This window comes from the organism of the source record quoted next, unplaced genomic scaffold, assembly GCF_019419815.1.
Source record: "Pyrus x bretschneideri cultivar Hongxiangsu unplaced genomic scaffold, Pyrus_bretschneideri_v1 Contig1, whole genome shotgun sequence".
Taxonomy (NCBI): domain Eukaryota; kingdom Viridiplantae; phylum Streptophyta; class Magnoliopsida; order Rosales; family Rosaceae; genus Pyrus; species Pyrus x bretschneideri.
In genome coordinates, this window is record NW_025999390.1 from 4,364,144 (window position 1) to 4,504,864 (window position 140,721).

Below are 140,721 nucleotides of genomic sequence, written 5' to 3' on the forward strand. Positions count from 1 at the left end.
GACCAAACTTTATATGAAGTTGGTTGAACATAAAACGTGATCATACGCAAAATTACAAATGTAGTTCAAAGTGCGACCAACGTTGATTACGAAGGATTCGGAAACCCTTATTGACCGAGACTTGGATAGGTAATCAGTCAACCTCAACGCAGTACTGTTTATCCAAACTAAAGGTGCTCATTGGTCGGCTGATTCTACGACAACAGTGATGTTTATCCAAATTGAAAATGTTCGCCGGTTGCCTTCATATTGCTGTTTGTCCAAACTGAAGATGTGTCGGCGGAAAAGAGAAAATAAAAAAAATGTCAAGATGTTTGAGAGGTTTTGTGCAGGGCAAATGTGTGTTGAATTAGAGGTCTTTAATGTCGTTTGTGACTCTGGTATTTATAGAGACCGGTATGCTCAAGTCGTGAAAACCAATCTCAATTGCACTATGACACTGAGTCTTTATTTGTTGCTAACCTCACACCTTATCACATCAATCAAAACCTGCTGTCATCTTGAAAACCTGACCTTCCATCAGATTCAGCTTTCAAAAATTTATTCTGATGCAATCTTGTTTTGACTAGATTATTGGCAACATTCAATGTATATTGTTGTTTTGACCATATAGGAAAACAAAAGAATATTATTTTATTCTTTCCACCTCTATCTTTCGCATGCCCTAAGAGAGACCATGTCCATTTCAACTTATACCTCATTTCAAACGGCACCATGATTACCACTTTTCGATGATAATCATCACCAACTCTTTGCTTGGTCAAGTTCCAACTTCATCCATGCAGAACATGTTAATCCCTTTAAGTGTCTTTGTGCTGATCACTCGACGCAAACACGAATTGCATGTAAAGTCCCTCACTTACACGCATATGCATCACGCATGGAAGAAAATTTGTAAGGCCGCGAATACAAATCAAACCAGCTAGATTTTAAGATTAAACCAAGTCAGAATAATTTAACATATTATTAAGGGATATTATCATAACTAAAAAAAATCACAATATTATTCCCTAATAATAACAAAAAATTATCCTGATTAGGTCATCAAACGGTTAGAACTTCACTCACTCAATGGCATCGATCGCTCAGGCTGATTGTGTAATTTTGGGTTTTAACCCGAACAACTGACCCGAACGGGATTGCTCCATATCTGCTTTATCACCAATAATCATATTGATCAGCGTGGTTTGTTCAACTAAAACCATGAATTGGTCTTGTTCGTCATTGGAACACTTTTCTAACGACTTATTTTCTGAGTCAATTTTTGGCTTAGAACCTTGAACATTTTCTTATAGGCCTACCACACTTTCAGCCTCGACCGAAAAAATAGGTGGCCTAGGTTTTTCTTCTTGGCCGACCATATTTTCAATCTCGACCGAAAAAATAAGTGGCCTTTGTTCTTTGGTCAAAGTAACAATCTTCTTAGGTCGATGTCTGATTTCGGCCGGAGTGGAAACTAGCCCCCGGTCTTTTCAACCAACCATTCCTCAAATGGAATCGATTTGTAGTACAAAAACGTAAGGAAAATATTTTCTATCTAGCCAAGTATTAAATCGAGCCCTGTCTTCATTTACCTATTACTCATGTAGGGTAACAAGAGCTTTTATTCTCAACATGTAAGTGAATGACTTTTGCATCTCTGTATGGCCACGAAGAATTTTTTCCACTTCCAAAGATCTTTTTCGTTCCTTATTGTGTTTTTTCAATTCTTATAGGAGCTTATACAATCGGCTACGTGGAGTCGGATTGGAATCTTGATATATCATATAAACTTTGTAGTTTTAGCACCGGGTCCCACTGGGCATGCCAAAATGTTGACTCTAAAAGTTACAAAACCTACATGGCGCGTAGACTGAGTAACTAATAAGCTAACTACGTCCTTCGCTTAAATGCTGGGCGTGCCAACTCGTCGGCCGATCTCAGCCGAGGAGTAAAATTTGTTGATGTTGTGTTGAGCGCGTTGCTGACTTCTTTATCTTGCGACTGCGGTCGAGGAAGGAACAAATCTCGGCCTTTAGATTCTCGAGCTTGAAGACAAGGCTGCTAGTTTTGCGAAGTTCACAAATCGTCGGCGCCGGATTTGGTCACAGTGATTATATTCGTGAGAGTATAAGCATGTTGAATCGACACCAAACTGTACAGACACAAGTATTCAAAGTGTTGTATGTCTTGATGGTGAATATGGTTCGACTGTCAGAATGTCGAACTCTGAAACTCACTTGTGAGTATCCAATCATAAAATTACTCAGCGTTCAATGCGTTGAATGTCATAACTCGTAACACCTTACTTCGCCGATAAGGCTAATAAGATGACCTCTGCCAATAAGGATTCGGAAAACCTTCTCAACCGAGACTTAGATAGGTAACTAGTCAGCCTCGACGCAGTGCTGTTTATCCAAACTGAAGGTGCTCATTGGTCGGCTGATTCTACGGCAATAGTGCTGTTTATCCAAACTGAAGATATGTCGGCAGAAAAGAGAAAATAAAAAAAATCTCAAGATGTTTGAGAGGTTTTGCGCAGGGCAATTGTGTGTTGAATTGGAGGTCTTTAATGTTGTCTGCGACTCTAGTATTTATAGAGACCGGTATGCTCAAGTCATGGAAACCAATCCCAATTGCACTGTGACTCTGAGTCTTTATCTGTTGCTAACCCCACACCTTATCACATCAATCAAAACCTGCTGTCATCTTGAGAACTTAACCTTTCATCAGATTCGGCTTTCAAAGATTTATTCTGATGCAATCTTGTTTTGCCTAGATTATTGGTAACATTCAATGTATATTGTTGTTTTGACCATATAGGAAAACAAAAGAATATTATTTTATTCTTTCCACCTCTATCTTTCGCATGCCCTAAGAGAGACCATGTCCATTTCAACTTATACCTCATTTCAGATGGCACCATGATTACCACTTTTCGATGATCATCATCACCAACTCTTTGCTTGGTCAAGTTCCAACTTCATCCATGCAGAACATGCTAATCCCTTTAAATGTCTTTGTGCTGATCACTCGACGCAAACACGAATTGCATGTAAAGTCCCTCACTCACACGCATATGCATCACGCATGGAAGAAAATTTGTAAGGCCTTGGAATACAAATCAAACCAGCTAGATTTTAAGATCAAACCAAGTCAGAATAATTTAACATATTATTAAGGGATATTATCATGACTAAAAAAATCACAATATTATTCCCTAATAATAACAAAAAATGATCCTGATTAGATCATCTAACGGTTAGAACTTCACTCACTTAACGACATCGATCGCTCGGGCTGATTGTGTAATTTTGGATTCAAACAGAAACTATTCTAATTCTTGTGTCAGATTAATTGAACACGACGTGTAATTAAACGAACTTGTCAAATTATGACAGTGATTTATAACTTATGAGAAGAGGTGTGTGAGGTATTAGCAAGACAAGAGCGTGAGGATGGAAAAGGAAGGGGGAAACAGAAAAAAAAAGGGAAAAGGAGAGAGGAAAGCAACAAAAACCGGTTAGTGACTATTCCCCTATCTTCGACGGTTTCTCTACCTTAGCCAAGATGCAAATTTCGTTACGCGGGAAACAGCTGTCAAATAAACAAATACACGTAGGCACGCTGTTACCCACACTCTCTCATGTGCCAACCCGCACCCGCACCCGCACCCGCCTTCCCACCTAAGACTGTCCTTTAGCCGTACTCCTCACGCGACTTCCACTGCCACACGAGTGTACCTCACGTGAGGTACGCAGCCCCACACATGACACGCCCGCCCACGCCCGCCCACGCCCACGTCCACCACGTGATTAAATACGGAAACGGGAAGGTAATGGTCAAGTCATCACCTGCCCAAGGTGCTAATGGGCGCCTAATTAATCTTGAAGCCACTAAAATACTGCAACTTGCAATGCCAACGGGTTTTGCCTTTTTATTTTTTATTTTGTTTTATCAAATACATTTCTATTTGTTATAGTAATAATTATGTTTTGTGTCATTAAGTACAATTATAGTACAACCTTAAATATTTTAGGATGTGTTTTACTTTGTTATTTAGTAATTGAGTTTTCTTAGCTCATGTCATAGTTGCTCTAAGCGGGAAAAAGAGTAGACTGCTTCGTCAGTCGCAGTTCGAATCTTGATATGTAATTTTTCTCACCTAATCTTCTATGATATTGACTAAATTTTTTCCTATTTGGATATGATCCTTCCTATTCGTTTTGGTTTTCCTTCATTATATATATAATAAGACGTTCAGTGTTATCATTATATTGAGAATCCAAAATTGAATAATGCTAATAATTTATTTATAACAGAAGTAGAATTTTTATTTTTTTTTTGATACTAGGGCTTTTGTTAAAGGGAAAATTAATTTGTGTTTTTATTGGAAAATAGAAGCATGTGGCTTAGTTTGTTAAGAATTTTTACACTTGTCCTGTATCTAAAGTTTTGAGTTTACTTTATCGCTTGTATTTTTGTTTTTTTTTTGAACAAATGATAGTATTTATATTAAGGGATGGGGGAATGGGCTAGGCCTCACAATGGATCTGCCAGAATAATGTGGTTCAACGTCTCGTTTGACGATAATCAAACATAAGATCTCTCACTTACAAGTGAAGAAAAATACCACTAGATCATAATACTAAATGACACTTTATTACTTGTATTGAAAAAAGAAAATAATTTAAAAAGCAAAAGAAGATATTAGAGAATATGGCGGATCGAAGAATTATCCCAAGACGTGGGCACACTAGTGGATAGCATAGCATGGCTTTTTGCAACAACTTACTATAGATGTACACACTTCGGATTCTTTACAAGCAATACCTTCTCCCAATGGGTTTAATATGTATGTCTGTGGGACAAATGTGGCAGTGCTGCAGCCAGTCCTTTCTTTCTCATAAGCTGTATCAAGGCGACATTCCGGCTCCCTGCACCCTGATCTCCTCTCCTCTCCTCTCGATCTGCACATTAAACAACTAGTAAGATAATCCAAACTTGCAACTGTTTAGTCATGCAAATTGTATAAATATATCAACACATAAAATTGAATCAAATGGCTAAATATTCATGGATTAGTCGACCCATTTTTGGCACGTACAACTTTTTGAACCATAACGTACAAATTAAACAATTCCGATCACGAGGAAGAACAGACGATTGTCAACAAAAGAAGAGTCTTTGATAAGCGATAGTTGCAACATGGAATATGCAATCTAGGTACGGGTATTGCTGAACTGGTCCAACTGAAAGACAAGTTGATATATAAGGGACCCAGACCATAGTAGCATGAGATTATGGACACGACATAGTACAGACATATTTAGAGTTAAAAGAGCATCTCAAACATATTAGCGGACGACGTTTATGAAAAACTTGACTCAAACACACCGGAAAGACTACTCCAAAGGCATAGCCAGATCTCATTTTGTGAACAGTTATCCAAATGGTTTGATCTCATTATAAAATAAGTAAAATTTTGAAATAGATTTAGAGTATTGTCGGAGTGATATTATTAAAATGGCCAATTATGAGTCTATGAATAATTTTTGTGCAATTCAAAGGTCAGATTTATACATCATTGATGGATATGCTCTAAATTAAGGAGTTAATTTTTTTACCAACAATTTGCAATTTGACATGAATGCGTAAACTTTTTTTTAGCTAAGAAGCCAAGTAATGTGTGTTTTGGTATAAGTACTTAATATTTATTTGAATTTGACAAAAATAAAGAAGGAACATTATCATTGCATTGATCATAGAAAGCTTTATTGTATAAAGGGCCAGGGCCTGCGGATCCGGATCTTTTCCCTCCCATTTTGGCATTTTTCTTTCTTTTCTGTCTCCTCTTATTTGAACGTTCACGATTAAGTCACGTCAATATCTTATGTTGCCTTCTTTTAGAGAGAGAAAGAAGAAGAAAAAAGAGAGAGAGGAGAGGACTAGAAAAAAAGGGGAATGGAAGGGAAAAAATCTTACTCTCGAGCGTAAATGTGACATGAAATGTGGAGTTCTGATAAAATTTTGACCATTTTTCTTCAAGAAGTTGCCCACGATGGTCAAATTGGTTTCAAAACCAAGTTTTCCCATGCAGCCTGAGCTTCCTTTCCACTGTTTTCAGACACAGATGTCGCGTCCAATTGGCGGATATCCCACTTCTTTTTAAACCTTGGATTTTGTGGGCTTGCCTTGTTCACTCAGATATGTAAGCCTTTGTAGACTTGAGTCCACATAGAGTTTGGTCCAGTCGAACCAAGGTGCAGTAATGCGGGACTTGTAATAGGGATTTTGTTAGTGATTGTTTCATGTTTTTGTTGTCTAATAACATTACTCGAACAATAGTTAAAAAAATAAGAAATCAATCGAGGAACCTAGGATCATATAGACTCTGAAAAGAGGGGAAGATTGTCGGGTTTTAGCGATCGGGGTTAATTTCTAACAAAAAAATGCTATCATGATTAATCAGAGTAAGTCTATTAGAAAACCCTCTGGATCTCTCGAAAAAAATTAGAAATCTACAACAAAAATATCTCGTTATGAAAAAATACGCAATCAAATGCTTTAAGAAAAGCCTTCAAGCAAAAAAAAAAAAAAAACACGCAATTCAGGAACGATGGAGCACATGCACAGCTAGGGATGGCACCGGGGCGGATTGGGTTTGGATGTGTCATCTCTATACCCAAACTTGTTTATTTTCTCCAAATCCAAATCCGTAGAATCCCCGAATGGATTTTCCCCATAACCGAACCCATTGGGTGACGGACTTTTGATCGAGGAACGGTTTTCCCCATTATGATATTTATATATTTATTTATATTATTAACTAAATGAAGAATATTAAAAAAAAAGACAATATTAAATAAATTGCTATTATTAATACAATGCATCTAATAAGTAATATTAAAAAATTATATTACTAAGAAAACATTTACACTCTTGAAAATTATAATCTGAAACCGAAAAATTTACCCGATGGTTATCCATAACCGTATACCCAGAATTTTATGCCTGAAATCGAACCATTTGAATCGGTTACTTGCAGGGATCGGATTTGACGAGTTAAATTGTCATCCCTATGCACATCGCCCTTCCCCAACCCTATAAAGAGAAAAGATACATACATTTTCACGCTCAAAAAGGACAACGTCGCGGAAAGCTCAAAAGGATTCAAAAAGTAGCATGCTTATGGCCGGCCGTTGGATAAAACGTGGTTCAATGTCTAACATTTGCTCTACCATACTTGTCCATGTTTGTTTTGGTGGTAAGTAACACTATCATTTATTGAAGCATGATAGGTCATTTATATTGCGTACATAACGCATTATTCCCTTACGATATTTGATTGATCCAATTTGCAATTGTCAAATTTAGGCTTAGACACTGTTTGTACTCAAATTTGGGAGCGAGCAGATATCCCAATACAAATCTCACGAATGAAAATTCTGTATTTTCTTTTGTTACTTTAAATTTCCTTAATTTAATGACCATTAGCTTAGTCAACCAAGGTTCTGATAGGCATTATCTGACAATTATTTGACGATTTAGATCTTCAGCTAAATATTTCCAAATCCCAAATGATGATTTGAGAGAAAGTTAAATATGAGTTTAGGGTAAGATACCTTCCTCAACTGAAGAATCATTGGACATAAAAAAAAATTTAAAAAGCAAGACTCTTTGCTCTCAAAATGCCTTCAAACTTAAGCGAAAGGAGAACCCACAATTTCCTGTCCCACAATGCTGCTTTTCGTGTTGGTCTTGTCCCTTGTGGCTCAAGCCTGCTCGGCACCGACAACTGCCCAACAACCAAACCAAAATACAGATCAACATGTCAAAAGCATATTCATCCTGGCCGGACAGAGCAACATGGCAGGTCGAGGTGGTGTGGTTAACGACACCACCACAGGCATCGTCACCTGGGACGCTGTCGTGCCGCCAAAGTGCCGCCCCAACCCGTCAGTCTTCCGGCTCGACGCAAATCTCAGGTGGGTTAAAGCACGCGAGCCTCTCCACGCCGACATCGACGTAGGGAAGACCAATGGGATTGGACCCGGTATGGCTTTTGCCCATGCGGTTTTGGCCAATCACTCTAGTACGGTTGGCCGGATTGGGTTAGTCCCTTGTGCGATCGGTGGGACTAACATAACCCAGTGGGCACGAGGCTCTTTTCTGTACAACCAGATGATCGGGAGGGCCAAGGTTTCGTTGCAGAATGGTGGTTCGATCAGAGCACTTCTGTGGTATCAGGGCGAGAGCGATACAGCTCGTAGAGAAGACGCCCGGTCTTACAAAAACAGATTGGAAACTTTTTTGGGGGATGTACGTTTGGATCTGCAATCTCCTGATCTCCCAATAATCCAGGTACGATTATTTAGTTTTTTTTTTTTTTTTTTTTTTTTTTTTTGGGAAGAACGGTAGTATTTACACTATAAGTCGGGAGAGTAAGCCTTATAATGAATCAACTATGAGCTTCGAATTCGTTTTTGTCGAAAATCAAACTTAAGTTATCTGATTGACAAGTAAAAAGGAATGCCACTATAACGTAGTACTAAATGACATTTAGTATTGTTAATTAATTACTCAGTTTTTGTTTAGTATTGTTAATAACATTTAGTACTAAAGATAAACTACTCATAGTGGTATTTGAATATAAGAGAATGAACACACTTCCCTAACTAATTAACTAGCGTAACTTACATTTACATTGGTACTTTTTTTTTCTTCCAGAAAACCTTAACTAGAAAACTTTTATTGAATCAGAAAAATGAAGTTATACCCAGTCAAGGATATTAACATTGGCCCTCACAAAAAAATAATAAAATGAAATTCAAGAAAAGATGGGGACTTAAATCCCTCTTAAGAAAATAAATAAAAATACGAGGAGAGAACCTCTCTAAAGAAAAATCTATTAGGTCTAAACTTCAAAACAAGTTGCAAAGCACCAATAGCATAGATTAGGAAATAAAGAAAAAACACACATCATGATGAAGGACAAACATGTGAATCAGAATGCATAGTCAAGTCAAGAAAATCTGAATGTTAAAAACAAATTGCTGGCAGAAGAGTGTCACGCCAAACCCCATATTATTAAATTTTTCGATAACCACACTTACGTTAAAACTTAACTTCATTCTTTTAGCTCTTTAGCTCTTTGCCTTAGCTTTAGGCCTTGATCTTGTTAATCCAAATTAAGCAAAAGCAGTATTTCCTAATTCCTATATGATGTAACGTTGTTAGCCAGGTTTAGATATTTATAAAATGTAACAAGTTGTTGAAGTCGGTATCACCGTTAACTAATTTATTTACAAGTTTGGACGATTCCTATGAAAACCTAGTGCAACTTGGCATTTCTTAATTGAAATAGTAAAATTTCTAAATCAAGGGATTTCATTTCACATCTAAGCTCAGAGTTGGAATGGAGACAAGGAATTGATGGGCAAATTGTTTCTTTTCATCTCGAGGTCCTACCCTAATATATATGAAAACAAAAACTATCTAATTAATAATGTCGTTTGATAATTGACTTAATGAATTGAAATGCAATGTGTTCAATCTCTTTACTTCTTAAAAAAGAACGTACGTCTTACAGAAAGAATCTCTAGTCAAATAACATATTACTTATATATCTACTGATGGACTAATTAGTTGGATGATATTGGTTGATCTGCAAGTCTAAAATGAACAGTGTGTGATGTGTTTTGGTTATACATATAGGTGGCTCTAGCATCTGGGGAAGAAGCAAGTCTGATAGAGATAGTGAGAGAAGCCCAGCTGGGAGTCGACTTTCTAAACGTGAGAACCGTCGACGCGAAAGGTCTTCCGTTGGAACCTGATGGCTTACACCTCACCACCCCTGCCCAGGTTCAACTTGGGAAAATGTTGGCTGATGCATATCTTCAATTCCTGCCCAGCGCCATAAGTCATGCTCCAGTAACATATCCTAATTATATTTTCCATTTTCTACTTTATTTGGTATTGAAAGTTCTCACCACGAGCTAGCTAATTTGTTACTTCCTTTATTCAGTGTTCACAAATCCAAATGTATTTAGAGTAATGGCCAAGCTACTATCCTAATTGATACGGTTTTAGGACCCTTGTGCTTCAAGCATTAGAATTGTAAGAATTCATCGATCACGACGAAAAAGTATGAAGAACTCAAATCCAAAAGGCCCAACGATTCATTAAACCGAGTCGATTGGGAGCCTAGATGATCTCCTTTCCCTGCTCTGAGTCTGCTCAAGGACCAGCTTTGAGATTGACAAGAACACAGCCCATATGTCCAAATACCCAATTAAATTCAATCCGAATTTAAATAGACCCAAGAGTTTGTTTCTCTCTCATGTATGTTGGAACTTGGAACTCTAGTTGGACTTAACCATTTTTTTAGTATAACGATATATTTTACATTATAAGGAGGGAGAGTTCGGTTAGGTACCGTTTGGTACGTGAGACGAAACGGAACAGAGTGAGACAAGGCGTTCCATCCCACGTTTGGTGCGCCTAAAACGGGTGAAACGAGTTGTTCCACGAGACGAATTTTAGGTGAATTTTCGTTCCGCCTCATCCCCCTGTAACGACTCGTTCCACATCCGTGGAACACAAAATTGTAACCTATCCATCTCCTTCTTCTTCCTCCTTGTTTCCATCCGAGTGCATCCTTGCTCCCGCTCCGTTCCGTTCCGTCCTGTCCCGTCCCGTCCCATTCCGTTCCGTCCCGTCCCGTCTGCATACCAAACGATAACTTAAGTCACACAATAGGCAACCTAATTTGATATCAAATTCGTCATCCACGAGATTCGAACCTAAAACCTCTCAGTTGTAAGGATGAATACTACGAGACCGTAGTATTGTAGAATTAATGAGTTATTATGAAGATAAAATAAACACGGCCCTTATTTAGAGAACATACATGTTGGAGTGGTGGGAAACATTGTTAATCACATTTACATTGTGAACGTGGATATAACGGTTGCTAACCAACTTTTTATGATTGGTGGGAATTGGTTATAGTTTGTATCTATATAGGAAGGGTCCTGCTCACATGAAAAATATACGTTCTATTCGAAAAACTAGCTCTAGCACTAGTAGAAGGATCACACTTAATAGAACATCGTTCTTTTTCTGACTTCTTCAACTCATACTCTAAACTCTAAATCTATATGTTATTATACTAGAAATTGTATAAGAATTGTTATAATTGGATTTATTGGATTGTTTCATCAACGGTGTTGGGTTAGAATAACTTTTTGACTCTGCATCAGTGATTCCTTTATTATTTATTAGTCAACAACTAATTATGTGCATGAAGTATCCTAGATATCTAATTGCATAGTGAGGTATGCGTAATCTAATTAGATCCAATCAGATTATGCAGCAAATACTAGGTATCTGTCCATCAAATTCCATTACAGGTATGTGGATTGGTAACAGTGGCTTATTAGCTCACCTAACAAGGTTCAATGAGCTCTTCTTATTGCAGTTTTAGGACATCTTAGAGACCAAGCCTAATTGTTTTGCTTTGTCTTCTTTGGGTCAGAATCCACCTACCGGTTGTTGGAGTAAACTTGGAAATAGCAATGTCGTTGGGACAATTTGACATATTGTTCTTACAAGATATAACCAATGTGGAAAAAACAGGATATTGCCTACTGGGGAAATGCTGAATTGACGAGGAACAATGATATAACCAAGGATACCAACCTCCTTATTACCTTATGAACAACAAATACTTTTTTTTTTTTTTTGAAATATTGTTAATCACAAGTAGAATTGGTGGACGAGTAATGCTATGTATACTCATCATATTTTTCATACTACATTTGTATCACCTGTCTAATAAAAGTAAGACCTATCAATACATGTATCTTATCTCTATTAGAAAAATGGTACAAATGTGATATGAAAAATGAGATGAGAATAACATTTTTATCAGTTGACACTAAATACATATTAACAATTTAGTGCCTATTTTATTGTTTGTTTAGTACTCCATAATTTGATATTCGATTAAAATTTACAACCAATTATTCCATTTGTGCATGTCATTTTTCTAAAATAGTATTTGGTTTTATATCTAAATTTCCTTGCAACTTGGAATAGATGTTATAAAACATGGAAAATAATCCAATTGTCAGTATGCTACAGAAACAAATCCACTGCTATAGTTTCACCACCACTGCCACCTTGGGCAGTAGATAGAAACCCTAAATGCCAAAAAAAAAAAGAAAAGCACAGTATCAACCACGAGTAATAATTACAGCGTGAAGCCCTGAGTGGAAATTAACAATTACTCTGCTGCTCGTAGTCCCAAGTAAAGTGAGACAAAAAACAAACCACATTGGCCATTGCAAAAATCAAATCATGGGCATGTCCAAATGGTTTTTGTTTCTCTATGTTTTACTATTAACCCAGTTCAATGGGGCTGCTTCCGTTGCCAGGAACATCTTCATCCTAGCAGGTCAGAGCAACATGGCTGGGCGCGGGGGCGTCAGCCGCGGCAAGTGGGACGGGAACGTCCCAACCGAGTGCAGTCCCAACCCATCAATCCTCCGGCTTAGTGCACTGCTCATATGGGAGCAAGCACACGAGCCGCTCCACGCCGACATCGACCTGGGAAAGACGTGTGGGATTGGGCCGGGCATGGCATTTGCCAATGAGGTCCTCCGAGCCAAGGGGTCGGGATTTGGGGAAGTGGGTCTGGTTCCTTGCGCCGTAGGCGGGACTAGAATTGGCGAGTGGAGTAAAGGGACTCGGTTGTATGGTGAGTTGGTGAGACGAGCCTGCGAGTCGGCCAGGGGAGGAGGAGTTATCCGGGCGCTTTTGTGGTTTCAGGGAGAAAGTGATACCGTGAGAAAGGAGGAAGCTGAGGGGTATAAAGGGAAATTCGAGAAGCTTGTTTTGGACCTGCGTTCTGATCTTCGTCTCCCTAACCTTCCTGTCATCCAGGTTTGCTGCACTGCTCTTATTTTGTTTGTAATCCCAATTCATTATGGACTAGCAATCTTGTTCTCATAGAAAGTGCTTTTGTTTCGACTTTCTTTTACTAAAAGTGTTTTTGATTTAAGCATGTCGAAAAACCTTGCGATACTTAAGAAGTGTGGTTCTACCTATGAAACAAAAGGTGGGATTATAATTGGGTTTTTCATAACATACCTGTTATTGCACATGATATTAACATATAAATATTTGTTACTTAGTTAATACATACATTTTTGTTTTCAGAGTTCGATACTTTAAATGTTTCTCACTAGTGTCAATTGTTAGCGAAATTACACTAATTAGTCATTTAAAATTTAAAAAAACTGAGACTATTTTTTATGTTAAACATTGTCCAAAGCATTTTAATTATCATATTATGCTTTTAATCGTTCCTAAAGAACGGTTTAATAGGAATACACATGAAAATACTCGATGTGCCTAGTAACTAAACGTTTGAATTATTGTGGTTGCAGGTGGCACTGGCATCTGGAGAAGGCAAATTTGTAGATGTAGTAAGGAAAGGTCAGCTGGATGTCAAGTTACCAAATGTGAAATGTGTCGATGCCAAAGGATTGCGTCTCAAAGAAGATGGCCTCCACCTTACTACGTTATCTGAAGTCCACTTGGGCATCAAGCTTGCTCGTTCCTTCCTTGATTCTTATGGCCACCATCTTTGATCAAAACCAACCCTAAGTATCCAATCAAATTGTGAGATTCTGAGAGCTGAGATGTACCCCATACCTTGGAAACTCGTTCGAATTATAGAATCCTTTGTTTTGGTCGTTACTGTGTACACAGTTTTGGGTTAGTCTTTAAAATTTCCAACAACAAAATAAAAATATATCAATCCAGTTTGAATGAAGCAAATACTCGCGGTAGCTAGAGTGGTTCTACACACACTCAACTTGAGTGTCTAGAAACAGTAACTGGGTATCCAAAAAATCATCCGTAATGAGTTTAGTGACCTAGTTGAGCCTTGCAAGAATAGTTTATGTTAGACCATCTCCAAGATAAGCTCTAAATTTTGGTTAAACTAGCACGTGAAAGATGTTAAAATTTATTTTAGCTATTCAGTTTAACTGTTCGTCTTCAACAATTTTCTTTTAATTAAGAAACTTTAAATATTTTATAATTAACAATTTAAACTCAACCCAACACCCTTCTCTATTTCTTCCTTCTTTTCCTTGATCAAGGATTCACCCTTAAGTTTTATTATTTTTTTAATATTTAGCAAGTGAATAGTTGCTCTCTAAATTTAAAGAGTGATTGTTCATTTTGCAATAATAGATAGCCTTTTACAATATCATTTGGAGATGAATTTTTTAAAAGGAAAACTAATGAAAAGGGTTTGAAAACTTTGAGTTTTAACGATAAGGACAAAATAAAGGGTAAAGTGAATAGTACCAGGATTGACTTTTTAGTGTAAAAAGTCAATCCTTAAATTTCTCAAAATGTTACTAAAATAATACTTTTAGTTAATTTTTTAATAACATTCTTTTATTAAAATGTTACTAAAATAATACTATGACGCAGCTTAAAAAAAATATTTGGAAGATTATTTTAAAAAGAGAAGTGGAAGACTTATTCCTTAACCGTTTGGTACGTGGGACAGGACGGAACAGAGTGAGACGAGGCGTTTCGTCCCACGTTTGGTGCGCCTTAAACGGGTGGAACGAGCTGTTCCACGGGACGAGTTTTGGATGAATTTTCGTTCCACCTCACCCCCCCTGGAACGACTCGTTCCACATTCGTGGAACACAAAATTATAACCTCTCCGTCTCCTTCTTCTTCCTCCTTGTTTCCATCCGAGGGCATCTTTGCTCCCGCTCCGTTCCGTTCCGTCCTGTCCCGTCCCGTCCCATCTCGTTCCGTCCCGTCCCGTCTGCATACCAAACGATACCTAAATTTCTCAAAGCTCACAACTTCATCAACACTACTACCCAACAAACTCCTAGGTCACAAAAAGTTATACATGAAGGATTAGAAATGCCTCACACATGATTTTGCAACGCTCATACGATGCATTTTCTAATTCCTCTTGTCTACTTTTTTGTAATCCATTTCTTTTTTATTTTGCCGAAATACCCTTCAATGTGAAAATTGCTCAGCCAAACACACCCTAAAGTACCTATGTCTCATCGAATTCCCTTCCGTCTCCTATTGTAGATAGAGGCAACTAGACTAGTTGAGTCACTAATTGCGTTTAGCCCTTGGGTTCTTGGGGACATATAACAGGTGCAAGACTTCCATTGGTTTTATGATTTGACAAAAATTCATGGTGGATTTAGCCACAATGACCTACACAATGAGATACGTGGACACAAAACGAACAGTTCACATGATACGTGCTCGGCCCTGGTGCCCCCTTATTTCTACACTATAGCTTGTCCTCGACGAATGAACTATATCTATCATCCATGCCTTGCCCGCCTGATCATTATTTATTTGGAGGTGCAAGTTTCAGAGTTGTCTAAGTTCATTTTCTTTTGTACCACTATGTTTAATATTTATTTGGATTTTTTAAAGTAATATTTATTTGGATTAATTGTTGTAACTTTATGTTTTGTTTTGAATTGTGTTTTTGCTAGGGAGGTGAAGAAACAAACGAGCAAGGAGCAGTGGAGATCAAAGTAAAGACAGTAGATTATCGATCGCCGGCAGGGGAAGACAAACAGCCCAAGAAGGAGAAGGTTGAGGTGGTTCATGAGATTCGAGATGGAGGAGGTAGTGACTTTGTTAATCTTGATGCAACTGCTGCAGTTGCACATACCCTCAAGTCAGCCAGGGATGCCATTTCTGGAAGTGACAAATATAAGATCACCAAATGAGTGAGACCATTAGATATGAGAATATGTAACATGTGCATGTTCTTTGTTTGATGGGATCCGGAGGTGATCCCAGTCCATTTATCGATTACACTAACCTTTTTTGTGACAATCACAAAATCCTCCTAATGTCTGCAGAAGGATAAAAGGGGTACCTATGAGCCATCCCAAATCCCTTCCCTCTCCTAGTGCAGAAAGAGGGAACTAGATGACTCATTGACAATTGAGGTCTGAGAGCTTTTCAAAGTTGTGTTATGTCCAAATTGAAATTATAGCAGCCGGCCGGTGCAATATTTCCCCTGGCCCATATATTCGTATGCTTTTCAGAAAATATATTGTGAGCCTCCGTTACAGTGTCCTGCTTACCGACATTACTAAAATAAAAAAAGCATAAGAAATATGTGCTGACCTGCTACACTATGAGATACGTGGACACGAAACGTACGGCTCACGTGATACGCGTCAGTTCCTGGTAGGCCTTCTCCTAACCATACTATATATGTACTGGTTTGGCCAACAAATTTTGTATAATTTGTAAGTGGAAGTTTTAGAATTGTCTGAGTTGAATTTTGCGAAATGAATACTTCGAAAGTAAAGAATTTTATTCTTCCTTTTATTTGTGCTATATGTTTTGTTAGTGTTTGGATTAATTGTAGTAATTCTGGTTTTTTAATATTAAGAGTAACTGTTAATTTTGCAGGGATCAACCGGAGAAACAAACGAGGATATCAAGGTGCAGACAGTAGATTACCGATCCCCAGCGGGAGAAGACAAAGAAGCGAAGAAGGAGGACGTTGGAAGTGGTTCATGAGATTCGAGACGGCGGAGCAAAGAGTGAGGGCGTTCACCCTTTTGCAGGTGCAGCTGCTGCCGTAGCAAACACCATTCAATCAGCAAAGGATGCCATCTCAGGCGGTGCCAAAAAAATTCAAAGATGACAAGACCGCTGAATAAGTGAGAGCAGCTGGTGCATGATGACATGATATTATGTAACGTTTATTTGTTTTTGGAAGTAAATAAAAACTGTATTACGAAATGGAGTTCAAGTGCATGTATATTTGTATTTGTTTGTTCTTGCTTAGTTAGGCACGTTGTCTGTTCCATATGACATGATAAGACCTGGTGACCTATATGGTTTTCTTTTGTAGCAATTTTTTTTTAGAAATTATGCATCAAATACTATTGTTCCATCGATGATCGTTTATATTAAATTCAACAATCAAATATGTGTCGACATTGAGTATTTGTAGGTACTCAAGAAAAATTGACGTAAATGGCCTTGTTAAGTGGTTGTTCTCTCTATAGCAACGATATTTTGACGAACACCCTACACCTAAATGTGTATTGGCCATGTCCAACCTGATGTTGAACGTTTGGCTAAGTTTCCAACAATATCAATGCAATATGCGAAATTAATTACGGCAATCAAAAGCCGTGTCCCCAAACAATTGGAAGTATGCTAATGTTACAAATGGGCAGTCATATGAAATAATACAAGACCAAATTTTTTTGGAAGATTGACATGATTATGCAACACAGGTTATTAGGCAAATCAATTGTCACTACTGCTCCAGTAAAGATGGCATAAGCGTTTGCCCAATTCAATTGCTTCACATCCTCCCTGATGTTGTGCCCTCCATATTGGCAATGGCCCACCTCCTTTTTATTTAAAATCCACCTCGAGAGTTTGACAAAATAATTTACAATTCATAATTGTATGATTGCATTCCTTAAGATAAAACACCACCATGCTGCACGAATAGGTATTTAAGTTTGAGAAAATATAAGTGTTAACCGTTTAGACCGTCTCTTTGAAACCTTTAACACTATTTGGAGATTCCAATGTGATAAGAGGACAAAAGCCACAAACGTAAGAGTGTTGACTCTCAAGTTTTAACTCCTTCCACCAGAGTCGGCAGGAGACGAGTTTGGGCCACTTAACTAGACCCTACTTTTACCTCAGTGCCATCTAGTCTATGGTTCTCACATATGCGGTGTTGTGCATGTGGTAGTTGATGCATCTCTCTGAAATCTTTACACGTTAATAAGTCGAATAGTAATTTCTTCCCAAGAGCATCTATAAAGGGGCAAGAAAAATCCAGCCAAGCTATGCCCAACTAACCATTGTCCAAAGGACCAAATTATTCCCAAATTGTCCCAACGTTTTGTTTGATCGGGTCCCAAATTGTCCCAATTTAAGTTTGTTGTGTATGGATGGATATCTAGTGCAATCAATATGGGCCAGCAATGGATCCCTTTGTGCCTTTTCATTTTCTTCACATGAGGAATTCAGGCCAACTTGTTTGAGGTACTCCTATCACCTTATCAGGCTATGGTATCAAACATGTCATGAGTCACAATCAGCAATCTGACAAACACAAACCGTCGGCACGTTCACCATAAAAAGTGGCTACAAGAATCTGAATTCATTTGGCTACTTGTCACAACAAGAATTTTCGGATTCCCTACCTAAAATTAGTTACATTTATTTCATCCAATAGACAGCTAAAGATTATGAAAAGTTGTGTTGTGCCAGTTCATCAGGACAGTACTAATGCAGTCCATCCTTTATTCTCAAATTGTAATTCTGTCTTCGTAAACTAGAATGATCTAGAATATATGTTGTGGTCTTTTGAAAAAAATAAACGGAGATTATGAAAATGCTCTGGCTTTTTATTCAATGATAGTCGAAAAATACATGCCAATTCAACTAAAAATTACGCCTAATGAAAGGCATGCATTTCTTATGTTAGCCTACACAAACATCAAAGGCAAAGCCTAGATACAGATCATTTAGTATCTAAGGCCCCAAACAAAGCAAACCCAGAAAGATTTTTCACTTTCAAAGTCCCTCTCTACTCCCAAATCCCAACCTCCATGAACCCATCCTCAGTGGCACACCCCCTAAACATCCCCATACAATTAAACCCATAAGCTACTTCACCTTTGCTAGACACAGCTATGAGTCCGGCCTTGCCATCATCAAGCCTCTCTTTGATCACAAAATCCACTGCATCTTGTAGGCCTAGGCCCTTGTACTCCATCACTGCCGCCACCTCACGCGCGAGTGTCCCGCGTATGATTGCCTCGCCCTCACCTGTGCACGAGACCCCACAAAGGTCACACGCGTAGGTACCGGCACCAATGAGTGGTGAGTCACCGATTCGGCCAGTCATTTTGTTCATTAGCCCACCGGTGGATGTAGCTGCAGCGCAACGCCCTTGGTTATCCACCACCACACAACCAACGGTCTCGGGTGCATAAACACTAATGGGGAGCCCGTTCATGTGCAGCGGGCTCTCCACACCTGCACTGCAGCTCTCCGATCCTAACGGAATTCTGTAATCAAACTGAACATGACCAAAATTAATTAATATATGACACAAAACGTACTAAGTACTTAGTCCATTAATTAATTACCCACTGATGAAATCAAAATATACTTACCAAAATTGTGTTGGCCTCCTTTGCCAATTTGAGCATCCCCACATTTTCCTCTGTGATGAAATACTCATTGTCCACGAGCTCAACGCCCTAAAATATCACACAAAACCCCATTCACATTCCACACAAAAATAATATATAAAAACGAGATCTTTGTCCAGAAAAATAAATACAAAATAGTAACATAAAAAATATGAAACAGTACTATTATTACTATTAAATTGCCAAATTTCGACATCTGTTAAAATAATATTTAATTATACGTGTGGCACTATAAACAGTAAGGTGAAATCTTTGCACTGCACCTCCTGAAAAAATTAATATATAAAAACGAGACCTTTGTCCAGAGAAATAAATACAAAATAGTAACAAAAAAAAATATATGAAACAGTACTATTATTACTACTAAATTGCCAAATTTCAACATCTGTTAAAATAATATTTAATTAGACATGTGGCACCATAAACAGTAAGGTGGAACTATTATTACCATTAAATTGCCAAATTTCGACATCTGTTAAAATAATATTTAATTATACGTGTGGCACTATAAACAGTAAGGTGGAATCTTTGCACTGCACCTCCTGAAAAAAATAATATATAAAAACGAGACCTTTGTCCAGAAAAATAAATACAAAATAGTAACAAAAAAATATATGAAACAGTACTATTATTACTATTAAATTGCCAAATTTCGACATCTGTTAAAATAATATTTAATTAGACGTGTGACACCATAAACAGTAAGGTGGAATCTTTGCACTAGATTCATGCACCTCCTGAAAAAGACAGGAGTTTATACTTTTATTTTATTATTTTTTAGTAAGTATTTATTTATTTACAGAATCCAAAGTGGATTTTGATTCTTCATTTGGGTATTAAATATTACTATGGACAATGAAAGGGACTGGGATTGTCGGTGCTTTTTTGTGTTTTTTTATTTTGTGTGATCACGATTAAGTCATATTAATATTTTATATTATTTTTTTATAAAGATAATAAGATAAAAATAAATAATAATATAAAATGTTGACATGGTAACCGTAACCATACAAACAGAAAAGCACGAAAGGACATCGAAAGTGGAAGGGTATACAATCCTTGTTGAAAGGGGTGAAAGTGAAAGCATAACAAACCTGTTGTCGGGCGAAGTCTTCGGCGCCGGAGAAGGCGAGGTAGGAGTGAGGTGATTTGTCCATGACGAGGCGGGCGAGTGAAACGGGATTCTTAACCGTAGTTAATCCCGAAACGGCGCCGCATCGTCTTTTGGGTCCATCCATGATGCTGGCTTCCATCTCAACCGTCCCTTTCGCTGTGAGAGCTGATCCACGGCCAGAGTTGAAGCAAGGATCGGTTTCCAATTCCCTAACCTATTTTTAGACAACATAACAAATCACAAACATTTATAATAAAAGAAATATTTTGTAAAAATAAAAAAAGGTTTTGAGGAGTTTAAACTAGTAAGAAAATTCCAGCATGCATGATGCAGCGCCAGCTTAGGTTAAAAAATAAAGGAGTGGTCCAAAATACCCCATGCAAATTGCAAACTAAAAACTCGGAAAACATAACAGGAAAGTTTTCAATGTGTTTGGAAAATCATTAAGGTTTGTTTGGTCATGGAATGATAAATCAAAGGGATTAAAATCGATAATAACAACAATACGAAATAAAATGCAGATACAAATTAGGTCAATTAAGTTCAAGTTTGATCTCATATTCATAGATTAGGATAGTTCAGAATATCGTCTTGTGATTTGACGAAAGGAAAATGTTAGTTAGACCATCTTTTTAGACTATGTTTTTGTAGATCACATCCATCGAACTCATAACGAAAACATGAATAACATTTTGTAGGGGTTGGCAATGTAGAGGGGGAGGAAGGAGACGTACGACAAGCTCGACAACATCAATGGCGGCTAGATCGGAGCGGAGAGCAGAGATGCCGAGATTGAGGCAGCGGGTGAGGAGTTGTTTGGCCTGCTTTTGACGCTCCATGGGGAGATTCGGGTCGACACCCGCGCCGCCGTGAACTGCAATTGCCCAACCACCCATATTTCTGCCTCTCTCTCTCTCTCTGTCGCTCTCTGGACTTGCTTTGTTGTGACCCTAGATCTCTTTCTCTTTTGCTTTCTTTGTGTTGTGGCTACGAAATGCCAGGGTTGGGGGGATTTTATAGGCGTGGCGGATTCCAAATGCCCCTTGAGTCGGATCTTAAAATTTTAATTTAATTAGATTGGGCCGTGCTGATTCTAAGACTCGGCCCATATATAAAAATGAAAACTAATAAAAAATATTTGAAAATTTTAAGTTTTAACGATAAGCATAAAATAAAGGGTAAAGTGAATAGTATCAGAATTGATTTTTTAGTGTAAAAATATGATTTTTCGTTAAAGTGAACAATACTTGGAGTTTTTCGTTAAAGTTCCCTATATAAAACTGAATCGGATATATTAAACTTATATTCACTATTTTCGTTTAATTTTATTTATATTTCTTAATTAAAAATTAGGATTCCTCTGCATGGCATTTGTGTTTGTGCCCCACTTGTTGCGGGAGGTTATTCTGGTGCGAGCTGTGTCCAACAGGAAAGAGGGGACGCACGAAACTCCAAAGGGCGTCGATTCGTGTTTCAGTTTTAATAACCCTTCATTTTTAGGGTCTTGCTTTTTTTTTGGGTTGTCTTTTCCCTTATCGGTTTTTGCCACTACAGTCATGAATTTTGAGCATGCAACGGTATGCTGGCCCGATGGTGAAATCGAGCAAGGAAGGTAATTTTTGGAATTTTGGGAACCAATTTAAATTTACCATTGACTGCACGTATTTCAAATCTACTTGATTCGGAAGCAAGTTAAATGAAATGAGTTATGAGGGTTTTTCTCTAGAAAAAGAAAGCATGTCTATCCTTGAGGGGAAATACTTGAATGTATGGTTATCATGATTCATGACGTTTATGTCAATAATAAAATTATTTGGCTAATTACAATTTGCATCTTTAAAGTTTGAAGTAATATTTAAAATGAGAAGTTAGATTTCAATTTTCTCATATTATCTCTTAAGGTTTTACAATCGTATCAATTTACACTTTGTGGATATATGAACGTCTAAATATCCATTAAGTATTTAAAGTTAATTTGATGCAAATGTGGCTGACATGTCAATATCATAGCAATACAAATTTCATGCGCAAAATGTCTTCAATTTAATGAAGACTCAAAATAATTCATTAAGTAAATAATGTAAACTAATATAATTTTAAAACCTTAGGACAATGTGAGAAATGTAAAACCTTGTGGTGGATTTTGAAATCAGTCCAAATATGTAGTAAGAGCACAATACGTAATAATGACTATATATATATTTCGAGTAATGATAGAGACACTAAATTTTTAAACCAATTTTACAAACCAAATGATGTGTCATTAATAATAATTAAACACATTAATTAACACTTAAATAATAATCCAATCATCAACGTCCACATCCTTTGATTTACAAAATTTAGTTTAGAAATCTAATCACTCTAACATTACTCATATATTTCATGGTTTGCGAATTCCAAACTCATCAAACTTTCTCCAATCCATGCCGGCAATCTATTTTGAAACAACTTATGAGATTGCAAGGTGTTATTCACACATCTTTTTTTTTTTTCTTTTTTTTTTTTTATATATATCTTCCACACATTTTCTTCTTGATTTTGTTCATTTTTTATTGAATTCATTCGTCCGACATAAAAAAATGTATTTGTGTATAAAAAATTATGTAAATAGTACCACCCATAATTATAACATCGCAGGGCGATCTAGTAACGAACAACTCACATCTGCAAGGCAAGTAAATAGTAGTTTAGGGAAAAATATACTTTCGCTTTGAAACTCGTGCAAATGTACACAAAGAACTCTTCCCAATTTCGTAACCACCTTGAACGTGAGCTAATAGTTAAGTAGAAAATCCTAATTATCGTAACTATTTTGTTTCTTTTGTCCTTGATTTTTCTTCGTGTGTGGTCGGGAGTGCATCTCCAATAATATTAGCTAAATTTTTGTATTTTATAATCTAAATAATTTAAATGTTAATTCAGCTAGCCTTGTTTCTAATAATAATAGATATTTCAGGTTAAGTTAAAATATTTGATATTGTTTATTCTAAATTTAACGTCTTCTATCCTTTAGGTAAATTTTGTGAGTTAATATTTACAAAGTTAAAACGGCTAGCCATTTAGCTAGCTTGGAACCTAATTTTTCTGCATGTGTTGTTAAAGTAACCAAAAAATCTAATTTAGATACAGACTGTTGAAAATTCTTATCAGAATCTGCCAAATGCGTTCAGTCTGATTCCATTTCAGTGGGACGACCCAACCAACAGCGAAAACTTATAAAGAATCTATGGTCTCTCCGGTCAAGTTGGTGCATTATTTTATATGTATATATATATATATTTATATACTTTTTGAATTTTGATTTTTAAATTAATTTATAGTTGGAAAACAGAATCTGTAATTTTTATATTGATTGCAGAACAGAGATTTCAATTTCTTTCATTAAATTAATGTTTTAAATATTTTACAGTTTCATGTACAAATTCATAGGAAAACTAATTTAAAAAGTTTGAAAACTTAAAATTTTAACAAAAATGACAAAAAATTATTGTAAGTGAATAGTACAAAAAGTGATTTTTTAAAGTACAAAAATCTTTACTGTTAAAAGTGAACAGTATTATGAAAGTTTCGCTAAGACTCTCTAAATTTATAGTTTGCATGCTACAGATAATACCCTATTATCTCCATTCTTAAACATAATTAACAATTAAATGAGAAACTGTTGAAAGGATTAATCATCTCTGATGAAAGCTATGGAAATGAAACTGTGTTCAATGCACTGTCTTAATTTAAACATTTCTAATTTCATGCGACTTCTAAATTTCTGGCTGATTTCATGTGACTTTCTTTCTACACGTTTCCACGGAGGCGGAGTTGGTGTGGCGGGCCTGGCGGCGGAGACCTAATCATGAATTCAAAGGTGAGATGGGTCCCAACGGTGCTGGATTTTTTCTGTATTTCGTTAAAGTATATCCCCACATGAGCATTATCAATTTAATTAGCACAGGATAATGACATGATAAGACAGATGATGAATGGTTAAAATTATGGTCTTGCTTAGGCTGATGGCAATGTGTTGAGGATGAAGCTCTCATATACACGTAACGCTCATTCAAACCTATGAATATATTTTATCTTAAATGATACGTATATACAACATTGATTTCCTTGCGTACGTACATTAGGGCATACTATGCCTCTATAAAAAGATTATTTGGTACGATTTTCGCATAGAGCAATTGTCTCACAGTAAAATGAAATTTACATACCTCACTTAAGAGTTAGACGTACCTAAGAATTTCTTCTCTATGCATATACAAACACACCTAGAGGGCTTTGAAATTTTTATTTCTTACTATAGGACTAAACAAATACTGATTGATGGAAAATGCATTAACTCCCAAAGTTGGGGACGAGACTTCACGGAAGCAGCACATTTTAGTGGTCTGTACCCACTAACAGTTTGTCCTGTGTACATTTTGGTGGGGACGTGAACAAATTCACTTGTTCTGCCCAAAGACTTTTACAATGTTAATTATATATAATACCTAACATTACGCACGTATGCTAATGTGCAAGTGGAGAGGCTTATCTTTGATTTATAATTAAACTCAGCACTTAAGCTAAATATACAATGTCACATGACCATATTTTAAAGTATCATGATATTTTTCTTAGCTTAGCTCTCTTTTAAGGTTTGCCCTTGTTGGTATATTGATAACTCATGGTTTCCATACATTTATACTATTCATTTCTAATCATTGTATTATGTTTTTTAGTTAAATTAATTGTGTTTTACGCTATTTTGTGTTAGTTCGCAGTTACTTAATTGTAATTTAAGTTTATTTCAAAATTTCAACAATTCAGCAAGATTAATTTCAAAATTCATACATCCAAATTATCAAAACTTCAAAATCAATTACCTTAAAAAATACCCAAATAAATAAACCAAAAACTAAAAATCTCAACCGTCCTCATAAAAGAAAAAAAAAACTCATAAATCTAGAGAACAACACAAAGAAGAAGAAGAAGAAGAGAGAGAGAGAGAGAGAGAGAGAGAAGTATGAAGCAGAAGTAGGAGAGAGAAGGACGAAGAACTGAGGAGGAGAGAAAGAAAGAGAAGGGTAGGAAGAAGTAGAGAAGTGTCGAAGAAAGAAGAGGAGAGAGAATGAGAGATCCATCTTTCAAAAAATAGGGGAGTAAAATTGTAAATGCAAAGACAATAAAAAATAATAATGACATTACCTATCACATAAATAAATTGCCTTTTTTATATGAAATAAACCAAAATCTTTGTCTCTCTTTATGGTCTTGTAATTTGGCTCTATGTGTAGTTTCTCCTTAATTACTTCAAATAATTATTTTCTAAAATTATATTTATCTTGCCACATCATTACTAACAATTCCTTTAACAAATTTGTAATGGATGTATGACATTGCAATTAATTACAATTTTAACAAAGCAAAATTTTAAAAATGATATATAAAATTGCAATTGCATGCAAATTTAATTAATAATGCAAACTGTAATTTAGTTTTTCTTCTTTTCAAATGTGTGGGTGTAGTGTGGCCAGATCATGTGCTGTGTAGGTTGAGAAAACAACATTTTCCTTCATCAAGTGTTATCTGACCCGGTCGTAACTGTAATACCACATCTATGATTTATTTTCTTGGCCTCGCTTTCCAACAGGTGGGGGAAAAGCATGGAAAATTAGAGCCTCAATTTTAACAGTAAGCTTCCTTTTGTACCTTGTTAGCTAGAAATTGCTGCGTGCCTATGGAACACGTAAACATCCACCAACCTTGCGGCATATACACTTGCGGCGTCCCACTACCCAAAATGCTTTTGCTTTAAGGTACTTCATCAAGGTAGGGGCATACAATTTTATTTTAATTATTTTTCTTCACTTGTAATTAATATATATATATATATATATATATTTTTTTTTACTTATAAGTAAGATGTTGTAAATTCAACTTTTATAGATTGTCGAGTTTGAAATCAAATTATTTGTGACGCATTGTGAGGTTTAGCCCAACTCCACTCTATAATATAGTCGTACAAAAGAAATAAAATAAAAACCAGTGCTGATCAGATTTCCTCTTAAATTTCAGCCTACTTATCACTAAATTATAGAGCAATCGGAATCTACATGTTATGTATTTTCCACAACGAACGTTTCACGTCAGTGGTTGCTATCTACTACTTATCACGATAAGGTCATTGCGATTGTTTTGAGAATGACACCAGCTCATATTTGGATGTGGGTTTGGACCTTGTGGTAGCTAGCCAGGCACAAAACACACCATGCAACACAAATAAAAAATTAAACTCGTCGTACTTGTCACTATTCATGTATAAAGGATGAGGGTTAATGTTACTAACTTTTGGAAAAAAAAATTTGGTATTGACATCATGTTGACATAGTCGTATGAGATGTACGTGCACCGGGTTAATTAATTAGTACAAAATTATAAACATAAACACACATAAATTAAATACGGGTTGTATGCATGCTTGTTTTGAACACAGCTGATGTTAACATTTACAGAATGAGTATAAGCTTAAAATCTATATCAAACGCTTACATGAGACTGATTCTCGCCTTCTCCACTAATTCATGAAAAAAGTAATGTGTGTGTATAGAACTATTACTGTCAACGTCAAGAAGCTAAGCTGATTACTAGAGCAACTTATAAACTTGGTAATGGAGGACTGTGCAGAACGCATGTTCAAGGACCTTTGAGGTTGTCGTGCATTTGAGCCAAGCATGCACAGCTGCATGCTAAGGCGGCAATAAATGCGTTGTAAATTGGTAAACGTCACGTGGTTCATGGCCACTAGAGCCTTGGAATCCTCGAAGATGATTCCTTTGCTCCGGACAAGGATCCTATACGGATCTTCTTTGTGGGAGATCCGAAAGATCAATTAATTGTGTTCGTTCATTATATATTATGCGATCAGTTTTCGTTAGATATTATTTATATTTAATTTTAAATCATTTTTAACCGCACGATATATAATAAACGAACACAATTAATTAATTCTTCAAATCCCTAAAAAAGAATTCAGAGACGATCCTCTTTCCTTTCCTCCAATCGCTTTCTGGACCCAATTGCTGAGTTGGCCATGGCTCCCACTGTCTTGTTGATGGCCCCACAGTGCTAGTATGTTATGTTGTTTTTTTTCGCGCTAAAAAAGATTCGCATCACATGTTCTGTCTCATTGCCATGCAGAGTATCTCCCAACTTTCCGCTACTCTTTTGAAAAAGACAAAAGGGACCCTCACAAACCCTGGTCGCACATATTTAAAATAATCTGTACTATTATTAAAAGAATCTTTCTTGTCAACTTTTTATCATTTTTTTTTAAATTTTATTTTCATTTTTAATACACAATATTTACATAAAAAGGATAAAATAACAATTTTATCTTTTGAAAAAATAACAATCATATCCATATTTTCCTATTTTACTCTCACTTTTGATACACAATATTTACATAAGGAGAACAAAACATTAATTATGTAATATTAAGATAAAATATGCACTTATTAAGAGAAATTATCCCACCATCATTTTTTCACACTCTTTTTAAAATTTTAAAAACTAATCACACTCTTTAATAAAAAAACAAAAAATAAAATGAAATTGTTCACAATGAGTTTTGTCTCCTAATTTTGGCCTCTAATCCTGGCTCTTTCGGCTATTGGCCTTTGATATTTCATTCCTTTTTCCTTTTTGTTTGGGGATGGGGGCAATTAAAGTTTTCTTTCTTATAAATCAGTGTTACAGAGAAGATTAGTTTAACCAACCCGTAATTAGGAAAATGAAAAGATCATGTGGAATGCAAGATGTATTCTTGATTTGCTAATGGATCCATAGATTTTTGTCACTCATATTTAACCTATGTCGGTACGTACTCGACGAAATTAACGCCACCTTATTTACTTGGAAAAATTCAGAGGTCTTTATAATTAAAAATTAAAAGATTTCAGCTCGAACCGTGATATTAATTTTAAGAATTTATACTATTTTCAAGATTTATAATCGGTACATTAATAGAATCCACACAATAAAATATTTAAAGAATTAATTAACAATACTTTTTTCATATGTCAAATTTGACAACAAAATGCTCATATGTCAATCTACGTATGATTTGACATATTCGTTGGACCTTCTTTTTACCCTTAAATTTGATTGCATGATTTTTCGCTTAAGATTTGATACATTCTTTAGAGATGGTCTAAGTATGTCAAAATATGAGTTTTGTTCTTGGCCTTCCAAAAATACAGATTATTCCCTCGCTTTTGTGGTAAGAGATGGCTCATCGTACAACAACGAAGCATGCCTAATTAATTTGACTTATCACAGTCTGAAAAATAGAAAGGAAGAAGAAGAATTGGGACAGGTGCTTTGTATTATATCCTATCAATAATTACGTACAAAACAATAACTTGTACAATTAATATCACTCAAATTTTGAGTGTTGAAAATTAATTGGGTCGGTGGGGTTGGGAGGAGCCAAAACTCGGGACAATAATCGTGATAACTACAAAAATCCTAATTAAATTTGGCTCTTTAAATCTTTGAGAAGAGTTGGAGAGCTGATAAAATTCAGATTCTGAAGGAGATGGAACACTGAATGAGCATGGATCTTCCAGAAAAACAAAAAAGATATGCACACTCTTGTGTTTGTGCTGTATCACCTCATGAGTCGACAAGAATTCTTGACTCTTCGACTCTTCATTGAGGCATATTCCAACAGCCAGAGAGGTCGGCAAGTGGGAGAACAACTAACATTCCTCACCATCCATTCCATGCACTATACGTTGATGCTTGATGCAGATCAGCCAATTGATATGAAGTCCGAACAAGTTGGATTGGGTTTGTTTGGAGGGTGTTTAATAAGCTTAATTTGACTATTTTATATCGATATGTCAATAAATGAAAAGTTTGGGGCCGCTGTGGAGTTCGGCCATGCACCGTTGTACTAGGTGCCCGGGAACGACTCTGTTCAAAGTATCGGACCTAAATAATTAACGAGAGGAGAATATAGAACAATGCATGCTTGGACTTAGTAGTGGGATATGGTAGGGCTCGTCACACAACAATCGATATTGGAGCATGCTTCCACTGCAACACGTGTAGTTTTAAGCTGAATGGTTTGGGTACGACGCATGTGGCTCAAGGTGAACGCTCTTGGTGAACAAAATTTTGATACCCAGGTTGGTCGTGTACGCTCAGAGGCAACTCAAGCAAATTGCCATGGGTTAGAGATGAAGAAAGGTGGATCAGAGCACAACTTCATCGTGTACATCCAGAGGCAACTAATCAAGTTCCTAAACCGATGAGAAAGGGGGAGATCAATAGCTAGTGGAGTAGAGCTTAAGGAAATCCTAGGAGCAGCAAGAGTAGGTGAAGCAAGGGACCATGCCAATCTTGAAGGAAGTTAGTGCTGTAGTGGACGGCTTACCTTGGCTTGAATCTTGCTCATGGGGAGATTGTTTGCGTAACTTCACTCGTTGATAATCTATACACTAGAAGTAAGCAATCCACTACTAACTGCATCGAGATTTTTAAGCTTAAAATCTACCAAAAGGTCCATTGGGCTTCACCCAACCCAAAATATTGGACCTACATAGTTCAGACGGACAGTATGAATGTGTGCTTGGACTCGGTTTTCCTCAAGTGATGATCAATGGAGTTTTACCCTTAGTTTTCTTCTTTGAGACTAATCTTGCATTTTGATCTTCTCACTTTATCAAACGTGTCATTTTTTTTATACAAAAATAAGTCATTTAATGCTTTAAAATTATATTTTATGCTTTCCATCTTTAATCCCTAGCTAAAATCATTCTTTTTTATTTTTTGTGTGTGTACAAAATGACACATGACAGTTGATAAAGTGCAAAAGGTTGAGAGATTTTTCAATACCCAGAAGATGGTCACATACATCATATGTCATTATACAAGTAGAAGAACACTTAAAAAAACAAAACTATTATCCACTTATACAATAACATATGGTACACTACATATTTCTAACATGTTGAAAATCTCTCAGATAAAGTCCAAGTACAAAAATTGCATGGACTTCTTCTTTCATGTGAAGCCCAAGTTTTCTTGTCTAAATCGTCTTCAAGTTTCAATGTGCTTACTTCTATTTGGGCTTTAGATATTGAACGTGCCAACCTTAATGCTAATCACAACACCTTTTCATCGACCAAATTTGTTACCAAAAGCTTTATCCGTGAATGTGTGGGCCTTTCAGTTTGACATAAAAAAGATATAATCAATTCAATTAGCATTCGTCACTTAGTATCTTGTTTTACTTATATTCTTATCATATTGTGAGACTTACATTCATCCACTCATTTAATGTAGATATTATTGCTTGTTAAAAAAAAAAAAAATATTCAATTAGCATTCACCAGTTCGATTTATTTGATTTTGACTAATATCATTATTGTAACCAAATAAAACAAAACTATTGTTAATTGGTTTTGTTTGATCAGTTTACGCCTATTCCAACCCATCACTAAAAAATGTTCAACATTTAAAGAGTTTTAATTTTCTAAACATCCACACATTTCAATTTGGTCAAAAGATTAAGTTTTTTCGGAACATAAGAATTCGATCAAGTCAACTAGAGTTTCAATTAATAGACTTTTATGTGAGCAAATAATTTATTAATTACAGTCCCGCATATGCATAAAATACAAACAAATCTCTTAATTGTTAATAGCCATTACCAATCGTATAGCTAAACAACGTCATGTGTTGGACGCCAAAGAGGTGAATAAATGACAAATACGAAATATCTCATTGGTTTCCAACAGAACTACATCCCTTTTGTGGTTAATCACGTTGCTTACTGTAATTATAAAAATTTAACAGTATTTTCGGGCCATAGAAGCAGTTTTTTGGAGAATCTTACAAACTCATTTTTACGAAGACATTTCTAAAAAAAAAAAGGCACTTATATAGACAAGTATTTTTCACATAGACAAACCAAATGGACAGCTTTTTCATATTGCGTATTAGTAAATTTATGCTGGTTTCTGGATCCTAGATCGGAATTAACAAGCACGAGACAAAGAAAAAAGAAAAGGATGAAGAAAAGTTACAAAGCAAACAGACACCGGATAGGCACAAGGCTATGGAGCACATAGCCTATTATATTGTTCCTATTTCTTCAAGTCCAATAAATTAAAAGTTTCATATTACTAATATAGGGTCAGACAACTTAGGCCACCAAATTAAATAGTCACACTCACCTTAAGGAAAATCTTTATGGTTATTGCTTGCCATATAAAATTCAGTATTCTTCTTTCTTTTTTCTTTGAACACACCTAGGAGGCTAATTCGAGAGATTACTCTAAATTGAGCAGCGTAATGAGTTATGATTAGGTTAAGTTGAATGTTCCATGCCCACCGGAAGGAAATTCAGTTGACATAATTTTATGGTGGTTCTAGCTCGAATCTTGTTATCACCACAGCACAACACCACTGCCCCATAACACTCAGTGGAGCAAACGAAGTGCATAAATAATTTTCCGAAAACTATAATTTATGAAGAGGAGGATTTGCACTTGGATGTAAGAGAACATACACACTACCATATTCTGATCAACTGACCTAACACCCATATACCACAAATTACTTATTTCAATACTAAAGCTTTGTTGGGGAATTTGGACCCCATAGAAGGAAACAGAAAATTAACTAAACCAAGAGCAATATTGGACCACAACACACTATGATAATCATGCCATAAGGACCACCTCGTACGGTCGATGGCATTGGGCGCATGGCTTGGGCAAAAAATAATGGAGCTTGTCTTATTTTTCATGTCTTCCATTAAAACAACAGATCAAGAACCACCCTAACCAAGGGCAGAGCAGAGAGAGCAGGATTGCAGAGCTGTCCTCACTCCCTCCCCCTCCGGTCTCTGCATAAAATAGTACGTTTGGCATTTCATGAGATGGTGACATGTTAGGGAACCCAGCCCAGCAAAGCCCATTGGATACCGATCCTGCGGTTTTTATCCTATCCAAATGGCTCTCTGCTGCTTCTGCTACAACTGCAAGACTGCAACAAAACCTGGGATAAAGATCGATGATGCAAATTTAAACCGTTTAGTTGGATATATCTGGGAGGGATAAAACATAGAAGAAGGATATCATTAAGCCTCTCACGAGTCGAATGTGCATTCTTCTTCTAAATTCATCTTACAAAATATTCATGGATTTCAATGTCCTGTGCCTCGTCTATCGTATCTGTAACAATTTATGGAACAATGGGTCAACTGCATGCACTTTTGAATCTAGCATATGGTGATTCTTTTTTTTTTTGAAAAAAAAAAAAACAAAGGATTAGGGTTCTGGTGGCCGTATGATGACTGAAACAGTTCGTTTTCAAGAATATTAATCCTGCAAAAATAAAAAAAATTATGAAATTTTAAGTTGAGGAGTACTTGGGATAGTTGACCATGCGCACATGGTTTACACTTTCATCAATGGCTTATGAGTTACGCCCGTACGAATGTTACTAACAAAATACGTGACTCATAATATATTGTTGATGCGCGAAACTTAGACTACCGAATAGTGGGTGAAATTAACCTCAAGAAACGTGCTTCGTTTAGCTGGTAGGGAATCACAGATGCCGGATAGTAAGTGTCGAAGGGCATATTAAAGTGTCTCATTTACTAATGGTTCACTTTTGCAAAGACATAGTTGATGGACCTAATTAAACCTATACTTTGCGCCGTGTTTGTGTTTAGTGTTTGAATAATGCGTTCACTGTTTCCATAATTCTAACCATAATTGAGGGTTTCCAATCTCAATAACTTATAATTCAGTATCCACTGAGAAAATAAGAAATCCTCACATTGAATGCGTACAATTAATATATCTGCGATTAAGTTTTCAAATTTGACTCCAATAATTAAATGATCATTGCGACTTGGGAGTGATTGTAATTGCTAGCCTTCTGGTTGATCTCAATAACTGTTCTCATATGTATAGCATGTGACCCTTGTTTGTAGGGAAAAAGAAAAGAAATCTAGCCCAAAATGATTTACATCCTAATTAACCTGCATGCATGGCAAAATTAATTAGCTCGAAAAATGATAGAACAATGAAAAACGTCTTAATAAATATTTATCCTCTCCAACCGTTGATCTTTAAATTTTACAACTGTATTTGATATGATTGTTGGATGATGTTTCATGATATAATCGTACATGATTTTTCATTTCATGTGTGTGTTAGAATATAATACTTCGGTTGTTTACGTAGTTTCAAGTTCTCGGAGTTAGCCTAAACCCTAGCTATGGAAGACGAGAGTGATCGACTCCAACGATATATTGATAATCATAATAAACTTAGGGAATTGTTATTAGCATTTCAAAAATCTCATTCTACACTCCAAACTTTCTATATTTGGAAAAAAAAATACACTTGTGAGAAGTGGAGAATGAGATTTTTGAAGTGCCACTAACATTTCCCTAAACTTAATTTGAAGAAAAAAATATATATAGTGTTATATATTAGCATATTTATTGAATACGTATGTAACGATGTACTATGCATAAATTAAACTGAATTTCAATACAAATATAATGATGAGTGTAAATATTTAGTAATCACAATCACGTATGTAACGAAGTAAACACATATACAAAAGGAGGAGTCTGTAGAATGTTAATGTGGATATTGGATATCTCATGAAGTGAAAAGAAAAGAAAAGAAAAGGGTGAGGTTTGAAGAGTTCAAAGATGGCATGCAGCAGCATCGGCCATAAAAGAAGAGAAGATGTTATACCTCTGTAACCAATTGCTCTCATTTTCTCTCTGGACTTTTATCAACAATCTGTATCTTATCACTGTCTTTCTTGCTTTATCTTTTTAGGTTGAACTACGGTACAGTCTATGCCCTAAAAGCAAACCAAAGAGTAAGGAACAACAAAGACATGTCATACAAATTTTAAAGATATTGTTCCCCGATTGCAGCATTCTCCCCCTACCCAGCTTTCACCTTTTCTTGCTTTTTCTATCCATCTTCTTTTCGTTATGTAAAATTAATTTCTTTTTAATCTTCTTCTAATTAAGTGCTAATCCACCCCTTTATGTTGCGGCTTAATTCTCCACTTTCTTTTTTGGTTCCTCTTTCCCATAATTCTACCTTTCATCCACTTACACATCTCTCAAGGTCTAACTAACATGCTCTTCTGCAACATTCATTTAAAACTATATGCAAAATTAAATATATATCCCTCGCAAATTTATATCTTTTGCATAGGGAAAAATAAAAATCAAAACTTTGAACATATTTTAATCCTAACACTACTACGTTACTTCATTTTTGTTAGCATTTTGACCGAGCCTAGCAGATTATGCACTTGTAACTAAGCAATGTGTTAAAGTGATAGGTTATACGATAAAATATTGTTGAGGTCAAATCAAACACGCTTTAAAACCCTCAAATTAGTAGATTGTCATGTTTTTTTTCATGTGATGGTATAATTATCGCATCCAAGTTCTAAAATGCAGCAATATAGACTTGATATACTATACGAGATCGCCCATAATATATGAGTGAAATCTTGAGCCTTCATATTTTATAATACTGTGACAATCGCGGTGCATGAGCAAATCAGCAGATTAAATTATTCAATCATGCCTAAGTAAAGCTTAAGCACTAGGCATGCAATTTTTTTCTAAAGAGGAAGTAAGTAGAAAGCACATGAGGTGCTTCTTGCGGGTGTCTTTTGTGAATTATAAACGATTAATTAGTGAGATCGATTGGTTAACTCAACTCGTGACTACAAGTGGCAGAAATCTAATGTATAAAATTCATTAATTCCCCCCAAGTTTCGAGCCAAACACAAGATTGGGATAGAATTTATGAAAAGATTAAGTGGATATTTAAATGCAACGGTCTTATATAAAATCTGAAATTAACTAAATGATCTGGGGACAATACATGTATGTGTGTGTATATATACATGGAGAAATGTTTCAATGCTCCGAAAACATAGTCTGGTATACTAATGTCATAATACAAGTAATTAGATACTTAAAAAAAAAAAAATTACAACCACTTATATATCATACTTGGTATACCGTGCCGTGTTCCGACACACTAAAAATTTCTCATATATATGGTCATATTGTAGATGTACAAGGGTCTTACTCTACTTTGGAGCTCTAGTTGACTAAGCCTTGTTTGGTGGGGGATGCCACGTACTACATGACCCGTTTGCTCTTTGGAAATATTGAAGGGTCCTTAGGGTTTAGGGTAATTGTATGACATTGCCTTGATTATCAGAAAGCGATTTTAACAACATTTGACATGAATAACTAAAACTATTTCTAAACAATAAAAACACACCGTCGTTTTTTCAAAAACATACATTAACTGCTTTGAACTACGTTTTGAGAAGGCATTTGGTTTGCTAGTAAACACTTTGTTGTGCTTCTATGAACATCGCTTATGATACAAACATTTAAAAGCACATACGTTTACAAACCGACCCTTAATCACTATTGCATTTTAAAGTGAATTTTAATAATTGAAGCTAAAATAGAGCATAAATACAAAATAATCAACAAAACTAGTTAATAGATACCCTAATTTAGTACGAGAGGAAATGAAACTATGAAAGAGCCTATAGGCTTGCATTGAAACACGAGGTGTCAAATTTGGGTGGTTTACAACTATTGGTCTTTGTTCTAGTCCCCTAAGTCATGCAAGATTTAGCTCATCCATCGAGGTCAAACGTTATTTAGAACACCGAAAATACTTGTGGCCGACAACATCTTCTAACCACATGCATTCAAACCCTCCCCTCCTTTCCTAATCCTCCTTGCTCAATTCTCATCTCTCCCCGTTTAAATATATATATATATAAGATTAGAATTCGGAAAATACATCTTTTTTATACACAATTTAACACGTTTTCTTGACTCTTATTTCGTAATTTTTTTTCAAAAATTTAAATCGTTTACGTTTCAATTCATCATTCTACATTCATACATTATCTTTGAAAAAATTAAATAAATTCAAAGTCATTAAAACATTTATTTTTGTAGGAAGAAAATGAACAAATAAGATTTTATAATAAAGTAGTAAATTTAATTCAACAATTATATGACTTTAGATTTGAACGATTATTAGCAAAGATGATATTTAGAAGAAGACAAAAAATATAATCGATTGGATCCTTGAAGTAAATTACAAAGTGAGCCCCACAAACATCTGAAATGTGTGTCAAAGGATCCTAACATATATATGTATATGCATAATTTTTCAGGGATTTTTAACAACAGAATATTTAAATAAATTAAGATAATGAACAATGTGGAAGGCAGCTACACCTACATAGATATTATTGCTTTCTTTTTTGTTTTTTTCTTGAAAAAGGCCATGCAAGAGGGGTAAGAGGAGATATATATAATTATACTGCCCTGCAGCTGCTGCAAGTGCTCTCTTCATTGCTATGTTCTTAAAAAGTTTCCTCCGGATAAAATGCCAACCATCTCCGTTTCCTAATCTCCGATACATCCACCATCACACATGGATCGGATCATCCGGATTGGATTGGACTGGAATGGATTTGATTGGGACAATTAGGATGAAAATTCAAAGATGGTAGGCAATTTAACAAATCCACATAAGTATTATTAGACATGGAAAAGACTTTTTTTTGGTAGATGGAACCAATTGAGGAACTAGCGAGGGATGATGCTGAGGATATCTGCATTAGGATTCTGGTTGAGCTTCCTCTTCTTCGACAGAGGCTCCGGCGAGGATGAGACTGATGATCCAACGGCCCACGAATCATTCGAGCTATCAGAGCTAAATGACACATCCATCACTCCATTGGGACTCCTTGGAACAGAACCAAACTTACGCTTGTTGGATTGTTTGCCATTGCCTTTGCCTCCGGAAGATGTTAATTCCGATATGAGCTTACAGCAAGCATCCACTTTGTCCTGTTTCAAGTTCAGTCAAAATCTAAGGACTTGTATAAAAGTTTCAAAATATCTCTTTCGAACGGGAAAGATTAGTACTTTTCGGATATTTAAGGGTAACAATTAGCAAACCTTATTGATGCCCAGAATTCCCAAGAGCTGGTTTCGGTATTCGATTAGTAGACACGGTTCTATGTTATTGACAACGTGCAGCATTGTGGCAGTGGCAACTACAGATGGAAGGAAAGACATGAACCTAGAATCTGCATTTACAAAAACATTCCAAATTCCAACAACACTGTAAGACACAGCGTAAAGATCGCAGCTTTACTTTGTTTTCGATCATGTTATTGCGAAAATCAAATCGAATCAATGACAGAAGAACAAGATTTGGATACCTGAAATTAGATTCAGAAGGATGAGCTCACATCTCTTGAGGAATTCCCAACAGAGATGGTTTTTCAGACCGAGTCTTCGGGTGATGTAATCGATGAACGAAATCGGAGTGACAGGATTCATCTTCCATTGGAGAGTTGAGAGCACCAAAATCTCCATTCGTTTGATTGTTCTAGCTTCAAACACATACTTACTATCCTCCACCTTAAAAAACACAAAGAAAAAAACCCAACAAATTTCAACAACCAAACACATAGGACAAGATTCAAGAAACCAAACACATTGTACCAAACAACATACTTGGAAATCCTGCAAAAGGGGGACTTGGGTCTCCTCAACTTTGGCCGCAAGAGAGATACATGCCACTGCAGCGAGCTGAGTCATCCACGGCTTCTCAACCTGAAGCTGGAGGCTGGATAAGAACCTGTCGAAGTAATCCGCCGCGAGCACCGCCGTTAGGGCGGAGAAAGAGTAGTGGGAAGTGACTCTCAGCATCCAATCCACCGCCTCTCTGCGAGCTCCGGCCAGAGAGGGGCTGATTTGGAGGGGTTTCTGGAGCTCGTTTTGCTCAGATTCTTTGGAAGACAGAGAGATTAGCTCCTCATTGTCCCAAAACAGGTCTTGCTCGACAAAGATTGGAGCTTTTATTGGTTTAAACGACGAAACATTGCTGTAAAAACTGTCTTCTACTAATTCCTCTTCTGGGAAATAATCCACTGCGCTCACTTGTTCATCCACCAAATGCTCTTCGGAGCAGTACAGAGTGTCTAAAAGGAAACCTGGGTTTTGTTCTTCACTTGATTCTACTGCTTGATGATGATGTTTTCGATCCATCTTATTCTGAGAAGAAGAGGTTTAATTTGTTCTGGGTTCATTCCTTCATTGAAAAGCCAGAGGCTGAGAGAGTGAAGAAGAAGAAGAATAAGAAGAAGAAAGATAGCATCTCTCTATCTTAATCTCTATCTCCTCTCTCTCTCTCTCTCTCTCTCTCTCTCTCTCAGAAGTAAGAACTGTCTCTGATTGATAAGCAGTGGGGGAAGAGGAGGGGAGGGACTGACCACAGGCCCCAAATATGCGTTTTATAATTTGTGGGTTTTAGTTTTTCCCCAATGTCACTGTGAAAGCAAACTCTTTATTTTTCTTTTTATTTTGAGTTAAACTTTTTATTCTTCTTTATATAAATGATATTTCTTTTTCTGATTTAATATTATTCTACTCGTAAAGGCAAAGAATTTGATCCGAGTCACATAATAAACGATCAATTACAATTCATACTAATTAGGTATCAACTTTGTCCTGACCAAAAAAAAAAAACAATATCAAATTCATTATTTTATGAGTTATATATTAGACATTTCACTTATAAAAAATACAACTAAATTGTAGTGCTAATGAATTCCCAAATATTTCAATATATCTCAAAAATATTTATATGGTGTCTTTCTCTACGGGTTATAATATGAATGCCTAACAAGGTTTGATTTGATATCTCCTCCTTCTCAGATATATTACCAAAAATTAAATATGCATGTTATAACTTGTGTAAAATTAAAACATAAATGTTCTGAATATATAATTAATATTCTCAACTTATACAAATAAGACTGAAAAATATAAATAATTAGTTATGTTTTTATTTTTTCAAAAAATAGTTATGTTAATTACTTAACCGTAATCTTCCCGTTTTCAATTTGTGAAAAGAAAAGATTGGCGAGATCGCGTGCTTAAATCCAGCGGACGCTGGTGAATATGGGCCATGCAGAGCATCAAGTTGACACGTGACATCTGTATCTTGTATTAGTTCTACATGAAGTCATCGAGTACTGTGAACCGTCAGATCTGAGGACCATATATGATGAACGTGCATATTGATAGCCAAGGTGAATAAAGAATGTCTTGAGCTGGTAGAGTGTATGAGCGGCCAGGCTTTAAAGGATATCTTGTACATTTTTGTGAAGTTGTGGTTTAATTAAAAGTAATGTTATCATTTTGACCACTTCACTGATTACCTTACTAATTAATAAAGATGAAATTCACTTGTATTAGAGAGACGATCAGTAGTGTAGTTCAAATAGCAACATCCTTAAAACAAGACATAACATGTTGAAAAAACTTGAATTAAAGATGTGATCGACAATGTGGTTCAAATAACAACACTCATGTTTCAATATTGACTCTACTGTTGAGAAAACTCACTTGCAACGTTGAGGAAAGAAGAGTGTAGAATCATCGTTTAGACCTTAAACTTTAGGTTTCTAGTCTTGCATTTGTTAATCGCATCTGTTTTAGATTTCAAGTATCAAATTTTAGATGCATCCCAAATCAAAATTTCTAAAACACCATTATATACGAGAGTTATTTTTAGCATTCCCAAATAACATTCAACACTGTTCTTTCTTTAACATCTTCAAAAAGTGTAATACGATTATTTTGGAGTCCTGATAATAACTTCCTTCAGCATCCTTGATAACTAACAATGCCAATAGTAGACGGCTTAATGATAATTAAAGAAAATTGAGTAAAAATGAGATTTGAATTTCCTACATAAAGAAATTTCATGTCTACAGTGTATGTTTATTTGTCATGTACTTGGTAGAAATGATAAACGGTGGCTTATTTTTTAGTCTTTCGGGATCGGAGTAGGTGGGTTTGGCGCGAGCGCGAACACCTTCGCGCGAAAAAAGAAAAAAGGAATCCTCTGAAATCTTGATGCAGCGAAGATAACTGATACTAACAAACACGAAGGGCAAATGAAATAAATTTCATACTTTTGGCTTCCCAACCTAAATAACTATTTAAATATTTATAACGATAAGAAATCGAGCTGTCAGTTTGTGTTGCATTTCGAAAGGACACAAGATTGCATCAAGATTTTAAGGGTTTTTATCACAAATATCTTTTAAATTCACTTACTCAATCAAGATGATTTTTAAAATTAAAAATCGATTATATTTCGTGAATATGAATGCTTGAAATCAATATTATCATTTCGTTAAAATTTTTATTAATTGCTGATGTGATATATATGTGATACCGTCAAGTCTAATTAAATCAATGCTTTCATGAAGTATTTTTTTCCCTTACTTGTTAATATTTTCAATTTTATCGACCATATTGACTGAATGAGACAATTTCATAAACTATTTGTGATAAAAACCAAAGATTTTGTTATTGTTGTGATTTTTCAAATCTCTTTTAATATATATTTTTAAATTAAATTAGGTGGTGGAGAGGACAATTTTGTGCATGATTCTATGACCGTTGTGTGCATGAATTGCCGTCAGACTAATGTTTTTCGATGTGCCCTCCTCTCTATTATATTTACCTAATGTCTTATTGCTTGTTTTATGTTCCAATCGTACTCCTTCTTTTTTTTTTTTTTTTCATTTCTTTCACCTAGTGTCTTATTGCAAGCTAAGGTGTGAAGAGTTTTGTTCTCCTGGATCCCATGAACGATGAGAAAGCAAAGCTACAAAAGTTAAATCAACATTTATTCTCCTCCGTTGTTTGATTAAGATTGAACAATATGATAGTTGATCATAATTTATAAGAGAACAAGACTAAATATATGAATCTGATTATTTTTTAAATTAAGTAAAAGAAAAAAGATAAAAAAAAAAGGGGGGGGGGGTTGGCGCTCTCGGATTCCTTTTATTTCAGCTCATCTGTATAAATTTTATATGCATATAAATTATTTGGATATTAACTTATTAGGCATTGAAGAGACATGGGGGAGTGACTCAATGGCATGTGAAAGAAAGGCAAAACAATACAAGAGCCTTGCATTTTTCTGTCAATGTGTCATATATATTAAAACAAATAGGAGATGCTGGTCTCTATGTAGAAGATACTGAAACTTGATGCATGTTCGGTACCAAGGCGGTTTTAATTTGGAGCTACATTAGTTGGGAATAGGTGGAGTGTTTGTGCTTGGAGTAGTAGTGTTTGTGTTCGGAGTGGCACTGTATTAGGTTCAAAAGTTTGTGACAGGAACGATATAGTGTGTGCTTAGAGTGGTAGTGTTGTATTTGAAGTGATAATGTACTAGTTTAATTAGGGATCAAAATTTTACTAATTTGAGAGAGGAATGTAGACGTAACATATGTCGTGCTTCATCGTGTTCGTGTCATGACTCATGTGAAATTGCGCTTAACCCAAATTGACATGTTAACTTATCATGCCTAAATATATGAACCTAAACTCATTCACAAGTTTTACGTGTCATGTCATGTTTCACTTGTTTACTTTCTCTCTTTGTTTTGTCAATCAAATACCAAAATACAAAACCTCATTGATTAACACCAAGTATAGCAAATGTCCAACCATTTTCCATGAAAAATACCTAAAATGAAGCAAGTTAAAATAATTTTTCAAAAAAAAAAAAAAAACATATTGGTTAAAGTTTCGCGAATGAACATCAACCTAACCGGTTAATTAACGTGTTATTATTGTGTTAACTTGTTACGGATCCAATTTAATAAGGCTTGACTCAATCACATATTTTTCCATGTGTAGAACAATGTACTGGTCAAACTAAGTGAAAGTGCGCACAAATTGAAGAAAAGCTAGTTGCGAATATGGTGATATATACTTGTCTACATGTCAATAGTGAGTTACACTGTATATTCTAAATTTGGTAACATGTACTTGTGCACAGGTCAATAATTAGCTTTTTATCATTGACTATGTATGGTTTAATTCGTATAAAAAATTCCATATATAATAAAATATTTTGCGTTGAATGGTTTTGGTTAAAGGAAAAGTAAAACTTTATGCAGATAATTTTGAGCTTTGGCCCAGAGCACACAAGTAAAGGGACTTGAAATGTCTGCCCTGCCATGTCCTTTTATATTATGTGGTCACGGTTAAGTTACGTCAATATTTTATATTAATTTTTTTTATAGAATAAATAAAAAGACAAAAGCAATAGAAATATAAAAGGTTGACGTGACTTAACTGTGACCACAAAAATATGAAGGCATAGAATGGGGAGGGCAGACAATCCAAGTCCCAAGTAAAGACATCCATGAGCGAACTCTTTTTGTTCTATTTTCTTTCTCGTTTTCCACTCTTAATTTTATATGATCGTATATATTCTTTGTAGGGTAATCTTCCCAGGTTTTCAATCTTATTTGCGACGTTCTAGTGTAAGCGTCGCTATAACACAATTCATATTGGAGGAGGGATGATGGAACGAACCGAAAATAAAATCTCATGTGTCATGAATTAAATCACATAGACTACGTTCCTTCAAATTGAATATTCTAAACAAAAAACAAAAAAAAGGTCTGCATGCATGACGAACCCATTACTTAAACTTAAATTACACATAAGTGTTTCGTGAAACTCAACGCATAATTGAATTCAATTAAGGTTAAGATTATAAAACTTAGATTATCATTTTTCAATGTTTCTTTTTAAGATTAAACCTTCTTATTTTCAGTGGTTTAAAAGCTGTAGTTTAATACATGAATATTTCTTGCAAGCAGTTGTTTTTCTGGAGGGCAAACTACTATCTCATTATATTATCGATTATTATTATATGCACCTGTATATACACACACACACACACACACAGAGTTTTCTTGGAATTACACACTTCCCAGTAGAATTTACTATCCCACCAGGACCAGCAGGAGGACAACTCAATTCCTCTTTTGTACGAAAAGTTGGTCTCTCTCTGCACTCCACTCAACCATTATGTTCACAACAGCAAACAATTACAGAAGAGAGAAAACGTAGAGAGAGAGAGAGAGAGAGAGAGAGACCGAGAGAGTATGTGCTTATCAGTCTATGCCTTCAAGTTTATCAGAGTTTTTCCCGCTATGCCATGCAAACAAAAGGAGAAGAATGGAAGAAAAGGGGACACGTGGAGGGCTTCTAGATTTTTTCTTTGATTTGGGTCTTGAGATGTGAGGAATATTGTTTCCCCTCCTGTTTGGATGCTCTTTTCATCTTTTCTTATTTATGTAATCACGATTAAACCACGTTAATATTTTATATTGATTTTTTTTATAGAGATAATAAAACAAAAAGTAATAAAAATATAAAATATTGACGTGATTTAATCGTGATCTCATGAAATATAAGTGAATAGGAAGAGAACCCAAACCAATCTGCCTCCCTTGAGATGTAGCTCTCTTTATTTTACCTTTCATCTTAGTCTTGTTGCTCCTATTTGTAGGTACATTCTTCGAGAAATGAAGCTGGAGGGGAAAGAGGGTACTGGGTGGCAAAAAGTGTTGGTGCTATTGCTGATTGCAGTGTGGGACTCCGCATCAAATGATTTTGATGGATTTGTTGGTAGATTTTGTGGTGGTTGTGGTGGTTTAGAGCAACGAGCAACGAGCAACGGGCAACTTTTGCACTATAGTTACATTGTTACTATGGTGCTATGTGTTAATTATTCAAGAATATGTAAAAAAAAAAAAATTAACACATGACATTATACATGAATTGACATAGAATGTTACTGTAAATTTGTAATGTACTTATCCCATAAAAGTTAGTATCATGTTGTTGAGTTTTTTACCTAATACACCAAGGGCGAAATTGTAAATCATCCACGTAGTGTGTTTCATAAGTCAATGTTAAATTTATGTTGCGAAAAACTCTTAGTAATACCATCGTTGTTAAACTTGTTACCAATCTCGATTTTAAAGCAAACTTTACAGCAAACACAACACTTATATTAATCTAACTCATTTTCCCATTCTCCCTTGCCACTTTGGACTAACTCAAGAGATATCCAATATTGCTCATGTGCATATCGTGTACCCATCATTTTCAAGGGCAGAAATGTCCAAATAAATCGGGTTTGAAAGATCAACTCACCTATGCAAGTGATGATCGCAGAAGAATTTCAATGCAAAAGTCGACGTGCACTAAGATTGGTAATGGACTTAACCACGAGATAAGTGTTCATAAAAGTACATGGACATGGACGATTCGTGCAAATTAGGGTAATACCAAAAATGCCTTCCCCCCAAAATCAACCAGAACTGAACAAAGGTTGGCACTGTTTTACTATTAGAAAGCCTTCAAAGCAATCTCCTTTTTTTTTACCTTTTACTTTTTATAAGATCATAGGCAATTTCTTTTTCCCCTCAGATTTGTAAAACAATAGCATATCTCCTCTTTCATCCTTGTAGTCAAAGTCAGATATGCCCACTCTCTGAAAACTCAGAAAGTGGTTCGTTTTCCTTGCATACATTTCAATCACAGCAACGGAAAGCAAAGCCCTTTATTGGAACTCATCAAACCATCCTCATAGCTGATTAGACCCTTGCATCGATCACAACCCTTGAATGCCATGCTTCATCATCCACAACTACTTGCCTATATCGAGACGCTACTGTAACGGTATCTCAATTAAATAACTCACCGCCACACTTTAAAGTTCAAACACATAAGAACGAATGTTCTACATGCACCAATACTTTAAGACGGTTAGATTTGCACGACTAGATTTGAAGGGTCTTAGTCTAGCCATTCAAACACCGACAATGTTTGATTAACTTGATATGTTCATCACCACAGTGACGTTCCGTCCCGTAGACAGGTGAGGTAAGTCTCTCTGATTGAAGATCGGGAAAGATCTTTTAAGCCCCATGTCTAGCAAGCAAGAGAAAACTCATCATGGTATATGGGCTGTGAGGGGGTCAGGGCCCGCATGGATCTTCCCGTCCAGCTGTGGGGCACTCTCCAACTGGTGGGGGCCCACGAAGAACAGTTGAAAAAGAACCTAATGATCATGTTCATCCCATAATCATGGCACCACCCTACAGAAGTTGGTCATATTGATTGTAACAACTAGTCTCTAGAGGGGCTGTGAACCTTGTTAACCATGCATGCATGATAATGGAGGACAGTTGACCTATATGATTAACCTTTTCTCTTATTAACCTTTTTCTTAATCCCCAAAACCACCATAGTTAATACTTGCCCATTATATATACTTAATAACACTAGCTTTCCCATTATTTGATTACCTAGTGGTTTCTATAGTTAGTCCTCCTAGCCACCCTTCAAACCACTAGCCTATGCTTCAAGTCGATCATGCGAGTGTAAGCTGATAGTGACTGTTCATGCATTTTGAATTCCAGAAGCATTAACGATTAAGCGACTAATTCTAGCACTGATTTATTGTCTGAAAACAAGGGTCACCGTCAATCGATAGAAGTGGTATATGAGTTTGTCCACCGTCAATCATTTTAGTCATTTCATGAAAAATATTTGTTAAATAAAGACCAAAGTGACAAAAATACTCTTAATTTAATAAACAATATACCAAAATGATTTGACAAAAATTGATGGTTTTTTTGTAATTTTATTATTATTTAACAAAGATTTTTTTCACGAAAGACCAAAATAATTGACGATGAACAAACTTAGACACCAGTTCTATCGACTTTAAATCATAAAGATCAAAATGAGAAGTTATATCAATTTTAGAGATCATTTTGAATAAAAAGCCAAGAAGGCAATTAGGAAGTGTAGTTTAGAAACCTAAAGATTTATTGGCGGGCATTGACTCCTTGGTTTTTGAATAGTAGAGGAAATAAAGGGCGGGTAAAATTTGAGTGCGTTATATATATCACATCAAAAGAGGGGGAAACTGGAAACAGCTGGTTTTACCATCTTTGTGTTGTTCAAAAATTAATGCAAAAAGCTTATGGCCTTATGGGTGGGGAAACATTAAAGTTGAGAATATTCTCAACACTTTACACCACAAACCATTAAACATTACCAGCAGAAATATGATGTCTCTCTTCAACAATAACCACATTCCTCCTGGCATTTCCCAGTTTTGACTCGTAAAAACCCAAGTATAAGTCTAGACGCAAACCGTTAGATTTAGATTTTTATTGTTTTTAAACTAATATCTGAACGGTTAAAATACTCGGAATACCTGGAACTCTGGCGTACTCAACAAAGTTCCATAGATAACGTGCCCATCTGTTAGAGCTTGACTCTTTTGAACTTAACCACTCAAATTCTACTAGTCAGTAAAAGGTACGGGACCACGTAGGTAAATAACTTCAAATTACCAGACTTCTAAGCTGTCAGAAAATTAAAAAATTTCAGTTCTTCATTTATGATACTACCCAAACTGATCTAGACCAAGTCCTATTGGATGGTCCGACCATCCAATGCCGGCCCATTAATCACGAGAAAACCAGGCTAGGGATGCCCGACTATATCACCCGCAGGAAACCTCTCATGGACCCTCTGCATTTTGTCTCACCTGACTCACCATATGACAAGGCTGCCCAAGTCAGCCCAACTTACCGAAGTTTTTCTCTTGTTAATCGCAAGCCGTGGATAGACACAAACTCCTATCTCCAACACTTGTCACAATGCAAGGCTATTATCTCCACTGAGGGTCAGCCAAAGGCTACAAGATCATCGATCATCCAACGTCTTTAGGACTCATGTATTTTAGCTATTATGATCGACAAAGTTTCAAATTGACGAGAGAGCGCCAGGTTGTTATCTAATGGGCTTTGACTTCTAGGAGATTCAACAATCCTATTAAAACAGGTCCTAGGAAAGACAAAAGAAACAACAATAGTCATATCAAGTTAACAAAAACATGTTCAAAGCCAAGGAAAGGAGATGCAAGTCAACAAAGTGAAGTTCACTTCAATCAGTTTCTTCGTTGTCATTCTTAAAGATACATATGAGTTTCAGTCAAGGATTATCTACCATATTGACACTTTGTAGATCTAGGTTATATGTAGGTCACTGAAGGTCTGAAAACAAAAGACATTCCCATTCCAAGGTATAATTCGAATATCATTTCATGCGCATCTGTAATTATCAAAGCAAAATTAAACCCCAGTACAAGCGTTACGGAGGAGTAATGCACATTTAGCCACTACCACGTTTAAAATGTTCCCGAATGAATCTATCTGCATGGGATGGGTACTTATCTCGGATATATGCTCGAAGACACTTCTGGTAGGAGAAGTCTATCCATACACCATCAGTTCTTATGACAAATAGGCACCTTGAGTGTTTAAATTGGGGATGCCGATCAACCTTCAGTGTTACAAAGAAAGCGGTTAATGTGCATTTTCATTTCAAGTTCTATTCAAATAAAGTTCAGACTGAAATAGAGAGATTTGTGGAAAGAGACAGACAGAGATAATTTCACGTCATAAAAATACACAGAAATAATAATAGAAAGAGCATTATCTACTGTTATATATCACACTCGTTACTCATTTCTGTACCAATATCCTAAGGAAAAAGTGGCCAAAGAAACAGTTGAAAACTATTAGACCAACATATTAATAGATTAGTTTCAGCTTCTGTTATCATTTTATTGTAATGAAAAGGAATGAAATAAATAGTCTGTAGAAAATCACCTAGGTGAAAAATAAGCCCCAATATTCAAGGATAAGTTATATAGAATATAGATGCAGATCTGGAGTCCTAACTATCATTTAATTGAATTGAAAAGAAGTGAAATAATAATCTGTAGGAAAACAAAACCTAAAGAAAATAAGCCCCAATAACAGTCAAGGACAAGTTATGAATAGGGCAAGATGCAGATATAAAGTCCCGAATTGTTGCTCAATTGCTTAGGACATGCAGCTGAAAAATGTTAAAGTGGTAACAAAAACGCGTGTAGCCCATTAAGCTAGAGCACCTGTGAATATCATCCAATCGAACTTCATCTCACACAGGCTGGACAAAATTAAATTTCAGCCAAGACAAATGCTTTTCTATTCACATAATCATTAAGAGATGCCAAAAACTTCTTAGTTGTGTCTATTTGTGCAGCTATATTCAATCGTTCTTTTACTATTCAAATGTAATACAGTTAATATCTGGCATTCATCCCAGAGTTTGGCTATGTATAAAGGCCTAACCACTTGTGAAATCCAATTCCACAAGAGACCTTCCTATTCCAAAGGTTGGTGACACCGATTTCTTGTTAAGCCTCTTGGTTGACATAAAAATTGGAATGACATATTAGCACTAACATATTAAAATAGAAGTGTCCTTGTGTTTGATAAGATATTAGTGTTTTAGTTGGAGTTAAGGGTACCCTGACAACGTTGAGTTCACTGGACAATTTCTGTAAGGGTGCTTTTATATGCATTGACATTTCTACTCTTTATCCCGATCTCCCTAAGGCTTATTTAACTCTCTCATTTCACCCATCAATATTTCAATTTCTTTGTTCTTTTAGACTTAAAAAGATTAAAGTTAGATATCTGTAAGGGCAAGAGTCAAGGTCCTCAGGGAAGGGGTGGAGGCGGAGGTGCACGGGGAAGGGAGGAGGAAGTGGATGGGGACGGGAGAAGGAAGTGGATGGGGAAGGGAGAAGGGATGAGGGAGGAGGGGAAGAGGTAACAGGGAGAGAAGGGGAGAAAGCATAGTAAGACAAAGAATTGAATCAATATGGGTAATATGAGTAGTATCATCATGTTTTTAAGCCGTGATGAGTAAGGGGATTGGTGCAAATAGGATGAACATCAACTTGCTAGCTGTTCTAACCTATCCCCCACACGAGTTACTGACCATTTTCACCCTAATTAAAGCTCTATAGTCCACATTCCTCCATTTAAGCCTCCTTATACTTCAGAACAACCATGATTTTTAAATTACCCGCTACATCCGTTTCAAACACGTTCAAGTATAGTCCGCAACACTCAATATGTTCACCACAAATTTGGTTCACAAACCGTTAACCCCTCTTTCTACGATTTCAACCTTTGAAAATCCATTTTTCCACTAACCCAAACCGCCTCATGAAAGCATAAACATGCTTGTTTCTCTATACGAAAGACTATCATACTTCAAAGCGTGCACACGAATGGTGATTTGTGACACAAAACAGTGTGTCTTCCAAACCATCCTAAACACCAATTTCCTGTTAACTTTTTCGGTCGACACAAAATTTGATTGGTGAATCCTTTACACTACGGCAAACATATTGGCAATGGCTAATAAGTTATTTACACTCAATATTTTAGTAACAAAAAATCTCCAACTGTAAATGGTGGGGTGAAAAAATTACCATGATAGAATCAATTCCGCAGCCAATTTTATCCTTCGATTGTGGATGATGAACAAGAAGCCTTTCCACCACAACCTTTTCATCTTCCTCCGTCAGCTGCTCACCATCCATATACCTGCAAACCAGCAAAACCAGTCACATAACGTTCACAAAGCGAAACGACGGAGCTCCACGTCGTTGCCAAGCTAAGCTAACAGTAACCATACCTATCAGAGTGCAGAATCTCCTTGGCGAGCAAAACGACGGGCTCGATGTCGTTTAAAATCTCCCGTTCCTTATCTTTCCACTTGCAGTAGTCAGGGTCGTCCCAGCGCGGGTACTTCGGCGGCTCCTTCGCGCTCAGCACTCCTCTCAGCGCGGACCCGTCCGCGGACGACAATAGGCTCTCCCGCGGCTCCTCCGCCCTAGTCGACTCGCTCGCCCCGCTGCGGCACGCCCTGCCACTCCGGACCGCCAGGCGAAGGCCCAGGCGCTGATGGTGGACTCGCGCGCAGAGGAACGAAATTGTGCGCAGCAGCACCGGATTCAGAGTCGCCATTCGCGTCGTCGTCGTCATCTCATTGTTTGAGTGGCGGCAGTGTATCGTGGATCATGGTAGTGACTGTACTAGACTAGTCTCAGTCGGTGATGATGATGACTCGGTGAGTCGTGTGACCGATGCGGTGGACTTTGTGGGAATTCTGATATTTGTTTTCGGTTTTTTGGAAAATAAATAAAAATTACAGGCCCATTATAAGGCCCAGTTTGTGATGGAGATCAGTAGTGGGGGCGATGGATGGGTTCATGTCCATCACGTGTTTCTGTTGTCCGAGTGTCCAACGAACTAAAACTACGTGGCCCATGCTGCTGGATTTGGGTATTATTGAATTGTGAAGATAACTGATAAGATATAAAGAGTTGAATTTAGAACGGTTCGGACAAATTGAGAGAGAAAAGAGACTGTTAAGCCGGGCGCTATTTGTAATCTCTTATTTGATATATTCTAGAAAGCTAGGGCTAGTAGCCCAATTTTAAATATTTAAAGGATGAACGCCTTAATATTATTGGTCAATTGTTATTACTATAAAGCCTGACCTATAAAAATCAAAATAAAAGTGGGAATAATAATATAGCCATGAAGGAATAACCAATTATGCAAACAAACTATAGAAAAGTGCGTATTTAAAGATGGAGGAAGAGCCGTCGCAGGGTAAATTTCAGATCCTACTTTTCTCTTTCAGTTGACGAAGAAGACAATGTACAAAATTGGCATTGGCATTGACATGCTGCAAAGTTAGACAAAAATATAAATCATGTATTTGCCACGTTATCATTTAATGATCATGTTTATGAGTTTATAATTACATTGTCGCTGCTAATTTTCATTTACCACCCGCAGACGACGACACACCTCTAACTTTAAATTTAGTTTTGGTTCTGCAAGTAGAGTAATCTTTAACCAACCGATAAACAGGTTTAAACTTTAAATTAAAATCAGGATCAGGGGCCCCACAAGCCAACGAGCAAAATAAGACAATCACAGGAAAGCGCCCGCTTTTGATATTTTCTCCCTGGCGGAGAATACCATTGTGCCATCAGCCAAACGCTGAGAAGAAGTTTCCAAAAACAAAGCCTAATGCAATCGGATTTCAAGTCCGCCCCCCTAACTTTTCCACAGAGAGGTTGTTGCCAGTGCTCCTCTACGACGCTATCTACGGTTAACCGTGCTGACGTGGTAGAGCTCAGCCATTGATTTCCGGGTTGTTCAGTGGATGGGCCAGTCATCCTCGGCGGCCGCAAATTCAAGCCGCCGTGACAGCAACAACCACAGCCATCGATCCAAGTCCAAAGCAACGGCCGCGATCTCCCCGATGCTGCAGGCCGACGAGGAACGTTCTGGGATCGTCGACGTGGCGTCCGATTTAATCTCCGATCTTCCCGACGAGTGCTTGGATTTAATCTCCGATCTTCCCGACGAGTGCTTGGCCTGCATATTCCAGTTCCTCGGGTCCGGCGACCGGAAACGTTGCTCTCTGGTTTGCCGACGGTGGCTAAGGATCGAGGGACAGAACTGTCACCGTCTCTCCCTCAACGCCCAATCGGATCTCCTCCCCATCATCCCTTCCCTCTTCTCCCGCTTCGACGCCGTCACCAAGCTCGCCCTCAAATGCGACCGCAGATCCGTCAGCGTCGGCGACGAGGCACTCGTCCTCATTTCTATGCGATGCCGTAACCTCACGCGCCTGAAGATCCGCGCGTGCCGCGAGTTGACCGATGCTGGGATGATGTCGCTCGCCAAAAACTGCAAAAGGTTGAAGAAGCTGTCGTGCGGGTGGTGCATGTTCGGAGCCGAAGGAATGAACGCAGTACTAGACAATTGCTCGGCGCTCGAAGAATTATCGGTGAAGCGGCTCCGTGGCATCACCGACGGAGCGGCCTCGGAGCCGATCGGGCCCGGAGTGGCTGCCGCGTCGCTCAAAACGATTTGCCTGAAAGAACTCTACAATGGACAGTGCTTCGCGCCCTTGATAATGGGCACGAAGAAACTGAGGACTCTGAAGCTCTTCAGGTGCACCGGCGATTGGGACAAACTTCTGCAAGTGATAGCGGAGCAAGTGACCTCCATGGTTGAGATCCACCTGGAAAAGCTTCAGGTCAGCGATGTAGGACTGGCCGCCATCTCCAATTGCTTGGATCTGGAGATTCTGCACCTGGTCAAGAGCCCCGAGTGGACCAATGTAGGATTGGTCTCCGTCGCCGAACGCTGCAAGCTGCTAAGGAAGCTTCACATCGACGGATGGAAGGCTAATCGAGTAGGCGACGAGGGTTTAGTCTCGGTGGCAAAGAACTGCTCCAACCTTCAGGAATTGGTGCTAATCGGTGTGAATCCGACCAAAGTGAGCTTGGAGGCATTGGCTTCCAATTGCCCCAATCTCGAAAGGTTGGCATTGTGCGAAAGCATCACCGTGGGCGATGTGGAGATTTCGTGCATTGCGGTGAAGTGCGTGGCGTTGAAGAAGCTCTGCATAAAGAACTGCCCAGTCTCGAACATCGGCCTCGAGGCATTGGCCAGTGGTTGCCCTAACATGGTGAAAGTGAAGCTCAAGAAATGCAGAGGAGTAACAGCAGAAGGAGCTGATTGGTTGAGGGCAAGTCGGCCTTTGCTGGCTGTGAATTTAGATACAGGTGAAACAATCCAAGAGGCCGCCATCGATAACTCCGATGTGGCCCACAATAACTCCGTCGAGTTACCGCCGATGGCCATCCAACCGGCGTTTCCGGCCATTGCCTCAAGCAGTGCAGGGCGGTCGACGTCGTTTAAGTCGAGGTTAGGACTTTTGACCGGGAGGAGGGGTTTTGTGGCTTGCACTCTGAGAAGGTGGTCGTCAAGTCGGAATAATAGTTAAGTGTTGTTGAAATTGAACCGTACAGTTGATCGTTCATTTTTTTGCTGCATTATTTGGATTCTGACCTTTTTTATCTACTTGATTTCATGTTTGTGTGCTGTTTAGTGCCTTTTTCTGAATCCAATTTTCTTACTATTTTTTTTATGTGCTTTTGTGTTTCAATGATCTTGAAGCTTCCCCTTTTAACACCATTTCACACGGATTTGCCCACGATTGCTTCTTTTATGTTCCATCAAATTATATTTGATTCGGGTATGAAGTTTTGGCCTTTGTTGGGTAGTATTTGGATGCAAGCTTGTCAGGAAAGTCGAACTCGGGACCTCAGGAGAGAAAATTGAACTCAGATCTCAGGTGCCGCGAGTCGATTAACTAGAGTTGGTCATTTTAACGGAGCAGGATTCTCTCTCTCTTCTAATATCTCTCATCTTCTAATATCTCTCATCTTCCAATCTCCTTCTATTTAAACGGTTGCGATTACGTCACGTCTACATTTTGTTTTGAATTTTTTACATAGAAAATAAGACAAAAAGAAAAAGTGTGAGAAGAAGGGACGGAAAGGGATGGTAACTTGTGTCTCACTTCACTTGTTTCGTAGTTGTTGGAAGATGTTGAAAATTTATGGCCTTGCGTACATATTTATCCAACCAAAACCAAAAATATTGTATTAGATGAGAAAGGCCAGTTTAGGCTATTAAATTCCAACCAGTTTGTCATTTCAAGCTATTTAATTGCAACAATCTTGCTGGTTGCTTTCTGGAGCAAGGTCTCTTCCATGCAAGATAGATGAGAACCATACGCATAGAGGTTTCGGGCAAGGACTCCGGGCGCTTCAGGACGACTCTTGCATCCCCAAACGATGGAAAATTCCTTTTCTATCGACGAGGATCGTTGGGCAAAAAACAAGATTGAATATCCCATCCTCGGTACTGAAAAAAAAGGAGAAGCTTAGACATGAAGCAATGCTTCATGTCGTATTGGCGCAAGCCAACGTCAAGGAACAGAGTAAAAAGCCATATAGTCTAAAGCAATCACGTATAACACGAGCATTTTCTGACATGTAAAGACTAAAGTCGCAACGATAAAAGACGCAGTACATGTTCGTTTTGAAAAAGAAGAAAAGAAAAAGGAAAGGGGAATCTGCAATAATTTCCTGTTAACCTCACCGTTTAGCATAGAAAAGAAAAAGAAGTTCCAAATTTCAAATGAAAAGACTATCAGTTTTGGATAATGTCGTTTTAAAGATTTCATTAGAGGACGATTACTCATTTCCTTGAGCACTATTACCGTGTTTTGCTGACTTCCTTGCTGGAACTGTTGGTATCTTTATCTCAAGGACCGGTACCTATCTTGGGCGTCAATTCTTCTACTCTGTTTTCTTCTCCTTCTCAGCACGCGGCTTTGCCCTTTGGTACGTAAGTATCTGACTCAGGAGGGTGAAATTTGTCGCAATTCCAATCACGGAGCCCAACAGAACTAGAAAAGGATTAAGGAGAAGCAAATGAACGAATACATATGTGCACACATCAAATTCAAAGAACTTAATAGTAACATATTGCACTTATTTTAGCGTTGTTTTTGGTTATGCAAACAAACACTAGTCAGGATCATCTTCGACGGGGAACTCAATTTTGTCTGTCATTTAAGGGGACGAGAAAGAAAACTAGCGGTAACTAGGTTCTGATGCGCATACCTGATAACTTGCTACTTCTACACAGACTGACTACGAATTCTATAGACTGACTATAAAAACAAGAATAACTTTTTTGCTGAGCTAATATTTCGAGAGAAAAAAATGCAACTCATGTGACAAACAAGAAAAAAGGATACCACTTTTGGGTGCTTGTTCTTGGATGCTGGTGAAAACTCTCACTGCAAAAGAAAGTTAAGAAATTTGAGAGTCGGCCAAAATATATCAATTATACTCTACGCCTCTAGGTCCTTCTAATATGTTTGACTTACCCATGGAACCTGCAAAATTCATTAAGTTCGTTAAGAAGCTGAGCTCCCCTGTACTTTTATTCTGCGCAAGAAATTGTTAAGCAGCATCAGAAATGTAGCTAAAACAGGTTGAGATTACCGAAAGAACTGAATGTTGATGAAGTAGGAGATTAAATGGACTGGTTGCCATGCTAGAGGTAGTGCAAACTCAGAATTACAACTTTGGGCAAGCAGTCAAACCATCGATGTTCACATCAATAAAGAGAAATAGACAAACATCTAAATTAAATCCAACTTACAGAAAAGTTCGCCCATATCTGTGGGATCTTGGCACCGAGGAAGATTGCATGCTGGGATGCCTGTATCAGATTGTTTCCACATTAGTACATATAGATAAAGAAACGATTATATTCATGTGTAAAAACAGCTGAGTACGAAAATGAATACAGGACAAGGCAAGAAAGAGAAGTGCTTGTAGTGCCAATGGTTTATAGGTCGGCCTGTGAAATTGGCAACTTACATATAGAGCTTCAAAGAGAACAGGATCAACTTTGCCAGCTAATACGGTTGGTGCCATGGCACAATATCTGGAAAACCATCATATTAAGGAAGAAGTTGACCACATTTTCTCACTTATACAGAATGAAAGATAAGGAGAAAAAAAAAAAAAAAAAAAAAAGCCAAGGTTAACTGATTCTCAAGCAAGGATACAGTAATGCCGTGATCGCTGTTCTGGTACCCATAGGTCGGGAGTAATAATAGATAATGGCAATCAATATTAGAGCTGAAAAAGTGAAACATGACAAACTGTGTTAAATCCTGTGAGTGCCATAATTAGTTCTCCTACCGATACAAATTTAATCGACACGAACCCAGGGTTCACAACTCTACAGGTGAAAATCATCATCCTAATCTACAAACCCGATATTTTTTTTTTTTTTTTTGAACAAACGATATTATCTACACGAAGTGGGAGGGGGTGAGCTTAGCCTCACAATGGGTTACCAATAATGTGGTTCAAATTTGCCTTTGACGAGAATTGAACCTAAGACTTCTCACTTACAAGTGAAGAGGAATACCACTAGACCATAATACTAAGTGGCACAAACCAGAATTATTTGTTTGCCACATAACTTAAAGTTCCTAGATGGTAAATCACGTATGGCTAATCTGATCAAACTAACTCACTCTACCGTCAAAATCATGTTTTTGTACCTCTATTTTCACCCTCACATCTCTATGAAGCAATCGCCCGAAATACGTTATTGACATAAAAGTACAAGAAGCCTTTGAAATACCTTGGATCAAAAGAAAGGCCAATTCCCCATAAGCTGAGAATGGAAGCCCTTTATGAAGGCAATACGCCAGAGCAATGGTGTAACCAACAACTTCAAGCTCAAAAGAGATAATACTAAGACCTCTGACACTTCCATGTTGCAATATTTTTATTATCTGCAATCGAAGAACAAAAGCATCACACCGTGTACAATGCCAAAATACAAATTCAAATTAGTACATAACACGATGCAACGTCTTACAATACGATATGCAGGTATTTAACTACCGGTTTCGTGTTTAACAACGAATTGGAGTAATTAAACATAAAATAGATAGCCTAGTGACTATAGGTTCAGGAAAAAAAATAAAAATCCAGAAAACTCAAATCTTTGGATTCTTTGCTGGGAAAATGGATGTGGGTTTAGTCCAGAATCCAAAATTTTCATATCTTTTACTAAAATCTCCATCGTTAGAAATCCTAACACCAAAACATTAACTAAAAACCCCAAATTCAGAGCATAAAACCCCTTCAGACTCATTAACCGATGGTACCCACCTCAGAGATCTGCCTTGTGTTCTAATAACATACAACAATTTCAACAGAGATTGTGAAGGAAAACAAAAGGCGATTGCTTTAGCAAATTAACGACGATAGCGACCAAAAGGGAAAGGGAAGAACGTGCCTGAGGGAGTTTGACGGTGGTGGAGGCGGCGACGATGGCGTAACCGAGGAGCTTGGAAACGAGGGGCAGCAAGCAATCTTTGCTGGGGAAGTGGCCGTCGCCGAGAGCCCCCAATGCGCAGCTGAAATCGATTCCTAGGACCTTCATGGCTGCGTCAAATCAATGGAGATCCTTCGCTGTTTTATCACTCCTCCAAGACTCGAGCTTTGTATGTCGAATCAATGGAGATCCTTTGTTATGCTATGAATTTTTTGTGCTTTCAGTATTTTGACCGACGCGCGTACTCCAAGCATATTATGATTTTTCTCAATCTCAATTTCGGTAATTTACGAATAGTAATTAGTTTACAAAGTTCATATTAATTTGATTTAAGTTCATTTTAGTTTACAAAGTTCTCTCTCTCTCTCTCTCTCTATATATATATATATATATAATCATATTAATTTGGTCTAAGTTAAACATTTAAAGATCAATTGTTTTGTTGAAGTACATTTGAAGAACATTAAATGATAAGTCAGTTACAATCCGCACTGGGCTCTTAGGTCTCGGAGTATTGGGTTCAAAATAGTGTAATACATGGTTTAGGAAAGGACCAAGTAATTTTATTGGAGCTTGTGGTGCGATTAGGAATTCCTATGGTGCTTGGCAAAATGGATTTTGTGCTAACCTTGGACGTGGTGAAATTCTTCTCGAGGAAATTTGGGCCATATTCTTGGGTTTACGCTCGCTTGGGACAAAAAGGTTGTTCGTCTTTTGGTAGAATATGATACTTCTTTTGCTGTTCATATGATTATGCAAGGTTTGAGTGAGAACTATTTTCTTGGTGAATTGATGCAGGCTTGCCGCAAGCTGTTAGAGAGAGATTGAAATTGTGAACTTCGTCATGTTTATCGTGAGATGAATATTGTGGCTGGTGAACTAGCTAACTTGAGTTCGTCGTATTCTCTTGGTCCAGTTTGTTTCAATCAAGCTCATGCCTCTTATCGTCATTTCTTGATGTCGGACGCTGTTGAAATCTCTACATCTCATGATGTTTTGCTTTAGTTTTTCTTTATTGGGCATTTAGCCCCGTTTGTTTACCCAAAAAAAAAAAAAAGTGTAATGCAAATGATAAGATTAGTGCGATCATCTTTTATCTAATCCCACATCCATTTGCGAGTGCTAAGGCCATCTCCAATCGAGGGCTGGCCAGAGTGCTCATTTTAGCCCTCTGGTCCTCCAAGATATTAATATTTTAATGAATAGTACATAGCCATATTTGCCTCCATCTCCAACCGAGGGCCATGGGGCTCGTTTTAGCCCTGTCACAAAAAACTGTCTCCAACCGAGGGCCAAAGGGCCAAACATAATTTATTATTTAAATATAAAAACTACAACAACTTAAATTCAAATCCAACAACTTAAATTTTAAGACGACAAATTAAATTTAAAAAATATAAATAAAATTTGAAAACAACATGAACTTGAATTTAAAAACTACAACAACTTAAATTTAATATCTATAATCAACTTCATCATCCGCCATTGTAGTAGTATAGTCAGAGGTAAACAACTACCGCCGGGTCATAATTTCTTTTCTTTTTTTTCCTATCAAAATAGGTCTTACTCATTGGAGTGTAATTTGAAGTGTTCATTTCCATATTCTTATCATTCATCTATTCTTGTATTTGTTTGGCCCGTTCTTCATGCCTACTTTTCCTTTCTTCCGCCTCAAGGGCATTTTGCTCCGCCATTAATTGCAATGAGGCCGCCACTTCATGTTGAGCGGCGTAATCATCATTTGTCTTACCCTTTTCCTTCAATTTTCGCCCCTTGTTTCGTCCCATAGCCCTAGGTATGGAACCTTCACTCGAAGACGGATTTTCTACCCTTGTTTGTTGAATGGTTGGAGATCTATTTTCATCCATATTTGCATCTGAGGATGCAGTTCCGAACACCACCGTAGGAGCTCTATGTGGTGGATCTTCAAATAACACTCACCCTTTACAAATTTCCCAACAAATGTGAAACTGAAAGGGTTTCGAGCTACTCTCCATATACAATTCCTCCGCTTGGCGTACCTAGAAAAAAATTAAAGAAAATTAATTTATGAAATTAAATGTAATATAATTAAATATTTAAAATAAATTGTGAAAACACTTACTTCGTCGTAGTAATTAGTGATGCTTTCATGTCTACTTGCGGCTGCTAACAATGCTTGATGTCATTTGTTCAAACTTGGTTGAAGATGTTTCTTCCATCTTGAAGAACAACTCTCGTGGTTTCAAATATTCACTGGAGTGGTGCCTTCATAGAACTCTAACTATTTTTTGGACACACGAGTCCAAACACCATCATTTGTTTGACAATTCCCCCTCACACTATCTTCCGACACTCATCTATAAGCCTTGCAAAGAGCTTCATATTCTTTTCGGATCCAAGCTATACCTTTCATTGCAGACGAGGCCATTTGAAAATTATTGAAAAATTTGAAGGATAGATTTTTGAAAGAGGAAAGAAAATATGAGAATTGAAATGGTGAAAATTTTGTGAGGAATGGTGAATGAATGGTTCAAGGTATTTATAGGAAAAAAAAATAAGAATTTTTGAGAATTTTTTTTAAAAAAAAAAAATAGGGCCAAAAAACCTAAATAAAATAAAATTTGAATCCAACGGTAACTAGCGCCAGCAAGCAACGGCTAGCTGACGTCTGCTAGCCGTTGGATTCAAATTTCTTTTTAAGCATTCTTGTCGGTTATTTCTGGCCAGCCCTTTCTGATTCCGTGGGGCTCTCTCAGATTTCACGAGCCCTTTGGCTTAGCCCTCGATTGGAGACGATTTTCGGGCTATTTTCGGGTCACTGAACCCTTCGGTTGGAGATGACCTAAACATGGGATCGGGTAATCCAATCCTACTACTTATCCTACCCACCAAACGAGGTTCGACTCCAACTGGATTTTGACAAAATAATACACTTTTAAAGTCGATTGAGGTCTAAAGCTGATTAAACATGCATATTGCGGTTGCAGATGAGGGGCCACTGGAAGGACAAAGTTTGGTGCAATTTATTTTATGTGATGAAATTGGATACCAGTCAGGATTTGAGGACCACGGCAAGAAAATGGACAAAACCATTAAGGTAAAGTGAGCTGCTAAAGACTGTTTGCTCAGCTTTGAGTACAAAACAAGGATTGCAGTTGTACACCTCCCTAATTTGCCTACACCTGGTTGGGTTTTGTATTACTAATGCCTTGATTCATGATGGGAATTTGATTACGATTTTTAGGAAAATTTTGAAATGGTTTCTGCATAGTCCGTCTATAGAATGGATGCTCGTTCCTTATTGAAGAACGGACTTCTGAATCTCTGATATTGTCATTAACAATCAGTTAATATTATTACTGTAACAAAATGTATTGATGTATGATCAATATATTATTAACAATATCCGAAGATATTTGTTCTTTAATCATGCACAAAAACAATGGTGGAACAATGTATAGGGCTACCATGAGCTAAAGCCGGCGTATCTATATTTTTTGTTGTTTATGTTGAATATTGATTAATCAAATTAATCTTTGTAGCCCGCCCAAATTAAACCAAGTTACACTCAACTCACGTATAATAAGTGTAGTATGAGATTATACAGAGAACTATTGATTCACAGGGCAAGTTAGTAGGGGAGATTCTTAGGTTTTAGCCATCTCTAACTATATATATAGTCTATATATCTCGTGTCTATCTCTCTTGTAGTGTGACTTACTAGAATGACAACTGACTACAAGTCACATTTCTTTACTCCCAACCGGTTCCAGTAAGTAGGGTACTCTTCTTTATCTCCTCCTCTCTGAGTTGTAAATATCCAGGTCCCACGATGAAACAAACTCCAGAGGTCCACTGCAGAGTGGGTTTGGTTGGAGGCTAACTCCAAAATCCCAACACTCCATGTCAGCCAGTGGACATTGGTTGTTTGCTCCCAAATTCCTCTTTTCCTTTTAATTGTGGTGGAAACAACAGCACACTCAAGCTTAACTTCACTCTAAAGCTCTCTCTCTCTCTCTCTCTCTCTCTCTCTCTCTCTGTGACAATCAGTTAATATTATTACTGTAACAAAATATATTAATGTGTTATTGATATATTATTAACAATATCCGAAGATATTTGTTCTTTAATCATGCACAAAAACAATGGCGGAACAATATACAGGGCTACCATGAGCTAAAGCCTGCGTATCTATATTTTTTGTTGTTGATGTTGAATATTGATTAATCAAATTAATTTTTGTAGCCCGCCCAAATTAAACCAAGTTACACTCAACTCACGTATAATAAGTGTAGTATGAGATTATACAGAGAACTATTGATTCACAGGGCCAGTTAGTAGGGAGATTCTTAGGTTTTAGCCATCTCTAACTATATAGTCTATATATCTCGTGTCTATCTATCTTGTAGCGTGACTTACTAGATGACAACTGACTACAAGTCACATTTCTTTACTCCCAACCGGTTCCAGTGGTAGATTTCTCGATAAGTAGGGTACTCTTCTTTATCTCCTCCTTTCTGAGTTGTAAATATCCAGGTCCCACGATGAAACAAACTCCAGAGGTCCACTGCACAGTGGGTTTGGTTGGAGGCTAACTCCAAAATCCCAACACTCCATGTCAGCCAGTGGACATTGGTTGTTTGCTCCCAAATTCCTCTTTTCCTTTTAATTGCGGTGGAAACAACAGCACACTCAAGCTTAACTTCACTCTAAAGCTCTCTCTCTCTCTCTCTCTCTCTCTCTCTCTCTCTCTCTCTCTCTCTGTGACAATGGAAACTGGACTTCCCATGTTTAATTGTCTCTTGCAGCACACGCTGAGGAACCTCTGTTCATGTTCAGATTCTTCTTCCAATCCTTCCAAATGGGTTTATGCTGTCTTCTGGAGAATCTTGCCTCGGAACTATCCTCCCCCAAAGTAAGAAAATTTTACTGCAAAAACAGAATATACGTGAAAAGCACTTTTACGAAAAGCTACTTTCATGATACCAGTTACAGTGCTTTGGTTTTTGCAGGTGGGATTATGGAGGCAGTGCTCTTGATCGATCCAAAGGAAACAAACGGAACTGGTAAAGTGATTAACAAAGAACTGTGACAAAACAAAACCCGTGTTTATAATTCTTATGATTTTTAAGTGAATTTTCGGTTGCAGGATTCTTGTTTGGGAAGATGGGTTCTGTGATTTCTATGAATGTGAGCAAGCAGGAAGTGGGTACATCAAGGGGAGGTTTGGAGCTGATATCTTCTTCAAAATGTCACATGAAGTCTACAATTTTGGAGAAGGGTGAGTATTTACATTCTAAAACAGAAGCGTGTTAGGTCAGTTGCTCAAGGCAATGTGCCTATCTTAGTGCATTTGAGTTCGGATTTGTATTGGCTGCAGATTAGTGGGGAAAGTAGCAGCAGAAAATAGTCACAAATGGGTGTTCAGAGATGCACCAGATGACGGTGATCCTACCTTCATTTCCTCCTGGAATGCATCCACTGAACCTGTAAGCCAATTCACTACACTATGCTTTTTACAAAAGTAACTGCAAAAGCATAAAGTTTTCTTTTCAATTCATCCTAATTTTCCCTTCATCCACTTTTACATGCAGCAACCAAGGGCATGGGAATTTCAATTCCAATCAGGCATACAGGTTTTGTACTTTCAAAATCTCACTGATTAGAATTTTAAGTAACACGATTCAACGGTTTGTTATATTGAAATTTTGCAGACCATTGCAATCATTTCTGTTAGAGAAGGCATAATTCAACTTGGCTCCTTCGACAAGGTTTGTGTTCGTCTCCCTTTGTTTTCCTTTCCAATCTCATCAACATCAACTGAAGCGATTCCTGCGCTCAATTTTTAGCCATCTACACTCCAAATTGAATGTTTAACAATTTTATCTGCACTGGCGTAAGGAGTGACTCAGTGAGTACAGGCGGCCGAAAGAGGTGGGTTAAAATCAATAGCCTTGGGTGAAGCATCAATTGATTGACTAATTGGGATTTTTCAGATATTGGAAGATCTTAATCTTGTGATCAGCATACAAAGGAAACTCAGCTACCTCCAGAGCATACCAGGAGTTTTTGCCATGCAAAGACCTTACCTACCAATCCAACATCCCTACATCCTCAAACCAAATCCTCAGATGATTGCAAACCATGATCAAACAGCTTTATCAGTCTACGAAAAGCGCCAACTGACCGGCGCGAAAAGATTGTTCAACGAAGTCCCTGATGATTCCCAAACCAAGTCCATAAACTTGGGCTGGAACACCCCACAAAATGGACTTCCAGGATCACCACCTTCGCCGATTCTTCCTCTTCTGCCCTCCATTTCTTGCAGCCTTGGAGCTCTACTGTCGAAGCTACCTTCGGTTAATATCCCATGCTATAATTCTGGTGAAGCTCCTGACAGAGAAATGCTTATGAACAACATGAGCAACAGTGGCAACAATTGTGCAGACCAGATGCTGAAGGTTAGTGGTGGCATTACGAAAATAGAGTCATCCTGTCACTCGGATGTAGCTAATGGAGAAAAGCACAGTTCCATAAACCCTAATTTGGGTTTAGAAAATGAGGGGTAGACTTGGATTCGGACCGGTACGAAAACAAGGGAGTTAGACTTAGATTGCTCTGACTGAATCTTAATTAATTAGAAAGTTGCAGCTCAGTTTTCTTCAAACTAAGCTGGCAATACATTGTTTTAGTCAACTGACTTATTCCACATCTACAACTCAATTTTTTTAATTACGCTCACTTGGGCTTTTGTCATATAAGAATATATATGTAATTATTCTTTCATGCAATAATAACGTGTCTCCATGGCCCCCAAAACTCAATTGAAGATGAAAACTGACCAGAGATTGTTGTAGGGTTGGATCAAAGATGTTGCATGAGACATATGGTATCCTCCTCCCGACAAAATGATGGTCTACAATCCCCAATCATTCAATTTTTCTTCATCTTATTGGCCGAGGTGGATCTATACTTGAAACCTTTTCAATATTAAAAAACGAATATCACCAAACTAAGAATTAGTTAGTATGTTATTAAGTGAATACGATACTAAGAAAGCAAGTTAAAATACTACAGATGTGGCTGTATTTAAGACGTTTGAAATGTAGTCTAAACAAGTGGTCCGACCATCCAGATATCGTATTTAGTACCACATGCTGGATATGTGGATGTGCAACTTGTCGTTTGGAAATCCCAACACAAGTGAAAACTGATAAAAGGCTGGACCATTTTAGTTGGCAAATTTTAATACCAATCCAATTTGTAGAGGAATTCGTCACCAAACGAAAAGCGAATTGCCTTCCTTCGAGAAATGAAGCAAGTGGGTTTATTAAACAGTGCAAACTTAGAAACTAGAAGGTCCACTCCACACCGCACTCATGCATTCACAAAAAACGAACCAATACTTACAGATTGAAGTGAGCCTCCAATCAAAACAAACGACACAAGGCGGGGTTCAATCGGCTGCATTTTTTTATAAGGGACAATTAGTGCCAACTCACGATTATTCACCTTTTTTTGGTCTGGAGAGGATATGAGAAATTTCACCCTATCCGTGGCCAGAGTCAAGCAGACTCACCAGCTCGGAGTATCAAACTTGGGACCTCCTACATTTTTTTTGTTTATTAGAGAACCGCAGTTTGCACCCTTATCATTAAGCCATGGTTGTTCAATATCAAAAGTTGTTGTTAAGAGATCATTATTTTTCAAATAGGATATTTTAATTTAATAAACACTTTTTTATTACTTAATTTTAAAGTGAAACGCTGCTCAATATTACGGTCTAGTGGTATTCCTTTTCACTTGTAAGTGAGAGATCTTAGGTTCAATTCTCACCAAAAATAAATTTGAACCACGTTATTGTTAGCCCATTGTGAGGCTAAATTCACCCCTCTCCCTTAGTGTAGATAATATGCTTGTTAAAAATAAAAAATAAAAAATAAAATAAAATAAAAAACTTAAAAGTGAAACAACCTTTTGGTGAAACAAATAAAAAACGGGGCTCATAACCAATGTTTAAAATATCCACAAAACTGGATGAGGCACAACCTGTTTCAAAGAAGGTGCATGTATGTTCACGAGGCTTCGCTTCTTTCTTAAAGCGCCTCAAGAAAGGCCTTTAGTCTCATGTTTCGAAGGTGCGACCGCATAAACATTTGTATGAAAGCGGACGTCGTTGACAACCAAGTATTTTTCGGTCTCCTCTACTTTGCTTCTGCTTAGTATTTAAAATATCCACAAACTATTGATATTTCGGTCGAAATATCTGAAAAATCAAGGATCGATATACAAGGCGGTGAAAATGCAAGCTTCACTCATATCGGCAAGATATAAGAAAATCAACGAATGTCGATAATATTTACCAATTCACTACATAAAATTTATTGCAAAACCATTGCAGATTTTCAACTTTTGAAATTTTTTTGAGAATTTTCTCTAATTTCGACTAAATCTGATTGAGTTGATGTACCCACCCTATTGCAAAATTCATAGTTTCAGTCAAAGGAAAATGATATTGATATATTTCCATAAATTTGCATATCAATATTTTACCTATTTCAATATTTTAAACACTGTCTATATCTAGTGAAGGCAGAGATTAATTCATAGAAATTAATAATCCATATATATCTAAATTATTTGTGACTTTGTTTCAAGATTTTTATATAAATTATGGGCAAATTTTACCACGTGACAATGTTCCGAATACAAAAACAAATTTCTCCAGTAGTGAGAAGTCAGTGTTGGGGTACAGTTATTTTGATGAGCATGCATGCTAGGAACCTTGTTTAAATAGAAATTCAGAGTTAATAAATGCAAACACATCATATTTCATATACAGAGTCATTTCCAACTAAAAGAGAAAAATCATAGGGCATCAGGAGGAACCGATGTACAATCGTAACATGAAAATTTCCACAGCATTGCCAACATATCAAAGATACAATCGTGTTCTACACTAAACTTCACGTTAATCTCGTTCACATGTCAAAATGCGGCAAAAAGAACGCAATTATAATCTAATCATATCTCCATCGCACAAATTATCAGCACACAGAGGCCTTTCTTTGTTAGTCTGAATCACAAAACTGATCAACCGTCCAAGGGTTCGTAAAGATGCTGGAGGTGCTCCTGCATCTTGGTCATTTCTGCATGCATGCGAGAGCAAGAGAATTCTGCGGTCCACCGGTCAAATATGATCCTTCAGCACCAATTCTGCAACATCTTTCAGTGATGCAGCTGCCTTGAGCAGATCGGATTCCGTATGCCCTGCGGAGACGAACAATCTAATTCCTAATGGAAGACGACATTTATCAAGTGTTGACTTTTTGGAGGCGACCACAAAGATGGAATGCTCCTTCAACAACTGCAAAACCGCAACCATTACAATTAAGAAAGTAGAGAGGCAGAAAAGGATTCAGAAAAGTGTAATTAAGGTAACCATTTACTTACACGATTGGCAATATCCTGAAGGAGTTTGAGTTGCAGTTCACTCTTCACAGAATCTGCTTTCTCTAGTCTGAGGAACACAATCGGGGATTCTGGACTGCTAGCGAATGAGAGGCCCTGTATACCTGACAATCCTGCACACCACACCACATCACATCACATTTCTCAATCAAGAGCATCATAATGCAAGGCAGGCAGTAAGTGATTTCACAAAGCAAAGGGGATGCCAAGGAAATTGATCAAGTGATGAGTACACCACGGCGCTGACAACCGTCCAGATACAGAATAAAGAGCAGCAAACTACATGCACGTGAATAGGAGATCAAGAACATACCTTTCCATAATATGGCAATATTTTTCTTCAGCTTTGTTATCAGACCAGGGTTTTCTTCGAGGATATCAATGGCAGTAATGGCAGCACTCGCAAGATATGGGGGCAAAGAAGCAGAAAAGACGTACCCAGAGCTACTCAATCGCTGCCAAATACCATATCCCAAAATACATAATTAAGCATTCATTAAAATAGAAAGATAAGAAAATCATTTTCTTGTTAAAAATTTCATCTATCAACAGAGACATCATATAAATGGTTAATAGTATGTATTCAGTAAACATACTTGGTGATCGGTGACTCTAGCACTTCCAGTGCAGAATCCTCCTTCTGTGGCTAATGCGTGTCCCATTGCAGCAGTAATAATATCTATTTTTTCAACCTGCAAAATCACACCACCAGAAATCACAAACAGGTAATGGATCAATAGTTATGAGAGATACGAAAAAAGAAGGGTTTCTAAAAATACCGGAATGCCGCAGTACTCAGTTAGACCTCTTCCAGATTTTCCAAGCACGCCAAATGAGTTACTCTCATCCAATAACACACGAAACTTATATTTCTCCTTCAATTCAACTATCTTGTCTAAGGGGGCTATTTGGCCAGAATTCTGCAAATTTTATTAAAAGGAGAAAAAATTCAAATAAATTCAACCTACAATTGCATTCAGCTATTGAAGTTCTCAGCAAAACTGAAGACAATTTGTCACCATGCAAATGACAGTGTTGAATGCTGAAAAGACAGTTTGTTTTTCTATTTGCCAGTGATTCACGTAGAGATGGAAGCTTTCCTCAAAATGTAACATGATGCCAAGACTTTAAGAAAAACCTTAAAAAATTGTGTGCGCTGAAGTATAAGCAACCTATTTCGTGAAAGTGGATGATGCTGGATTGAATCATGATTCATGAAACAGCTCACAACATATAAAAAATGAATTAAATAAAATTTGATATACGGAATAGACTAGGATACCTGGTACACAGCTTCAACTACAATGTAGCGCCGCAATTTCTTAACTCGCTCACTTTTCTTATTTGAAGTGAGTTCCTCCAGAATTTTCCTTAAATCTTCCATGTCGTTGTGCTTGAAATACTTGATTGTGCTTCTAGAAAGATGAAGACCATTTTGTATTCCCCAATGGACACCTTCATCTCTAGAAAAAGGAAAAAGAAACTGCCTTACATGTATATTCATATACAAACAGAATTTTTCATGAAATCATTTTAGCAGCATGAGATCAATCGACACTAAGGAAGGTACAAGATCAAAAGTATCAGTCATGTGTAAAAATAAAACGAAAGCATACATAGCACTTGAAAAATACGAAGGCAAGGGCTAACATATTGAACTCCATGAATCGTAATATGGACAAGGTCATACAATAGAAAACCGGTGGGAATAAAATTTGACTAAAAGTTATTCCACGTCATGCAAATACATCAAACAAAAGAAGTTTACATCAGCAAAAAGGAACAAAAGTAATGAAATAAAGGCAAAAGTAAAATCATAACTTTCATGTTTACCACTTCAGTAATTTCAGAAGTCCTTTCATCGTCATTTTGAATCACAAATCAAAGTAAATCATAACTATTAAACGAACCAAGCATTTTCTTAACAGATAAAACATTTGCAACAAAACAAGTTCTACAAATGAAGAAAAAACTACAGTAATTACAATGATCAAGATTATGCATACTCACACAACAATAATATCTCCTTTCTTGGCAAATGCTGGAATTGCACTGAACATGGTCGACAGTCCATAAGAATAGAGAATTGAGTCAGGAGTTCCCAAAAAGTTTGCAATTCTCGCCTCACAGTCAAGGTGGACATCTGATGCAAAATAAAATGAAATAAAATAAAAAAAATCAATTAAATGTCCGAAACAGAAAAATCAACTTTATCTCAAGTAGTCGAAGAATACCAATTGTTCCATAAAACCCACGAGGACCACATGAACCCACACCATATTTTTCCAATGCAGAGTTACATGACTCCTGAGATCAGACACTGCTATAAATACTCTATTTAAGAAAATATACATTAAGGAAAAAAGTATTCAGTAATACTATGTAAAGCTCTGTCTTACAAGTAACTTCTCATGTCCTATCAATCCCAGATAATTTGCTGAAGCAAAGTTCACGACTTCTTTACCATTGATTATTGTATGTGGCCCTGCAGCACTGCATAAATTCTACTCATTAGTGGAATCCCCTCGAACAATGAAGGGACTGGTAAATTTTCACCCAAAACCTTAATACAAAAATAATAAAAAATCCGCTAAAATGATTTTTCCAACACAATACTTGTGGGAACACAAAATCTTCCACAATGAGGGGAAAAAGACTACACATAAGTGGGACCATCATAGAACTCCAGGTTAAACATGCAGAAGATAGCCAGAACCATTTTGTAGGGGAAAACATGCACCAATAAAAAGGAACTCTTCTAGCTTTCTCTTCAAGAAATTTGGAGAACTGAACATACGAATTAAAGAATATGTTTTGACCAGAAAAACATGGGTTAGTTTATGAAAAGATTGAAATAATCTCACTAACCTTTCCAACACAGGGGGTTCATACAGCATCTCATCAGTGATAGAAGGAATAAGAGGGTCAGGAACCCATTCCTCACATAGCTCGTCTCTTTCCTACATATATCAGATAGACCAGCAAAGTCCAATTGAGAAACAAGGACAAGCCTGAGATACCAATCACAACTCAAGCATATCATACTAAATTCCATTCAATGAGTCAACAGGTTGACCCGCCAAATCTGTAAATCACATATTTATCATATAAACTCCACTAGGGAGTCCAATCTAGTCATATCAAATTTCCCTCACTAGGTTAAGGTAAGAAACTGTGACAGTTTGTTTGGAAAAAAATATGGATAATAAAAAAATGGCATGCAAGCAAAATGGACGTTTAGTTGTTAGGCTCTACTTACCATGAAATAGTAACAAGATAGGACTTTACTGTTATAGTGTTATATTTAAGGCTATATAACAGAGAAGATTGCATAAGAAAACACAGGTTTTGGGTTTAAGCCTCAAAGGTCTCCTAAACGATATACATGGAAAAGGAGTCTAAGACAAGATAAACCTAATCAATAAAGATGGACATCTTATCTCAAGGAATCATAAACAATAGTATCATCTATCAGATAGAGTCCTATTCAAGGAGACAAAGGGTTGCAATCTGCGCCACGAACCTGCTCTGTTAAAGGCCGCCTAGGCGGTCTGTAACTGTTCTGGGAAAATAGATAAACGATGACTAAGAAAAGCAAAACTTCTACAAATAAATGTCCTGCAATTAAAAGGCCAATGAACAGAACTTTGTTAAACACAAACATTAGTTTTCGATAGCAAGCAATAAAGGAAGACAAACAATAGAGGCAGTTATTAGAATCCAGTAAGCTACCGCCAATAGGAAATCCAAAAATAACAGCTCGAGAAGAAGGAGCATCTAAAGTAGCCGTCACCCAATCTACAGTAGCATTCACTATGTCCATAACACTTGATGACATTTTACTCGATATCCCGATCCAATTCGCAAACAGACCTCAAAAATCACTTGTCTAGAAACTCATGTACTTCCATCATAGAGACTCAGTTCCCTGCATGTAAATACCGATTATTCACGAATTACTCATCCAGTAAAAAAAATTTACAGTGTTATAAACTAAAACCCTTCAAGTTTTCCAATTTTTATGAGCTAAAAGCCTAAAACTAGCATGAGTAGATTCGAAACTCCGGAAATAAATCAACTTTACATATAAATATTTATTTTTCTTAATCATTGTCCAAGGAATCGCCAGAATTCACGGTGCTCAATGAGATCCAATAGCAAACAAAACCCTGGAGTCGCCTCCTAAAATAAATTAACCAAAAATTCGAGGCCGGTTCGGTTCGCAATTCAAAACAATTCTCAAAATCTGAGCTGTATTCTGATTAATCTAAATTATAATTCGCGTAATCTATACATATATATACACACAGACATGTCAATGGACGGAGACAATGAGGAGATGAGGGAAGAGCAGTACCTGATGATGATTGAGAGCGGGTGAGACGGCGGAGGTGGTGACGGTTGAGGCGACGGAGCAACGGAAGAGGAGGATTCAGATGTGGTTCTTCGTCCTCTCCCTCGCTTCTCTCTCAGATTCAGATGAAAAAGAGTGGGACGGAGTCAACCGATTTGATTATTCGTCTGCCAGACGATTTTTCTTTTTCTTCTGTTTTTTATTTTTTTCTTCGTTGGTATTTTTACAGGGTTTGGCGCGTACGAGGAAAAATAAAATAAAATAAAAAATAGTGTTATTTATTAGAAATTCATAGGTTACCGATGACCGCCAGTAATAACATGATTTAAACTTTTTATTTATAATTTATGGCAGTAAATTTGTATTAGTAACGTAAAATCATGAGTATATATGAGTGTAAATGGGGTAGTAATTTTGTATGGGAGTTGGATGTGTGATTGGAAGTGAGTGTGCACCTTCATATCATAACTCGTGAATCTACGTATTAACGTTATTTGCATTTATGAAGCTAATTAATAATATCATGTGACGATTGTGATCACAATTGCAGTACAAAAATTCTCTGGTATAAATGGATATCGTGGGTTGTTTATGGTTGGATTTGCCATTTGGGCCTTGGGCCTCCATATACAGCTTTACTAGTTTCTGCTTTCTCTCCCCATGCCTTGACGCATGTCACCTTTGAAAACAATTGACTTTGGAAAATCATGGCACCAAGAACATATGGCAACAAAAAGAGATCCGGATCCTCTCCTGAGCAAAGGGTGAGAATCATCCTGACCAAGCTCATCAGGCCTTTGAAATTTTATCCAACGGCTACAAACAAGGAGTCCTCTCTAAAAATTATAATAATTGTAGTCGTTGGATAAAATTTTAACGGTCCGATGAGTTTGGTCAGGAAGGATCCTCACCCTTTGCTAAAGCAGAGGATCCTGATCCAACAAAAAGGACCACAATTCCTAATTTCCTAGTGAAGGGAATTTTCTCCCCTCCGTATGGGTTCCCCAGCTTGCATGCCAAACCCATCACGTTCGCTGTTTTCAAGCTATGAGAATAAATGGCCGAGATTTGATTGTTTTAGGGTATGTGCACTTAATGCACACAACGGTGAAACGCTATGAAAATTAAACTCGATACTTAAATATTCTTAATTCATTAAGCAACAAACCTTTCACAAGAATAAATTCTATTGCCCTACAAGTTAGAGCAAACTTTGTTGAATAATACAAAGATCCCAAATGCTTTTGTGATAAAAAATTTTACGCTTGTCGTGATGTGCAGATGCTAAATTACTAATTAACACGTACTAATTGTACAATTTTTACACGTCCAAGAAAAAAGTAATAAAATTGCATGAACAATCATTAAGATTCGAATGTGAACGGAAACCAGTGAGGAAGATTTGGCCATGATCCCAAAAGCCACCTAAAAATAGATGCATAGTGCTATCCCGTACTAATTAACGCCAGAATTCGATATAAAGCAAATGATGAAAAAAATGCAGATCTCCACATGCTTTGTCTCCTCCTCCTCCACTCCCAAGTCCCAAATGCCTTTAGAGGGCATGAAATTGCAAGTTTAATCCAAGACAAAATATGATGGGAATGCAAAGCACAACTAGGATTTGCATATTCACTTTGGGAAGACAAGGGGGCCGCACTAATAATTGTTTAGTTTGGGAATCATATCAATCTCCCATATATGAAATCATAATTCAACTACTAGTGTACTTAATCTCACTGTTTAGTGACTAACAACTCGCTGATTAGACTGCGTAAGAGCATCTCCAAATAAGATATTAAATTTTAAACATCAAAATGATAGTTGATAGCTTATGTGGCAATTTAACATTTTGTACAATATTTTGCTCCATCTAATATGTTAAATAATAATGTTATTTAATAAACTTTTTATCTTTTTGTGGAGTCCAATGATTAAGGCAACCAATCAAATATTTAAAAAACATAGCAACATTTATTATATATTATATTAATCTATTAAAATATTATTTAATAAATTTGACATCTGCTGTCAAATTTGACAGCAAAATGTTTCGCCTTCAAATGACTCAACGCCACCTAAGAAATTGAAGGCTCGGTTGGAAAGAGTTTGCTACCAATTTTTTCTGTTGTATGCCTACGTGGCAATTTTGACATTTCCTTTAAATATGCTCTAAGATAGTCCCAAACCTGTTTAATTATTTGGGGTCAATGGTTTCGTAAATTAAAAGAGAGGAGGATTGTTTGTGATCTCTGAGGTAAAAAATTGTGGAGATTGGAATGAAAAAAAGGAGGATTGTAATAATAGGGTGGGATGTTAAAGGTGGTGGAAGCATGTGATGCAAAGCTCCCACATCCACATGGTAGAAAAGCACAAGGAAAAAAGGTGCGGGTGAGAGCGATGGGAGTATATTAAAGAAACACACACTGCAAAATTAGGCTGCTGCAACCTATGAGCATATACAACAATAAAGTTTTATCTCACTAAATAGGGTGGGCTGTATAAATCATAGAACGACACTTGCACTTAGTTTTACGTCAAGTCTTCCGTTAACCCCAAGTACTTCATGTCTTTTCTTAGAGTCTCTTTTAAAATTTTCCTAGGTCTTCCTCAAATATTTAAAAAATATGTTTAATTTCTCTAACCATGTGACTAGCCAGTTTTTCAATCAATTATTTTCTCTCGTATCTATAGGGAGGCAGATTTTGTTGCTGATGCTCTTGCAACGGTTGGTCATAATGCTTCTAGTGCTTTTTGTTGGTCGAAATCTCTTCCGGAGGAAGCTTAGTTAGCTTGGCATTGAAATTGCTAGTGTTGGAAACTTATGAGTACATTTGTTTTGATGGGGATGGCATGTTAGGTGCCTTGTTTAAATGTAAGTAACACATCATGTTTCATCTACAGAGTCATTCCCAAATTGGCAGGTGAGTTCAATACGAACTTGTTAAGAGTTTTTGTTACCTCAAGTTCCCTGGTTTAGTAATCAAAATGTCATTATCCATCATAAGCAAAGTTGTTTAGACTTCAAATCCGTTATAGTAAGGTAATTAAGCTGCCTTAATCCATTTTTTCGATGTTGATTAAGATGATTTACTGGTAGGAACATTGAGATTAAGATCACCACAGTTAATCAACAAACTGTATTAGTGGGACCTTGTTCTAGTTGCTTGGTCTGCATCCAAACCCAACGGTCGAATTCAGAAAATTGAATAGTTGGGAAGTTAGGTTTGGACAAATAGAGGAGACTTCAAACTTGTGTGTTGTGGTGATCATTTTCTCAGCTTTTTTTCCATGCTTTCCTTCATTCTCACTAAAGCAGAAGTTGTAGAACTGCAGAAACAAGTGCTTTTGCTTAACTTGCAGTCTACCACTTCAGAAAAAAGCACCGATGCTGCTGCTGCAAAGTGCTGAATTATATGAATATACTAAGAACTCTATTTGGTGCCTACATATTTAAAAAAAAAAAGAAAAAAAGAAAAAAAAAGACGTTCTATAATTCATAAGTATTTTGAGTTTTTCTGCCTAGCAAGAAATACTTTTGACCGTATAAAATTGTTTCTCATCAATCTGGAAATAGTGAAAAAAACAAAGAATGCCTTACTAGATCTATGGGAATCGTGACATCCCTACCAATAATACGGACCAATAATTTAGCAGAAGTATATGTCCACACCGTGCCAAGGGAGTGTACTTATCTGTGTCCAAACTTCTGTCGTGCAATTTCCTACAAAAATGGAAAAATTTAACATTATATATCAGCTTTGGCCCACCTAAAAAAGGTATGGCACGCTGCAGTTATGGTGGTGGTGCCATGGATTTCTGTGTAGGATAATCTAGCTGACCTCCTTTGTCTACACTATTTATGTTTTGTATGTGTGTGTATCGGATATTTTGATCCCAATTTCCCATATTTGGTTCTTTGATTTGATTAATTTAACTCAATAATACGAATATTACAATCTCAGTTTTTTTTTTTCCCAACAAAATTAATTGCATTTTAAAAAAAGTGAAGTTAGGTTTATTGATCATATAACGACAATTTATGAGTCATCATCCTTAATATCGATATAAGTTGAGCTTTAAATCATAATATTGAAGATGATGTCCAAAACTTAACATCAATGATGTATTAAAGACAAATCCGCATTTTAAAACATGCCGTTGATAACATCAGCACCTACCCTCAAACCTTCAATAACTCTCACTTTTGACGCCATTGATGGCCCCTTCCTATCTACTTTGTAACAGTTTTTTAAATCCATAAAAAATCAACAATGCGGACCACGAGGGCTTTTAGCCCCTGCCTAACCAATGTGCATCATTATTCACTAGACTTTGGGCTGCTGAACCTGTTCGAGCACAGCCGTGCTAATGCTATATGTAGTTAACAGTACAACTGAGGTCGAAAAAAAATTGCATGCAACCTGTGTGATCTTCATAATATCTCGTTTTTGTATCTCTCGTCTCATGATATATTAAAAAAATAAAAAAAAGACTCGAACGCCAGTACCTCTTGTCTCGTTTTTGTAACTCGTCACATGAATGTTGAAAAAGAAGAAGATTTGATAACAGAACCTCGGGTTAAGAAATACTAAGAGGACTCTTATAAAAGTGAGATTTTTCATGTACTCTTTGACACCTCTTATTTTTAACATATATCTTATAACATTAGCAACAAAATTGATGTTAAATTGTAAGATAACATAGAAAAATTTTGGTTCAAAGAAATTCAAGTATGAAGAGGACAAGGTGAGCTGTTGTTTTCAAGAAGTCACACCGGAACATGATACACTGAAGTGGCAAAACTAGAAAAAGATCAGTTTTTTCTTCTTCTATTAACTGCCACAAAATCTGTAAAACGTGGGACCATCATCAACGGAGTCTATGACTAGAGAAATTTTTAATTGTGACGAAAATACGGATGGTATATCACATGTTTTTATGTAAGTGGTAAAAAAATTTAGTTTTTAAGTTATTAACTATTTTAACACACATATTCTACCATTTATATAGCGACAAGTAGTATATCATTCCATGTGAGGATGACACTGAAAAATCTCTCCTATGACTGGAGAGAGTGTGAGGCCCAGCAGGGTTATGGACTCTAAAAGGCCATGTGATGTGGGAGATCACCAGCTGGCTGTGTCTAATTTGTGTGGGACTATTCTTTCCGTCCAAAAGGGCAAAAGTGAGAAATCACACCGGGACACACTCCCTTGCGGGAAGGGTGTGCGACGAGAGACCGTTGCAATTGCAAAAGCAGGTGAAGGGGCGTTTTGGGAAAGAGTGGCACAAAAATTTTCAAGGGGGGGGGGGGTGAGAACTGTGAGAGGAGTGAAGCGCAAGGAAAAATGATACGGGTGGCTGTCCCAGCAAGCAGTTACCCGCTCATTTCCCCAACTACCCTTCCCTCTCCTTTCTTCTTACAGTATTTTTACTTTCTCTCTCCAACGCTCCTTCCTCGTCACAACCAGCTGAGCTGCTCAGCTTTCTCTCTCTACTCCCTCCCTCTCTCTCTCTACACTCTCTCTCCTCTTCTTTTTCTTTTTTTTTTTCTGGCTCATGTGTAGTTGTCATTTCACTTTCCCGATTGCTCAGAAAATGAGAACGGTTTGATACCTCTCTCTCTGCTCCTTTTTTGTATTGAATTCTTCATCTCTCTCTCTCTCTCTCTCTCTCTCTCTCTCTCCCCTCTGTCTGTCTTTCTCTCTCTAGCTATCTGGCTATCTTCCCCAGTAGCAATGGAAGCGGCAGGAGAGGACTGCTGCGTCAAAGTGGCGGTTCACATCCGGCCGCTCATCGGAGACGAGAAGCTTCAGGGGTGTAAAGATTGCGTCACTGTCGTCCCTGGGAAGCCTCAGGTACAACCTCCGCAATCTCACTCTCAGCCATTGATTCTACCGCTTTCTCTCTGTGTCTCTATCTCTACCTCTATCTCTCTAGGTAACTAGTTGTGTTCTAGATTAACTAACCGAATTCGAAGAATCGAACTTTTGGGAGATCTAGATCCAAATGTGCTTACTGAGTGAGCATCAGGATTGCATGCTTCACTTGGCAATCTGATTTCGGATCAAAATTCGCCTTAAATTTGTGTAATTTATCGAGTTCCAGAACTTGAAGAACGGGGAATTATTTGATTTGAGGGATATTCTAATTTAATCTAAACTACGGGATGGAGATTCAAGTCACAACTTATTGATTGGCCGACGTTGGGAGGGAAGCTAATGAGTCATGACCGCATTTCCTTTTATTTCAATCCCGAAAACTTGTGACTTTTCCTGGAAATCAAACTTTCTTTCTGGGTTTTGCTAACATTTTGGCAGATTTTCTGTTGGTTTTAATTATTTGCGAGCAAAAAGGGACCCTTTTATAAAATTAAATTAAATACTTTTTTCTCTCATTTCGTATTTGGAATGTGTGGTGCCTGTTACATTTGTTGGTTTTGAATCTTATGTACTCTGGGATTACTTCAAGTCTCAAGGTTCTTAACAACTTGAGCAATGCTGATGCGTGCAAAGGACCAAAAGCACGAGTATTTATGTTTAATCTACGAGCTGATTGTGACAATGGTGCAGGTACAAATTGGGACGCATTCGTTTACTTTTGATAATGTCTATGGGAGTACCGGTTCTCCCTCATCTGCAATGTTTGAAGAACGTATAGCTCCGCTGGTGGATGGTTTGTTTCACGGATATAATGCTACTGTCCTAGCGTATGGTCAGGTGGTTACATTTTTCTTGGAGAGCCGAGATTGCATGTCTTGTAGTTTACTGTTTTTATATAGGCTTACCTTACAATTTACTGTCATTTGTGTTAACCTCTTAATTCTACTGCAGACGGGTTCTGGAAAAACATATACCATGGGCACTGGTTTTAGAGATGGTTGCCAATCAGGAATTATCCCGCAAGTTATGAATGTACTGTTCAGCAAAATTGAAAATTTGAAGCATCAAACTGAATTCCAGTTGCATGTATCTTTTATTGAGGTTTGTCGAAGTGTGTTATATTCTCAATCTTGTTAAAAGATTTTACAATCTTTTGGACTATTACGTAGCTGCGTTGCATTATTTAAATCTAACTAAGAGACTTTGATGCGCAGATTCTAAAAGAAGAAGTACGAGACTTGCTCGATCCTAGTTTTTTGAGCAAACCAGAAGGTGTAAAAGAAGGTGCCAACGGGCATGTGGTGAAATTAGCATCCCCTGGAAAGCCACCAATACAAATTCGAGAATCATCAAATGGTGTTATTACACTGGCAGGATCCACTGAACTCAGTGTAAGTACACTAAAAGAAATGGCTGCTTGTCTGGAACAAGGATCATTGAGCAGAGCAACAGGGAGTACAAATATGAACAATCAATCAAGGTAAATTATGCACCTTCCTTTTCATTGAAGTTTTATGTATTTCTCCTGAATCCGGTGATTTTTTGCTACTACAATGGCTTAAACTAGTTGACTAAGGCTTTTGGGGAATGTACATCAACTGGTATTAGTTCTTCGCTGAGCTAAAAGACTTACCTTTTTTTCTGAAATTTTTATTAAATGTGTAAAGACAATATTTTTGCCTTCTAATTCTTGAGAAAGAGTTGGTCCTTTCCAAAATAAGGTTTTATAAACTTAAAATACATTCAGTATGTGCCACTGGTTTCAATTAATGACTCGTGACTTTTCTTTTTATGTTTACAGTCGCTCACATGCCATCTTCACCATTACATTAGAGCAAATGCATAAGGTCAACTCGGCATGTAATGAAAACAACGGTCTTAATGAGAGTATGAATGAAGAATATCTATGCGCCAAGTTGCATTTAGTAGATCTTGCTGGGTCTGAGCGAGCCAAGAGGACAGGTTCCGATGGCATGCGTTTTAAGGAAGGTAAATACCATTCTTTTATCACTTTTTGTATCTAAAGTGCATTTCTGTCATACATTTTCATGTGAATGTTCTTTTCTATTAAACAGGAGTTCATATTAATAAGGGTCTTCTTGCCCTTGGGAATGTTATCAGTGCACTTGGTGATGAGAAGAAGCGCAAAGAAGGTCTTCATGTGCCTTATCGAGATAGTAAACTTACTCGGCTTCTGCAGGTTTGGTTCCATTCAAGAATTTGTAGAATTTTGTGGTAAAGTGTTTGACAAAATGTTCTTGACTAAATTTATACTAAATATTATGTCCACGAAGCTCCTATGAACTTTTCTTTTCTTTTTTTATTATATTTTAAGTTTATACTAAATACAATGATTTTTGCAGGATTCGCTTGGTGGTAACAGTCGAACTGTTATGATAGGTAACTTTATTAGGTTAGAAAGTTTTTTGCTTAATGACAGTGGAAGGGATGTTACAAGCACCTATCTGCTGATTATTATATCCGTCTGTCCGCATGATACATGATACTGCCATGTTTTTCCTGATGTCACACAGCCTGCATCAGTCCTGCTGATATCAATGCTGAAGAAACCCTGAACACTTTAAAGTATGCAAATCGTGCTCGCAATATCCAAAATAAGCCTATCGTAAGTTGTTCAGAATGAAGCTTGTCCATGGTTTTCATTCGGAGTTGTTACCATTGTAGATACTAGGTACAGAATTTCTACCTTTTGTAACGGTGTCATTTATGTGGCTTTTCTGATTTGTTGTAACAGGTAAATAGAGATCCCATGTCCAATGAAATGTTAAAGATGCGCCAACAGCTAGAGTTTTTGCAAGCTGAACTTTATTCACGTGGAGGAGGATCTTCTTCTGATGAAGTACAGGTATGATTTCTGTGAAGCGTTATGTCTGATTTCTTCCATTGACGGTCAGAGTTACCCCAGCTGTACTATTGTATAGCTCCATTAAAAAAAAAACCCCAATTGATAAAACTGTGACTAATTTTTTATTACTGGAATAGATGTCCTTGTCATTTTCTTTCACATTTTTAGGTATGAATATATCATTTTCTAAGTGATTTTACTAATTATCTAGGTTCTCAAGGAAAGAATTACTTGGCTTGAAGCTGCTAATGAGGATCTTTGTCGGGAACTTCATGAATATCGCAGTAGATGCAATGGTGTAGAGCCATGTGAAAGAGCTTCTCAAGTATGTGTTACATGCTCTAGTAGAGATTGACGCTATTCTTTCATCTTGTTTCTTTCAAGTACTAATATATATTATTTTGACTTGTAACTTGTCTTGGTTTCTTATTGTAAACTATGTATGACCAACTAGAAAGATAGATTTGCAGATCTAAAACTTCATTTTGCAGGATGATAGCCCCTGCTCTGTCAAAAGCGATGGCCTAAAAAGGGGTTTGCAAAGTTTAGAACCGGCTGACTATCAAATGGGTGATGCGATAACAGGTATTGCTTATCTCTGGTTTAGGACTTTGTCGACAACATTTTCTTCTCACAATTAAATCATCTGCAACTATGTAAATTTTGTTATTGTTTTCGCAAATAAGCTATAGCTCATGTGCATCGATAGTGTTGGGGAAGTTCATTAAAGTGGAGCTATTTTACGTATGGTACAATTTCCTATTTTAGCAGGCGATTCCCAGGAAATTGATGAAGAAGTAGCAAAAGAATGGGAGCACAACCTTCTGCAAAATACCATGGACAAAGAGTTGCATGAATTGAATAAACGTCTACAGCAAAAAGAGGTATCATTTACGTATGTATATTGTTCTGTATTAAATCAAAATCACATTAATGTCATCACAGAGTTTATGTGTAACTTTGCATTTGACGCTTGTGCAGTCGGAGATGAAATTTTTTGAAGGGTCCGACACTCTGGCACTCAAGCAGCATTTTGGAAAGAAAATTTTGGAACTAGAAGATGAGAAAAGAACTGTGCAGGTTCACTTAAAACCTTTATACTTGATGGTCTTATTCTGGAGAGAACCGATATTCAAGTTTGTCCTTGTTTCATGCTGCAGCAAGAGAGGGACCGATTGCTGGGTGAAGTTGAAAATCTTTCTGCTGGTGATGGACAAACACAAAAGTTGCAAGATGTTCATAACCAGAAGTTAAAGGCACTTGAGGGACAGGTAACCGTATTTCTTACTACTAGATTGTTGTTTCTTTTGGACAAGCAGTGGACTTCGTTGTAATCCAATTGTGGCATCTTGTTCAATGTTTTTATACCAGATTTTGGATCTTAAGAAGAAACAAGAAAGCCAGGTTCAACTTTTGAAGCAAAAACAAAAAAGTGATGAAGCAGCAAAGCGGCTGCAAGATGAAATCCAGTCTATAAAGGCACAAAAGGTTTAGACTCATTACTCATACTTTTTTCCTATCAAGGCTAAAATTTTCTCTGCATCTACTCATATGGTTTACATATTTATTCAATAATAGGTTCAACTGCAACAAAGGATAAAACAAGAGGCAGAACAATTTCGGCAGTGGAAAGCCTCGCGAGAGAAGGAATTGCTGCAGGTATTTGCTTTCTTCATTTCCTTTTCTTTTTCTCTGAACTTTTAAAGTTAAATGGAACTGAAGCTCCTGCCATTTTACATAAAAGTATATAGTCTATGAATTATTACTCTGTACTAATCTATCAGATGGAGCGAGTGCAAATTGGAAATTGCAGTAGGATTTAGAGCCCAATTACCTGTATATTTGCTTATTAGGTAGTATATGCATAAAACAGTAGAGGGTGGAAATGAGTATGACAATGTTTTAATTATTTCGTCTGAATTGGATTTCCTCTATTAATTATTGCTCCCTACCTTGATTTATGTTTGCTATAATAGTTACGGAAAGAAGGGAGGAGAAATGAATATGAAAGGCATAAGCTGCAAGCGTTAAATCAACGCCAGAAAATGGTGAGTATATCTCAGTTGCTTATTTCCCTTATTAATAGAAAACCTAGTTTGGGAATATTATCCAAATTGCTGCCTTCATTACAAGCTCCATGGTACGTGACATAGTATTATGGTAGTTGAATTAAATACTGTCCATTCTTTCAGGTTCTTCAAAGAAAGACTGAAGAGGCCGCAATGGCTACCAAGAGGCTGAAAGAATTGCTAGAAGCTCGTAAATCTTCTGCTCGTGACAACTCAGGTATGCTTTTTATTGTGCAGTCCTGGACACTCGTTGCATTCATAATTGCATTCGTTATCTCCAAGGAGGTATTGAAAGATGAAATTCACCTTCATATGTAATCACCAAGTTCTAAAATTACCTCATATGAGAAGAAATGCCATCTTTATAACATAGGGTCTTCACGCTTCCACTTCACAGCACAGGTCTTCTCCTTTATTGTTAAACTTTCTAATTGTGTAAACTTTTACCAGTTGTTGCCAATGGAAACGGGACACATCAACAGGTAATGCTCTTTGATTCCTCTTCTTTCCATATGTTTTCTGTTGTTCCCTTTGGATTTTGAATCCTTCTAACTCAAGTTGCACCACTAGGGCAACGAGAAATCCTTACAACGGTGGCTTGATCATGAGCTTGAAGTTATGGTGAATGTGCATGAAGTTCGTCATGAATATGAGAAACAAAGTCAAGTGTAAGAATAAATATATGTTCATTTAATACTTGCATTTATCAGATATATTTTTGGAGATTTTAGTTATTAAAAGCTGTGATATCCAGACGAGCTGCACTGGCAGAAGAGTTGGCCATGCTGAAACAATTAAACGAATTTGCTTCGAAGGGCCTTAGTCCTCCAAGAGGAAAGAATGGCTTTGCCCGGTATGTTTGATGTTAAACAATTATGTATACATAATTCTGTCTTCTTCCACATTTTACAGTTTGCAATCTGATGTAATGGTTAGCATGAAACATATAGAATACTAAAAATTTTAATCTTACTCTCTGGTGGTTTATTTATGTATTTTGTTTGTTCAGAGCATCCTCCATGTCACCTAATGCACGAATGGCCAGAATATCTTCACTTGAGAACATGCTTAGCATAACATCAAACTCCATAGTAGCAATGGCATCACAACTTTCAGAGGCAGAAGAACGGGAGCGTGCCTTTACCAACCGTGGACGTTGGAACCAATTGCGCTCAATGGCAGATGCAAAGAACTTGCTTCAATATATGTTCAATTCTCTTGCAGATACAAGGTGTTTCGATGTGTTCTGAATGATTTTATTTAACCTTTGTTTCCTTGCAGATGCAATACGAATATTGATGTATCAGTCTGGCCTGGTTTTATTTTACCTTTTTTTTGTGTTACGAAATTCTAAATATCATTCCACATGCCGACAGGTGCCAGTTGTGGGAGAAAGAAATGGAAATCGATGAAATGAAGGAGCATCTCAAAGAACTCGTAGGTTTGTTGCGGCAGAGTGAGACACGAAGAAAGGAAGTTGAGAAGGAACTAAAAGTGAGAGAGCAAGCTGTTGCAGCTGCATTGGCAACATCTGCCTCAGTGAGAATATTAGTTATTGTGTAACATTTCTTCTTGTACTCTTCTTAACCTTGGCTAACGTATGTGAATGATTTTTTTGTGTGCATCTTTGTTACTTTTAGGCTGGCCATGATCAGGAGAACTCACAGAATTCACTGAAACACTTTGCTGATGACACGAATGGTCCCTTGTCCCCAATCTCCGTGCCAGCACATAAACAGCTGAAATATACAGCAGGCATCGCCAACGGCTCAGTCAGAGAATCAATAGCTTTCATAGATAAGACACGAAAGGTCAATTTCATCCTCCTTTCAATTGCAGAGTTGTTACTTGTTTTCTGTTTTTGGCTAAGAAAGCTAAGAAAGTGCGATTTTCTGTTATTGCAGATGGTACCCATTGGGCATTTGCCAACAAAAAAACTAGCAGTTATAGGGCAAGCTGGGAAGCTATGGAGGTGGAAGAGGAGTCATCACCAGTGGTTAGTACAATTCAAATGGAAATGGCAGAAGCCTTGGAGACTCTCGGAATGGATTAGGCACAGCGATGAAACAATCATCAGGACCAAACCTCGCTTACTAGGTCAATCGTGATGTAATGTTCTGCAGTCATCTGCCTATTGTTGCCCGATTTTCATCTTTGACCTATAAGCATCATCCCAACGCATAGCATAGGGAACTCGAGAATCAAGTACAGGTACTATAAAGTCACAAAAGTTATGATTGAGAATCTCGTATGTATCAAAATAACTTGTTCAACAAGATGGCTTAGCACAGCGATTAACCTACTTTGACTGTTTTGAATAATGCAGTGTGCTATAAGTAGCCGTTGAGGATATTTGCTACTGTCATGGAGATCATTTTGGGAAGCATGGGTTTTTATTGAAAGTTTTGCAATGGTTACTGCGCTCGGAGCATCTTGTAAATTCGTGTTGATGCTGCCGATGATATACTGTGTAGCTAGAAGCCGACACCAATGGTGCAAGACTGCAAGTGGTGATATACTAGTGAACGGAGAAATTGAGCCATGTAATTTTATAGCACCTTCTGTTAATAACAACACAACTTGAGGGGAGCACCTTTCTGTTAATAACAACACAACTTGAGGGGAAAAATCCTTCAGGTTACAGAAATATGTATAAAAGGCTCTCTTTGTCGTTCATTTTTAGAATGTCGTTTGTGTGTAGCGTTTTCTGTTGCATCGAAGTTTTCGAAGAAAGGGAAAATTCTTTTGTAGATTACTTTGTTCCTTGTGTAAACATTATAGTTATTCCATTGGCAGAGATTGCTTCTTGTATGCCTATCTGTAATAAATCCTTCCCTTTGTATGACATATACGTATGAAATCGTCGGTTCGACGTAGCCACCTAAGCCTGAGCAACAAGAAAAGTTCGGTAAGGCAGCTCTCCCACCGGGTAAGATCAGCATAGGTCAGATCGGATGGGACCAAGATACAGAGAGAGTTCATGTTTTTGTAAGAGATGCCCCTATGGATACGTGAGTCAGAGTGTCCCTACCCACGTTTTTCTCACGAGCGATGTTACTAACCATCCATAGAGACCTTGATTAGAACACCATTTGTACCCAAAAAGAAAGTTGAACCACGTTGCCGTATTTTCTTGTGAAAAAAATTTGATTACTACAAGGTATTACAAGATTCTAAACTAACTGATACAAGATAAGGTATTTTATCGATACATTCCAAACCAACCGATACACAATCTGGACAACCTGAACTGAACCATAATATGCATATGTTTTGTTTGCTGATGGTCAATATCTAACAACGCGGACCATTTGAGAGGAGCTGGGATCAGTAGTAGCTACTCCATCAGAGGCTCACAGAAGTGGAATGATAGTACAGAATCACACGCGATGAGAGTAGCATTGCAGAAGTGGGCTTGTATCTGTACATCAAGTTTGGCAACACCAGTATGCGTAGTGCTCGTCTTTGCGATGATTGCTAACAAGACCTCCACACTGTAAACAAATGAAGCTACTCCCATCTGAAAATGCATCCAACACAACCTGCATCCTGCCAGTTTCCGCCAGTATGGAACTTCCTTGATCATCAGGTCCAGCACCAACTGACGGACCACCCACGTTACCTGCTGCTTCTGGTTCAGTCGTAAAAGGATGAGCTTCGGCAATTGCACACTCCGCAAACAAAGAAGCTAGTTGATCAGCAGCAGCACTTTCTTGCAATCTACTTCTGTACAGCTCACGAGCACGATGCAAGGACTGAAATACAGCCTCTTCCCCACCCCTTGTTCTCATTGCCATAACAACCTGTTCCGAAAACGAAATTAGCATCATGGACACACTTCTCTTGATTCTTAAAACTTGTAACAACATAAATATGTTATCTGTTCGTACTCGTAGTAGCTCCATGTTTAACATTTAACATGACCGCAGGAGCATCTACATACATTCATCAGACACACAAACGAGGTACCAACATCTAGACAAGTCTCTCACTACGAAGCTCCCTCTAAGGCGGTGCTTGGTGATCTCCAAAATCACGACCCCAAACGCCATAACCACCGGCCAACACTACCATTTTGTCAACAGTTAACTACTCGTCTACTCCTACTAGACAATTACCAAGTAAATAATTATCTTTCCTCATCCAACAACTTACGCCAATCCTTCGTGTTCAACTTCGAAATCCTGTATATGCTAACACGCATATCTACTTTTGCTCCAAATTTATACACACTATAACTAGTAATGTTCTCTTTACACATTCAGGCATGAATCCAATCATTTTCTTTAAAAAAAAAAAAAAAAAATCAGTACAAAATTGGCAGGGAAGACAGTATAAACCCTAAAATTCAAATCGCATTAATGAGAATTAAATCAGTTTTACTCAATTCCATGGACGATGCGAATCAAACAGAAGGAAAATGGGAGGAAGTTGATAAGTTATAAAAATTTAATAAATAAAAAATGAAGTTGAAGATTACCGCTTGAAGGGCCTGGGAAGGCTTGCCTTGATTAAGGAGCTGGCGAGACAATGTGAGCAAGTCCCTAACGACGTCGCCTTGGCCGGTGTTGGACGGCGCCGCCGTCTCCATCATCTCCGTGTCCGTATGGTTCATGGTGGCATTCTCTAATCCCGAAATTGTACGCCGAGTTCGGATTGGTCTTAATATTTATATATTTGTTGGGTGAGGAAATGTTTGATGAAAGAAAGGTGGAGGATTCTAGCAAGTTCTTCAGGTTAAAGCTGTCGGCTTCCTCAGCCATCTCTCTCGCGGATATTATGATGTTTTCATGTTATGGGCTTTCATTTCAGATCCTTCCTTTGTGGGCCTGTTTATTTATTGGGCTTCTTGGACCTGTCACGTTTTCCAGTCCAATACATATTTTTCAACAATCATTTTTTTTTTTGTCATCAGATGGACCCTCCTATACATATTATCCAACACGAGTTGAGTGGGACCAGGGCAGAACTGGGCGGATCCACTTAATTGTGAGCGTGGAGGAATTTACATCACCGAAAAACCCGTCACATAGTGTTACGATTTCACATTCCCTTGATTATATGGGTGTTGATCTGTGAAGTCCATGATGGCTTTCACGCTCCACCACTTGTAAAGTCCATGTAACGTTATGAATCTTATAAAAATAGCAAGAATGTAACCAGTTAAAAAGCACAATCATATGCTGCCTTCATGTCACCACCTAATTTCTCTCAACTTTAATAGCTCTTCATCATTTGAATTTACACCTTGTTAGGCTGTCCCTATACATTACTTTCACACAGCTCACTGTCCTTATCATTACCTTATAAATTAGGACACGGTGTCACATGTTAGACTTTCTCACATGACAGTTTTTGAATGATCTAAAATACAGCCACAATAATTTATCACCCCCCCCCCCCCCTCACTCCCCACCATAAACAAACATATCTTATATAGTAAAGCTCAATTTCTCCAACACTAGGACACAATGTCATGTGTTAAACTTTCTCATATTACAATTTTTGAATGATCTGAAATACAGCCACAATAATTTATCACCCCCCCCCCAAACAAACATATCTTATATACTAAAACTCAATTTCTCCAGCACTATTCATCAACCGTGAACGGATGGAAAAAGATCACAAATAATGTAGCAGAGATAAAAGTGACCATCAATTTCTCCAGCACTATTCATCAACCGTGAACGGATGGAAAAAGATCACAAATAATGTAGCAGAGATAAAAGTGACCATTAATAACTAATATATCATAATCATGTGTGATAAATCTATTTCTTTTCTACAAATAGTTTGCTAGCCAGCTAGCTAGCATGTGTGTTCATCTCAATTCACTTTCAACCTCCTCCATGGATGATATCGTCTCCTTTTTAATCTCCTGTAACATCTTCAACACCTGCCACATGGTTGGTCTCTGCTCCGGCGAAGTTGAACTGCAAGCGATCGCCACCTCCAGCAGCATTGCCATCTTATCATGCCCATCGTCATGGTCATCTTCCCTCAAAGATCTCACCCATTCCATCGTATCATCCGGCGCTAAGACTAAGTGTTTCGATGGAGGCTTCCCCGTGAGAAGCTCCACCAACAAAACCCCGAATGCATAGACATCGGACTTTGGAGTTGGTTGCCGCCGTTGTCGATAATGATCGTGATCGTTTGACGAGTTGGTGCGAGTCTCCGGGGCTTTGTACGCAGTTGAATCGGGTCCTCTTCGGACGTTGGGGTAGGGGTGGCGAGAACGGAGAGGCAGTAGTCGGTGAGACATGCTTCGAAGTCGGAGCCAAGAAGGACGTTGGAGGACTTGAGATTGCCGTGGACGAGCTTCCATGCTTGGTGGATGTAGGAGAGGCCTTGCGCTACGTCCTCCGCTATTTTCAAGCAGGATGTCCAGTGCAGCGGCCTTGCCCTAGTTGATTTCCCTGCAACGCATTAATCATATTAGGGACTCGGTTCAAGGTTAATTAATTCAGCAGATTCCTGCACTTAATCACAAGCAAGATTCTCGGCGCCGAACCAAATCTAGTACAATCAATCATGTGCTAATAATCCAATTCGAATGATAACCCCAAAAAGTACGTAAACGTGGTATTTAAAGAAAGTGAAATTTAAGAACGCTTACTTGTCAATCTCCTATTTGCCTCCCCTCAAATTCTCTATAAAGTTTTCAATGTGACTGGCACACGAATGATACATCATGTGTCATTATACAAATAGTGAAATATGTGCGTTAAAAACTTAATAACTTAAAAATTAAAATTTCTCACTATTTACATAACAATATGGATACCACTCTTGTTCCCTCACAATGAAAATTTTCTCTAAATTCTTAATCAACAAAATAGTCAAAAGAATCAAACAGCAGACAAACCGAGTCAAACCAGCTCGCTACTCGCTCGCTCACTCAACTGAAAGATTGAAACATTACCGTGAACGAGGGAGAAGACGCTGCCGTTAGGCTGGTAATCGTAGACGAGCAGCCGCTCGTCCTTCGCCTGAAAATATGCTCTTAGCGGCACGAGATTCGGGTGTCTCAGCGCACCCACCGACTCCAGGTGCCGCTCGAACACCTCTCTGCTAGTCCCACCCAGCTTCCCGGCATCGAGCCTCTTCACGCTCGCGATCAGGCGGATGTCCAGCACCGCCTTGTACGTCGTCCCGATCGTCCCCTTCCCCAGCAGCTCCGCCGAAGCCCGCATCAGCTGGTCCAGCGAGTACAGCTGCGGCTCGCCAGCGCAGAACATTAGGCTCCCGCTCTTCACCACTTGAATCCCCTGCGCCTTCTTCACCTTCTGCTCCAGCTCCTCCTCAATTTCCACGACCGCCGCCGCTGTTTCCTCCGTCGCGGTTGGTCCCGCCGAATTAACCTCTTTTCGGGTTTTGGATGTCCTCTGTTTCTTCACCGCCATTGCGAAACAGAGGAGGGAGCAGATCAGGAAGAAGACGCCGGAGGAAAAACCAATAATGACGGCAGTTCTTCTGTGTTTTTTGTGACTAGGCTGAGTCAACTCAACGCCCTGGCATATCTTCTGCACTGCTCTGCCCGAGCGCCCGAGCGGGCGGAGGGGCTCCGTGGGCTTGAGTAGTACCAAAAAACGTTGTATCGTTGCATTCTTTGTTCACAATCTCGCCGCAGAGGAATGGGTTCCAAGAGAAGGAGGATGCACCGAACCGGAGCAGAGTTGGAGTAACAGGGATTGCACCTAGTGAGGTTGTTTCCGGAGACATTGAATGTCTGGAGGTTGGACTGGTTTAGCGCCGGGACCGGTCCAGTGAACCGGTTCCATTCGAGACGAAGGTAGTACAGCCGGTCCAGATCGGTGATTAGAAATGTCGGTAATGATCCGGTGAGGTTGTTGTACGAGAAATCGACGGTTCGGAGGAGATGGAGGGAGGAGAGCGACGGCGGGAAGGAACCCGCGAAGGAGTTGTGGTCGAGGAAGAGGGTTTTGAGGTTAGTGAATCCAGCCAGGTCAGGAACCGGTCCGGTAAGCGAGTTGTTCTGCAGACTCAGGACTTTGAGTTGCTCCAACCGAGTCAGGGTGTCAGGCGCGAAAATGCCGCCGAGGTTCTGGGACTTGATTACGAGGCGAACTATTTTGTACCGGGCGGCGCATTGGACACCGGTCCAGCGGCAGAAGGACTGGACGGCGGTGGCGTTGGAAGAGAAGGGGAGGGCGTCATGTAAATCCGCTTTGGATTTGAAGGCGACGAGCGCGAGAGCGTCGGGTGGGAGAGATGGATGAGCGAGGGGAGGCCTAGAGGAAGTAAGTGTGGAGGTGCAGAGTGAGAGAAGAAGTAAAAGGAGCTGCCATTTCTTGAGCATTGTAGAAGAAAGTTAAGAAACAGAGCGTAGCTGCCTCTCTCTGGTCTGTAATTTACAGAGAAGTCATGGAGAATAAGAGAGGGAGGGGGAACAGAAAGGTCACAAAAGCATCTATGAACTAAGAGGAGCAGGTGTCGGATCCAAAAGCTCAGAGTCACGTGAAAGTAAGTTCTCAAAGCCAGAGGCTAATTTTAATCACACTTTAATCCTCGTAAATCGAAAGTCGTTACTTAATCTTTAAAATTATGTTCGTTCAACTTTATTTTTTAGATCTCGATTTTAATTTTATTTTACATCATGAAACTTAAAACTCGATTTTATCTCATTTTAAACAATCATCTAAATGTCGTTTTTGCAATATTTCAACTAATATGAAGACTATTTAGTCAATTTATATGTAAAATCAAATCAACGATTATGATAACAATTAAAATCCTCACAAATAAAACATTGATTTATTTTATACATACATCACTAAAAATTTCAAGTTCAAGAAGTATTTGCCTAAAGTTTTAAATAATGATTAAGAAAATGAGCGACTTTGATTAAAATACGTGTACAACGAGAATTCATTCATCACAATTGAGTGAACAAGAAGGTATACTCAAATGTCGTTCTATTCACATGTTACCATACATAGCATAATATGATTTCTTATATTTTTATTCTTTTGTCACTTGATTTACTAAAGTGATTGATGGTGAGCAATTTTAGGGACCACTTATGTGGATTTTAAATCTTAGAGGCCAAAGTGAAGAGTTATGCCAATCTCATGGACTATTTTGGCTAAAAAACCTTTCATCTAAACTTTTTTTATGTAGTTAAACATAGAGTAACCAAAACTAAAGAAGGAAGGCAAACAAGCATGTTACAATTAAAGTTAAGAATTTGGAAGAGTATTGTTCACGTTCATTCATCATTTGATCGCTGATTTTCACTTTCTCGTTTTTTTTTTTTAACTTCAGCACTCTAATTTGTTTATCATCTTTATTTTCGTTTGATTTATCAAATTATGTAAGACAAAACTGAGAAAAAAAAATACAGACAGATGTCACTTCCTACATGAGAAGAAAACAAAATGGCTATTGTTTATACACGGACCCCATGAATCTAGCAGTGTCCTTAAAAAGAAAGTGATATCAACGTCATGTGATTGAATAGCATTGTCCGTGAATTACAAGGAGGAAGCATTTTGCTTTGATTTTGCAGGACACGTTAGTAGTTGTATTTCTTTCTTCTTTACAAGGGGGCCCAATGCCTTCGTAAATAGGCCCAAATGTTACGTTGGATACGTCGGCCTAAGTTTAGAATCGTGATTTATTTGGGCCTAATTACCACAGGTTATGGACTAGTCGTGTTGGGCTTCCTTTCCAGCCTATACATCTTTTCTCTGTTTCATTTGAACGGGGGATTTGCCATTACCAACTAACTTGGGCTAAATATAATTAAAAATGAACTACAAAAGATTAGAGGCGGGGATTAAGAAATGAGTCGATGCAATGCATTTAGAGAGATTTATAAAATGACTACTTAAAAGAAGTCATTTGTAGTCATTTAGTATTACGGTTTAGTGATATTTTTTTCACTTGTAAGTGATATGTATTAGATTCGATTTTCGCCAAAGATGAATTTTAATCACATTATTATCGGTCCATTGTGAGGTTTAGCCCACTCACTCTCCCTTTTAGTATAGATAATATCATTTGTTCAAAAAAAAAAAAAAATGAAGTCATCTGTAGTCAATTCTAATTACGTATCTAAATCTCTTGGTACTTGTAAATTCGTTGTCCAAACGTAACCTAAATTCAACAATTGTGTACATAAGTTTTGAACTAAAGCTCCTCTAATAATAATCAGGCTAATGTAGGCGGACCAAATGATCATTCGTTACTCAACTCAAAGTAGTAGGTACCATCCAAAAATTTCCACTATGATGAAAAAAAAAAAAAAAGATTCCTCACAAAATTTCCTCTCAAAACTCTCTTTCACAATGAAAAAACACTTTAATCTGTTATGAAAATAAATAACACCTAAATCCAAATTGTTACTAGTCTTTTTACACACGTTTTTGTGCATGCGAAAACCTTTTTTAGTAACTGTTTGTTCTTATTTAGCATTTGTATTTTATTTTTTAACATGTGAATAAATACTGAATTGTAAAGTATTACGATTTTGGTGTGGAGCTTTGAAGTGCCACTGCCACCGCCCTCTTTATCTTGTAAACCAAGCAACATTTGAATATTTTCCATCCTTATCCCCCACGACTTTTTTGAGTAGTGCCCCTCCCCATTGATAATAAAAAGAGATTCTCAGTTCCATATTGGTTTCCAACCACTTCCAAATTTGCATCATTCCAACCGTCATCTTGTAACCATTTGTTTTTATAAGTAAAACTCGACGGCAAGCATACACCAAAGTGGCGGCGTAGTTGGATCAGAGGTGTACAACGAGCCGAGTAGTTGAGATCATGTCCCAAGGCCTCCATGGCCGTCTAAAAGCAGGAGAGATTTGAAGAATTGGCACAGCCAAATCAAACAGTGGATGCTTAGTGGCTAGTTCCACTTGGTACACTTATTTTGCTTCCCACTTGCTGCATCCAGTGCAGCCCTCCAAATCTCCATTAACAGATAAATAGTAATTTAACAATAGATACTTACAAAAGTGACCAAATTTTAAATTCCAAATTACACAAGGATATATATATATATAATTGGTGGTGAGTTCATCGAACCGTCTGCCTTACCTCACTCACTCAACTAGGGCACAGGGGACATTTCCTACCTACCAAGCACTTGGCTCATGAAAAAGGTGTCCCCAGAAAGTGACATTGCTAAAAGGCCTTCAAGACTTAAATTTGCAGGTTCTTCTAGGATTGTAACAGAGGCAAATCACCCTCTTCTTTCTCTCTCTGGACAATTTTTTTGGACCATAAATTAGTTTTTGATAAAGCAAGCACCTTTCTCTTCTTTTGCGTTTGTCCATCCCCACTAACTTCGATTCTTAACTTGTCACAAAGTGTGAAAATTTTGAATGAACTAGATGAATGAACGGTTAGATGTGTGGTCAAGGATTTAATGGCTAAGGATCCAACGGTGCATACTATGCTCCGATCTTTGAAATCGCACAAAGTGGGTTATATAGAAATGCTCTCTAAAGGACCTCCATCCTTTAACAAATGATTGTTTTGTATCAATAATGTCGATAATGTATCAACAACACTTGAATATGTCGTGCTATTGAAATGTTATTATCCACAAATAATTGAGATTACGCCAGTTAATAAAGAATGGATATCCTATGCAGATAAGTGTCTTGTCCTATCCATTCATCCAATAAAAATTAAAAAGAAAAGCTACAACAATCGTTGGTTTCTTGATACAAACAATACTGAGGAAGGGTGGAATCAAACTGGAATCCTCTAGTGACCAACAAAGCTAAAAGGCAATCAAACTGGAATCATTGGTTTCTATTCATACTATGTTTTTATACCACATTTTCATATCATCTAGACGATATTTAATGTGAACATCCACATCATTTGACATTCTTTAATAAACTAATAATTAAGAAAAACTATTTAGCTAATGATGATTGTGGAATACAAGGAGTTTTTTTCCTTCCTTTCCTTGGGTTTTGCAAATTTTTCAAGTGATGTGACTATTTACATCAAATGCCACCTAAGGATCTAAGGTGGTATAAAAATATGGTATAAAAACATGGTACGAATAACATTACTCATAATTCTCATATTAAATGTACCATGCATTATGTTACACTGAAATAAGTGAAAAGAATGAATCACCATGTTTACATTGAAATTTTTACACCCACAAGCCTTGGAGAAGATGAACAAATTTAGTACGTCACGGTGGAGGAGGCAATGGAGGAAACAAAGAACCAAAACCAGGAAGCTTACATGGAATGTAAGTATAAGTCCACATGAAGGGACAAAACCTTGGGTGCGCAAAGAAATCCGCACATTCCTCCACCGGTCTCTGAAACAGAAGATCGGGAACACAGTTGTTCGTAACATCGAGCACTCCTTTCCCGATCAAGCTTCTACAAATCGGACCAACATTAGTGAAGTAATTATCGGACAGCGAAAAGTTCGCCAAGCTTTGCAGCTCATGACACAACACCTCAGGTACCATGCCATGCAACAAGTTACCCGCAAAATTCAGCTGCTCCACATTTTCGAGGCAGGCCAGTGAAAACGGTAACGGCCCGGTTAACTGGTTGTTTCCGAAATCTAAAACTACGGCCTGTTTTAGCAACCCTATCTCGTAAGGCAAGCATCCTGTGAGTTGGTTGTTTAGGAGCAGAATCTCAGTCAGAGCGGCGAAAGCTTTTGAAATGCCCGATGGAATTGAGCCCGTGAATTTGTTGTTTGCTAAGGTGAGAAGGAGAATATGAGAACTGCCGAGATTGTCGGGAAGATTCTGCATGAAATTGTTGTTGTTTAGGAATAGGGCGTCAAGTTCTTGAGTGAAAATCTGCGGTGGGACGGCCCCAGTGAAGAAATTGAACCTTATGTCCAAGAAACCTAAGGTGTTCATGCCGAGAACGGCGGAGGGAAACGCCCCGGAGAATTGGTTGTTGCTTATGTCGAGTTCGTAGAGGTAGGGGAGGTTGGCAATGGCGGGGGAGACTGTGCCGGAAAAATTGTTGGAGTTTGCATGGAAGAGGGCAATGTCCGGGAGCTGGTCGAGAAATCCGTCGAGAGAAGGGGCCCCTAGTTGGAATCCGTTGAAGTCGATCGAGGCGAGGGCAATGGCGGAGCTGTTGTTTGGAGGGCTGTCACAGTAGAAGCCTTTGTAGCTGCATATGTTGGATCCCACCCAAGTTTTTGTGATGTTTAGTGGATCTGAGGTGATGAGGGACTTGAAGTTTTGGATAATTGGGTAGACTATTTTGAGCCTTTGGTCTGCAAATACAAGTTCTTGGTTGTCTGGCAATTTTGTAGGAGGAGGTGCTTGTGGCGGCCGTAGTGGTACTTGTGGTGGTGGTACCGGTGGTGGTGGTGGTGGTGGTGGTGGTGGTGGTGGTGGTGGGGTTTTGTGCCTTAGGTGGCTTTTGTGTCCGCTGCCTCTTCTGCGGTGGCCACCTAAATCGAACTCGAGGGTTTGTTTGTTGGAATATTTTGTTACGGGATAAGAATTTTCATGCAACGGAAATGCTACTGCTACATAACTAGCAATACAAAGACAGGTTAGAAGAAATAAGAAGGTTGAGAATGAAACTAGAGCTTTGGTGGAATCAGGGCTTCTCATTCTTTCCTCAGAGATAAGAAAAGGCTATGATTTTCTTATGCTGGAGCAAATGGAACAAGACACTCACTGCTGGGGTTTTAATGCCAAATTATACACACTTTTTCATGATTCATAATTTTTTTTTTTTTTTTTACTCAACCGTAATTACTGATTTTTTTTTCTTAACTCATAATTTAATTTAAATTGAAAAAAAAAATCCAAAAGTAGTGGATGATTCATGATTGGGTGGCTCAACGAAGCACTAATTCAACACTTTTGAGACGTTCTATCCAAGTGTCAAACTTTTATATTGAATTAATTTCACACATTTAAAATGAAGAGAGTTGAGAAATAAAAATTTAAGGGCTTGTTTGGTAACTTATTTGAAATTTTTTATAATTTCTCAAAACATTTCTTAATAATTTTTCTTGAAAACAATTTTCTTTAAAACTCAAAAACTTGTTTGGTATGCAATTTAAAAATTTTAAATTTTACAATTTAAACTAGACAAAGAGATCTAAAAAGAGAGGGTTGAGAGAGAAAGAGGAGAGAGAAGGAAAGAAAGTAAAAAATGATTGGAGAAAAGAGAAAGAAGCGAGAGGATCGGAGAAGATGGAGAGGAAGAGGAGTGATAGAAAAAAACCGAGAAAATAATGAGAGCAGATTGGAGGAGAGACGAAAAATGGGGAAAAAAAAAGGAGAAGGGTAGAGAGAAAGAAGAAATGAGAGAGATAGCTTTGGAGTGAGAGGGGAGGAGGGAGAGAAAAAAAAATGAGTGAGTTTAAGTTTAAAAATTCTAAAAACTCATTTTTTTTTGTGTTTTTAGAGAATATACTATATTTTTAAGTTAATCTTGAGTTCAGTTTTTATAAATAGTCATACCAAACAAGTTTTTAAAGCCTAAAACTTAAAAATTATTTTTGAGTTTAAAAAATTGGATTCAAGTAAAATAACAAAAAGACTCTAAGAGTCCCATGGAAATTATTTTAATTAACTCTGCAGAGACTTCATCTTAAAGTTTCGATCAAACCTGTAAACATGGCAAGATCTTCCCGGACCCTCAGTCCACTGCCGTCAAAAAGATACAGAATAATGCCAAAGCAGATGCTCGAGAAGTCAATGTTGCTGGACCTCCACTGTGTTCGTTGTTAAATGTTTAAATCTAAATGTACAGCTGGGTTTTGTTTCTTTCGTTATTTTCTTGTAGATTGTACGTCACTTGACGAGTGAGGCAGGGTGATGTGAATTCTCAGTTTCAACCGATACTTTTTGTTGATCTTGAGGGGCATCAGCATGTTTATAAATCCATTAACCAACCGACATCCATTACCTTTGGTGGGGGCTAATGCAACATTATGTCAATAATAAGGGCAGCTTGTATTGAAACTCTGAATTCTGGATGAAAATGGACACCAATTTGTTTATTTATTCATTGAGTAATGTCAGATTAATTTTTTATATCAAATTTGTGAATTATGTGATGTGTCAATTGTCATCATGCGTTACTCAGCGTGGAGACGAATTACAGATCTGTATTCTACACGGCACATCCTGGGTTCGATTCTTGGCGCTGGTGAATCACACGATGGTGATCATGGAGATGTTGAAATGTCCCTATGAATCTTACCAGCTCCTAAAAGTTTGGACTACCGTAACAAAACTGGTTCCAAGATGAAAAAGTATTCTTGGGTTTGGACTTGGATCATTAATAACTAAGCCCAATGTTATTTGAAACATGGACCACTATTTTTCTGGGCTTCTTCTGGGCCGTGCAGCAGAAATTTTGTATGACCAAAAACCCAAAAGAGGGAAATAAAGAGAGGAGAAATTATGCCATGTAACTCTGATTAAGAGGACGAATTATCTCAGTATTGGATTTAGTGATGGAATCCAATTCACCATCCAAACGATTAAATGGGATTGAATATGTCTGTTTACCCGGATTGATTTAAATCTTGAACAACCTAGTTTATCAGAGATTTTTTCATGCATCCAAAATACTGTGTGTCATAACAAATAGAGAATTATATTTTTTAATGTCGTTGCAGTTGTATTATATCATGGGATGCATAACTTTGTGTTTTGAGAACACTGAAAAATCTCTCCTAATTTAAAGTGGTTTCTCATGCATAATTGAAGATGTCATGCACACCTCTTTTTTTGTCGAAAGATAAGAATTATTAAACTCGAATCGCATTGTTTACATAAAAAACTAGAGTATTAAACAACCACTTTGGTTCAAAAGCATCCCATGTATGAACATCATCTATACGAGAGACAAACTAAGCCACTAGATGTGCTGCCCCATTACAACTGTGGGGAGTAAAAATAAACTCTATCAACCTTAATTGCATTTGCAAACCCTTAATGTCAAAGAGAAGACTTTCAATAACAACATTTGATTCTGTTGTTTGGTTGATCATATCCACAAGCCCCTTAGAGTCCGCTTCCACCTGAATCACATCAAACCCTCTATCCAAGCAAGCAAGGCTGCTCGTACACCTTCTGCTTCTGCCATCAAACTTGATTCACACAAAAAATTCCCCATTCCTCCCACCGCCTTAAAAATCCCTGCAAAGTCCCGTGCCACCAAATCATAGCCTCCTTGCCCTGTTTCTTTAAGCCATGTGCCATCACAATTCACCTTGATCGTTGCATGAAACGTATCACTCTTCTCTCCGCATTTGGAACTGGAAAGACTTCCAATGCGTGCAAAGTTAACTCTTAATTGAACAATTAGTATTGGCATTAAGCTTGCTTTGAAATTAAACAACTTGTCACTCCTCTCGCCAATAATTCTCCGTCTCGTGCAAAGTTAACTTCCATTTAGGTACTCAATTCCGAGTAATTTAGGAATTCGAATGCTGATATTAAGTGGAATCCACCCATTTCTAATTTTTTAAATATTAGTAGGGAAATATTATTAGCACTTCAAAAATCTTATTTTAGACTTCTCACAAATGTATTTTTCTTTCATAATATCATAAATTTGAAGTGTAAAATGAGATTTTTGAAGTGCTAATAACAATTCCCTATTAATAAATGCCAGAATACTTATGTACAATTTCATTTCATTCTACTCCTATCTCGTTTGATAAACGCGTCACCAATATAATGAATAATCCTATCCAAATTAGTTCTCCGTACCATACGATGCTCAAAGTCCTTTCTCTCCCTAGCTCCCTCACCAGTACTAATTAGAACTCAACTTGTCAAAAGTCCCACCATCACTCCTTCATATAAACAAATGCAAAACTTATAAAATGCCCATGCATTAGCTGACCCTCAATATTACAAAAAAATAAAGATAAAATTAGAGAATTGTTATTAGCACTCCAAAAATCTCATTCTATACTCCAAACTTTATATATTAGGGAAAGAAAAAATACACTTATGAAGAATGTAGAATGAGATTTTTAGAGTGCTAATAACACTTCTCTAAAATTAATGAAAAGATATTAGTGGGAATTGGAACAATTAAAAGTGGGCATCCTAATCAAAATCCACCATCATATATTAATTAAATAACACCAATAACAAGTATATATAATTAAATAAAAATAAAAATAAACAAAACCCACTAGTTAGCATGATTGACTTAACACCAAATCCATCATCTCTAAACCTAATCCTATTATCACTTTTCACTTCTACATTAAAATTCTTAACAAAAAAAACCCCAAAAAATTAATAAAAATTTAAAATACAAAGTACAAAGACGAATCTGAGTTTATATTGGCGTTCCCACTAATCCTCTTTGGAGACGGTGCAACGCATGATCGTTGACTAATTTGCAGCACAAGTCATGATATTCTTTGTTCTTCTTTTAATTCGAATTTTTCTTAATTAAAGAAGAACATCTCGGGCCGTTGGATGAGTTGACTTTCAAGACGATTCGAGGATGAGGGTGGCCGTTGGATCGGTGACGCTGAGGGAGTGATTGTGATCGCCTTCGTAGGTCACGATCAGCATGGTGGGATCGTCTACAGCGCGCTCCACGTGCTTGCGTGCAAGGCAACCTCTCTCGCTGCTACACTTGTAATACCCTCTGCATTCGGACAAAAAAAAAAGGCAACCAGACATTCAGAAAGCAATGCGGCTACGTTACTGAATTGATTGACTCGGAAGGCATTGACTCGGAAGGCATAAAACAATGCTAAACTCTAACATAGATTTTTAAGTGTGCTCGGAACAAACGCACTGAAAATTTTCTACGTTATAATAGTATCCCATATTAGTATGGGTCGTGTTTATAATGGCTTTATATTCGCCGTTAATTCTTTAAAAATAACTTAAAAGTAATTGACCGTTAAATGCAGCTATGTATTTCAAATACGTTAAAGTTTCAGTGTCTCCAATAATGGTTGATTAAAGATGACTTTATGTACAATCAAACAATCATTCAATAAAATTAAAAAGAAAATTAAGTAATGAATGAAAGAAAGAAATAATACCTTGGATAAGGGGAACCCTTGATGGGTTTTTGACCGTACTTTCTCCAAGAATAATCATCAGGTGGAATATCAGCCAATTTCATACTAATTGCAGGAACCCTAATCACTCTTTTCACTTTAAGTTTCCTGCTCAATCCAATTAACCAATTCAAGTTATTAAAAATACACAATTTTGAAAAAAAAAACCCACATCGAACATCTGAAAAAAAGTTGAAAAATCATGATAATTAATGAACACCAACCTTGTCTTCGAACAGTGGCAACGCCCAGTAGTAGAGCCGCACCGGAGACGAGAAACATTGTCGACGGAGCTGCACTTCCTCTTCAACGACGACGAAGACAGCGGCGGCCTACCCGAAGACGACTGCGACATGTTTGTGAATTGAAACCCAGAAGAGATCGATTGCTCAGCAGCATCCCCAGCAGTTAAAGAAGAAATGAACGAATTCGCGACAGTTTTGGGTGCCGAAGGCGAGAAGCTGATGGTAGCAGCAGCAGCAGAATCCATCTTTCTCTCAGCGCACCCAATACCTTTTTTCAACGCAACCGGAGTAGGTTTTTAGATGAGGATTTTGCGGCAGCGGCGGAAGGCGAACAACCGGCGTCGGACAGTAAACCTTGAAAGCAGAAGATTGTTCTGTTCTGAAAACAGAAGGTTGCTCTGTTTCTTGATCATGGGGTTCTGAAATTGAAGGTGTCGGAATTTGGGATACCGGAGCTTTCCGGAACCGAGCGTGGCCGATTCTTCCTTTGTCCAACAACGAAATGACCTTCCTGAACTTGGTCACTGCCATGTCCGCCACCTCTTTATACTCCGTTTCATCTTCCGTGTTCGACGACACCGACTGGTGATGGTGTTGCGAAATCAAGCTGATAAACTTCTCGACGCTCTGGATTCCGGCGGAGGCCGCCTCCTTCACGGCATTCTCCTCCCTCTTCGCTGCAAAACTGTCAATCAATCCCATCATTAGTTCCAGGGCCATTTACAGCCCTCGACACGGCATATGAGTCGGTCGAGAAACCAAAAAACGACGGGTTGTTTGAACTTATAGAGATCCTTGCTTGAAGATTAATACAACGGCGGAAGAAAAATGGAAAATAAAAGGTGGAAGAAAACAGAGGTAAAGGGGGAAAAGATGATTCGAGTCAAACAGAAGATGTCCTGCCTCATAAGAAAACAGAGCATTGGCCCTCTCTCTCTCTCTCTCTCTTGCTCTCAAAGGCAGAGGCCAGTGATGTGTTTCCACGTGGCAAGGTTCTGGCAGGGTCATTTAACTGCTGGAAGACCGTGTATAAATGATAAGAGAGAGGGAGTGATAAGGTCAAAAGGCTAAGAATAGCCGTTGGATTGCTGACTGAAGAGGGAAAGAAGGTTCATTGGGAGACAGTGTGGTAGAGTTGACCTTTTACAGCTTTTAATGCAAAAGTCATTGGTGTGAGGTGGTGGGGTTGTTTTCCGCTGGAAAACCGAAACAAGAAGTTCGGCAGGGAAACCGAAACAAGAAGATAATTGAGAAATGCTATGAGAATTTTTCAAAAATGACATGTTCGATGAATTATCTGTCATTTTATTTTTTATATAATATTTTATAATATCATTATAAGAATTGATGTTAAGTTGTGAAATATTATAGAATTCATAAAAAGTTTTACATTGAAACACCCTGCTTAGTATTTTTTTTAGAAATTAGCTAAAAGAACATATATATATATATATATGAATTTGAAAAATGGATTCTTTGATTGAGCCCCTAGGATATGACACTACACACCATCACAGACCGTCTCATGTTAATACTATAATATTATATCAGAAAAAAATTTATATGTTACTGTATAACAAGCACAAAGTATCACAGTAAAAACGTATCACATTCAAAAGTTACTTGATTTTAATTTTTTGTTTTGTTTGGTAAAATGAAAAGGTGGTGAGGTTGTGGGAGGGTTCGACTTAACCAGACACTGTAAGCTACGTCAAAGGCGCAACTCTTTTTGTACCCAAAACAAAAAAAAAAAAAAAAAAAACGGCTCAACTCTCAAGTCACATTGGATTCTCCTTGTCACCAACGACCATATACCAAATATCCGTTGGATTAATATGAACCTACTCGGGGCCGTTGATGCCATTGTTCATCCTGGTACGCTCATCGCCTAGTTGGAGTTTAGGTTGAGAAGTTTATGAACTTTGTCATCCTATCCTCACTATGAATCCCAACCATTCGTGTCTAACTTAACAACTCTTATTTGTGCACATGTCAAACCATTTGTTACTAGAAACATGTTAGTTTTAGTCATTTGCCTGCGTTTCAGAGACTAGTGTATATTGTAAATTCTCATTAATTTGTATGGACACTGTAAATTATCAATTCATTCTTGTGGCGCAATAAATCTAAGACTAACCGTCATTGACTAATTAAGTTGTGTCATCTTCTATGTTGATTATCCTTAGATGTTTTAGCGACGCTACTTAAACACAACAACAAACTAATGTTACTAAACAAGATATAGATCATCCATCACTATTAGATGTGTAACTTAGTACACAACGACATGAATATATAGTTTTTTTTTACCCGTAAGTAACAAATGGGGAAGTTGTCAGACCATAACAATTTTACTTTTGCTGTTGCTAAGATTGGTCATAGATCCTCAGATTCTCATGTTTGGATGTTCTCCCTGTCTTTTGATACTCAGTCAGCTTGGTTGCGGCGGTTGTTGCCCTACGGCTTCTCTTTGTAATTTTCTTTTATAAAGAAAATGGAACTCTTTTACTTTATTTCTAATATGGCAAACTGGCAATGTCCATTAGTTTGGTCAACATTCCCTTTGTTAGATGGAATTCGAACTGTGTAGCATTAGGATTTCAAAAATCAACACCTACAGTTACGGCAATATTTAGTCATAATTGCTATGACGTTGATAATCCTTTTTTTTTTTTTTTTTTTTTTTGAGAAATGGAAAAGAGACTCTTTGAAAGTATAAACTGTTCATGGGCTCACCTTACAATTTAACGTCAATTTTCGTACCAAAAATATGAGGTGACAGAGAGTTCGTGGAAAGTCTTACTTTTGAGAGTCATTTTAGCATTAACCTTCCAATTTTTTCATCTCTGCTTTCCATTCCCATCTTATGTTTGCGTGCGGTTCTCTATAATTTCGTGTTCTTGAAAATTTCTCTTTATTTGACATTGCATCTTTAGTACATGCCACAAGCATAATAATATACTTGTTTCATATAAGTTGTTCTCCTTTCTAAAATCAATATACACAAAGTTGATCAACATAACAACGTAATTTAGACTAACTAGAAAGGAGAACTCTAGTCTATAACGTTGTGTCGTTGTGAACACAGATCACAGAGGATGAACTTTAAACTTTTGTTTCTTTTATAAGTATTATATATTTTCTGGGAGCATCTAGCCTGTAGAATTTTTTCAGTTTCTTAATTAATCAAGCATAAAAATATTCATAACACTTTAAAATTATGCGTATTCTTAATTTGTTGTAGACAGCTAGTTGTTATTGCCATAATTAAAATAATCCATAAAAACTTAAAATTAATCCAATGTCTAACTTTAGTTCTTTTGTGATGCCTTAATTACTATTTTTAAAAGCATATTACTACTCCAAAATCAATATCTTGAATATGATTCCACGTACCCAAATTTTCTTCCTAATTACAGGAAGAGGATTATTATTCACTCTCAAAAGTAATTTATATGGAGTGTTTGCTGTAAGATCCTAGCAGAGCAGTAATATAAGTTCTAAAATAGTGTAACCATTCATTTAAAGAATCCAAAATAATGTAAAGCAATGAATGATAATAATTAATTAACAAAATACCTAGTTAATTAATTTGAACACAAAAAATGTTAATTGCTATTTCACAACAAAAAAAAAAAGAAATATGAAGTTACCTGTTTGGACGAAGAACTAAAGAATGCATCGAGAAGGTTTCTGGGTTTGCCCTTGAATGAATCATCAATTGTGAAGGCCACTGATAAAAAAAAAAAAAAAAACCTGCTATCGTTTCACCTCAAATGAAAATCCGAACGCTCTGAAATTTTTTGAAGTGAAGGAGTTTGTTCTTCCTATTGTTAGAAAGAGCAGAAGATATATAGAGCAGAAATTTTAGAATGGACGCGTGGCATTGAAGGTAGTCAATGGGAGGTCAAATGTAATGATAAAGTTTTGTTTTAATGGTATGATTTATTTATTTTTGAGAAATTTCGAGGAAATATGCAATGTTTGCAGGTAATTCTAGAGCCCCCAATTTTTGACTTGCAAAGTTTTCCTATTTGGAATTTTGGAGACGCTATTCGGTGGAGAAGACTTCCCGATTTGGGATCCTTGTAGTTGGCTTAAACGTCGCGTCCCACCCAATTACGTGAACACTACCATTTACAGAAGATTTTGGTTTGGACGTCAAGCTCATCATATTTCTACGTAATTACTGCATGCGTGCGAAAGGCCCTACGGGTAATTAATGATATTTTTTAGCGTGTTCAATTAGATATTTGACGCTATCCACCACAGTATGTCTTGGGTTAGAAACTATTACGAATTTCAGGTCATTCTATTCGGTTTGTCTTTGATTCGATTCCTAGCGTTAGTGAATCACACGATGGTGGTTATGGGAAGTTAAAAGTCTCTGTGAGTCTTCCTAGCCTTCGGAAGGGTGAATTGCCCCCATGCATCCATGTTCAAAACTCTCATCTCCTAAATTATTGTAATAGTTTCAAACCGTCCCCTCTCTTGAGATATATTTTTTTTTTTAAAAAAAAAGAAAGAGCCGCCTGAATTTCTTATTCTTTCGATTATGTTTTGTCTGTAAGTGATGTTTTTGTTTTGCCACCTTGTATTATAGTCTAGTGATATTCCTCTTTAATTGCAAATAAGAAGTTTTAGATTTGATTCTAAGGCATGTGTATATGACTACAAAAAGTTGAGCACCAATGAAAATACAGAAATTCAAGAGAGCATGTAGAGAAGCTCGAACCTTCCTTCCTTTACAATGTAGTGGGCTGCATATTGCATGCACGTATTTCTGGCGAAATTTTTGCACGTAATCGTCAGTCAGTTCTCTGCATTTTCCGTTATTTTTTATTTTTTTATGACAAATTGACTGAATTGTTTTGCTTGCGACTTGTTACTTTGAAATATGCAAGATTTTCAGCATCTCAAATGTAAAACCATATAGTAGAGAGATTCTTATAGTGGAAGCAACACTGGATGATGAGAAGACTTGACTACGTACTCCTCCTAGTTTGAAATGAACAAACAAATAACTTTTGTGGTGCAAATATTTGACTTGACTCGTCGATACAAGTTTCTAGCTGTCTAGTTGTCAAATTAACAGTGGCACACCTGCCTCTACTAGAAGGCTCAACTTTGAAACTGGATTGGTTAGGATTTTTTTCTTCGACCTACTATGTTTTGACTTCAAAATATCACTTTGTAATGAAAAAAATAAATAAAAAAAGAAAGTTCAATTGAGATTTCAAGATATTTTTCAAACAATGATATGTATCGTTATTTGGAACTTAGAATCTGTTTGGCATTTGATTGAATTACGGGATAGTTGGGGTTGAAAATTTGGCTATATTCATCTCTAATTACTGATTACTCTCTCTTGCTCTTCTGAAATCTCTAATTTCTTTCCATTATTCTCCCGACTTGGATGAATAAAAATATTGGAATATGATTATGATTATATCCATGAACGTTATATTCATATGGAAGAAGTTGTACACTTGTACCAAAGAGTTGTGATGAGTGTATATATGACTCAACCTTTGTCAAATAATACAGTTTGTTCAACATTTCTCTAACATACTTCTTACGAAACACCGCATTGTGATTGACAGTCTATCGCAGTGTTATCCATAAAGGACCCATGGCCATCACATCTTGTTTCTATCAAAAGAGAACAAATGGATGGCCCAAACCAAAAAAATAAAAAATAAAAAAACACCTAAACCCTTCTATATGCAAGAAGGCAAGGTTAAACATATTGAGGCCTGTATATGTATTGGCCGAAGGCTTATGTATTGCAGAGGGAGAAAAAGTTCCACAACCAGCTGCTGGTGAATTGTCATGCTCATGCCCACGCATGAACGTGACATTCAGCGTTGCTTCCATTTATGACTTTGTATGTTTCTGCGTTGTAATTTGTAGTGGAGGAGACAAGTCACATTCAGCAAACGGCGCTCACCTCTCACTTCCCCCTTTATTCGATCCATGATTAATTTACACCATGGGCTTCGGGGCCCACTACCAATCCCCTTCAGAACGAGATAAACGAAAAGCTTAACAGCTATTATGAATACGCTTTTTTTTTTTTTTTTTTAACATTACATTATTAAATTAAAAAAAAACTATTGAAAAATGTTTGAAAAGTTTGAGTTTTAACTATAAGAATAAAATAAAGGATAAAATAAATAGTACCAGAATTAATTTTTTAGTGTAAAAATATGATTTTTCGTTAAAATGAACAGTACCAAAAATTTTTCGTTAAAGTTCACTAAATTAAATTGTGAGTGACGGTGGACATAGTCCATGCTATTTTTGTTCTGCATGACAGCTTCAAAGGTTTGGTACTCTACATTTCCACATGGGGTATGTTGGTGACTCAAAGCCATGATTAATTTTTTTCTATTATATTTTTTTCATTTTTTTTATCAGTGTCAAATTGTTTTTTTTTTTTCTTCTGAATTTGAAGTGGAGAGTATCGAGGGGTTCGTTTTGTTAGGCTGATAACTTTTAAAACAAAGGAATCAATTTGCATCTTTCGGACCCCTCTGGGCACCACGTCTGTCGTCGAATCTTTTACCCTATTGATTCGTATTATTATTATTTATAAAGTTTTTTTTTTTTTTTTTCATAATTGACCTACGTTTTTATTAAAGATTGGTTTAACAAATATGTTCAACAACCGCGTTTTCAATCATTTTAAAAACACTCCAGGTTCCAAACAAACTCTTAATGGTCGGATTGAGAAGTTTGTCGCAACTATTTACACTAGAAAAGTATTAGCACATTCTGGCGAAATGAAATATCATGTTCCATTTATTAAGCAAATTACAACGAGTATTGGGAATGAAGCACTTTTGATAAAAGACAATGCCAAAGTCATGACAGATTTTACAGAGTATATTTGCTAAATTCACAACAATCCGTAAATCCTTCAACTGATAAAATGCAACACATAATAGATAGAGCCCTATATACAAATCAGCGTCTGAAGTAATCCATGAGAAACCATCCTTTTCTTGGAATCTAAATTATGATTAAGAGCGTAATCGCGGGTATGATTAACGAAGAAGGTAATATCAAGCATGCTTTGCTGGTTTTCTTCTTTCTTAAATTTTGTTAAACCACTGCATCAAGGTTTATGTGTTTGCTTAAGCACTGCTGCTCTTTCCACCACCAATGGCCCAGTGAGGTTTTGCGGGGGTGCGCTTCAATGCCTTCACCCCCAGCGGATTGCCCTTGCTCTGTTTCAACACGAAAGCAAAACAATGTAAGAAAACAATTTAACGGGCGACAAACGAAATACAATTAAAATTAAAAACGAAATGGTTATCAATGAGGCTTTAGGTGTTCTTACCATCAGACAAGCTCCGGCATTGACATCACACACGGGATAGTCACTTGGGCAGCAACTGTAATGGTCGTCACAGCAGGTGGCACCTTCAAGTGGACAACATCCCCAAGCAAAGCAATAGTTTGCATACTCATAGATACAGCAGCAGGTGTTGCTCTCAGGGCAGGAGTAGTAGTTGTCACAAACTGACGGGGGCTTTACCGGCGACGGAGGAGAAGGGCCAGGGTTAGGGGGATTCTGGCCTTCCTTGATGGGGTAAGAAGGCTCCATGGCAATTCCACATATCCCATTGGCGGTGTTGCCCAGATTACGCTGCATCCTGATGTATCCCTCCTCTCCCCAGCTTCCACCCCATGAGTTTCTCACTATCCAGTAATCAAGTCCGTCGTCTGTGCCATATCCCACAACTGTAACACCATGGTCTAGTGCTGTCCCACAACGTCCCGTAAACACACCCTGAAATAATATTTAAAGCAACGCAAGTTAGTTAGTTCATGTTCTTCAGAAGCCATCAACACAAAAATATCAAACTTCATATGAAAATTTGAGGTGTTCTCGTTTCATATGCTATAATGGACGATGAAATATTCTTCGAGGAGTAATGTTCTCTAGTCAAACTGTTAGCAACATAAGTAATTGTTATACTAACAAGAGAGCATTTCTCATTGTTTTTCCCAAAGATTGTGAGACAAAGCGAAGAAAACTTACGGAGATATACAACTGGAAGTCTCTGCCACCCCCTTCAATGGCAACGGCAATTGGCTGATTGGCAACAGCCTTCTGCAGTGCTTTCTCATTGTATGTAGGAACATCTTCGTAATCGTCAATCGAAACAACCTTGGCATTTTTCTGCATAGAAGAAAATAAAGACCAAAAGGGTGAGACGAAACTGCTTTTCAAATTATGTTCAACTTCAGCTAAGCAAGTTACAAAGTATACTGATCACTGACCCTGTAGGTGTCACATGTGGCATCATATCCTTTGTAAGGATAGTCCTCTTCGCTATCAATGCCGCCATTGTTGATGATGAACTCGAAGGCATAGTCCATAAGACCTCCATTGCAGCCTTCGTTGTACGTTCTATCACAGTCTACCAGCTCCTGCTCAGATAGGGAGATGAGATCGCCGGTGACTAGCTTATTGATACCTTCCACGGCGGAGATAGTTGAGAATGCCCAGCAACTCCCTGCATTATATAATCAGAGATTCAACTGGTTACCACTCAAAATTATTCCAAGAGTAAATTAACATGATTTCATATGCAAATATTTGGTCATGGCAGTATCTGAACCTACATATCACTTGCCAGGGACACATGGTAAGGTTAGAGCAAATGCATCAACTAATTATTTCTCCGATAATTATGATACGCTGGTCCAATTGAGTTCTAGTTGAATCCTAAACTATCTACTTTTTCGGAGAATTTATATCACAAAACCAACGAATTACAAGGAGAGCCTGATAAGAGGACCCTTTTACTTCAATGAAGCTGAGATTCTTGTGTCAGATATTTTTACCTGTTCTTTTTCCTACCACAAAAGTAGGAAGATAGTTTTATCCATTTTTCATTTTTACAACACAAAAAATTGGAATTATGTTCACATGTGTGGTCTCAAAATACATGGTAACTCCTGGAAACATGGAAACTGCAAAATCTATGTCTGAAACTTTGGATTACGAAATTATCAGCGACCATCAGCTGTTAAGTGAACGATCGAAGGTTGATTTACGTTAAAACACCTTTGATTAAGCAACAAACAATCAGATATGAAAGTCAACGACTCCCTAATCACACACCTTGCTCTATCATCAAGCAAACCCAAAAGTCTAAACGGATTATGAACACGCAACAAGATAAACATCAATGATTACTCATTAACAAACAAATAAAACCAGAATTATTTTCGTATTAACAAAAAAAAAAAAATTTAAATAAATAGGATTAGAAAAAACTTACCACAGCTGCCTTGGTCTTTGACTGCACTTACCGCGCCCTCCTTCCTCCAATCAACGGAGTCGGGCAACGAATCGCCGACACGTGGCTCGTACCGGTCGCTCTTGGTGTTCCTGTTGGACACCCGCTTCATCTGCGCGCGGGTCTTGGCGCCAAGGTAAGTGTTCCGGTACTCCTCGTTCGACAGATCGGCGAACCTGTTCAGACCGAGCTTGTAGCTGAGGTTCTTGGAGTTTTGTTCGTCGATGTACCTAAGGTTGTCCTTGAAGATCTGGAACCTTCTCTCCTTCTCTCCCAAAGCGTTGTATGCCTTTCCGTGCTCCGCCAGCCACCCCTCGTATATCGACATCACCTCATCGTCGGTCCTCCAGCTGCCCGACGACTTGCTGTCTCCGAGGTGGTTGTTGCTGTCGTAGGAGATGATCGACATGTCAAGGGCCGATGAGACGGAGAAGATCGTGAGGAGGAGGACCGCCACGATCGGCGATGATCGGTACGGCCCCATGTTTTTTTGGTGTGTTTGGTTACTGAGAAAATAGGGAGGGGAGGATGGGAATGGCAAGAAGTAGGAAATGAAGGTGTGAGAAAAGTGAGAGGTGGTGGGTGCTTATAGAGGGGTAAGGATGACGGGGTCGCTCAATATATTTATTAAAAATAAATGGAGGTTTTTTGAAATAGTCCAAATAACTAAAAATTGAACCTATTTTAAAAATTAAAAATCACTAAACATTTGACCTATTTCAAAATGTAGTTTATAAAATTCGACCTATTTCAAATTTTTTCAAATTAAATTAACTTTTAGGATAATTGGATCTTATTTTTTTTAATGGATTACAATATATAAAATGTGTTCTCTCTGTTACCAATTTAAGTTCAAATCGATTTCTGTTAAAATATTTTATAATACATGATTTTCACATGGCAAAAAAATATTTAAATGACTAAATTAGGTTTTGAAAGACCATTTTGATGATGAATGTGAGGTGGCAAAACTCAATTCGGACTTAAACTCTTTATGGAATTCATCGCCTAAGTTTGACTTACATTTTTAACCTTATCGATAACAATGCAATTACACATAAAGAATGTGAGAAATGTTAAAAAAGATTCTCTCAAAAATTTTTTTTTATGAATTATTTATCCTTTAACAATTTAACGTTAATTTATACATAAAAAAATGACAAAATATATATAAAAAATCTTAATTTTAAAAGAGTTGCTTTAGCATTCCTTAAAGAACATACAACAAGTTTTGTTTACAAAAAATACACTTTTGCTTTTTCTTTTTGTTGAGAAATTAAGACAATATTAAAAAAAGTTGAACAAACGATATTCACTAAAAGAGTGCGTTAAACCTAATAATAGACTATCAATAATGTAATTCAAAATTGACTTTAACAAAAATCGAACATAAAACTTCTTACTTACCAATAATGAAGAATATTACTATACTCTAGTACTAAATGATAATATTGAAATTTTTTGAGTAATGAGAAAATAAAGAAAGTGGATGAGACAAATACAACAAGGAGTGTGGGACCCATCAAAGTTTAGTTTGGTGTGTAGCGTTTGTACTTTTGTATGGGATTTGGATCCTCCGGGGGTCCAAATCCTCCTTATCCAATAAGACGAACCGTTGTATTTTGATTTAATGATTATAATTATTATAATTTTTAAAGAGTTCCTTTTTTGTAACCGTTTAATTAAAATTCAACAATCCATGTTATTAGATCAGAAGAATTCGGACCGAAGAGGATCCAAATCCTTTTGTATGAGTTGGCTCATTTGGAGAGTGTCGGAAAGGACCTTTCGTGTTGCTTGTGCCCATTGTTTTCTTACCTTTCACTATCGCCCCACATGGTGTCACCTCAATTGTAATTTTATATTTTCCAAATCAAAATCAACTATGATTTTTCAAGACTCAAATATTCAGCAAGTTAAGGAGGCTAATAAATTTCTTCGCTGTTTTTTTTAATAAACGTTAGGGGCGTTTAATTGATTGGATTCGGGTTGGATTTTAGTTTCGTATAACACCAAATTTAGCTTTAAAATTGTTATTCTTATCATTTATATTTATTTTTATTTTTTCCTTTAATAGAAATGTTTAATTTTGAGATGCACTAGAAATGTAACTTAAATGTTTAATTTCGACTTCTCCCTCATCGGATTTTGCTTGTATTAAAAGAAAAACTCTTTAATATGTTAATTTCCAGAATGAAAATATTTTCTTATACAAACAATTCTAATTTATCTGATTATGGGTTTGGAATATTTATATTATATGACACACATGAGAATGGGCAATATTTTTCGGTTGTGACATTCATATTTTAGTAACCAGATCCCCTCCTGAGCATGGGGATCGGAGCCAGCTGAGCAGTCCATCTAAACCTTGAAATTTAATCCAATGACTACAAACAGGGAACCCTCTAAAGTTATAATATTATAGTCATTGAATCAGATTTCAAGAATTCAGATGGCTTGCTTAGCAAGCTCTGCTTCCCATGCTTAGGAGGGGATCCGGTTCCCATATTTTATACGTAAAAAGGAATTTGCCCCTCTTCAACCTCTTAATTACGGTCATACATCCTCCTTCACAAAAATTAATAATTGTCATTATGTTAGGCCCAACAATATTAATTGAGAAAATACAAAAGGTTAATTGCTGCTTCCGTGGGCCATGAAGTACCGTTTGAACTAAGTAGATATTTTTTGCAAATGGTCCCAATCCAATCAAAAGACCCACACACGACATTAAGATAGCTACAGGTCCGTGTACTACCTATCCTCGCTTGGGAGAGTCTGTAGCGTTTTATCGATCATCTCCTTTTCAATTTTATTTATTTATTTTGATTTGTTTATCTCTCTCGTTATAATATCAAATTATTATCTTCATATTCTACAAAACAATAACTGTTAAATTTGACGCAAATTAAAAATAAAAAAAATGTTTTCAGGATCGAAAAATAAAATGCGCATGCAATTAGAAGCCGTGTAAAGATGGACTCTTGTAGAGTACGGGCCTAGCACTTTGCCGTGAGATTTTTTTGATGTGATCAGTGGTATTATATAAATAATAAGATATATGTGTTAGAAAATTAATAAGTTAAAAAAATAAGATTCTAACCAATTACATATAAAAATATAATGTATCACTTTATTTCCGTCATAATAAAAAATTTCTCGAAAGTTTCAAGATAATCTACTAAGTTTATATTTTGGCGATTTCTAATATCACTGACAAACAACATAGCCTCCGTCGTAACTCGTACGACAGAAGTACGAAGTTCATCAGATTCAATCCTGTTTCAAGAAATATCAAAAACTCAGAGAGAGAGAGAGAGAGTGAGAATGTCTGGAGGAATCGCGCGCGGTCGTCTCGCGGAGGAGCGAAAAGCGTGGGGGAAGAACCACCCCCATGTCCGTACCCACCGTCGTCCTTCTCTTCTCTCCATATTATTTGCAATTCAATTTTCATTCGCCCATTATTGCATCGCTTGAAGTTGTCGTTTTTATGGTTGATTAATTAAACTAGGGTTTTGTGGCGAAGCCGGAGACTGCTTCGGACGGCTCCGTCAATTTGATGGTGTAGCAGTGCATCATCCCCGGCAAACCCGCTGTGAGTCCTTTTCTTTCTTTTTCTGGTCACAATTTTGTAGGGCATGCAATTGAAGTAGTAAGTTTGGATTGTTGGGATTTTAATTCGGAATTTGACTTGCGTGATCAGCTAGCCCCTCAATCGGGGCATCAGGGTTTTAGATTTTATGGGGGTTTTTTAATTTTATTGTATTTTGTTCTAATTATGTTTCACTGTATAAATTTCTATAGGGAATTGCATGAGGGTTTTTCCAGAAGTTGTTTGTTGGACTGCTTTTTCATACTATTGTTTAGTATGTCGATATATATATATATATATATATCTCTCTGTCTCTGAAATATATTATATTGAAGATAAGTTCACATTTTTTTAGCTTCATAATGCTGATGTATATTGGGAATGCTGATTTTTATGATGGACTGATAGTGGTTGCTTGGTTGCTAGCGTAACATCCTTACAAGAAATTTTCAGTGAGGATTACCCCAGCAAGCCCCCGAAATGCAAGTACCCGCAGGGCCGGGCTTTTTCCACCCCAATGTGTATCCTTCTGGAACTGTTTGTCTTTCGATTGTCAACGAGGACAAAGTAAGCAATCTCTACTGCTCTAGCATGTACATGGAGATGTGTTCGTTGATGAAGTCGTCCTAACGTGAATTTCTTTTTTCAGGGTTGGAGGCCGGCCATCATAGTGAGGCAAATCCTCGTAGGCATTCAGGATTTGCTAGGCCAGCCTAATCCTGCTGATCCGGCACAAACCGAAGGTTATCAACGCTTTATCCAGGTTTGTCTTGATCTTTAGGTGTCTCTCAATCACTTCTGTGACTGCTCATGAAATATGAACTGTGTTGACGATTTCTATCCTGACGTGCAGGAACCAGCTGAGTACAAGCGAAGAGTGCGACAGCAGGCAAAGCAATACCCACCTGTTCTATAATGTATTGTGCTTTTACTAGGTATGACTATAAACTCATTGATTTGGTCAAGATGGTCATGCTTAAGGCTCTCTGCAAGACGTGATCAACCTTATAAGTATGTTCTCGTTTGAATTGCAAATATGATTTGGTTTCAAAACTCTATTCTTTTTTTTTTTTTCCTTTTCTCTCCGATGTAGCCATGACATTGACCGGTGTCTTTCGGATGTAGCCATGGAATGTGTTATAGTTTGTTGGAGTTTGCAAATCAGAGTTACGGGAAATGTATAAGTGATTTTTGCAATTCCATTTTTCTAATTTTGGACTCCTCTTGATTCTAATGTTAGGACTAAATAAACGAAACGATAATTAAGAGATAAGAACAAGATGAGGAGAGCAGGGAGTGTGAAAATCACTACCTGTGTTACAATCAGAGAAGGTGACTGAGGGAAGGGATGGAATTTGGACCTTTCATCTCCACTCCCTTCTGGAGAAATTTAATGGGGCCTGTATTGAGAATTTGGGGGTTAGGGATTGACTTTTGTTTCATGGAATTCATGTCTTTTGCTTCTTTCCCCACTTAGGTTGTTATCATTCATTAACGTGTCAACTGCATGTCTGTAATGTACATCAAGATCCACTTGGCCATTCAAAGTCCTTTTCCTCATCAGCATCCTTCTAGAGAGTGATGAGATCCGGCATCATCGGAGTAGGATTCTCTTCTCTTCTATTCTCATCTCTTTCCCTCCTTTTCTCTCACTTTTGCCTTTTGTTTTATTATCTCTATAAAAAAAAATCAGTATAAGATGTTGACATGGTTTAATCGTAACCGTTCAAGTGGGAGGAGAGGAAAGGGGGGAAGGATTAGGTGGGCAGAGAATCCTCATTTCCAATTAATATCAAGGCTCAGTTACAACTTAAACAAAAGATTTGAGTTTTGAAATATATACAAAGGGGACCAAATGTTCTCCTGCAAAAAGAAAACAAATGAAAAAATATTTAGAAGGATATGATCCTGTTTCTATCTCTATATATTTCATGAGGAGCAAACCCTTCTCACTCCCACACGCAGTTGCATATAGCCGATTTGCCAAAAACCAAGAAAAAATTTATCATTGTTGATCTCTCTGGCACTGGTTAGTGATATTCGTGTGTACCTACAGATCTAACATACCGACCACGATATCAACAACACTATCAATAGATACCAACTCTTGATACGTTGTAACACATGTTGACATTATGTAGATATCGTTGTCGTTATGTTACTGACATGTCTTCGATATGCTCCTACGATACTGTGTGTGGGGATCTTCCACAACTCTCCAAGACAATCTCAAACAAATCAGCTTCAGATTCCTCATCAAACTCCAGTTCATGGTTAGGGTTTTGGTTGCCCTTGGTTGTGCACCTGTTGAGCCACTGGGAGTCAATTCTATCCATGGAGAAGAGCTCTATGCTATCTTCATAGAATGCAGCTGCTGAGGATCTCACAAGAGGGCCCACAAAGCAAGGGTTAGCTGTCCTCTGAGCATTGGCGGGGGCATACTTGAAGGCACTTTGACCAAGGTTGACCAGAACTGTAATGTCAGTGTTTGCTGCTAGGGTTGGATAGAGAGGAGTGCTGAATTCCTCTGACTGGCAGTGGATAACGTGCACTAGCTCTGATTCCACAGTGAAGTATACCTTCTTTTGTCTGGGATCAAAGCCACATCCAATCACTCTGTCTCTTTTTCCCCATGTTGCTTTTTCTGATTCAAACACAAGCTTCATCCCTGAAAAAAAAAAAAAAAAAGCCCAAGTTAAAAAAATGAATCACACTATGTTCTAAAAAATTTAAAAATTTGAAGTAAACTGCAAAAATTGTGGGTGAAGGAAGGTATAGTGTTGCAATTAATCAGTCTGATGTACATACAAAGACATTTCATTAAACAAGGATATTTCATTAAAGAAAGGCCTTACGTACATACTCGACATTCTAATTTTACTGTGACGAGCAACTCCTTACACGTAAGAAGTCAAGTTTTTTTATTTATTAAGTTTTAGCAACCACTCTAAACCTACTTCAGATAGGACAAGGATATGGCAGCATGTAATGGGTCCATACTGACATTAATTTCCAAATTTACAATTCATGAGACACTGCTGTCACAGATTCTTTAGGTAGATATTTGATTTATTGTTGGTTTGCCACTTTTTCCCTTTCTTTCTTTTTGTGCCAAAAAATAACACAAAACTAGAAACCTAGTGATTTCAACAGTCCTCTCTTAGTCTCTTTCGGAATGCATAAAAAATCGTAAACTATTCAGTTTGGAATGCAGCAGATAAAACATGAATGTCAAAATCGCTACCTCGATAATTTGCACACTCATACCTTTTGACCTAGCTAGGATAATGCACAATGCAAGAACACAGTTAAATTAGTGAAAAAGAAGAGAGCAATTCAAGAATTACCATCGAGATGGACTGAGCCATTGGAGCCGAATCCGATGCTTCCCGGATAACTCCCGGGAAGTTTGAGTGGAAGAGCGCCGCCGACGGAGAGTCCAACTGATAGTAACACAGCTTCATTTTTACCATGATGAATATCATCCTTAACACTGAGCTTCAACTCCTCAATTCTGCTAATACTCTGACTACTACTACTACTCACATGAACCAAAGAATCTGAACTCGGATTCTCTTCGTAACTCTTCTGAATCAATTTAATCTTCTCTCCTTCCTTGACAATCGACTGACTCATTTCATCACCGCCGCGCGGACTCAAAATCGTGATCTCGAAATAAGCTTCTTGCGGGAAGGAATTGCTTCCGAGAGCAGGGCCTGGCAGAGGCAGCGCAGTTTTGATCACAGAGGCGGCAGAAGCAGAAGCGCCTAATAAATTTAGCACTTTTTTCGACCCGGGATTGAGTCGAACTTTCTGCATGAAATCTGCTGATCCCTGACACACTTCCCAGCTTATCTCCGGCTCTGCATCCCTAACTCTCTGATCGCCGGCCGCGCACATCGCCAAAAGTCTCGACCTTGTCGAACCGGAAGACTGATAATTTGTGAAGCCGAATCGTGACCACCCATTCTCGACGGCGTCGGTGACGGACGTCGGATTATTGACCCAGCTGAACAGCGGCTTCCCGGAAACCCCACGGCCGTAATAGTTGTTTCCGGTCGACATGCTCTTGCTTGGTTGTTGGTGGCGATGAAGCTTTGGAATCCCATCTTGCAAACTCTCTGTCCTAACAACCGTCGTCGCTGCCGCCGTTGTCATCGTGCCACCGCTGCCAGCATTTTGTTTACGCTTCCTGTAACAATTCCATCGCCATAAAACCATCACAACAACGACCGCAGCAACCCCTACGCAGACTGCAACCGCCGTGGCATGCTTCCAACCGAACATGTTTTCAATATTCTCTCAAATGGGCTAACGAGAATTTTTGTGTTTTTGATTAGGGAGGAGAGGTTTGAAGAATTAAGCGGAGGAGCGCGGAAGGGAGAGGGCGTGGACTAAGACTGGTTCAAGAAAGGCAGGGAGAAGGAGGAGAAGAAACAGAAGAAAGTAATGTGGGCATCGCATGTGTGGTACGAGTCCTGAGAGATGGGCTAAACGTTTTTTCAAAGGCAGAGACTTTTATTTTTTTATTTATTAGTTTGGTGCGTGAACTGTGAACCGACAACCCTTCGTCATTTAAAAAACGCGTTGGTTTTATTTATTGTGTGTGTGTGTGTGTTTTTTTTTTTTCTTAAAGAGGTTGAGGCACGTGAGAGAACATATTTTGAGAGAAGATCGAATATGTAAATGTAAATGTATGGGTAATTGGGTACTTGTGTTTTCTTTTTCTTGTTTGGTGCAGTAAAATTTCTATAAAGTTACAAGTTTAGACCAAACTAATTTTATAACTTTGAAAAGGTTGTTATATTGTCACTTAGTACTACAATCTAGTGATATTTTTCTTTAATTGTAAGTGAGAGATCTTAGATTTGATTCTTGCCAAAAGCGAAGTTAAACCACTTAACTATTGTAAGCCTATTATTATGAGCATAAAATATATCTCTAGGCTAGATTCCCCACATGATTTAAACCTTGCTTAAATTATTCTGGACCGACCAAATTATCATATTACAATTTTTTTTTGTTTTTACTTATAATCTAACAACTATGATCAAATGAGATCAAATATAATGGTAAAAAAAAAATTTGACGGCCCAAAATTAAATCTTACATCTAAAATAATTCACGAAAAATGATTTATCCTTAAGAGTTGGAGATGATCTTAATGTAGATATTATCGTTTGTAAAAAAAAAATGGTTATTACATATAATGGTGTAGTTAAAAGTATTATTTATTGACTTATTTATCCTTAATAATTTACTAAATTTAATTGACTTATTTATCCTTAATGAATATTATATTTACTAATTAGAATTCTTGAGTTTGACAGTATGAAAATATCAAAATTTTCGTGCCAAGAAGCTAAAAACATGCTAGAGAGATTATAAAAATTGTGGCTTCAACAAGAGAGTGTCCATGTTGTTGATGAAGTATTATGTTCATCCTAAACTTTTATTTGTGATATTGTATATTTTTGTACTCGTCAACAATTATTATTGTGTGGATGTGTGTTTTCTTAAGATGGTCCCAACTCCCAAGTTGGGATTGAAATTTTTTTTATGACTTTAAAGATGTTATTCTTTATAAAGTATTATTTTAGAGAAGTTTTACTGTATTTGGATAATGAAAGGGTAAATTGAGTCTTTGGGTACCTGAGGTACCGTTTGGTATGTGGGACAGGATGGAACAGAGTGGGACATGACGTTCCGTCCCACGTTTTGTGCGCCTAAAACGGGTGGAACGAGCTGTTCCACGGGACGAGTTTTGGGTGAATTTTTGTTCCACCTCACCCCCTGGAACAACTCGTTCCATATCCGTGGAACACAAAATTATAACCTCTCCGTCTCCTTCTTCCTCCTTGTTTCCATTCGAGGGTATCTTTGTTCCCGCTCCGTTCCATTCCGTTCTGTCCCGTCTCATCCTGTCCCATTTCATTCCGTCCCGTTCCGTCTGCATACCAAACGATACCTCATGATTTGAGGCTGTTAAAGTAAAGCTGAAAAAGAATGAAACTGTAGAAATTTGGAGCAGTTAGGTAGTTATTTGTCGAAAGGCAGTTAATTCGATTTTGCTACCTTTATGCTTAGCAGAGCTACAAAATATGCTTTATCCCGATGATCAAAAGTTTAGCCACCTTCAAAAGTCTTAAACCAAAATTTAAAGGGTAATTATCCATGTGGTGTGGAGGATAAGTAGAGACAGAGTCCCTAAGATGGAGGAATATGGTAAAGAAATAAAGATCCTCTTTAAAAAATCAAGCTTTAAAGTCTTGCTTAGGGTGATATTTTTCTTCAATTGTAAGTGAAAGGTTTTATATTCGAATCTCGTAGATAACGGATTCGATATCAAATTAGATTGTTTATTGTGTAGTTTAACCGAATTTTTCATTCCCTTAATATAAAATATATACTTGTACTAAAGTCTTGCTTTCTCTTACTGATGGGACTGGAAAATATGGTGGTTCTTAATTTTCATAAATTCTTTTTCATGGTCGGATAAAATAGTATCTGCCTAACTAGGAACCAAATCCCACTAATTAATTTCCTTTTCATTTTAGGAGATATACATGCTAGATAGAAGGAGCATTTACTTTTCATACATTACCTTTAATTTTCCACCATCAAATTAAATATTAATTTTAAAATATAAGCATATCGTTCATTCATAAGCTGCTACTATTGTAGTTTAATTAGAAGGAAAAGTCGTCGCTTAGTCTAGTAGTATTCATTTTCATTTGTAAGTGACAGGTCTTAGGTTCGATTTCTGACAAAGGCGAATTTGAATCAGATTATTGTTAGTCCATTGTGAGACTAAGTCATATTCTCTTCTAATATAGATAATATCGTTTGTTAAAAAAAAAAATAGAAGGAAAAGTCCATATAAAATATCTTATTTGTCTCAACTTATGGTTATTTTTTGCTTTTCCAAAAGGTTGCCAAGGCTACACTAGAATGAGGGGACACCTCCTACTAGCTACTACTGTTGTTGTGGACTGTTGTGTTTTGGGTCAGAGTGAATATTTGCTCATTATCATTTAGTATGGTGTACTAAATGGTGTATGTTCATTACCTTATTTATCATCGTCATATAAGTTTGAATTTTGAGATTTATGCTTATCCACTACACAAATCTCGAAATTCAAACTCATCTAACGATGATAAATAAGATGGTGAGCATACACCACACTAAATGGTAGTGAGCAAAAATGCTCCCTTTGGGTCAAGCAATTCATACTGGGTACAACAGTAAAATAATAATACTTTTGTTCACCACCGTTAAGTGATGATGATGTTCACCATTTTATTTATTATCATTGGATGAGTTTAAATTCCAAGATCTATGTAGCGAATAAACACAAAACTCAAAATTTAAAATCATATAATAATACTAAGTAAGGTGGTGAGCAATATCACCACTTGAGGGTGGTAAGAAAAAATACATTGTCGAATAATAAGTAATGGATTCAATATTCAACATGCATTGCACTAATTTGTATAATTGTATTTAATATATATTGACCTCCTCCTTTTTGTTTCAATATTCAACATGCATTGTGCTAATTTGTATAATTGTATTTAATATATTGACCTCCTTTCCTTTGCTTCTCTCTCTACGGCACATCCAGCGATCAAGTAGTGACTACCTCGTTCTATTTAGGGTTTGTACTCGTGTGAATAAGGGCATTTGAAAAATCATATCAATGTATTTATTTTTATCATTACGTGAGACGTTGTTTACACGTAATTAAATGACTGTCAATTGTTCATGTGTGTGTGAAGTTATATGCTCACATAAATAACTAATCAAATTGGTGCAGTAAAAGTGGAAGTCATAAACATGCAAAATCTTAATGGCTTAAAAGACCTAATTTTGAACGAGTGAGTGAGTCTTAACCGTTAATATATATATGAAATCTCACACTCGCAAAGGCATCTAATCAAATCCTTAAAACTTCATAAACCAAATTTGATTTGCTTAAGACTAAAAAACTTTCTCTCTACTAACCAAAAACAAAAACAAAAACAAATGATCTGCAGAATACGTAATGGGGACTTATTATTCATTATTTCAGGTATCTTTATGCAAACCGAATTGGTAGCTACTCAACTACAGAACACCCACCAAAGTTGTTCACTTAATTCCTTATCATTCACCGTAATAATTTAAATTAGTGACATAAATTATTAGTTATCAACCTGTGCCTAATCATCTCAATTATGTTATATAATTGACTTGCTTTTCCGGGGTCGGTAATGGCTGAGGTTCAAAGAATAAAGGATTAAAAATAATTCTTACGGAACTGCCATGAATCAAGGAGGACATAATCAAAGATTAAATTGACCGTTAATGGATCCTTAATACGATGATTAACTTTTGTTTATGCTAAGCACAGTGCGTGGATAGTACTAATCCACAATCTCCGAGGACTCACTCAACCAATGCATACTGAATTGGTGTTAGGGCACTCTCATGCTTGTAGTTTTCTTTTTATGGTGTGAGGCCACTTCCATGCTTATAATAAATCTCATAAATTGAACTTTTTATTTATTTATATAAGCAATATCTTACATGAAGTGAGGAGGGAGGGATTCTAATTCGAGTACACATAGAAAGGAGCACATCTGTTTTATGATTCGTTTGAAAGTATTTTTGAAATGATTGAAAGTGTTTTTGATGAAATTATTTTTTGAATTCGAAAGCACTTGAAGTGCTTTCTGCAAGAAGAACTAATTATGTGCTTATTGCAGGAAGCACTTGAAGCGTTTTTCCAGAAATTACTTGTAGTTTTATTAAAGATTGATTTCAAAAGCACTTTCAAACGTGCATTTAATCAATGTGACCACATCAACATATACGAAGTAAAAAATGAGCAATGAAAAGATTGTTTTATAGACTAGGTGTCAAATTGGAGTTTGGATTCTCGCCAGATCCTCTTTGTGAGGATTCTGGGAATCCATGAATCATATCCGTTCATCGTATATCGTGCGGTCAGAAATTATTTTAAATATTTTTATTTAAAAATAAATATAAACAGTATTACACAAAAACTGATTTGTACGGTATACGATGAACAGACACGATTTACAAATCTCTATAATCCTCACCAAAAGAATCTAAAAAGTATCCTATTCAGTCAAATTGGATATAGTCTATAGAAAGTAGGAAGCAACCCTGTCTGCCTACCCATGAACTTGCAAATGTTAAAATAACTTTTGAAAAAGGGAAAGAGAAAGTGCATTGTGATAAAAGAGCAAAAAGAAGAATGAAAGCCACCATTAAGGATAATGACCTGCAAATAGTGAAGCCTTTTTATTGCACAACATTTCCAAGCAAAACCATATAAGTAAGAGCTCATCCATTTCATTTGTCTCTCTTCTCGTAGACAAAGTTAGGCACTAGCTATGATTGGCTAGGGTTTCTTAGGAGGATAATCTAGGATTTGGGAAGAAAAAAAAAAAAGGACTTGCATGCCACGAAAGTCCTAGACGTCAAATGTGCATCACCACATAATCACCACTCGTTGTGATGTTTTATAAATAAATGAAGTAAGGGTAGATATGGTTCAATATGGATCGATGTCACATGTAAATTACAGTTAAACTAATACCATCTAGCACTTTGGTTTAGTATGTTCTAAGTAAAATCATGAGTGAGATCAAACTAAACCAAACCATTATTAGGTGGTTTGGTTCGATTTGGTTTAGCTGGTTTGAGCCTAAGCCTAACCCCGTTTTGTTTGCATTTTGTTTATTTAGTTAGCCCAATTCTAGACCATACTTACATTCTTTTAATTTTACAATTTAAATTAAGTTATGTTATACTCTAATTTCTAAATCGTTAACTTTTTAAATTTCATTGTTTCATCATATAACCTTTAAATCATCGGATACCACAACCTCTCTTTTTACAAGAGGTTTAGCTCGTTTTGCATATATAATTCAATTGGAATGAATAGCTTATTAAATTAAAGGTATGTTGAACGGATAAATTACAAAATTATGAACACCAAGAGGAAAAATTAAAAAATTATGACCATCAAGAGGAGATAAGATGAATTACTCATGAACAAAATTTATCCATTCTAATCCTCCTTAAAATGGTGGGATTAGAAGGGATGTATTTCTTTCTTATCTAATCTCATTCTGATCCACTTTCACCTTCAACATACCTTGAAATTTGAAAGTTTCCCATTCCAATCCAATCATGTGAACCAAATGAGTTTTTACGGTGTACGTAAGTAATTCGTTTGACGCCTCACTTTCTCGTATACATATACAAAAAAGAGCTTCCAAGTGGTGGATTTCTGTGGTGAAAATGGTCTCCCTTCAAGCTATTATATTTTTGGTTCAAATCCTCCCGCTCTTATACTGTCGGTTGGGGAAGTAATATCGCTTGTGGTCAGCGAAAAAAAAAAAAAATCCTTCAAAAAGGCCCAACACCATCAACTGAAAAAAAAACCCATTGACATCCATGCAGGCTTCATTTTTCATGCTAAATCTGTTCATTAAGAAAGGCCCGTTCTTGAGTTTCAGCTGATCAATTCGGATAATCCCCATTCATCCGAAATGGATCATCTTAACTTTCCGAAGCATTCTATCCCCGGCGAATTCATCACAGAAGGCATTCAAAAAAATCCCAGCAACGAAGGAGGCACACTCACTCACTCACTCACAGTCTCACACAGCGACAGAGTTGCCTCCATTAATGAACCATGAAGCTAAGCTCCTCTGCGGCCCAATCCACACCTTTCCCTATAAACCCTTCCCTCCAATTTCCCTCCATTCCTCCCACTCCCCCTTCTTCCATTCAAAACGCGCATTTCAACCCCAACCCATCACCACCACCGCCGTCACATCAACCACTACGAATTGCCGCTGCGCCGTCATTAAGTCATCCGCAAGCTCCGAAATCGACATGGTGCAAAACAAGCAGGGCATATACATGCCGAAGCAGAAGAAAGTCGTGATCTTGTGGGACCTGGACAACAAACCCCCTCGCGGGCCGCCGTACCAGGCGGCGATGGCGCTGAAACAGCTAGCCCAGCGCTTCGGCGAGGTCGTGGACGCGTCGGCCTACGCCAACCGCCACGCGTTTGTTCATTTGCCGCGAGCGGAAGCAATTGGATATTTTGGAGCGCAAGGGTGTGGTAACGCCGCCGGAGCCGTACATCTGCGGCGTCCTGCGGGCGGAAATGCAAGTCGAATTTGGATTTGAAGAGGCATTTCAAGCAGCTGCACGAGAGGGAGAGGCAGAAGAAGCTGAATCGGATGAGGTCTCTGAAGGGGAAGAAACGGCAGCGTTTTAAGGAGCGGTTTGTTTCTGGTAATCACAGGTACAATGAGGCTGCGAGGTCTATTATCAAGCCGAAAGTTGGGTACGGGTTGGCATCGGAGTTGCGGAGGGCGGGGGTTTTTGTGAAGACGGTGGAGGATAAGCCGCAGGCGGCGGATTGGGCGTTGAAGAGGCAAATGCAACATTCTATGAGCCGAGGGATTGACTGGTTGTTCTTAGTTTCGGACGATTCGGACTTTTCGGATATGATGAGGAAGGCTAGGGTGGCCAAGTTGGGGACTGTGGTAGTTGGGGACATGGATAGAGCTTTGGGAAGGCATGCTGATGTTTGGGTGCCGTGGATTGGTGTCGAAAATGGGGAGGTTTCGGAGAAGGATTTAGTGCCCAGAAGGAGTAGAAGTGAGTTCTTTGATGGGGAGGAAGATAATGGTGATGAATTGTTTTCGGATTTCGGTTTTGATGGTGGGGGTGGATTGGACAATGTGGTGGATGAACTTGTGAGAAATTCTCAGTCTAGTGGACTGAGGATTTCTGTGTTTTCGGAAGGGGAATTGGAAGGAGGAGAGCGGGTGGAAGGCGATTCGGATAGTGACGAATATCAGTTTGATAGTGAGAATGAGAATTCAGACGAGGAAGATGGGTTTTTTTGATACGGCAAAGCTTAGATAGTTTTGGTGATTGAACTAGTGGTTCGATTACTAATCTGTAATCGAAATTGGAAGAATTGAATTGAGGGGGAATTGAATCGAGGAAGAACTGAGTTTAGGAGAATCAGAATCCTGATTCACGTTGAACAATGCAGCATTGGGGTGTATAGGAATACATAAAGTCGAGGAGGGGTGCAATTTCACAATGTAAAGTGTTCAGATGGTTTCTTGGATTAAGAATTCACAGGATGTGTATGAACAGATATTCGTTCTTCATCATACACAATTCAAAGGTTCCAAATTTCTTTCGTGTTATTACATGTCCTTTGAATTAGTTTGAATTCGATACGATTGTTTGATGATCTAAGTGTACTTAGTAATCAACCAACTAAATTCTACCTGAATAATCTATCAATGCTGAGTATGACATTGCATCTCATTTGTTGTTTTAACTTTTGCCCCTGCTTATCCTTTAAAATGTCATTGTTTGAGTAATTAGAGATGATGCAGTTATAACCTTCTCTTTTGCTATCAAATTAGGCACAGTTGATCTGAACATCGAGTTTCCGACTATACGAGGCTCTTTAGAGCTGCCCCATCCAGGGTCTCGTAGTCAAAGACCTCACCGGCGATAATCCTGTTTGCAATCTAGTTTTCTTTGTTCTGTTTGCCAGTTCTTTCATGGTGACTTTTGTGTTTACCCTCGCAAGCTCATTTCTTAAGCTACGTCAACCTCTGATTCTGTTTTCCCCTCAGTTTCTTATGCGATTTCTGTCAAACATTATAGTTTGTGAGATGAAATTGCTTGTTCGATAAGCGAGCATAGCAATCTGAGAAGCGTTGTGTTTTTCTGATGCAGCTTACTGCCTACGATCACTGCAGGACGGACGACGTTTTTCCCAGGAATTTTTTAACTGAACCAGTCACCACTGGGGACTTATGCCCTTTGTACTAACCAACTATCCCAACAGGCCACCATTGAGTTTTTGGGGATAGATACAATGCCCTAACCAACTGTCTCAACTGTCTTCAAATAATGTGACAATCGAATACAATGTCCATAATATGCAAGACATTGTGAAGATAAAAATTGAGCTAAGGTGTTTTGACCCCATCGTCTGTGGGGCATCTCTTATAAAAGAATCACATTTTCTTATTCTCGTATGACAATCGTACGGTGTCTAGGATTAGAAGACATAAATTTTCTTCATGCATGTGTAGTCCTGTCTAATTCCGTATATAATATCCTCAAAATGAAAAATTATTCGTCATTATTTTCAACACACATACGAATCATCCAATCTAATCCTAGACACTAAACGAACCCTACGGATAAATAATTCGACTTTTTACTTGTTTTCCTTGTTAGGAGAAACTTTAGCGCAGCCAAATGACATTTCTACATATCATATGTGAAATGTTTTTAATCCAAAGTTTAATGTTAAGCTGTCCATCCAATACAACTTGTGTGGTGTGCCAAAACAATGTCATGGAATTCTACCATGCAGGCTTGAAGATAGCAGAAACCCTAACCAGCCTGGCGGAGCACTGGAGGTTTTCGGCATTAAGCTTCTAGGTTTGATCCGGCCGACATCAGATCAAATTGTTGATCAGCATTTTACTTTCGAACAACACCTAATTAGGATTTAGATACTATATACTGATTAAACAGCTCAGTTTCCCTATAGCTTGTTTAGTCTCTAATCATTTAACTACTATTGTAATCACTTAATTATACACGTAATGCTTTCCAGGTTTGTCGACAACTCTCTTTGGCTTAATTCTGTATTCTTAATTAGTGAGTTAGGAATAATTATATGATACTTAAAATAATCAGCAACAGTCCGGAAGAAATTGAAGAATTTCTTGAGAATCCTACAAGATCCATTCGTTCTTTTTTCAATGTCATATGGTCATAACTTCATCTGGTTTCGAATCCTACTGAGAGGTCCACTAGCGATCAGTAATTGTGGAAGAAAGAACAAGATGTTTCTTTTGTCCCTTCTAGGTGATCAGAAAATAAAGAAATAGTTAATATAGTCAAGATAATTATATATTTACAAAATACCGTCTCAATTCATCGTATTAACTTTTCGAGGAATCCTTTAACAATGGTTATGAACGATTCTCAATCTTTTCAACCTTAGTTCCGTAGAAACAAATTAGAAAGATTGGGAAATAGAATCATCTGATTTGATTGGCTCTCAATAATAGCCATGAGATGATCTAATCTTAGGATGATATTATTTTATTCCTGTCCACGACACAAACCGACATCCAGGTAGAGACAACCTGAAAAAAAAAAAGAACGCAAGGACAACGTTAATTGTTTTTTATTATTTTTGTATTAATAATTTTTCACATTTTTGTTGGTTTTGGTCCATTTTTTATTTTTTATTGGCTGCCAACTGGAAATCTACCAAGTTGGCCAGCTTGGTGAGCCACCACATCCCAGTTATATAATAAAAATAAAAAGTAGAAAACGAAGTAGAGAAACTCATTCACGTCGCCTGATAAATTTTCTTTTGCACAGTGCCAAAAACAGGTGTAGCTAAAAAACTAAAAGGATGGGACAATAATCGACCTACTTACTTGGAACGGGAAGTCGGAACTTTAAAAGACGTAAAATGGGCACAATTATATGTCACATGCCACTTGATTTCCATCTAGGTCAAACTTTTCTCTTCACTTACAGTGCTTTTTCCAACCGCCATAAAAAAGGAGGATGGATGCAATGAATTTGTTAAATTGTTATGAACAAGCGACTTTATGCAATGCGACCCTTAGTTGCATATGCATTCATATAATATAATATAGATTCAGTGTCTAAAATCTCCTAAACTTTTAATGTTATTTTAAATTCGTCTTAGCTTTTTTAATTATTCCAAACAAGTATGCAACATGTTGAAAATGTCACATTCATTAAGCTCAGTTAAAAATCTATTAAATTAAGAACTAAGACTTACTTTATCTCCAAAATCAATATAAGGTCATAGAAGCATAGCCTCCACCAGTTAATGGTCATCACCACCCCCATCAGGCCACCACATCTAAACCCAGGGCAAAACCACCAACTCCACCTTACAACTCAAGCTGCCAACATCACAAAGAAGATCATAGAGGTTTCTGAAATGGTATGGGTTGTCGTGATGTTGCTACTCCAATCTTCACCGTTCACAAGAAGAATCATAAGCTTTACAAATCGAGAATCAACGAATGAGGAAATCTCATGAGCAGAAACAAGTTCCTTGAAATCCTATCTGAATCCTGCACTCTCTTATTTATTAGGAGATTGACAATCCTTATGTGATTTCAATTTGGGTACATTTTCAATTCAATTCAAACCCGGTTGAAAATTGATTTCGGGGCAACTAATATTATTGTTGACCATGATTTAACCAATTGTTTGGTTTTGAATATAATCTATATTTAAAAATTAATTGAAGCCTAACAAATGTGACATTTCCAATATGTTAATTACTTGCTTGAAATGTTTAAAAATATTAAGATCAATTTAAAATAACACTAAAAGATTTAAAAAAAAAATTAAGCACTTAATCTTATAATAATTGATATCGGTGATTTGATTATGTCCAGTAAATCTACGTACATTAAAATATTAAACGATTAAGAAAAATGTAAGTTCTACAGATGGTGTGCGGCTACGAAGTAACTCATTCCACCGCTGTCGGATTTTTGTGTTGTTCTGTATTAAGGCGGTGCACGGTAGGTTTTGTACATAAGTTTTCAAGGGTTTGAACTTGGACGTCAAAATGCAATTTGACCACCTCAGATAATTATTCCACAAGCCACTCAAAACCCTACACGTGCCAAAAATCACTGGGTTTCGGAGCCCCTGGAAAGTAAGCTTTCCAATACCAAAATACAAAGGGAGGATAATATTATAAAACAAATTTGTGGAGGCAGTATTTGGGACATCAATCAAATTATATTTATCAATAATAATACAAGAAACATAATGAATGAGTGTATAGCAAAACGAAGTGGCATGGTCGTTGGAAATAATTTGAACCGAACTTGATTTTATAATATCGCTTTAATAATTTCCCTATTTTTCACAATTCCACAAGTTGGGGTTGCCATCCGTCCACATCCGTCACCGACTTCTTTCATAATTTTGATGGTCCTCAATTCCCTATATATTTATGAATTTGCAAGTGGCAACATAAAAAACGACTGTGACGATTCATGTTCTAATAAAAAAAAATGTATGGATTTTGACACGTAAGAAGTCATTTTTCACCAACGAAAGTGTGAGCAGTAAATTGTCTTGGTGTGTAAACTATTTTTTATCACTTACGTGTCATGCGAGCCAAAAATTATACGCTCAATTCCACCTTGATTCGATCTTAAATTGAATTATGCAATTTTTTTTATGAGAGCTGCGTTAAAAAGTAGAAACACTAGGGACAGGGATGGGATTACACTTATTTATGGATCGAACCAGATTCAAGCTAAAAACTTTTGTTTAGTTTATAGTAGTAACACATGATCTGTAAAAAGTCATGCCTCATGCACGATTCTAATATGATAAATTTGACGATTATACATTCACAAGTGACACCTCAAAACATTCTCGATTCACATTTAAACTAAACGCAAACTTTGCTAAACGATGAACAACAACATTCTCCTTACAAAGAGTGCTCAAACTCAGATACATCGAAACAGCTTAAAAGGAAACTTTAGCAACACCATTTGATTCGTTATGAATACTTTTGAGTATTAGTTACATCCAGAGCTTAAATTCAAAACATACCATCATTGATGTGTTTTATATTATTACTCGTGAATTAATAACATCAAATGCAACATTTTGGTAGAACTCATAATTTCTTCATTTTAACAAACGGAATCGGATCTCCTCTTGAGCAAAGAATATGGACCGTTGAAATTTGATCCAACGGTTACAAATAGGAAGCCCCTCTAAAAATTATAAAAATTACAACCGTTTGATTAAATTTCAATGGTCCAGATCATTTGCTCAAAAAACTCAGCATCCTAGGTTCACGAGGGGATCCAGCTCCTTAGCAACAATTTCATTTGATTTTTTTTAGATTTTTTAGTACTACTAAGTGGATTGCGTGCAAGTGCAAACATCCACCCACGTCGGCTTTCCCATACCCATAAAACTGTTTATGTCGGTCCCATATTCGTTAAATAAACTACAAAATGCCTTTCAGACACCCTAAAAGAAGAAGAAAGATGAAGATAAAAGCATGAAACGCTGTGTTTAGAGGGAGATAGAGGGCGCAGAAGCGAGAAGGGTGGGGAAAGAGTTCATAGAATATGTCGGCCATTTTTGGATTTATCTTCAAGATACATCAACGTGGCGGCCCTGCCCTGACGACAGACTAGCAGCCAAGTGCGAAAATTAACCCCCTCTATCTGTTTGTATAAATTCCCCCTGAAATATTATACAATCTTAGGAGATATAGCTTTTGAAATAATCACAACGGCATCAGAAAATCCAGGGGGTCGGATTTATATATATTTTCATATTTTAGATAGTTTAGTTTGTTGCCATGGAAGGCGATTACTGCTGCTCTTCGTCGTCTTCTTCCTCAACGTCCACGAGCATGGAGAAGCGCAAGCATCCCGATCACCGCCAAGAAAAGCAATACAGAGGAATACGGATGAGGAAGTGGGGGAAGTGGGTGGCGGAGATTCGAGAACCCAACAAGCGCTCTCGAATTTGGCTCGGCTCCTACACGACCCCCATGGCTGCCGCCCGAGCTTACGACACCGCCGTTTTCTGTCTTCGAGGCCCTTCGGCCCGCCTCAACTTCCCGGAACTTGTATTCCAAGACGACGGCCAGCAGCTCCACGACATGTCGGCGGCTTCGATAAGGAAGAAGGCTACGGAGGTCGGGGCTAAGGTCGACGCTGTTCAAACCGCTCTCCGCGCATCGCCGACGTCGCAGTCCAAAACAACGTTGAGCCGGGGTGGCTCTTTGAAGCCCGACTTAAATGAGTACCCAGACCCAGAAAACTCCGATGAAAGTTAATTGAGAAGGCCGACCGATCACCAGCTGTTTATTGTTATGAGTAGGTATTTAGGTGTGCAATAAAGTGAAAATACAGAGAAGGTATTATTGGGTCCGATCGGGAAATGGAATCACAAGAATTCCGTTTCGATTGGTAATTTGATATAGTTTCTCAATTGTAACAACAAACCAACCGAAGGGTAATCAGTAATGTTTCTTTTCTTGAAATTATAGTCTTTGAATTTTATGGCTTTTGCGACGGAATTGTAGTATTACGTGGTGTTACTGTTTCACTTGTACACAAATAATATTTACTTTTTGTGTCGATTAAGATATGCCTCAATTCGTTGGTTGCTAATCTTTACTTGTGTTTGGGGAAGATTTTTGTTGGTTGTGGATACGGTGGCTAAGCCTAGAATGGTCATCGGCTTTGCATGTTGTTTGCTGGGCACTAGGGGTTCTCAGTTGAGAAGTTTTTCACCGTAACTATCCTATCGATCCATATATCGATAATATCAATGTTATTTACCACAAGTCAGTGCAACGAAACAGAAGTTAAATTAAAGAAATATTCGTTATGTTTACTTGCGGTTATTTTATGCGAGCGTGCTTCAGTACTAGATTATTTTTTCCGACCATGGAATTGCCGAACAAATGGAAGAAGATAAGGAGATAAGGAAGAGCTGGGGCACCAAGGACGGGTAGGTGATGACGTGCTTGTGGTGTAAAAGTATGATGGAAGGAGAAATCGAAGATGGTCCTTCAATCAGAGAGGTTGTCAGTTGTCACTGTCATTAGACGAATAGAGACTCCGTACTATAATGGAAGTTTACGACATGTTTTGTTTAATGGAGGTTGATACGTTGCGATGGACGGTGGGCGGTGATCCTCTTAGAAAAAGGATAAAATAGTCTATTTATTTTACTTCTTCTGCTTTTGTTTTAGTGGTAGGACTGATTAGACTTGTCCTATCATCAGGGGTGGTTTCAATTCGGAAACCGAACCCAACGGTTCGGGAAAAGGGTCAAAAATCGAAAGCAAGCTGATATTTTCAATTTTCTCGAAGTTTTTTAATACATAAATAGTCTCTATTTTTGGTTCGAGATCAATAATGGGCCTTCAAGCCGAACATGTTGGGCTTCTAATTTTATCTCGTTGTTTAGTCTAGATCGAAATTTGGCGGTCTGAATCCCTAACCCCCATTTCAGAATTAAATTAAATTCAAAATTTTGGAATCAGAAATCCCTAATTTTAATCAAAATCAGAATCCCAAATCCCCTAATTTTAATTCAAAATCAAAATTAAAACCCTAATTTCTATTGTAGAGTCCGAAATCGAAATCAAAACCCCTTAATTTTAATTTTAATCAGAATCCCAAAACAAAATCAAAATCAAAATCCTTATTTTAATCCAAAATTAAAATCAAAATTTTAAAACCTAATCCCCGTTTCAGAATCTCAAATCAAAACCCAAATTAGATTTGATAGATCAAGGTGAAATTTCTTATCTTGTGTAGTGTAGTAGTCGAAGTGAAACAACACATAAGTTGAGAGATAGAGAGTCATAAAGGAGTTTCGAAATAGAGAGTTGGTGTGGCCAGAGTTGAGATTCTTGCGACAGAGAATTAGGGGTGGAGGAGAGATTTTCGAGAGATAGAGGTGGGGAAAGGAGTCGAGACATAAATGAATGAGGTGAGGTCGAGAGAGAGTTGAGTTCAAATCAAAGGTTAATATTAAATCTCAACCAATCCAACAGCTATAATGTGACATCCCACATCGTTCAGGAGAGTGATCCTTAAATGTACATTCTTATCCTTACCTAGCACGAGGCCTTTTGGGAGCTTACTAGCTTCGGGTTCCGTAGGAACTCCGAAGTTAAGCGAGTAGCGCACGAGAGCAATCCCATGATGGGTGACCCACTGGGAAGTTGCTCGTGAGTTCCCAAAAACAAAACCATGAGGGAATGGTAAGCCCAAAGCGGACAATATTGTGCTACGGTGGTGGAGTGGGCTCGGGAAGTGGTTCCGCCCCAGGCGGGGATGTGACATATAACAATTAATCTTATATATTATATATATAATTAGATTCAAATACAATATTTAATTCGGTTCAGTTCAATCTTAAGAAACAAACAAACGTGTGATATTACTTGTACTGAATGTTTCGGTTTATCGGTTCATTATTAGTATGATCGACTTAGTTTTAGTTTTTTGGTATTTTTTTTCCACCCCTAATTATCATTATTATTTAATCAAACCTTGGTGTATGACTATGGAGAGCAAAATTTTTGTACAACTATTTGATTAGAATAATTTTCACACTAAATGAAATGTAATATCAATTAAAATCAAAATATTGGAGATTTCATAGTAAGTGATGTCCAACAAATAACGTGGTTGGGTACGCATTCAAGTTTTCTTGACCATGTGATCTGCATTCGGGACCAAAAACTGAGTTATGAGTGTATAGATGATTTCCTTTTCTCTGCTTAATTTATTTGCCAAAATCTGCGGCTGCTCCTAACTGTCTCCAATCAAATTTTGACTTTCTCTTTGTTTTTCATTTTCTTATTAGAATTAAATTTAATCTGCGGTGTTTATGGATCTTGCAGGGCCAATAGTTCATCATCTTAATTTGCTAATGCAACACCGCAAATCTGCTTTAGGTGTCTTTTAGCCAAATGATTAAATTGTTCTTAGTAATGAAAATACTTTATGACTTCCAAGAAATATCCATGCTTCAACTTTCTTTATTTGTTTTTAGGTTAGCATATGCTTTTTTTATCAGGGAATCAAAGTTCACCAATTTTATTAATCACAGATGCTTTTGGGTAGTTATTTATTTGCGGATTGCGGTATGATGTCTTAGGCAAAAGATATGACAAAAACAAATACTAAGTTCTTAAGGAATAACATGATAATTAATAGCAGTTTGCGCTTCAAGTACCATAGTTTAGTGATAAGAGATGCTCGTGTTATGTTGCCCAAGTGTTGATCGGAAATGCATATACAAAATGAACTATAGGGTAACATAATTCGTCAAATGTCTCATAAGAATTAATGGTATTCCGGCATTAAAGTGGTTATTCATAATAGATATATATTAAGTTTCAAACAGCCAATTAATCAAGGATTCAAGACAAGCCAATTATATGGGCTTGTCTTCTCCAACTTTGGTATGGTTTGATTTCCCTCCGATGGCAGTATGTGCTATTTTGTTTTTCAGACTATGTTGGCTTTTCTAACTTCCGTTTTTCAAATTAATGTACATCTCGGCATACATATATGTCTTACTTTCCTTTATTTTTATTATTTTATTATTTTTTAAATTTGTGCTGTTGCTTGTTCTGTTTTGAGGTTTAGACCTTTAGGTCCAACTTTAGAGGGGTTAGGTTTCATGTCCCCCTTTTTTACCTGTTTCTATATATGTCCCCCTTATTTTCATGTATTTTTTTTTTTTTTTATCCTTTTCCCTTCTATCATGAGGAGTTGAATTTATGTCTTCGTGACTAGACGTACCCTTTTTGTCTTTTATGAAATCTTATCCTTCATTAGAAATGCCTCAGCGTATAACTTGACTTTATTGAAAAGAAAGCATTTCAGTGGCGTGTATGGGGGAAAGGGATCCTCTACAGATCCCTTCCACCAAATCCACAAATCCAGATATTTGAAAATTGATCAAACAATTAAAATATGGGCTCTTTTAAAAGTTAAAATAACTTCAACGGTTGGATCAAATTTCAAGAGTTCCAATTTGTAGATTTGGTGGAAGGAATCTGGAGAGGATCCCTTTCGTGTATGGATAGCGGAAAACTTTCCTTTACAGATAACAATATAACATGCTTTTTTTTAATCCATAAAACCCACATTAATTAATTTCTAAAATAAGAACACACTTTAGTTTGCTGCTCACTCAAAACAACTGTGTTCAAATTTATCCACATTTTAAGCAAAGAGAGAATGATGTTTTTATCTGTTACAAACGAGAGCAACTTACATTGTTTAGAACTCTAAGTTACTATTAATTCGTTCTATGCAAATCATTCTTGTGAGCAAAATATATCTCTACCATTTGGATTTTCTGCATTTTAACTTAAGACATGAAGAAATTTTTTGATAGAGTTTCTCATACCAGGGTGTCCCTTATTGTAGCCACGTTGTCATCTTCATTCACAAGTAAAAATCCAGACCGAATTGAATCCGAAAGATACGAAGAGAATCTTTTGTGGATAGAGTAATACAGCTATGTGGCAAAAGCAGGTAGTGCTTCCCCACCAACAAAAGCTAAGACGGACGCGTGGTCTACAAATGAACAGACTTTTCCAAAGCTCAAACGAAATATCGATCACATCCTCGCGTCATGATGAATTTGGAAGTAGTTTTATAATAATTAAAATTATTTAGAGATAATATGAGTTTTTTAAATAATATTTAAAAGTGTTTATGTGGGCAACAAAAACACTTAGAAATGTTTTAATTAAGCCGAAATGTTTTTTAAAGAAACATTTTAAGATGGACAAGAGTGAGATAAGTGTACTAATTACTAAATTTATTAAAGAAAAGATGTAATTTCCGATTGTTTATATAAAATAAGTGATTTCACACATATTTTTAGTTTTTGACGCACTGTTCTTTTATTTTTTTTATATACACATGAGATACATGAATGTGTAAAAAACTAAAACCAGTTTGTATGAGGCTAAAAAGGTGTGTATGTATCATGTTCCTATATAAAATATTGCAGTCAGATAGCCTCTTCCTCATCTAAAAACCTCATATTTATTTTTTATCTTTAAATTAAATGAAAATAAAGGAGGAAAATAGTGTTGGAAAGTTACTTATCAAAACTAGCTAATGACAATAATGCAAGTTAGTGGTAGCAGTTGTATAGCAGTTGAGCAATATCTAAACTACAGAAAATGACCTCCAAGAGAGGGATAGATACTAAATGCCAAAGCATCAACACTAGAACTCAAAAGAAGAATCAGCATATATATATACATATAATATATATATATATATCAGTAACCATCAACCTCTCCTTATCATTCAAGGCAATCAACATACACACACTGACAAGTATAAGGATTGAGACACACCTCTTTTTTTTTTTTTTTTTTTTTTTTAAGAGGTCTTTTGATATGGGTTCAAAGTAATTATAAATTAAACATATTTCAAAAGTTAAAAATCATTAAAAATTGGACATTTTAAAAGGTGGTCTATAAAATTAGACCTATTTCAAATTTTTTTTTTTTTTTTTTAATTACTTATGAGGTATAAACTGAAGGAAAATTTGTGAAAAACATGTTCATTTAAGCAACATCAATAGCATGCAATTAACATATTAAAGGCGGAATCATGCTTGTATGCACTTAAAACAAAACATTTACCCATGAAATTCAAAGCCTAGTAGATAGGTGAACCAAGACTCAACTCAAAACAAAGTGAGTTGAGAAATCAATACCTTTGTAGATTCCTCTTTGCATAAGCAAAGGCTAATCACCCAAAGAGAGGGCCTTCATTCCTTGCATCTTGGATCCATGGATTTGGATGGATGAAAAGGTTTCTCCAAGTTCCCAAAATTGAGAACCTCTAAGTCTCCACACCAAGGTATATTGAAGAAGAAATGAGTGACCTAGAGGAAGTAAGATTGCTAGATTTTCCCCTCTAGATTAGCCGAATTCTTTGAGAGCAAAGGGAGGTTTGTGTTCTCATCTTTACTCCCTAGAAAACCCTAAGGATGAAATGGCTATAAAGATGTCTTTATACCACCTCACAATGGAGTGGCAAACTTGCAATTAAGCCAAGTTCACTACCCTCCTCTAAATGGCCGGCCTAAGGGGATTTATTGGGCTATTTGGGCCTTTGTGAATCATTATTCATTAAGTTGTCATACAACTTAAGTCAATGGGCTTGACGTTCGAAGCCCATTGGGCCTTAAGGTCCAAAACTATCCCGAGGTCTTCAACGAACTTATTCGTTTGATTAATAATCATATTAATTAATCCTTGCCATAAATAATTAAACCATTTAATTATTCTTACTCATCTCCGTTAAATCTTCAAACTCTACCTTACACGGTGTACGATCCATTAGGTTCTTTTTAGCGAGGCAGTGGGCGATTCAAACTCTTTCAAATCGATTGTGAATTGAAACTTACTTTCAATTCTCCCGTTAATGATAATACACTTTTAGGGCTTCCACAAACCATGAGTGACACCTAGCAGCATATCATGGTTACCCAAGCTAATCAGAAGAGGTGGAGAACCTATTCAGTTTAGGATTACAAATGCAATACGGTCTTTCTCTAATACAATACTCTTGACCACATTGTTTGGTTTGATAGTTTATTCATGTCTACTATCCAATGTGAATCTTGTACTTATATGATTACCTTGAATGTGATCTGGAACGCATTCCAACATCTCATTCATACTCTGGCCAGAGATTCTAAATCATATCATAGAGTATTCTCCCTCAAACAGTTTGAAGGTTAGAGATCCCTTGTTGCGCATTCACTTGCCTCCATGGCTAAGTGGCTTAACCCCAACGATGCCGTGGACACCCTGATAGAGTGACGTTGACATAATCAAAGATTAAGGACCTAACCACAAGACAACTGTGATGCCTCAGGTCAAAAGACTAATTTGCATTATCCCAACCATGAGTTCTCATGTGACATGAATATGAGAACTCTTCGTTGATCGTGTTCAGTGAACTCATTCTCTATTGAGCACCTACGTACTTGTCTTGATGTCACACACACCAATGACTCGAGACTAGTCACTCTCCCTGAGAGAAGACATAGCACGTACTGATCTTAACGGACTGTCAATGCCCAATTGACAATCCTATGATCAGGAACGTTTAGGATGTGTCAACGAAAGAATGGTCTCATGAATCTAACTTCTTTAGATCGCATTCTTCCAATCACATATTCCTTGGACTTATCGTTTAAGCATATAACATTTATATGAGACGGCTCAAACAATAATGTTTGCCCTTTAAACTACATTAGTTTGAAATGTCCGTAAGTATCATCATATGATTGGTTTTAGGGCACATTTCCAACATAAACATGTTGAAGGAGTCATACTTCATACAGATGACTTTCTCCATGTGAGCAGTTAAAAATTCTAAACTTACAGTTACAAATCTTTACTAGCAGTTAAAAAGCTAGAATCAGAATATCATTTATAATTATTATTTGAGATAAAATCTGAACTGTTGTTTGCCACTCAAACGTCTGTCTGAATGGTGAATCAAGGAATATTAGGATAAGACAGAGCACCAGAGCTCGACACTTTGTTGTATGTGTAGAACAACAATACAAACTGGCATCTTGTCAACCTAGCTGACAAATACTTTGAATTTGCAAATAACTTTGACATCTTTTAACTCACGAAAATGGTGCTTTGGAGTATTTTATATTTTAAATAATTTAGTTGTTGGGTCTTAGTTAATTTACATTTCACTAATTTAACGGTTAAAAACTCTAAATAAAATATTAGATCCTAAAATATAGTAAAAGGTTTTCGGTAAAAATGAGTGTTCATCATTTAACAAATGGCCAATTCTTACTAAGTGACGGGAGATAATGTGAGACCGTTAAGTCTGCCACATAGTTGAACAAGCTGAAAAATGATCGATTTACACTCTTAACAACTTTTGTTGCATATATTGATGAAATTTAACGATTGCTTCAACAACCTACACTTGTTCTAAGAAAATAACTCGATATGGTAAGATCTAAAGACTAGTTTATAGATATATTTATTTTACTTTTGCAGTAGCTATTTCATGTATTTGTTTCATCTCACTACACAAGATTCAATTCCCAAAAGTAAATGCAGAAACAATGCATGTGCCATGTATTAGTGGCGGTCTATGTACGTAAAAGCAATAGTAGGCTTCTACACTAATCTTTACCTCTTTGTCAATATTTCTTACTATTAGTGTACTACCCAACTTTGAATATCATACACCCTGATATAACCACATATGTCAACGATCAAGCAACTCTAATTCTACTATATATAGTTAGCCACTTAGTACTATAGTCGAGCGATATTCTTCTTTACTTGTGAGTTAAAGGTTTTAGGTTCGATTATTGTCAAAAGTAAATTTGAACCATATTATTGCTAACTTATTGTGAGACTTAGACTACTCTCTCACCCTCTTAGTGTGGATAATATTATTTGTTCAAAAAAAAAAAAAAAAATTCTACCATAACATTAGGGATAGAATTCCAACTTGGCTGACTAGGGCGAACATGTTGCAATTGCGTTATCCTAAACTAACGTATCGTTCTAATTAACATATTGAATGATAGAGATAATTATTAAATTGAAATGACTAAAAAATGAAGATGCTATTTTGTAAATCCAGCTTTTGTTGGAACAAATAAACAAAAATCATGAATTGAAACCTGAAATAGTGACCCGATCGATTAAGCTCAACCACGCAATCGGGTGTAAATCGAACAGTGGCTTTCAAAAGCAGAGCCGAGGAGTTACACAAACAAACCCATGTACTGATTTGGGCATGGCCCTCGACCCAATGACGGTGTTTGAGGCCCAGTTAAACTCCATTTTATTATTATTATTATTTTTTTTTGTCACACAAAACCTTCATCAAAATATGAAGGGATCACCTAAACATCAAAACATAACCACTGATTTTTTTTTTAACAAACAATATTATCTACATTAAGGAGAGGGGGTGGGCCTAACCTCATAATGAGCTAACAATAATGTGGTTCAAATTCGTTTTTGGCGAGAATCGAACCTAAGATCTCTCACTTATAAGTGAAGAGAAATACCGCTAAACCTATAGTGGCCATAACCATAGAATATTAAGGAAGAAACTTTTACCAACAACTTGTAAGGGATACCAATTTTTATAAATGGTTCTTTTTTTTTTTTGGTTAAACGATATATTTGTTAGATTAGACCACCAACGAGGTTCGAATCAACGCCGTCATACAAGGGCTCAACTTCTTTCCCCCACTGTGGTAAAGGGTCACTTGCCATTTTTATAATGGTTGGTTCATTGTACCTCTTTAGTCGGAATCTAACACCACTTAATATAAATATATCGTATACAAAATTCATTTGAATAAATCTCTATTTAGTTCCGTAAAAGTGAATTAATCTCCCTTCATTTCTGTAAATTGTGCTACGCCACAAAAACTTATACGATTTAATTACCCTCCTTCCTAATTCACTATGATGTATAGGATGCGAATAGTATGAAATATGAACTATAGTATAATAAAGGATCACATAGAATAAATAATTTTTATCCGGAAAACTGAGACTTCTTATATATATAGAGATAAATATTTTTAATTACTAAATTGTGGACCTTCTATCAAAAATAGACTATGAACAAAAGTTCTTTCATATGATCATATCTCTTTTCGATAATAATACTAATTTTTATATGTTAAACATAAAAAGGGTATACTAGCATCAATTATGTGTGGACGCGTAATGACATATATATCATTCCTTTACAGATTCGACAATAAATCTCACTTGTCAATGGCTCGCAGCATCCCGCGCAAAGTGAAATTGGATATATAATACACAACATACATGGTAGGTTGATATGATACAAACAAAACCCTAATTTCACTTTTGCCCTAGTTTAGCCTGTGCTCACATGTGAAATCTGTTCAACTTATCAAAGAGGGGCACGTGGCATTTGGAGGACGTCTAAGGGGACATTGATTTCAAACGCGTTAGAAAATACTGTGACAATGCAAGAATAGTAGTCACCACGGAGAAGAAGATGACAAAGAAAATATGAAAGGAAGAAAGGGACGTACGTTTTAGACTTTTACGAGAGAGAGAGAGCTAGCTGTAATATTAACT

The 140,721-nt window shown here is 37.1% G+C and overlaps 17 protein-coding genes, 1 long non-coding RNA gene and 2 pseudogenes across 23 annotated transcripts; 9 read left to right on the forward strand and 11 right to left on the reverse strand.

Annotated features, from left to right (window-relative positions):
• Nucleotides 1–7,664: 7,664 nt before the first annotated feature.
• Nucleotides 7,665–10,036, forward strand: LOC103950585 (probable carbohydrate esterase At4g34215). Its single transcript, XM_009361819.3, has 2 exons — nt 7,665–8,343; nt 9,697–10,036. Exons 1-2 carry the CDS (start codon nt 7,720–7,722, stop codon nt 9,979–9,981), a joined length of 909 nt encoding a protein of 302 aa, XP_009360094.2. The 5' UTR covers nt 7,665–7,719; the 3' UTR covers nt 9,982–10,036.
• A 2,049-nt stretch (nt 10,037–12,085) lies between these two features.
• LOC103955147 (probable carbohydrate esterase At4g34215) lies at nt 12,086–13,742 on the forward strand. Its single transcript, XM_009367020.3, has 2 exons — nt 12,086–12,927; nt 13,434–13,742. Exons 1-2 carry the CDS (start codon nt 12,343–12,345, stop codon nt 13,635–13,637), a joined length of 789 nt encoding a protein of 262 aa, XP_009365295.2. The 5' UTR covers nt 12,086–12,342; the 3' UTR covers nt 13,638–13,742.
• A 1,467-nt stretch (nt 13,743–15,209) lies between these two features.
• Nucleotides 15,210–16,975, forward strand: LOC108867500. 2 transcript variants are annotated; one of them, XR_001953460.2, is made up of 3 exons: nt 15,210–15,411; nt 15,549–16,257; nt 16,486–16,975. It is a non-coding gene; the product is annotated as an uncharacterized LOC108867500 (long non-coding RNA). The 2 variants fall into 2 exon arrangements; XR_007256924.1 differs by lacking the exon at nt 15,210–15,411 and adding an exon at nt 15,412–15,434.
• A 1,462-nt stretch (nt 16,976–18,437) lies between these two features.
• Nucleotides 18,438–21,324, reverse strand: LOC103950574 (probable isoaspartyl peptidase/L-asparaginase 2). Its single transcript, XM_009361807.3, has 4 exons — nt 21,120–21,324; nt 20,366–20,599; nt 19,233–19,319; nt 18,438–19,135 (listed from the first exon to the last, which is right to left on the reverse strand). Exons 1-4 carry the CDS (start codon nt 21,279–21,281, stop codon nt 18,641–18,643), a joined length of 978 nt encoding a protein of 325 aa, XP_009360082.2. The 5' UTR covers nt 21,282–21,324; the 3' UTR covers nt 18,438–18,640.
• Nucleotides 21,325–36,669: 15,345 nt separating this feature from the next.
• LOC103950566 (cyclin-D3-1-like) lies at nt 36,670–38,779 on the reverse strand. The gene is made up of 4 exons (XM_009361797.3): nt 38,009–38,779; nt 37,711–37,912; nt 37,445–37,575; nt 36,670–37,333 (listed from the first exon to the last, which is right to left on the reverse strand). The coding sequence occupies exons 1-4, from the start codon at nt 38,540–38,542 to the stop codon at nt 37,070–37,072; spliced, it is 1,131 nt and encodes a 376-aa protein (XP_009360072.2). The 5' UTR covers nt 38,543–38,779; the 3' UTR covers nt 36,670–37,069.
• Nucleotides 38,780–47,327: 8,548 nt separating this feature from the next.
• LOC103950558 (protein DCL homolog, chloroplastic-like) lies at nt 47,328–50,313 on the reverse strand. Its single transcript, XM_048580586.1, has 3 exons — nt 49,949–50,313; nt 49,743–49,857; nt 47,328–47,752 (listed from the first exon to the last, which is right to left on the reverse strand). Exons 1-3 carry the CDS (start codon nt 50,296–50,298, stop codon nt 47,582–47,584), a joined length of 636 nt encoding a protein of 211 aa, XP_048436543.1. The 5' UTR covers nt 50,299–50,313; the 3' UTR covers nt 47,328–47,581.
• A 1,180-nt stretch (nt 50,314–51,493) lies between these two features.
• Nucleotides 51,494–53,272, forward strand: LOC103950547 (F-box protein At1g47056-like). Of its 2 annotated transcripts, XM_048580592.1 has the most exons (2): nt 51,494–51,655; nt 51,689–53,272. In XM_048580592.1, the coding sequence occupies exons 1-2, from the start codon at nt 51,494–51,496 to the stop codon at nt 53,126–53,128; spliced, it is 1,602 nt and encodes a 533-aa protein (XP_048436549.1). In that variant the 3' UTR covers nt 53,129–53,272. The 2 variants fall into 2 exon arrangements, with proteins under 2 accessions (XP_048436549.1, XP_009360050.2); XM_009361775.3 differs by having other exon boundaries at nt 51,494–53,272.
• A 982-nt stretch (nt 53,273–54,254) lies between these two features.
• On the reverse strand, nt 54,255–57,257 carry LOC103950534 (mannose-P-dolichol utilization defect 1 protein homolog 2-like). The gene is made up of 8 exons (XM_009361760.3): nt 57,028–57,257; nt 56,365–56,518; nt 55,778–55,850; nt 55,587–55,653; nt 55,366–55,425; nt 55,088–55,148; nt 54,956–54,997; nt 54,255–54,601 (listed from the first exon to the last, which is right to left on the reverse strand). Exons 1-8 carry the CDS (start codon nt 57,172–57,174, stop codon nt 54,492–54,494), a joined length of 714 nt encoding a protein of 237 aa, XP_009360035.2. The 5' UTR covers nt 57,175–57,257; the 3' UTR covers nt 54,255–54,491.
• Nucleotides 57,258–61,498: 4,241 nt separating this feature from the next.
• LOC103950522 lies at nt 61,499–63,885 on the forward strand. Of its 3 annotated transcripts, none has more exons than XM_048580603.1 (7): nt 61,499–61,963; nt 62,044–62,114; nt 62,198–62,329; nt 62,434–62,537; nt 62,643–62,684; nt 62,763–62,819; nt 63,045–63,885. In XM_048580603.1, the coding sequence occupies exons 1-7, from the start codon at nt 61,818–61,820 to the stop codon at nt 63,615–63,617; spliced, it is 1,125 nt and encodes a 374-aa protein (XP_048436560.1). In that variant the 5' UTR covers nt 61,499–61,817; the 3' UTR covers nt 63,618–63,885. The 3 variants fall into 3 exon arrangements, with proteins under 3 accessions (XP_048436560.1, XP_048436563.1, XP_048436562.1); XM_048580606.1 differs by having other exon boundaries at nt 61,503–61,963; nt 62,061–62,114; XM_048580605.1 differs by having other exon boundaries at nt 61,505–61,963; nt 62,061–62,114; nt 62,429–62,537.
• A 1,973-nt stretch (nt 63,886–65,858) lies between these two features.
• LOC103950516 (long chain base biosynthesis protein 1) lies at nt 65,859–71,114 on the reverse strand. Its single transcript, XM_009361742.3, has 13 exons — nt 70,877–71,114; nt 70,252–70,447; nt 70,043–70,137; nt 69,388–69,479; nt 68,919–69,012; nt 68,754–68,826; nt 68,530–68,662; nt 67,802–67,982; nt 67,299–67,439; nt 67,116–67,211; nt 66,833–66,974; nt 66,502–66,632; nt 65,859–66,415 (listed from the first exon to the last, which is right to left on the reverse strand). The coding sequence occupies exons 2-13, from the start codon at nt 70,355–70,357 to the stop codon at nt 66,239–66,241; spliced, it is 1,461 nt and encodes a 486-aa protein (XP_009360017.2). The 5' UTR covers nt 70,358–70,447; nt 70,877–71,114; the 3' UTR covers nt 65,859–66,238.
• Nucleotides 71,115–76,225: 5,111 nt separating this feature from the next.
• Nucleotides 76,226–84,504, forward strand: LOC103950503 (kinesin-like protein KIN-4A). Of its 2 annotated transcripts, none has more exons than XM_009361732.3 (26): nt 76,226–76,734; nt 77,449–77,595; nt 77,710–77,859; nt 77,973–78,238; nt 78,560–78,747; nt 78,834–78,958; nt 79,122–79,158; nt 79,293–79,384; nt 79,514–79,624; nt 79,836–79,949; nt 80,116–80,209; nt 80,396–80,508; nt 80,606–80,704; nt 80,785–80,895; nt 80,996–81,112; nt 81,203–81,283; nt 81,601–81,672; nt 81,817–81,910; nt 82,144–82,175; nt 82,264–82,361; nt 82,448–82,546; nt 82,703–82,924; nt 83,070–83,232; nt 83,334–83,504; nt 83,598–83,904; nt 84,020–84,504. In XM_009361732.3, exons 1-25 carry the CDS (start codon nt 76,615–76,617, stop codon nt 83,799–83,801), a joined length of 3,120 nt encoding a protein of 1,039 aa, XP_009360007.2. In that variant the 5' UTR covers nt 76,226–76,614; the 3' UTR covers nt 83,802–83,904; nt 84,020–84,504. The 2 variants fall into 2 exon arrangements, with proteins under 2 accessions (XP_009360007.2, XP_009359998.2); XM_009361723.3 differs by having other exon boundaries at nt 76,227–76,734; nt 80,393–80,508.
• Nucleotides 84,505–84,798: 294 nt separating this feature from the next.
• LOC103950495 lies at nt 84,799–86,452 on the reverse strand. Its single transcript, XM_009361713.3, has 2 exons — nt 86,174–86,452; nt 84,799–85,496 (listed from the first exon to the last, which is right to left on the reverse strand). Exons 1-2 carry the CDS (start codon nt 86,306–86,308, stop codon nt 85,122–85,124), a joined length of 510 nt encoding a protein of 169 aa, XP_009359988.2. The 5' UTR covers nt 86,309–86,452; the 3' UTR covers nt 84,799–85,121.
• Nucleotides 86,453–87,330: 878 nt separating this feature from the next.
• Nucleotides 87,331–90,330, reverse strand: LOC103950486 (probable inactive receptor kinase At5g67200). Its single transcript, XM_048580622.1, is given in 5 exon segments — nt 87,331–87,900; nt 87,903–88,115; nt 88,622–89,216; nt 89,218–89,397; nt 89,399–90,330. Coding segments are annotated over 5 exon segments (1,992 nt in total). The 5' UTR covers nt 90,020–90,330; the 3' UTR covers nt 87,331–87,517.
• Nucleotides 90,331–93,736: 3,406 nt separating this feature from the next.
• Nucleotides 93,737–95,540, reverse strand: LOC103950476 (uncharacterized protein At4g06744). Its single transcript, XM_009361691.3, has one exon. The coding sequence runs from the start codon at nt 95,287–95,289 to the stop codon at nt 93,883–93,885; it is 1,407 nt and encodes a 468-aa protein (XP_009359966.2). The 5' UTR covers nt 95,290–95,540; the 3' UTR covers nt 93,737–93,882.
• A 3,221-nt stretch (nt 95,541–98,761) lies between these two features.
• On the reverse strand, nt 98,762–103,799 carry LOC103950466 (probable WRKY transcription factor 7). Its single transcript, XM_048580644.1, is given in 5 exon segments — nt 98,762–99,316; nt 99,723–99,848; nt 99,965–100,273; nt 100,275–100,670; nt 103,639–103,799. Coding segments are annotated over 5 exon segments (1,059 nt in total). The 5' UTR covers nt 103,704–103,799; the 3' UTR covers nt 98,762–99,153.
• Nucleotides 103,800–106,767: 2,968 nt separating this feature from the next.
• On the reverse strand, nt 106,768–109,870 carry LOC103950458 (low-temperature-induced cysteine proteinase). The gene is made up of 5 exons (XM_009361670.3): nt 109,285–109,870; nt 108,278–108,513; nt 108,036–108,176; nt 107,331–107,783; nt 106,768–107,217 (listed from the first exon to the last, which is right to left on the reverse strand). The coding sequence occupies exons 1-5, from the start codon at nt 109,784–109,786 to the stop codon at nt 107,125–107,127; spliced, it is 1,425 nt and encodes a 474-aa protein (XP_009359945.2). The 5' UTR covers nt 109,787–109,870; the 3' UTR covers nt 106,768–107,124.
• Nucleotides 109,871–112,632: 2,762 nt separating this feature from the next.
• LOC103950450 lies at nt 112,633–114,058 on the forward strand (annotated as a pseudogene).
• Nucleotides 114,059–114,661: 603 nt separating this feature from the next.
• LOC103955137 lies at nt 114,662–117,738 on the reverse strand. Its single transcript, XM_048580656.1, has 2 exons — nt 116,245–117,738; nt 114,662–115,565 (listed from the first exon to the last, which is right to left on the reverse strand). Exons 1-2 carry the CDS (start codon nt 117,182–117,184, stop codon nt 115,081–115,083), a joined length of 1,425 nt encoding a protein of 474 aa, XP_048436613.1. The 5' UTR covers nt 117,185–117,738; the 3' UTR covers nt 114,662–115,080.
• Nucleotides 117,739–123,034: 5,296 nt separating this feature from the next.
• Nucleotides 123,035–125,145, forward strand: LOC125475669 (annotated as a pseudogene).
• Nucleotides 125,146–130,052: 4,907 nt separating this feature from the next.
• On the forward strand, nt 130,053–131,176 carry LOC103950435 (ethylene-responsive transcription factor ERF011). Its single transcript, XM_048580668.1, has one exon. It carries the CDS (start codon nt 130,384–130,386, stop codon nt 130,864–130,866), a length of 483 nt encoding a protein of 160 aa, XP_048436625.1. The 5' UTR covers nt 130,053–130,383; the 3' UTR covers nt 130,867–131,176.
• The last annotated feature ends 9,545 nt before the right edge of the window (nt 131,177–140,721 follow it).

Coding starts and splice junctions, on each gene's coding strand:
- LOC103950522 (XM_048580603.1), top strand. CDS start 61,818: ATGGAAACTGGACTTCCCATGTTTAATTGTCTCTTGCAGCACACGCTG. Junction 62,115..62,197: donor AAAGGAAACAAACGGAACTG/GTAAAGTGATTA, acceptor TTTCGGTTGCAG/GATTCTTGTTTGGGAAGATG. Junction 62,820..63,044: donor AACTTGGCTCCTTCGACAAG/GTTTGTGTTCGT, acceptor GGGATTTTTCAG/ATATTGGAAGATCTTAATCT.
- LOC103950435 (XM_048580668.1), top strand. CDS start 130,384: ATGGAAGGCGATTACTGCTGCTCTTCGTCGTCTTCTTCCTCAACGTCC.
- LOC103950495 (XM_009361713.3), bottom strand. CDS start 86,308: ATGAACCATACGGACACGGAGATGATGGAGACGGCGGCGCCGTCCAAC. Junction 85,497..86,173: donor CTTCCCAGGCCCTTCAAGCG/GTAATCTTCAAC, acceptor TTTTCGGAACAG/GTTGTTATGGCAATGAGAAC.
- LOC103950516 (XM_009361742.3), bottom strand. CDS start 70,357: ATGTCATCAAGTGTTATGGACATAGTGAATGCTACTGTAGATTGGGTG. Junction 69,480..70,042: donor GGCGGCCTTTAACAGAGCAG/GTTCGTGGCGCA, acceptor TGATATATGTAG/GAAAGAGACGAGCTATGTGA. Junction 69,013..69,387: donor GAACCCCCTGTGTTGGAAAG/GTTAGTGAGATT, acceptor GAATTTATGCAG/TGCTGCAGGGCCACATACAA.
- LOC103950534 (XM_009361760.3), bottom strand. CDS start 57,174: ATGAAGGTCCTAGGAATCGATTTCAGCTGCGCATTGGGGGCTCTCGGC. Junction 56,519..57,027: donor CCACCGTCAAACTCCCTCAG/GCACGTTCTTCC, acceptor CTTCGATTGCAG/ATAATAAAAATATTGCAACA. Junction 55,149..55,365: donor AGATATGGGCGAACTTTTCT/GTAAGTTGGATT, acceptor TTTCTTGCGCAG/AATAAAAGTACAGGGGAGCT.
- LOC103950547 (XM_009361775.3), top strand. CDS start 51,494: ATGGGCCAGTCATCCTCGGCGGCCGCAAATTCAAGCCGCCGTGACAGC.
- LOC103950476 (XM_009361691.3), bottom strand. CDS start 95,289: ATGAGAAGCCCTGATTCCACCAAAGCTCTAGTTTCATTCTCAACCTTC.
- LOC103950458 (XM_009361670.3), bottom strand. CDS start 109,786: ATGGGGCCGTACCGATCATCGCCGATCGTGGCGGTCCTCCTCCTCACG. Junction 108,514..109,284: donor CAAAGACCAAGGCAGCTGTG/GTAAGTTTTTTC, acceptor TATATAATGCAG/GGAGTTGCTGGGCATTCTCA. Junction 107,218..107,330: donor ATGCCGGAGCTTGTCTGATG/GTAAGAACACCT, acceptor GTGTTGAAACAG/AGCAAGGGCAATCCGCTGGG.
- LOC103955147 (XM_009367020.3), top strand. CDS start 12,343: ATGGGCATGTCCAAATGGTTTTTGTTTCTCTATGTTTTACTATTAACC. Junction 12,928..13,433: donor CTAACCTTCCTGTCATCCAG/GTTTGCTGCACT, acceptor TTGTGGTTGCAG/GTGGCACTGGCATCTGGAGA.
- LOC103950574 (XM_009361807.3), bottom strand. CDS start 21,281: ATGGGTGGTTGGGCAATTGCAGTTCACGGCGGCGCGGGTGTCGACCCG. Junction 20,600..21,119: donor TTGATGTTGTCGAGCTTGTC/GTACGTCTCCTT, acceptor GTCTAAAAATAG/GTTAGGGAATTGGAAACCGA. Junction 19,320..20,365: donor AAGACTTCGCCCGACAACAG/GTTTGTTATGCT, acceptor GTGATATTTTAG/GGCGTTGAGCTCGTGGACAA.
- LOC103950503 (XM_009361723.3), top strand. CDS start 76,615: ATGGAAGCGGCAGGAGAGGACTGCTGCGTCAAAGTGGCGGTTCACATC. Junction 78,748..78,833: donor TGGCATGCGTTTTAAGGAAG/GTAAATACCATT, acceptor TCTATTAAACAG/GAGTTCATATTAATAAGGGT. Junction 81,911..82,143: donor TTCTGCTCGTGACAACTCAG/GTATGCTTTTTA, acceptor AACTTTTACCAG/TTGTTGCCAATGGAAACGGG.
- LOC103950585 (XM_009361819.3), top strand. CDS start 7,720: ATGCTGCTTTTCGTGTTGGTCTTGTCCCTTGTGGCTCAAGCCTGCTCG. Junction 8,344..9,696: donor CTGATCTCCCAATAATCCAG/GTACGATTATTT, acceptor TTATACATATAG/GTGGCTCTAGCATCTGGGGA.
- LOC103950566 (XM_009361797.3), bottom strand. CDS start 38,542: ATGGATCGAAAACATCATCATCAAGCAGTAGAATCAAGTGAAGAACAA. Junction 37,913..38,008: donor CCCTTTTGCAGGATTTCCAA/GTATGTTGTTTG, acceptor GTGTTTTTTAAG/GTGGAGGATAGTAAGTATGT. Junction 37,334..37,444: donor GAATTCTGGGCATCAATAAG/GTTTGCTAATTG, acceptor AACTTGAAACAG/GACAAAGTGGATGCTTGCTG.
- LOC103950558 (XM_048580586.1), bottom strand. CDS start 50,298: ATGACGACGACGACGCGAATGGCGACTCTGAATCCGGTGCTGCTGCGC. Junction 49,858..49,948: donor GAGATTCTGCACTCTGATAG/GTATGGTTACTG, acceptor GCTGGTTTGCAG/GTATATGGATGGTGAGCAGC. Junction 47,753..49,742: donor GCGGAATTGATTCTATCATG/GTAATTTTTTCA, acceptor GTAACACTGAAG/GTTGATCGGCATCCCCAATT.
- LOC103955137 (XM_048580656.1), bottom strand. CDS start 117,184: ATGTTCGGTTGGAAGCATGCCACGGCGGTTGCAGTCTGCGTAGGGGTT. Junction 115,566..116,244: donor TGGCTCAGTCCATCTCGATG/GTAATTCTTGAA, acceptor TTTTTTTTTCAG/GGATGAAGCTTGTGTTTGAA.